At 34.9% G+C, this 144,179-nt stretch overlaps 2 long non-coding RNA genes across 9 annotated transcripts; one reads left to right on the forward strand and one right to left on the reverse strand.

Moving 5' to 3' along the window:
• Positions 1–5,444: 5,444 nt before the first annotated feature.
• LOC136291764 (uncharacterized) lies at positions 5,445–39,348 on the reverse strand. Of its 7 annotated transcripts, none has more exons than XR_010721704.1 (11): positions 39,291–39,348; positions 39,055–39,177; positions 38,844–38,882; positions 38,523–38,619; positions 34,498–34,594; positions 32,288–32,386; positions 30,615–31,708; positions 22,342–22,505; positions 22,190–22,228; positions 21,535–21,650; positions 5,445–5,511 (listed from the first exon to the last, which is right to left on the reverse strand). It is a non-coding gene; the product is annotated as an uncharacterized lncRNA (long non-coding RNA). The 7 variants fall into 7 exon arrangements; XR_010721705.1 differs by having other exon boundaries at positions 30,615–30,759; positions 31,633–32,386; XR_010721703.1 differs by having other exon boundaries at positions 30,615–30,775; positions 31,633–32,386.
• A 2,808-nt stretch (positions 39,349–42,156) lies between these two features.
• Positions 42,157–60,530, forward strand: LOC136291765 (uncharacterized). 2 transcript variants are annotated; one of them, XR_010721707.1, is made up of 5 exons: positions 42,157–42,223; positions 42,640–42,775; positions 49,027–49,084; positions 59,441–59,491; positions 60,177–60,530. It is a non-coding gene; the product is annotated as an uncharacterized lncRNA (long non-coding RNA). The 2 variants fall into 2 exon arrangements; XR_010721708.1 differs by having other exon boundaries at positions 42,167–42,287.
• Positions 60,531–144,179: the final 83,649 nt, after the last annotated feature.

The raw sequence follows: 144,179 nt of genomic DNA on the forward strand, positions 1-144,179 counted from the left end.
TGAGGAGTGGGCTGAACTCTCAAGTAACTCAAATATACTTGATTTAGATCACTGCTATGAGATAAGATAAATGGTTAGGTTGAGAAAACAAATAGGACAATACCATTGAAGAAATAATAGGACTGTAAAGTTACAAGGCATCATAAAACTAAAAGTTTTGAATACTTAATTCTGCTTTGATTTGATTATGTTATCTATTGAGACAATCAAGACCTGTTGAACTGGATCACAGCCAAGAAATGCTTATATTGATAGTGTGCTCAATAAATGCTATTCTTTCTCACCTAAGACTGAAACATCTTTTTGATTAAATGAACAGAATCTAGGATCTTATCTATTGGTGATTTAAGTAAATGTGTTCTGATGAGGAAAGCAGATAAGCAAAGTAAAGAGAATACTCCAAGTAATCTTCACTCCTTTAAGATAAGGTGTCATTGCTTCACTCCATTTTGTCATTTGCTTAGGTAAGTTTGTTTGATATTAAAGGTTAATACGGACAGCAGATGAATTATGTGGCAGCACTTCATGAACTCGAAAAGGGTTCTGAGTGATAATGCATAAGATGTAGCAATTAAGAATTCCAAATGAGAATACCAAAAGCCAGTTAACATTTATCTGTATAATCTGTATAGTTTACATGTTTTTAGAAGGTTTTTATTTTTTTCTTACCCCCTTTTTTTTTTTTTTAAATCCTATGTGGCATACAGATTATTTCTCATTCTTACATGTTCTGACTACTAGTTAATATACTGGGAAATAACAGGGAGCAGATTTTTCAGAACACCTCAGAACCTGTGAATACATTTAGGAGAGTGTGTCTCTCCTGAATGCAGAGATCTGGAGGAGAAAATCTGACTTGATCCAGAATGGCTGACCCAAAGTGTCAGGAAGAGCACAGCTGGGGTGAGGCTTTGGATGAGTTATTTTGCTCTTCAGAATGGTCAATTTTATGCTGTGGAGAATACAACTAAACTGCTGCAACGCTCAGGCTGCCACATTTTCAGTGTCAGTGCTACCTACCTCTATACTGCATTGCAGCAAAGAATGCAAACTTTAACTTGAAATGTGATTAAAAGGGCTGTGAGAAAGTTGAGAGTTCTCTAAAAAAAGAATATTTCCCTTCATTTCATGAGCTGCAATGATCGATGCCATCCCTATAATGCAAAATTGTTGGTGTAGGAACTACTCTGGCTGGGTTTAGGTCAATTATTTTATCTCTATTGGAAAAAATACAGAATGACTGCATTCATTGTCAAACTCATACAGTGAAGAAACCGGAAGTTTGGCACTTCATGTACTTGCCAAATTATGCCATAATTTATTATTGTACATTATCCAGGGTTTGCTTTCTGGGTGATTTAGTTTTCTTATCCTCAAGAGAATTTCTAAGGAAAAGATTGTGGGAGAAACTTTGAAGGGCTACTCTCAGTTCCTACCTTTCTTCTAATATAGTTCATTATCAACCTCAGAAAATGTTTGATGTTGTAAGTCAGTAATGTGCAGCAGAGGAGCTTAGGGAATAGTATATTCATTTGTACTGACCAAAATACTACTATAATTTTCTTCAGGCTGATGCTATAGGCAATTTGATTATAGTTGAATTAGCTGACCTTTCCTTTTGTACTCAAAATTCAGAGTACTTTTTCCACCAAGGGTAAAAAAATCCTGTCTATTTTTTAAATTCAAAATATTCCTTTTCCCCAAAGAGCTATGTATTGAAAAAGATAAAAAGTAGCTAAGTTTAAAAGATTAAGAATGAAAAACATATAATTAAAGAATCATCATCCCAACCTAGGGTAAAAAAATGCCTTGCCCCTCTCATTTGACTCTTTGCTTAATTTAGCGTTCCATTAAATTTGATATGAAAACCTCTGTATGAATAACAACAAAACTTTTACCTCTTACTTTGGAGAATTATCTAGCACTGTACATTACAGCTATAAAATTGTTAACTTGGAAGGCCAAAATTTAGAATGAGAGAGACAAAAAACTTACTAAATGATCTGAGTAATGTAATTCTATTGTTATTAATATTAGTCCATATCATCCTGTTTACCTGAAACTCAGGTAATGGCATTGCCTCTAGGATTTATTGTTAAACATTAAAACTCATGGCATGAGTTCTTTACAACCTTTCATAAGATATTCAGCCTCTCTATCTAGCTTTGAAATCCAAGTATTTGCAGCCCAAAAAATTTTGCCCTTTAGTGAGGCACCAGGAAATTTTCCTTTTCCCTGATGATGTATTTAAGAAATAGATTTCTCAACAGAAAGGGACTTTAATTAGCAGCCAAAGTAAAAAATTAATTCAAAGTATTCAAGCTTAAAACGATCTGCAGGTTGATGGATATGGCACTATATATGAAATGTCAGCAGATCCTAATTTAGGAAAAAGCTGAATATATGCCAGAAAAACAAATATTTTTAAATTAATCACACATAATTCTCTGATAATTAAAATTGAGTTATGGTCCAAGGATTACAGAAATACCAGGAATAAAAAAAAGGATACTTCTAAGACATCCAAACTGGGCTGTTGGCCTCTACCCAACTGGAATTTCACTGTGACATTGGATAAAGTTTGTTAGGAAAAAGGAAAAGGAAGAAAAAAAGGGGTTTTTGCTTCTCAGTGAGATAATGGGAGACATTGGAAGAATGATTAGGATAATATAAACCTGTAAAGTGAAGTGGGTTTAAGAACTGGAAAGAATGAGGATAACTGAATTTAAAGCTTCTGTTTGATTTTATTTGAAGTCTTTTATATTGAAGTCTTCTAAGGATACCAGATTCCTCGATCTGGTATGTTTCCTAATTCAGGAGAGATGATGATCTGCACAAATTCTTGTTTTCTTTTATTCTTGATAAAAAATGAGCCCAACTTAAGACAAGAGAATGAAAAATATAACATACAGTGAATGCAGATGCTTTGTATTTCTTGATTATTACAGGGCATAGAAAATGTCCTTTTAAAAAATATAAACTAATGTCACCAGTTTCTCCCTCCTCTCACTCCTGATAAAAACAGAAGAATAATTCATATGCCTACAGAAAACATTCCCCAAACCCTACATCTTTTCTTAAAAAAATAATTGAGAAATTTCATTAGGTTATTTTTTAAATTTACCTCAGTCATCCTGGAATTTTCAAATTCACTGCTCAAGGGCAAATAATTTATTTGTTTTTTTTTTTTACTATTCTCAATTTCTTAATTCTGCAGGGAACTGTGTAGATAATGGGTTTTAATGTAGGTATATTCAGAGGCAATAAATATTTTCTGTATAGCAGTGGATGTATCATTAGATTTTTGTCTTCCTCTGTTACATAACTTGATATCAAGATCTACCAACTCGTCACTGTATTTTGTTTTGAAATAATTTGTTAAACTTCTCTCATATATACATATCTGAGGAATTAAAAAATTGTTTATTTTTTCTATCTACAATAGACATGCCTGTTTAAAAGGGGAATGAAGCATCTTTTTTCAGGTTAACCTCAAATATATCAGCACTTGGAGTAGCATCAAATCGCACACATTAATTTTGCAAGTGACACAAAACTTGAGAGGGGTGGGGGTGGGAAGTGGACCAGAGCAGGTCTTCTGTCCAGAGGCACCTCACAAGGCTGGAGGAATGGACTTATAGGATAACTTTATGAAATTCAGCATAGGTAAATGCAAACTCCTGCACCTGGGAAGTGAGACCCTCTTGAGACAATGCAGGCAGGAGACTGACTAGCTGAGGCACAACTCTGTGGCAAAGACCACGGGGCCCTTAGGAAGAAAGTGACCTGAACATGAACCAACTTAGTATCCTGGCAGTAGAAAAGGTCATCAGTATCTGGGGCTGTATTCACTGCAGTAGAGCCAATATTTTGTGGAAAGTTATTATCCCCCTATACATGACACTTCTTAGCCCACACTTAGGCACTGTGTGCTGTTTGGGTCTCAGTTTACAAGAAAACTTGAATTTACAGGAAGAATACTGATAAACTCCAGAGAACCACCAAGATAATTGGGGGATGGAGCATATGGCCTGTGAGGTGCAGCAGAGGGAACTGGAGTTGCTTTGCAGGAGAGGAGGTGGCTTGAAAGGGAATGGTAGCAGCCTAACAATACAGCTGTGGAGGAGACAGAGCAGAAGGCTGGACATATGAAGATTTTTTTTCCAGTAGGGGACCCTTAATACGAAACCAATGAATTTGTACAGTGTGGGTTGTCTAATACAATACATAGAAAATTGATTATAAAATTATTGTACTGTAAAGCTGTGCTGAGTTTTAGGTAGATCTAGTGTCTGGGGAGTGTGTGGCTTTTTAATAATTTGGAACATCTAATTTTCCTTTCTAAGAAATCAATAGCCAAAAAAAAAAAAGACTGAAAGAAGCCTTAGTGAAACCTTTATACCGATATAAAATTGTTTCTTATCTTTTACTTTGGAAGCTTTGAGAAGCCAACTATTTTCCAGCATAGGTATTGACACTTCAAAATACCTGAAAAAATCCTCTTAAACTAGCATAAAAAAAGAGGTTTCCCATACTCACTATGTTTTCATTTAATGTTCTTGGTATTAATACATTATGTCAATAGAATGTAATAATAGTAGATTTCTGTAAGACAGGAGCAAATTTTCATTTAAAGTAAGACCATCCATTATAATCAGAGAGAGGGTACTTGAACTGAAGATCACTACTCAGTTAAAATAAAAAATAATGAATGTGTCATCTTTAATAGAAAATGTCATATGAATACATGACAAGTGGCGCATATTCAAAATGTTTTCTATAAGTCATTTATGCAATTTTAGATTTTAGAACTTAAAAACCTCTTTACTGCTTTTTAGTTGGCATGGGACGCTACACACTATATCTATATTTTTATTTTTATTTGAGGCATTAGAGTTTATAAAACTATGTAACTGTATGTTTTATTTGACAATAGACAACCACTGAAACAAATATGTGTTAAATACACAAAGACTAAAGGGAAGTGGACAGATAGTACATAAAGCTGTAATTGACTCTAAGGATTCCTGCAACATAGAAAATTTAGAAAGGATTTTGAGTTGTCTCTGAGTAGCAGTGTGACCCCTGGACTAAATATCAAAACCTTGGGCTTACTTGCAAAATAACAATAAAAGAGTAAAGATTTGTGACCCCATTATTTGGTAGAGATTTGTACATTAAAAATTGTTATCTCAAACAAGAAGGCTAGCATGGCATTTTATAACTATGTTCTCAGTATTATAGACAGAGTACATTTTAGATTATAAAAAGTTTATAGAGAAATGAAAAATAGGACAAATATCTACTCATCATAAAACTGTGGTGCAACAAAATAGGGTCAAGGGTTTTATTTTTGTGTGTTAATCATGCTTATTTATTTCTTGCTATAAAGAAGGATATGAATCACCAAGAATCATAACAATATTTTTAAATTTGGTTAATTTCCCACCTACATACATACATTTTTTTCACATGCCTTTCGCGTGCAATGAATATTCATCACTCAAGTGTCTGGAAGACAAAAATTTATAGTCACACATGTATTATTCTGTAACAGACTTAAAAATCAGTGTGTCAGCTGTAAAATGAACCATCAGTCTTTAGACCAATGGAAATTTAATGATACAATTCTGTACACTGACTGCCTTGGAAATCTGCAGTACACCCTCATGTTTTTTGCTAAACCAGGAAAGGAGGAAAGAGTGGGATTTGCTATGAATGAATCCACACTCATCAAGAGGAGATTTTTTTGGAGAATTTGTGGTGCAGAATAGGCCTGGGCTCACCGGGTTAGGCAGGTCCTAAAATGTTCCTAAAAGAATTTCTCCTCTCTCACAGGCTAAAGAGGAAAACTAGGGAATTTACTCCCACCAGCCTACAGTCCAGTTTGTGAACACTATATGGGTCTCTCTGAATCATGTGAGAAAATGCTATTTATGACTGTACATTTTAGTTTTGGAAAACGGTTTAAAAGATGTTAAGAAAATTTGTTTCTGAACTGTTAGGAATGAAACATTTGAAAACTTTATTTTCAAACTTTTTATATCTAACAGGTCATTATTGGATTGAACAAGGTTCTGTGTGGACAGAAGTTACAGTAGTTTATTCAAGATCAAGATTCTTTCTTTACTTGAGTACAGAATGAAGCTCCTTTATTTTTGCCTGTGCAATGAATACAGATAAAGGAGCTTCGATTTTTTGCTTTCTGCATCAGGAGCTTGATCCAAGGCCAGCTCAGTGGAAATGCTCCCATTGATTTCAGTGGCTTTGGATAAGACTTTAATTCTGTTGTGACTGGATTGCAAACCAATATATTTATCTCTTTGGAATTCTACTGACGTAGTGTCTTTTAAAGGGTTTTCTTTAATTCTTTTCCTGATGCAATTCACGTAATTATTCAAGTTATTCAAGTTACTTCCTATTTAACATATTGTTATCAGCTGTCAAAATAATTAAATACTCAATATAAATTTAAGCACTTAAACTGACAAAAATGTTGCTGATAAGAATAATGGAAGAAACAGAAAATCAGGAAAAAAATTTACAGGGACAATTCAAACCATTTCATCTGTAAATAATGAGAATTTAATGAGGTTGATATCCAAAAAGGCTCTCACTTCTTACAGTACAAAGCATTCATTTTTCACATTAATTGTCTTTTTAGTAATGTTTTTAGGACACTGCAAAGAAAATGTTTATGCGAATATAAGTTGTATTCATGGAACTTTTTCTCTGGTCCTAGAAAAAACAGTTCACCTGTGAACTTCTGAAAAGAAAATTTCATCAAGTGTCTAATCTGTCAAAAAAAAAAAAGAAAATTCAAAGCTCAGGAGAGTCATACCCCGTAATAAAAAGGCTGGTTCTTTTAATTGAAAATCTGAAACTCTGAATTTTCATGATATAGAACACACCCTTAGGATAAGCTTTGTATAGCACCAAGATCCAGAGTCAGAAAAGAAATAGCAAATAAGGAAGTGACAATATGGCATTGGTCCACATTATTTGGACATCAGATCAAAATAGCACAGCTCTTGGAAAAATTTCAAGCTGATTAGTGATTAAATCCAAGGTAGCACAATCAGTGAAAGAATTGTTCTACCTGCCTTAGACATCTACATTTATTGAGATGAATTATCCCCTGGAGGTACTGGACTCTCTCCATTTACTATAGAAAAGTCTCAACAGATAAATTAAATGGTATGGTCAGCTCTTAGAAAGAGACAATTAGGTAAATTGAGACCCACACTGGATACTGATTCATCTGTGTGAAGTATCTCCTAATAACTTATTTAATAAGAAAAAGAAAAGTTATGTATACTTTGATAAAGAAGCTGAAACTATACGTGGCTCTTAAAATATTTCTTTCAAATGTTTATTCAATGCTTTCAACTTTGAAAGTATTTCTTTAGTTTATGTTAAGCTATATAACAGTGAAAAAAAAGGGGGTGGGAAAGATGGAGGAAAACATCTGAGAGGAACAAAAATACCAGGAATTATAGTGAGGAAGAAGTTACATGATTTAATATTAAAAAGAAAAAAATGAGAAAGATACTCTGTAAAACTGAAAAATTGATGGTAGGCTACTGATACATAGCTCTGAGCAACTCTCTCAATTACCTGTTACCTCTCTGCAGAAAATGGTTTATTGCCAGCACATCACTGAAAGCTGCAGTTGAGAGTGCTCCGTATGGGCACTCCTAAATGGGAGTTTGGTGTTCAAGCTAGAACACAAGATTTATTGAAGGGATTAAAGTAAATTAGGCAAGTGGAACACAAAAACCCCCAGACTTCAGATAATGAAAGTTTTAAAGATCATGAAAGTATTTTGGGTCTAGAAACTCAAAAAACCAAACATAAGGTTGGAATGTTGTTTTTTTTGACATCTTAAGAAACATCAAAAAATAATCTGGATATTATCATGAAAGAAATAAGGGTCATTGTAATCAATATTTTTGTTTATGTCATCCAGAGATGTTCACAGTTAATAAAAAATACCAGCAAGGTTTCTGCTGACAGATATGGAACTAGGTACTTAAAGTCTGGAAAACTATGTTGGCATTTGTCAGCAAACAATGATTTCTATAAGAATTAAAGGGCTGAGTGGACCTGTCAGAAGTAAGAGGGTTTTACAAGTAGTGAAGAATAAAAATTTAGTCTTGTGTTGCTACAAGAAAGCTTTTACAGGTCAACAATCAAAATATTTTAGAGCAATATGGGCTTAAAACACGATTGTCATAAGATAATAGAAAGGTTTGGGGTGGAAGTGACCCTAAATTTCCAATACCCTGTCATAGCCATGATTCATCTCTCTAGATCATGCTGCTAAGGGCTCCATCCAACCCAGCCTTGAAAACTTCCAGAGACAGGAGATCCAGCTTTTCAGGGTAACCTGTTCCAGTGTATCACTACCCTCACAGTAAAGAATTTCTTCCTAATAACCAATTTAGATCTTTCAGTTTAAAGCCTTTCCCTCTTGTCGTATCATTACATATTGTTGAAGTCACCCCTTCTCTTTTTCATAAGCTCTAAGTACTGGAAGGCTTGTAATGAGGTCTCCCCAGAGCCTCCTCTATGCTTGAATACATCAGTTCTCAGCCTGTCTCCATAGAAGAGGTGTTCCAGTCACCAGATAATCTTATTGGCCCTTTGGACTTGCTTCAACAGCTCCACATTTCTTGTACTGAGGACTCCAGACCTGGACACAATATCCTTGGTGGTGTCTCACAAGGACAGGGGAGAGGAAGAGAATCACCTTCCTCAGCTTACTGGCCTTGCTTCTTTTGGTGCAGCCCAGGATACAGTTGGCCTGTTGGGCAGTGAGTGCACACTGTTGGCTCATGTCTGGTTTTTCATCCATGAGAACCTGCAACTCCTTCGCCACAGAGCTACTCTCAGGGGTTCTTGTCCCAGATTCTACACATCTGGGATTGCCCCAGCCCTGGTGCAAGACCTTGCATTTAGACTTGAGCTTCATGAGGTTCTTAAGGGCTCTCAGCTTGTTTTTGTCTGTTTCTCAGATATATTGTTGCCCAAGACAGTGTAACAGGGAAGGAAGGGGAAATTTTAGTATCTCAACACAACCTCAGTGCCCACGAAGACGTATTTTGACCACATATAATTTGCAAAATAGAAACATGTTAATATTTGAGTTTGTGTGGCAAGGTTTGGGTAACCAGAGCTGGTGGGGGTGAACAGGAGTGGTTTCTCTGAGAAACTACTAGAAACTTTCCCTGTGTCTGACAGAGCCAATGCTAGCTGGCTAGATGAATCTACCTCTGGCCAAAGCTGAGTCCATCAGCTGCAGCCCATGATGCAGCCCATGGTGAGTCAGGCTGTGCCCCTGCAGCCCATGGAGGTGCATGGGGAAGCAGAGATCCAACCTCAGCCTGTGGAGAATCCCATGTCAGAGCAGGTGGATGTGCCCAAAAGAGGCTGTGACTCCATGGGAGGTCTGCACTGGAGCAAGGTCCTGAGAGGACCTGTGGACTCATGGAGAGAGGACCCTATGCTGGAGCAGGTTTTCTGGCAGGACTTGTGATACCAAAAGGAACCCACACTGGAGCAGGCTTTTTTTGAAGGACTGCAGCCTGTGGAAGAGACCCACTCTGGAGAATAGGAGGGATTCACACTGGAGAAGTTCATGGAAGACTGTCTCCTGTTGGATCCTAGAGAAGTGGAAAGCGTCTCCCAGAGGAGGAAGCAGAGGCAGAAACAATATGGTGAACTGACTGTAACCCCTATTCCTTGCCCCTGCTTCACTTCCTGGGGAAGGAGTTAAATAGTCAAGAGTAAAGTTAAGCCCAGTAAAAACTAGCAGGGGGAGGTGTGGTTAAGATTTGGTTCTATTTCTCATTATCCTACTCGAAGATATGATTGGCAACAAATTCAATGAATTTCCCCAAGTGGAGTCTGGTTTGGCTGTGACGGTAATCAGTGAGTGATCTCTTCATGTCCTTATCTCAATCCATGAACATTTCATCATATAGTTTTCTGTCCCTGTTGTACAGAAAAGTGGGGAGCAATAGAGTGGCTTTCATTGGCACCTGGCATCCAGCCAAAGTCAAACCACCACAATATTATTTAAAAAATAATAGTTTTAAGCAAAGAAGGATTTAATCTCTCATTTTATAGAGGCCTTAATAAAAGACAGATGAAGAAATTATATTGCTGGACGGGAAAATTTAGTGAGATCATAATCTTTGCAGATCAAAAGAGTAGAGCGTTACGCAAAAGAGTTTCTGAAAAAAAAAACCAGTTACACCTCTCTTTTGGGGAGAATTCATTAATGACTCTTGAAAGGTGATTATAGGGTGATAGATTTGTATTTTGTTGAAAATAAGGACACAGACACCACACCCAAAATGAACCCTGTTCTCTGACCTAAACATAACAAAATAGTCTCCAGTATCAAATAGAATACATAATCTCTGAAGGTAATTACAGAAACACATTCACAGAGCAAAATGTGCGAAAACCAGGTTGACACAGACACATTTTCCCATCTGTCACAGCAAACACTTATAAATATTGAATAATTAACACAGAAAATTGAAGCAATTTTGTTTCAGGAAGTCCCAGCTTACCAGCTATATGTAGCTGCTTCTTACTTTTTGCTCATGTCTTATATTTAGAGGGCGAGGGGAATTCTCTACCTCATTATATAAATTAGCTACTAAAGCTACAGAGCCCAGACATAGAACTAAACACCAATGTGGTTGGCATCAGATGTGATTATGTTAGGAATTCATTCCACTGTATTTAAATAGTAGCTGAAGGAACTCATAGTAGCCTGGAGCTTTATGGAAAACAAACAACTCTGCTAAAGCATGAGAAAAACCAAAAATGCTGTAAGAAACTATCAGGAATAATACGTCTATGGAGAAAGGCAACAAAGATGACAGAATGAGTCAAAGCACACTTTTGACTCAAAATGGGTTTTAAATCTGATGTTTTTCTTCACAGCTTGTGATAGCACAAGCCATTTAAATCCTAAGTTTGGCTTCAGAAAGCAGTTTTATCAATATTTGGCTAATGTGTATTGAGTATGAATTCGTATCTGTTACACCCAAGGAAACGAAAAGTATTGACTACCTAGAATTCTGTGTGGGTGGACTTAGTGTCTCCAATACTAATATACTAATACCCAATACTGACTGGTTTAGTGTTTTTATAGTATAAATTGATTTTATTTAAAGCTGGGAAGACATATTACTTTTTTTCCATTGCTTTATTTTCAAACCTAGAAGAAAACGATATGATGAGTGGAAAAGAAATAATAAAGAAATAGCACGTCCGAAAACTGCAGAAGTTAATATGTGTTCACTTATGTTCTAAAACTGTTGAGTTTATATAAAATTTGTTTTCCTATTTACAGGTGTTTGAAGACCATTGACCTTAACCAGATGGTAAACGTCAATATTGTCAACATTGATTAAACAAGTAAAAAATATATTGAACATTTCTGCAATGTACACCTCTGCAGTTTGATCACATTTTCCTGCTTCTCCTTTAACTGTCCACACAATTGACCTAATTTCCAGAGTATATACACAGACGATTTCACCCTCCTTAACTCATTTCTATGAACCTGTTTTTCAGGTTTTGTAGCATCATATTTTTTCCTGAGTACCTATGAAGTTTAAGTCTTTCCTAATAAGTTAATTCTTTCCTCCAAACAAATGCAGCCCCCTTTACACGATTTTTCTACTTTTCATTTGGGATGTGTTCTTGTGGAAAGAGAGAAAGTGGGAGGAAGGAAGACTGAGTTAAAAAGATGGCAGATTTATAGTTGTTTTCAATTAATTTTCACTCATTTAAAACAAAATTTTATTCTCTGGTGGATTACTTACACTTTTAATGCAGTATCAGACCTCCTAACTTCAGGTTTATTGGTTCTGCATGGTCTAGAAGAGCAATTGCTACACGTTGTCATCATCTACACTAATTCCTTGAACTTTAGCTCTTTAAGTCAGAAGTGACCTTTATGATTAGACAGTTTAGCATTTTAGATGATAAGGCCCATATGATGACATACAAGAAGGCATATCTCTATCTCAATAGCTCTTAGTCTGAAGAAAATAACAATGAATGGTCTATTTTAACATGAACTGAGTACCTGAGTTATCTGGGACTCACTGTGTGGTTTATTATTGGTTTTCTTTGATTCATGGTTCTTACATGAAGTGTTCAGCATCACAGAATTTATGGCTGTAACCCGTAAATTAGTGATGCAGACAATTGCTGTCTTTATTGCAGAATTGCAGAATAAATTTGGGATAAAGGAACAACTAAACATGGAAAAATTAAGGGCATTTGTGAGCCTTAGCTTTTGGAAGATAAATTCTGACTCTCAGGCAGGAGAACTAACACCTCAAAAACGGCATTCTTAAAATCCTGTCAGCACTTTACTCAAGACTTGAGGAGTAGGTAGAGATCTGGAAGCCAAAATGTGTGAATGAAACAACGGTGTATATAGAAGGGATATAGGTATGTTAGGAACAGGGACATTTCTCTGAAGAAGGGAATTTCACAGGCAGCATAACCTGAAACATGATCATAATGGAGTCAGGTAATGAAAATGAAAAGTGTTATAAACTACCATTTAGAAGGGAGAAACTGGGAGAAAGTTAAGATGTACAAAAGTACACTTGGCTCAAAGTGACACTGCTTGTGTCCTACCTCTGGGGACAGGAACATGAAAGATATAAAAATGCTACTGCAGTTGTACTTACTGCAAGTACATCTAGCATGTGAATGTTCAAATTCATGGGAGGCAAATACATAAAAAGAGAGGAAGATATAAAAAGAGGAGTCCAAAAAGAATGAAATTTACCAAAAGATTTAAGACTCTAAAGTTTTTTTTGTGTGTGTGTGTGTGTTTGCTTTTTTTTTTTTAAATCAAAGCCCAAGAAAATTTGTCTTACATTTCAAGAAGAAAACAAAATGGTCCAAACACCCTACCCCTAACAATCACAGCACTCTGAGAAAGTTAAGGAAACCATCACATGAAAAAGGTTGACTTTTATGAAATGGGATGTTTGTTCGAATGAAAAGAGGAAAGGAAATTAGAGGGGCTGGAAAAGAATTTGAGGTATGAACAAAGAATTCTCAAACTGATTTTAAAACCATTCATATCAGCTATTACTCTTGGTAACTTCATCTCTGCTTATGATCAGTAAAAAAACTACAGAGATCCGAGTGGCCTATTAAAATTAAATAGGTGATTTTTGAAGAAAATCTCCAATTTTTCTTCTGAGGTTAGACAAAAAGGCAGTTTGTGCTTTTATCCAAATAAGGCACCCACAGTGAAGCGCTGTATTATTTTCAGTATCTAGTCTTATCACAGAAGCAGTACCAAATGCAGTCATCAATTCCATTGTGCACTGGTCCACTAGAAACCAGAAGTGGTTTGCACAGGGCAGCTGAGATAGTATTACATGTGACTTCTCTTTTCCCACCTAGATGTTCTTCCTTTGCAGAATTTAAGCAGATTAGTGAAAAGAAACATGAAATAAATCAATCATACATTAAAATTTTTGAGTCAATTGTGGATAGGCATAAGCATCTTTATGAACACTGGGGTTAGTGTTTAGTTCCAAACTAAGATTTTACTGAGAAAAAATCTGATTAGATGTTTTTTCCTTCATTTTAGGTAGGAAAGGAAGGGATCAGCAAAACATTTGGGGGCATAGGGAATTCTGTACTGCTAAAAGATGAGAGATCTTCCTCTGTACTCAGGCTTACGTACCTGTTTTCAATCATTCTGTACCATACCTGCTATGACTTTGTGATATCATCTATCTTGTACTCTTTTGCTAAGGTAAGGTTGCTTCACTAATCCACCTGATCAGTATCTTTCTTTTTCTACAGGAGATAGGACTAGAAACGATCTTGGGTTATCAAGTCCAGGACCCTGCTATCATAGGGAACCACATCACCTCATCCCTTCCTTTAACTTATCTAGTTCCATCTTAGCTAGTGTTTTGCTGCACTAATACTACTAGAAATACGTTCCAGAACCAGGTTCCTCTTCTTAAAACTTTTGGTTATTTGAAATGAAATGTATTTATTAATTATATGAATTCATAACTGCATTATTTTTGAAGGTGGACGAAATTAGCAAATTGAGTTAATCCTAATACCCTTATGGGTCTCCCCATGATAAAGAATGACATACATACAATGTGCAGTATGGTATCTTAAAACTCCACAAAACAATAATAACCTCAGTGATACAGTAAAATTAAGATCAGCTTTAAAATCTTGTTTTGAAAATCCATTTAATCTAGTCTTCTTGCAGGATATATTATTCAGGGATTTCTTTCGTTTATGTTTCCTATAAATGGGCAGCGATGTGTTAACTATTGGAGCTTCTTTTGAGGTATAGAAACAGATTCAGTAAGAAGGCTCTTTTCAAGGTTCATTAGGAATATATTTTTGTTATAGCAAATTACGTAACATTCTCTTATTTTTAAACATTAGGTGAGGCTTTGGTTAAACCAGTAAAATTTACCTTTTTAAGCTAGAGAGGCAACAGGAAATATTTAGTATAGACACTGATGCAGAGAAACGTTAGCCCTATTCCTTTCCCTTCTCCCCAGGCTTTAGAGCCACTTATTTTTAGCAATATCTAATGTTTAGTTCAGTGTGGAGACTGGATGAAAAAAAGGTGGATACTGAGTACATGGTAGGGTGAAAAAGCCTATTTTAGTCAAAGGATGATGGCACTAGACTGTGAAAGTCTGAGTTAGTCTGTGACTCACTCTGAAGAATGGACAAGGGCTGTGCAGAAGTGCTTCACCAGTCATTTTTCAGTGCTGCAGCATACAATCAGTTTTTGATTACCCAGGTTGAGATTTCCTGAAGAGGAAAAGCTATCACATTCAGAAATTATTTCCATAAATGCTAACCAAAGCAGGACTCAGTACTTCTCACTAAAACTGTAATTTCTACCTATTTTGAAAAAACACACTTTAAAATGGGCCCACAGGAGGAGGAGAAGGGCAGAAAATTTTCAGAAATACTTTACTTTTGTTTTATATTTCTCTAAAGCTAATGGAAGACTTTAAAATCACAAAAATTATTAATAAAATCATATCTTTCAGAACACAGGGATACAAAAAAATCCTGCTTGTGCAATGTCTAATATAATTTTCTATGGTCATTCACTGAAGGTGTTAACACTCCAAAGAGCTCAAATATTTAGAAAATTTCAAAAATTAAGACTTTTTTTGCATATGATATGGTGTCTAATATTTATAATTTTTATAATTTTCAGGAGGTTTTTGGAATTAAACTGGAGTACTTCCAGCAATATATATTTTGGGACAACTCTCCTATGCCCATTATTTCATAAATAACTTGACTTAGGTGTCTACTGGATGTATCATAATGTGCTTCCACATATTAAAAAATGGTAAATTTTTTAATGTCTGATATTATAAAAAAAGCCACAAACAACAAAACTTTAAAATTACATACCTGCCATTCTAAAAAAATTATAGACTGACGTGTGCGAAAAAAATTATTATTTAGTTAGAGTAATGTCATCAAGGGAGGACAGTTTTCCCTTTCTAAGGCATAGAACTGATCTAAGTAATGAAATGTTTAAAATGCTGTATTAATGACACCTTAGAAAACTTACTCTGTAGCTCTGCATTTGCTAAACCTGGTCCTTAATCATTAAACGATATGAACTAATATCTAAATAATTCACTGAAAAATTGTTAGTTTAGAGTAAGCATACTTAAAATTATGTCACTGTTTCAACATATTAAGACAAAAAAGTTCTGCTAGCAACTTAGTTAATGCATCAATCATTAACGGCCTTTACTTTTGTTTCTTACAAAAGCTACCCTCTCTATTATCAGTGCTGCCACAAACAGAATCACTTTATTGCCTGATGGACTTATGTTCAGAAATCCTACTTATTTATTTGCACTGGTGTGATCATTTTGGCATTTTTTCATCTTACTCATGAGCATTATCCACATCTCTTTTCATCTACTTTGTACTGTGTTCCTTTCTTATAGAGTTATGTGTTGCAGAAATTTTTGCCTCAGCCTGGTACAGTGCACTGGTGAAAATCAGAATATGTAACTATAATTAAGGTAGGACATGTACAATGTCTTATGATTTCATATCACATTAATATTTCAGGCAATTAAATACTGTAGGCTTTTGTTCATTTTTATAAACATCAATACGTTAATTTTCTATAAATTCTAATTTTCTATTATTATATTTATCCTCAGTTCTCACATATGCTTATCTTGAATCTTCTCATCTCAGGGATCTGATCTTTAAAAATTTTTTTTTTGCTAACTTCTAAGACTTCAGGGATTCCACTAACACTTGATGTTTATAGACAACACCAGTTCTACTGTCTTTAAATAACAGGTCATTTAATTAAAACTAAAAATCACATCTTTTTCTGAAATCCTTATCAGGATAAATCTCGTTCAGGCAAAAACCATTAATAATTTCATGTTAGGATAATGCTTGTCACAAGGATACAAGCTTGAATTAATATGCAGTGGTAAGATAAGTATTCAAAGAGAATCTGCTATCACCTGATAACCTACACAAGAAATTTGATGCATGGTAGAAACAAAAGAAATGCGATAGGGCAGACAGAAGTACAAGGAGACAGTAAGTAACATGCGAAAACTAACCCAGTCCTACTTTCTCTTCTGAAGTGTTAATAAATAATTCTAAAATTAATTTCTTGCATGAGTTTTACAAATTGCCCTTGTGGTAGTTTCATTCACGTGTGGTGCTTATTCTGCATTGCTTACATGGTAATCAAATAACCCACAATCAGTTGCTAGTCATCCTTACTGCTAATAGGCCACTGTACCACTGTGGCCTATAAGAGCTTTGTCACCAAACATTGGACAGTATTAGAATGTTATTTAGTCACTAAGAAAAAGTTCACGCTGCTTATTTAATTGACAGCTTAAAGCATAAATTTTGCATAGCTGGCTGCTACATACATATAAAAGGCCAAACTTATATTTCATTTCATACTATTGCCTTTGAATTTATTGGTTTCCTTTGTTGTCCTTGGGGAACCACTTTGAATGCAAGAAACTACAGTTATAATAGCTAGAAAGAAATCAGTGGTTACAGGGGAGGTGATCAAACAGTAAATAAAATAACCATTTATAGCTGTTTTAGCAGTTTGCCTTTATGTGTGCTTGGAATTGCATCTCAATAAAGCACAAACCAGGATTTAAAAACACACAGTTTCAAAGGTAACATGCAAAACAACTTGACTCTTTTGCCAGATTCCACCCTGAGGGTAATGGCATGCTTCAAAATATCGCTTGGCTAGGCTTTTATTTCTGGCAAAAAATATCTTCCACTAAATTGTTCTGTTCTGCAGCACAGCAGCACTAATTTATAATCTAGTAGCAAGGGACTTTCTGTCTTTCCCTCTCCCACTGAACATTTATATTTACTTTATCCCCTCCCCACTTTTATTCTAGTTTCTGTAGCAACTGCATTTTTTAAAAAAAAGATAAGAAAAAATGGAGTTTAAAGAAAGGACTGGAAAAGTAGCACCTGAAGAAAAGTTTGTGTGTCTGTTGATGACCTATGGGATATAATAATACAGTTCTGAGCTCATACACTATATTTTCTACCTGAAGATCTTGGCAGCTTACACAGAACAGAAAGTGACTGATTTGATTTCATAGATGGGAGGGAAGGGTGGAAGCAGAAGTGAAAAAAAAAAATGACATACAAGCTGTGTATGAGATTAGCACAAAAAGAAAGCAGGTCTCTTCATTTTCATGCGCTCTAGACCAAAGTGTCTTTGCATGTTATCTTCGCAGTTTTCCTTAAAACATATCAGTCATGTACAGAATCCCCAGCAGTTCAGCAGAACAGTGGTAATCCACTAGCAAGGGTGAAAGATATGGTAAGGAAAATCTGTTCTCAAGGAATTGGAAGTAGAGCCATAATTCAGTACATGTATACTACTAAACATCTTAACCTAGCAATTACTTTTGGTCTTGTCAGCCTCACGGGATTAAAAGAAGGAATGAAGCAGCTGGTGACTCCTGCACATACAGTTAATGTGTCATTCATTTCTTGAGTGTACCTTTGCTCCTTAACCACTACATTGTCACACTTGTTCACTCTTCATTGTCACATGCAATACCATAATCTATGATTTTTTTTTCAGAGAATTGTCATGAAAAATGCAGATCATCTTCAAGACCAAAGCAGTAATTGTGTGTAAAGTGCACATTACCTAACCTGTAGCAAAGAGGAATCTAGGGTCACATAGATGTTTGCCTCTTCAAGGAAACAGTAGAAGCAATTCATGCTCCTGAGCAGCATTTTCTTTCTTATCAGCATAGCTCTTGCTGTTCTCCTTTTTACCTTTTTATTTTTTCACCCTTGTTACAGTTTTACTGCTATTGGATTGTTTGAAAGAGAACTAGTGCACAATTTACACCAAAAAAAGTAAAAAGCAATAATAATTTGAGATGTTTCAGTAGATTAATTACTTTTTCATAACCCATTTTATCCAACGAATTACAGCTCATCACTTGTGGATTTGAAACTATTACAAATCCAATCATTCAGAATTATGACCACATTCAGGTTTTCTCACAGTGCTGTATCTGTGATTCCTGATCTGATTTCTGATAGAGAAAATCAAACTTTCATTCTTGACAAAACTGTGGTTTATTACCTGTTTTTATTTGCCACTATTTTCAAATCTAAGATATACCTTCTCTGTCATGTCCTTCTATTAGCATTCTGCAGAAAATACAGTCTTCATTACTGCAGATAGCAAAGAATTATCTTCCTATTACATGAGTTGTCACCTGGGAATTTTAGTATGATCTGGTTTGGAGATTCTGGGAAGCAGCTTGCTCAATTCTCATCTTCCCTTGTTTTTGTTATTGGCATTACATCTGCAAACTGAAAACTATTTCTGTCCTTTTGTCTTGGATGCTTCTGGGCACTAGAATGCTAAAGGCACTTGTTTACAAGGCAGAGAGAACAGGAGCACAAACCCATTTTGATAGATGATCTGGGTTGCTCTTCAGACTTCCCTGTTGTTTTATTGATTCACTAAACAGAAAGACTAATTCAAGTTTATGTTCTGTGTATTTGCTCTGGTCTCTCCAGAATTCTTCACCCTCCCCCAAGACTAAAAAAAATCATTTTGTCTTTCTATCTGTCAGCACAGTGACAGTGAAGTAACCATCAACTAATCAATGTTATTGCAAAACTAATTTTTGTTTTAAACAAACATCACCGCATTTTGTTGACACAATTAAATGATTTGAGTGTTATGCCATATATCTAGCATGCACCCTTGGGAGCAGGTGGAAGCTACAGCAGAAATCATGACATACGTGCTTCTGCATCAAATTAAATATTTTCCCCTTAATCCTAACACTAGCAGCTGTTAGACACTGTGGCTTACTGCATATAGCCTATATAATGAGACAGATGCAGGAAGTTCAAGTTCCTTTGCTGAATACTGAATAAAGCCCATCTCTTCAAGGCCACTAAGTCTTATTGCTGTTAAAATAGTCCTCCTCAAGCAAGCAAATACATTTGGCATTCAGATTTCATAAAGATGAAAAACAGCATTGTGTTTCTTATTACTAGAGAGACAAAAAATAAAGAGGTTTGGCAAATAAAATGCAGGAAACTTCCACAGAACTTGGTGCAAAAATAATTTCTTTCTGTTTTCCAAAAAGGAGTCAAATTAATCCTTTGCAATAACTACAGAAGTTCTTAGTAAGTCCAAAATTGGAGCTGGCTATTCCCAACTGTTGATACAGTATCCTGGAAAAAGTAATTTACTGATTATGCCAAAGAACAGAACTGTCTGCAGGTGGATGATATAGCTATTTGACCCTTCCTATTAAGAGCAGACATAATCTGTTTCAAGCTCCATTTTATTTATCTTCTGTTCCATTGCTTAGTAGGCTGCAAGGTTAAGGGCAATCCTTTCACGCTACCTGAGAACGTGAAGACAGCTTTTCCATATTTGAACAATAAAATCCTGTTCAAAGGACTACAGGACCACCAATTAAAATTCTCCAGTAAAAGTAATCTGAAAATATGATCTATAACTGAGAACAGAAAAAACCTGAAGCAGATCACTGCTTGAAGCAATGTGTTGATTACTTCCTACTGCAGCGAATGCTGTTGGAGTTCACTACAAGTGTGGGAAGGGGGTTTTGACTGTGGTTGGGTTTCATGTATTAAAACAGATTAGTCTAAATTGGAAGAATAATATAATTGTGCCTTTTTTTTTTTTTTTTTTTGGAGCTGGGTGAAAGTTAGTCGGGGCACTATCGCTGAAGCTTCTTGTGTTTGGAGGGCCAATCTCCCTGCTGTGTAGCTAAAGTAAACAAGTTGTTCAATAGAGTTTGAGGATGAGTTGAATATATTTCTGTAGGACACAGTTTATCTGTAAAACCAGAGTATAACTGCTGTGTTATATTTGTGCCATCTCCTGCGACTTTTGTACTTGTACCTCAGATATAAGAATTATCCTGACATGCTTATATACAAAACTATCATAACCATTTATCCTTCTTATCCCTTTTTTTATATACTAACAAGACATAAGGATAACAACTTTAAGTCTACGAAGTCAGCTCTAAAAGTGTCCTACACATAGAATTTTAATACTTGTTTCAAAGATTCAACTTCACAGAAATCAATGCCTATATATATATATATATACCTAGTGTTGGTTAAAGGGAATTTAAACATTTACTATTGCTATACCTGCGGCTAGGTTATATGTTTTGTACTAAAATGGCACTTTCTTAACTTAGATATAAAAAGTCCCATGCAAAGGAAGTCTCTCATCTTACAATAAATATTAAGTGTATTCAAAACCTTGTTATGCTGGTGAGATTTTGAATAAAATGGACATATTCAAGCTAAATATTACCAAAACAAATTTAGATCTGAAGTGTGGTTGTGTAAATGTGAATTTTCCAATGTGTCTCTGAGTTTCTAGAGCATATTGTGAGATCTATGTCTCCCAAAACGAATATTCACACTACTGTGTGAAGTGGGTCAGGATGAGCAGAGCTGGTTTTGAAAAAATGTTTTATATGTACAACATCACAAAAGTCACATTTTCACGCATTCAGTATGGCATGAAGAGTATGTATTTTTTAACTTCCCAGTTTTGGTCCCAAATCTTAGCTGGGGGGGGACAATTAATCTCCAAATTACCAGCACTGAGGCTCTAATAGGGAGATATTTTTTTGTCTTCCCATGTATTAAATAAGTAAAATCTGTTTTATGTCAGAACATTTAAACTAGAACTAGTAAGTGCTAGTCCTGGTCTCATAAGAAATCTGGTTAGATTGTACTGTGTTTGCTATGTGCATTTCAGCCCCTTTCAAGCATGTACAAACTTCAGTCCAAGAACAGTGAATGGGCATACATGACATTATATCCAAATTTAAAGATGCAATAAAAAACACTAAATACCTGCCCTGCTACAACCAGTTTTCTTGGACCCCCATGTCATACCTGGCTTTTCCTATGAATCAAGCAGACCCCAGAAGAGGACAAAGGCTGCTCTCCTGGTCTCCAGTGTTCTCTCCAGGGCTTTATTCCACTGTACTCTGTCAAGCAGGTCTGCTCTCCTGAAGTGTAAGGTAGAGAGCTCACTGTGCACCCACCTCACTGACCTAGGCCCCTAGAACTCCAGCATTTCATGGTCACTGCAGCCAAGGCTGCCAACATAATAGTACACATAATAACTCTTAGGTGTTAAACTTTAGCACGTCTAGTCAATATGCTTTTGCCTCTTGTAGAAGCATGGATTAATAAAGTATTTTTTCAGCATTTTTCTCTTCTATTGCTGCATGTACATTTGGTTCTAGTGAGATTGTGCTACAGTGAAGGACATATTTACCAAGGATATCACAATCCAGACAATTTCTGGACCATAAGTTACAGTCCTAATAGTAATTACTGTACTAAGTACTCTGAGCTAGGTTTCTGAGGAATCTCAACATACAAGGAACCTACAGCACCCCCTTGTTTCTGACTCTAGCAACAATTGCAATAAAACCAAGACAGAATGAAGGCTATACAGTTTGGACCAAGCTAATGCTTTAAACTATTAACAGTTTAAAAATAATTCTCAAATGTATTTTTTAAAGTCGATTGGATTTCCTACCTTTATTTTCTGTGGGGCTTCATGAATCTAGATGAGGTTCTGCAAGTAAAGCATATAGTATTTTTATTACCACAAAAAGTATTTTGCTAGTGACATCCTAGACTGCATCAAAAGCAGCGTGGCCTGCAGGCTGGGGGAGGTGATTCTCTCACTCTAGTCAGCTCTTGTGAAATTCCATCAAGAGTGTTGCACCCAGCTGTGGGCTCCTCAGCATAAGAAGGACATGGAGCTAATGGAGCAAGTCCAGAGAAGGGCCATGAAGGTACTTCATGTACTGGTGCATCTCCCCTTCAAAGACAGGCTGAGAAGGTTTAACCTGGAGAACATAAAGTTGCATGGAGGCCTCACGCCTGCAGTTGCAAAGTAGTGAATTAATTCCTTCTTTTCTTTTATTTCCACATACAGCTTTTGCTTCATCTATTAAACTGTCTTCATCTGTGCACAAGTTCTCACTTCTACCTTTCTGAGTCTCTCTCCCCCTACCCCCACTGTAGGGGAATGAGCTACTGTGGGAGACTGATTCACCACAACAAAAGTCAAATGATGGATGCATATTTCACATATGGAAATGGAATTGTTTTTTCTTTTAATAGGTTAAATTCTATTGCAGTTTTCAGTACAGAGTTCATATAAGAACATCACAGTTCTGCAGAATTAGGCTTCTTAGTTAAGCCTTAGCTGTTTGAAGAAGCACCAGATTTCCATCACCATTGTGCAAAACTTATTTTTCCTTTAAGAGTCTATTAGTAGACCCTACTGCAGTAAGTTCTTACCTTGTAAATGACTATATTACTGTAAGTAAACATATTAGGCTGTTTGGCTAGCTGTTGTGTATTAATTTAGCCACATAAAGCAGATAAAAGTATTTTTTACCTCTGGAAAGAGAAAGAAAAGTGGCAAATGGGATCTATTGTATTCTTTGTATAGTTTATGCTTTGCATTTTCTTGGTAATAATTCAATCCTGGCCAGTTTGAGACTCAGTAATTATTTCTTAGATGGCTACAATAAACACAAGGACGGCACCACCCACATACATTTGAAATTAATCATATGAGTTGCACCCTTGTGTTTTAAATATTCAACAAGTGTCAATGAACATATGATTTTATTGCAACCTTGTTTTGTCTTCCTTTTTATGCAAATTATGAAAGTAAAAAGTGAAGCAATAGCTAATTCAGGCAGATACTACTTAATCTAGCTCTAAGGCACAGTTTCTTGAGGAACAAGAATTGAAGAACACTACATTAATCTAGTATTGGGTAAATTATCTCATACAGGCAGCTGGTATTGCAATACACTGAAGAAAGACAAAACCAACCAAACAAATTTCACAGAAGCCAAATACCTGGGCTGAGTCATAAAGAGGGGTAAACACCCACCAAATGCTCTCCAATAATCTGAAAGAGTGGGAAGAATGCTTATAAGGGTCACATGGGGAATGACTATATTAGAAAATAATGGAACAACATTTTGAAATGAAAATTTAGGATTAAAATAGGAAGAATCACCTTCCAATGCAAAAAGTTTCACTTTCTGGTACTGAAGCAGGACGGAGCAGATCTGAAAGCAAAGGAATGAGAGAGGAAGAACCATAAAACTATATATTAGAAGCCTGGGAGTTCTAGGTTTTGTCCTGATTTGTGTTGGATTAAAAACTACAGGGACACAATGTTCATGGATTAGAGGAAATTGTTTTTATTCATCAATTTATAACTTGTTTCCCAAGCACAATAAGACAGTAGCTTTCTGAAGTTCTAGACTGATTCATTCTAGAGGTAAAGTTCAAGAGAATTTTACAAGTAAGCATGAAAAAACCAAAAAATGAAAAAACCAATTCATTTAAGAGATTCTTTCCATTTGCTAGAAACCTGATAGGCTTATTTGGAATTTTGACTCCAAAACAGAGAATTAGATTTCATTTAAATCATTGACTACCTGTTTCATACAGACTTAGCAACATTTTTTTCCCTGTTTGTTTTACAGGTGGTTTTATAGTCCATTCATGTCTTGTTTATCTCAAATTCTTAAGAATTTGAATAAAATTCTTTCAACTCAAACATTCCTAAATTCCTAATTCCTTGCATTCCTAAAAAATCCCCATAGAGTCAAATTTGAAGAGGCTTAAACTTCAAGACGCTGATTCTGTGATGCTTGAAAGAGGCAAAACTATTACTGTTTTTCCTGTATTTAAATTTGTATATAGAAAGAATAAATACCTTTTCAACCTATGTAATAAATTGATAAGTCATCTCCAAATATGACAGCTAGTATCAAGCCTATTTCAAGTCCTTGGATAATTTCTATATCTAGATCCACAGGTATTTGAGATACTACTCTTCCAGTCAATTAGACCACCCTATCAGTTCTTCAAAATGTCAGACATCATCCCTCTGATTTTGTTCACCATTCTTAAGCTGAAGAATGAAAATAAGAGAAAAACCCCTTAATATCTTTGCTGGGGATGGTTACTTACTGGCAGCAACACCATCCATGTTGGTTCAGCATTTGCCTTAACAGCGTATCTTATGCTGCTGTGCTTGGAATCTGCAGATATTTCTAAATGGTATACAACAACAGAAGAGCCCATTTGAACTTTTCCTAGGGACATATTTAGTATTTTCTAAAATCCAGTCTTCAGTATTACACTAGTTATTTTGAGCAGGATGTTGAACCTGTTGATATCCTGAGGCCCATCCTAAACTACAACTGTAAAATCAGGATCAAAAAGGCCTCATATTCTCTATTTGCAAATATTTAGAACTACTGAGCCATGCTACAAATAGTTCCAATACTGCTTACATTTCAATTATTTTTAATACATGCTGTGTTACTCCTTGAATAATTCATACCTCCAAAAAATTAGAGCAGCACACATTACTGTCAATCTGCCTGCATGTTTCACTGCTCTTCAAAACAAAACCATGTAATTCCTGGTTCTGTATTCTATTCTGATTTTTCCTTTGATTACAGGGGAAACGATTGCATTTATGTTGCTGAAGAAGACATCAGAATCAAACTCATTATTTGTAGAACATAGTGACATATGAAAAGAGGAATATTAATCCCTAGCCTTGACATGACAAACTCTTTTTTGGATTAAGTGAAATTTCACAGTAACCATTTTATGACCTGTATTTGTTACAAAATACCCATGAATTTTTAACAAGAATATGAACAGAGGTTACTTCTAAGGATATTACGGTCAAGTTGCCCATGTAAAGTAAAAATGTGAATAACAAGGAAGTGAAAGGTACTACTACCCTACAAAAGCACATTCTTTGCAAGAATGGGAGGAAGGAACAGTTCATACTCTTAAAGACTAATAAGTGAGCCTGTTCAGTGTTACCTTAAATCCCACTTTTGCCCCTTGCAAAAGAAACAAACTGGTGTCAGTATGAAGAGGTCAGCTTAGCGGAGGACTTGAGAGTGGTTTAATCCTGTCTGTTGGTATGGGAGACAGATGAACTGTTCACTGGCTCTCCCTAAATACTCATCTCAATTTTCTTGTTCTTGCTCACATATTCAATATCCTCCACAGGAAGGACATTGTTTCTTGTCCTTCCTTCAGAAGATCAGGTCTAAAAAGACAAAATAAATACCCTCTCTCATGAAGGTATGAGTTACCCTTTTCAGGATGTCCCAAGGACTGAGCATATGCAGGTTATCGAATAGGAGGATTAACAAAAAATTTGTTATAGTAGTCTTACAGAGAGCTTCAGGTCTCCAAAATTGTTACAGGGGATGATTATCATAGAGAATTTCCTCTCATTAGACACAACCTCTCAGCAAACTCCTCCTGTAGTGAAGACTGTTTTTCAAACCTCAGGGTAGGGACAATTTTTTTCATTCCCCCCCTCAGGGAATTTACTGCTCATGAAAGTGCTGGCTCAACATTTACTAGGTTGAAGTTGTTATCCACAACATTAATGAATAATTCAGCATAGCCTCTAAAACTGTTGCTGTGAAATGAATGGGGTTATTTGGGTCATACCAGAATTGCTAAGCAAATTATATTTTTTTATAGGAAGTGTTCTTTATATAGTGAATGCAACTAGGTAGTATATAGGCAAATAAATTGATTTGACTTTTTTTTTACACATATATGTCTCTAAGAACAACTTTGCATCGGTATGATTTGGAAAATACAGTGCAAGATGGTGAATTTGTGACTGTTTTTGAAACTCAGATTGTTATTAAAAGCACCAAAATAAGGAACAAAAGAGGGTTGCTTGTTCGTTGTTGGGTTTTGAGATGGATGCTGTCTAGATTGGAACAAGACAAGGGCTGTAATGCAAACATATTCTGCAGATACAAACTCAAAAAACTGACACAGTTGCTATACTGTAATATAGCAATGTACATGTATTTCTAGACTATAAGTAGAGATTCCTAAAAGGTTTTTTAACTAAGCAACTCAAGAGAATCCAGTTCAGCATTTTTCATGGTAAGAGTATACAAAGGCATATTTACAGGGCTAAAAAAAGGAAGAATGGTAATTTTGGTGATGTAGATACCATCACCAAAATGATGGTGGCAATTATGTTGAAAATTTACATTCCTTGCTTTCAAAAATTCTGAAACCAAAATTCAAATCTCACCTTAACTAAAACCTACATCTTAATTGTGCTCTTTGTGTCCAGTACAATGGAAAGCACGTGGCTCACATTTTACAGTTATGCTCCAACTCATTTTTGACAAAAATGAGAGTGTTCTAAAGAATGAGAAAATGAAATGTTATTTTTTTGGTAAAAAATGCATGCATGACATAAGAATATATTTCGTTTGAAGTCAGAGAAATTTAAATACCAGTAAGATACTTTTAGTTAAAAGGATGCTAAATTAAGTAATATTGGTTTATCTTAAAATTTCACAGACAACAAAACCCTGAAGGGGTTAAAGGGGGTAGGTGGGGAGAGAACAATACCCTGATTTCAAAGTAAGAAAAAGTATTTTTACTCTAAAGAGAGATATCAGAGAAAAAAAGTACTTAGCAATCAGTATTATGACAAAAATAAGGACTTAGACAATTTCATTTGCTTTATGCAATCTATGAGAGAATCTTTTCAGAAAGGCCATGACTCCTGCTCTTCTTTCAAGAAGAAAAGCAGGAAAAAAAATCTAGATATTACTCTTCTTGTTGACCTCTACATGATATTTTCTAACAAACAGTCTTCAAGCATCATGGATAACTTTAAGGATAAGAAGAAGGTACAGCTTCAGCTAATAAAAAGAATTATTATTATTATTATTATCAGGTAATAATTTCAAACACAGATTAGGGTGACTATCACCTCTTTTTATACTTGTATTCTTCATCCAGTAAGTGGCCTTTAAAACTCACTGATGATATTCATATCTAGTAGGAACATAACCTCTTAATGCTCCCAGTATTGATTAATATTTTAAGATGTAAAAGATGCTGCCCAGAAAATTAATCTCATCCAGCATTAGATATTACAGTTGATATAAACACACTTGGAATTTCCATCTTTGGACTATAGTTCTGTAAACTATTTCATGGTCTCTGACTTAACTGCTCAAAGAACACAAATAAGTGAGCTTCATTTTAGTTGTAATGCAGTTCTGCTCTGCTCAACCTTTTGACACTCAGAGGGCACTTCATAGCAAGCTGGTGCCTCAGCTTTAAAGGCAATTTACCTTTTCTCTTTGCATCACTGAGAAAACTGAAGGCTAATATCTCAAATCAGCCTAAGTATCTTTTTCCTCTGTTTTGCCACAAAACTTCACTTGGTCATAGCAGCCTGTATACCCACTTTTAACAACACCTTGGATGAACAGCTACTCTCCATCCATTCACCTTCCTCTAGAATATCAAAGATTACTTACAAAAGAGTACTGCAGTAGAAGCAAAGACTAGCCATACCAAAGTGCAGTGTAAATTAAGGCTTCTCTCTACCTGAAAGTATGGCTCATATCCAGATACTGTATTTATTCCAAATACTGTCTCCATCTGAAGCCCAGGAACAAATAAAATAATCTGTTCAGCTCTTTCCAGAGTAACAAGACGGTTACAATGTCAACTGAAAAATATAACACTGATATTTTCATGGACACAAAAAAACTTATGCTGGGACTTGAGGACTGCAAAAGCCAGGATCAGATTTCCATACACTTTCATATCTTGCAGCTTGAATAAAATAGCTTCTAGGATATGAGCATCCCTTACCAAATGAAGTGCATAGAATCCTTTTTGCTAAAGTCCCTTTCTAGTAACATCAGGGGGTCAGGGACAGAATCCTTCTGGTGAGGAAGTACTTCTTGCACTTGGAATTGCACAATGGAGTAGAAAGTTTTTGGGGTCCAGTGTACATTCAACCTCTGTGGTTGCCAGCTTGGGCTTAGGGGCACCATAGAATAGGAGTGACATTTTGAAAAGACATTTTTGAGAAAGCTCTGCTAATTGAGCCCAGTAGAGGCTTCTCACAGACAGGTTCAATAACGACTGAGTGTGAACCTCCCTCCCCTATACACATGCACACTCAAGCGTTTTAATCATCAAACACGCCTCTGCAAATAAAAGAAGTATTGACCTAAATGGTCAGTGAATTCAGGGAAGACTAGGACATACAGGCTTTCTTCATTTGGGTTAGCTGTTGAAGGATGCTGGTAAATTAACAAAGGGCAACAAAACCTGTTCTGCTGGCCAACCCTGTAGCAAACTACTTTGCAATCATGCCAGGAGATTGTCCTTTGTCATCTGTTTATGATGTCTATTGCCAAGAAAAATTCTGTAAGCTGCCTGTTTTAAGAGTGGCAACTGCCAGCCTTGACTGCAATTATGGGTTTTCCAGACAGCTGTGATAGTATTTAGATGTTGGCATGATGAAATGAGCTGAAATGGGATGTGGATAGAGAATAAGCTGGCATACCAGTGTCATGCACATGTGAGCATCTTAACTACATCAAAACTTATATGGCTGCTGAATCTGGTGCTTGATGGATTCTCCATTTGAATGAAGTTTTTTAGGATGAATCAGATATCAAAACTATGCCTAGCTTCCTCCTGAACATTCAAACACATCTCGTCAATTCTATTTTAACTAGAGGACATGCTTAATGGTGTGTAAAAACCTGAAACTGGAAACTCACAAAAGCTCTGAGCTAATGAGACCCATGCAGCTGCTGAAGGTCGCTAAATATTCCTACCTGGCAAAAGTGATGGTCATATCTAAAACTCTAACTTTAAAATCAAAATTTTAATAAGGCCTCATATATTAAAATTTCTATTTAACTGTGTATATCATACACAATATGAACTGAAACCAATCATCATCCTGTACTCATATACCCTTATCTCTTAGAAGACAAAGAAAAGTGTTGGCAAAAATGTTGACTGATGGCAGATGATCAGGATATGTCTGTCCTTAGAGAAGCATGGACATCCAGGGAAGCCTAGCTAAACACCTATAGTATACTTATAGTAAATTTATTCTTTTCTATATCAGTTGAAATGAAAACTCAAATGAAATAAAGATGAAACACTGATTTCTCTTGCTGTGAGCAGTTGACTAAATGAGTAGATCTAGATAGGACTGATGGGCAACAAAGAAAAGCAAGTGAAAATGCTGCACAAGAGTTAGTGAACTTGAAAACCAGAGTATGCAAAGACTTATCACATAGCTGATTCTTGTAACAACACATAATTTGACATAATTTCAATTTATTATCCATCTGACATATCTATTGTGTCCTTCCTTATTAAATTTTGCTCTGCTTGGAACAAAAGCTGCCTCTGACCTATAATGACATTTCAACGGCTGAAGAATAATTATTGAAATAAAAGCCTTATAATGACTATCTAATACCTTCCCACACAGAATCTTTTCTTGTGCAGAAAATGCTTCCACTCTTGGTGGTCTCCTTTTTAATTTTTTTTTTTTGCTGTTAGTTTTTTTCACACCCCCCCCCCCTTTAAATGCATGGGCATGAAAATGAAATGCACTGCCACAAGTTCTGTAACTGTAGTATATAAACACAGTAGATACAAGTGTCATGAAACTCAGTTACATTTTCATAGTCAAATATATAACTGAATATTCAAGTTAAAGTCTTCCAAAAATATGAAGAAATGGTTGAGGGGAAAAATGTATTCTTTAATTACACTTTAATTGTGTAAGGTGTTAAAACCACATCTCTTAAATCTCAATTGAATTACACTTACTATTCAGAGTTCTAGCCTGTAATAATTTGAAATCAAGAGAAGAATTTTACTTCATTTGGTTTCCACAAGAAATTATGTAAAAGTTTGGAGAAGCTAGTGGAGAACAACCACTGGATATGAACATCTCTCTTTAAAAAAATACACTAAATACTTTGTAATGTAAACCAACAATCTATTTTGACATTTATAGTCATCAGCCATTCGTAGTATTATGTTTCTTACTCACTGAAAAAATCCCTTACCCTCCTTTAAGTCTTGAGATCATAGTTCATATATTTGAGGGGCGGGTATCATACTCGCTTTTTCTCCAATTTTATCAGTAACTTTCTCCGGCAATGTTGTCCAAATTACAGTCTTCAGCTTCTAATTATATAAATCTCTTTTCACCTCAAAAAGAAGAAAACTAGATAGTGTATTTATATATAGCTGTCATGACAGAAAAAGTAAGATAATGTGACTTCATATACACCTCAAAAGTCCAATTATTCAAAAGAATATATGGGTTTAGAAAAATAATTTTTAACAATTAAATTTCATTGGATATTTGACTACTGCAATTGGAAAGACTGCAAAGTCCTGATGCACTTAAGCATATGCTCAAATATTCTTGTTGTTCCCCCAGGATTTGAACAAATTATGAGGGAGCTTAATAGGAATAAACTGTTAACTGTTAACCAAATATTAACTCAAAACTTCTTTCATATAACCAGCACAGGAACGTTAGTATTTTGATTTATTTCAGATATCCCAGATTCTGACATTGTCTGGGTAGAAATCTGACTTCTAAAGCTAAACAGGCAGGGAATAATTTCTACATGTCTAAGTTTCTGTGCACTAAAAGAGCAATAACAGTGTGACTGTGAGGAGATGACCAAAAGAAGGCAGAAGGAAGTAATCTACTCCTATGTGTATTATAAGTTCATAATGCATGCAGGAGTAGATTGTTTATCACCTTGTTTATAAATTATGAAGGAAGTTACATGTTCCCCAAATTCAAGTACTATATAGCGAATGAAGATGCAGTATTCTTTTCATCAAAATCTTCCCCCAAAATTTGTTCTGTTTATTCTGGTGCAGTCAAATTTAAGGATTAAACTAATCATAGCCCCCTACCATCTAAGGGGGCTGGCCACTGCAAATATAGTAACAGATCTTTTTCTTTTTCTCAGATGTTCATAGTGAAATAAGGAAAAACACAATTTTTACTGGATCTACATATAATTATTAATAAAATAGTGGTTAAAGACTGATAGATGGTACCTAGAGCTGCTCGGTTTTGAAGCTCCACATCCAACACCTTTCAAAACTGTTGAAAAAGGCACATCAAGATTCTGGTCTAAATAAATAAAACATTAGCCATTTTTGAGATAAACTACCAGACTAATTTAAAACTAGAGAAAATGTGTTTCTTGTTTGCCTTCAATTTCTAACAGTTTTTGTGGTAGCTAAATTACATTTTTATATGATGAACTCCATTAAAATATCTCCCTTTTGACAAGCAGAAGCAATTTATCATCCTCCAGCCATTTAATTCCATATGCAACTGGGCATTCTATGAGCTCCACAGAGCACAGCCTCTCTCACTTGCCCAGGAGCATCATAAAGTAATGCAACTGCCACCTACATATACACTAATAATAAATGGACTCAAATTCATGCATTATGGAGTCCAAAAACATACTTCAAAAAAATTTAAAGAATGCAGGACTTATCAGGAGCATCCTACACATCTTTATGTATGTTGAAAAATAAAGGAGTGCACATAGTCCTTTACTGACTGAAAAATATGAATTGCATAAATATTTGAGGAAATTGTTCTCAAGTGTTCCCTTCAGATTCAGAAATGACAATCATGGTTAAAGAGTAGTATTCTTCAGCTCAGTTGAAGGAGGAGAATCAAACTCAGTTTGCTCACATGTTGTGAAGCAGGTAGAGTCCCATCCAACAGCTCTGTTCCACTGACACCTCTTTAAAACACTTGTAAGTCCAGGTTTCCAGGTGAGGAGATATGATGCTACAAATGAATAGTTACATGCAGCAGTAAAAAAACCATTAACTCTGGAAAGAAGTAGCTTAAATAACCTGAGCATTGACTACCTCTATTATATAACTTTACTGACAATTTTGAATTCATCTCTGTCCCATTGATAGTGTAAGTTATGTTCTACTTTCCAAAAATCTCCAGAATAATCATGAAAGGTCAAACCATTTCCAACTCTCATGAAACCAGCAATAAATACCCATAAAATATAGTTTCTTTTCAACCAATATATTTACTTCATAACCAAAAGTATTAAGAATATTTGGGAAGTGGATTTGGAGAACAGAAAAATATGTATTTAAAGTGTTTTAAATATATCTACAAACCCAGAAAAATGACTTATGTCTGAACAGTAGCAAATGTACTACCTTTGTTGGGAGAAGGGAAGATGACTCAACAGACTACAGACCAATTACCTTATCTCACTATCATACAAAATTAATAATATATTTTAAGGAGTAATCACTACACACACCCAGTAAGTTAGAAAACCATAGAAAACACTGCATGGGTTTAAAAAACCCCCATGCATTTACCTGAAATCAATTTTTGAAATTCACTTTCAATACAAATGAAAAATGATATAGTCCATTTGTAGAAATAAAAACTTCAATTTTTAATCATGTTTAATGAGGAATTAAAATAGGAAGGATGTCAACTAAAAATGAAACCCTGAAATGTTTGGTAATGATAAAGAGTGGCAGGAACACTAGGGTAATAAATAACATTGTTTGAGATGGTTTTGGAAGTTATTTTTTTTCTTAAAAGTGCAATTGTAATATGCTAGGATGTCAAATTACTTGGCAAAAAATATGTCCTTTGCTCGGTCAATAAAAACAATGTGGTATATATGACACCTACAAATTAATGATGTGTTCTACCTAGACAGTGGAGAAAAGTAGAAGATTATTAGTGGACAGAGTAACTGGCAGAACAAGTAGGTATAAGTTGGTTAGAAATCAGAAGTTGTATATGCAGAAGTTTATAAATATGTGTTCCTCATATTGACACTTCTAACATCCATAGAAAGATCTCTTTGATGTTTATTACCACAGAATGGCATTTTAAACTCTTCAAGCTAATAAAAATCAACTAATCAAGGAAGCATTATTTGCAGTAGTCTATTACCAAATCAAAAATGACAGGAGAGCATCACACCATGGATAACTGAAATACCTGAGCCATTTTTTTTTTACAATCAAATCCAGTTTAAGCATCCAGTACTTTGTATTAAAGGGTCATATATCCTTTTGTTTCAACTGGGTTTAATTCCAATCTACATCCACCTACTTCACATTAGACTTGGAGATATTTATTAGTAAAAAGAATAAGCGAGAAAAGGAAATCTCTTTTAGATAGAATTATCAGTACAGAATAAAAAAAGTGAAATTCTCAAGACTTTCTGACCAGCAACTCATGTGCAAGATGGAATGAGTTTCTGGATTTAATGAAATTAAAAATTGAGATTAAGTTTACTTTGCAAGTCAAAATTGTTACTTTTTCTGAAGAGAATGTTAGAGGCCTGGATAATTTTGCACAACAGGCATCAATACTGACAGAAATGATTACTGATAGAATCATTTGCAAAAAAAAGCTGAGTGCAATACCAGTGCAAATAGGCTTCTCACAATTAATTTTTCCGTTGAAATAAGTTTCATAACTGATGAGTGCCATAGAGACAGCTAAAACCATAAAAACCTTTTTTTTATTACACTTGAATGGGGAAAACCACCATTACCGATATTTGATACACGAATGCACCAATGTTTTGTATTCTTTGGCTGTACTGACACACTTTTTCATTCTTCATCTCTGACATCAGTGCCCAATGTGGCAAGTTTTTGAAGGTTTTCCAGATAAGAAATTGCTCAGAGGGCAATGGAAAAGGCAGAATCATGCTCCATATCATGGTCTAATCCAGTGCCTGACCTTAGGAAAGTAAGCTCATACTTTGAAAACGCGTGTATTAGAAGCTGCAACACTGAAGCAACAACATCCCATTTATTTTCAAGTCTAGTTGGGTGAAGTGAAGAAAACAACACAAAGAATGAGTTTATTGCAAAAAGAAACAGCAAAATACATACCAGATAAAGCAGTTTTCCTGTTTTAAGTGAACATAGTTTTGAAGAGGGGCCAATTTTGCACATGAATTTACAAGCACATAAACCATTTCTCAGTACCCTGCAGTAAGGATAATACAAAGTAACCATTTATACACAGTATCACTTCAATATCATCAGGAAATTGAAAGCACACATATGCACAATCTTGATAGACATACAAATTGAATATCTGCTTTCAGAAGTTAAAGGATCACACATCACATACATCTAAGCACAGCCTTTTTCACTCAAAAATTGATGAAATATATCTGCCACCACAATGCTTTTGTTAACTCTGTGAAGATAGAAGTGTAAAGATGAAAAAAGAAATCCATGTAAAGTTGAAAGCAGTCAACAGTAAATTTACTATGTTAAAAGCATGAAACTTACACAAAAAGTTCATATCTAGATGGCCAAGATGCTGATCTATACAAGGTATTGAGATGCAAAAAATAAATCAACAACAAAAAAAATTTTCTATACTAAAGTTTGGAATATTCCAGTACCAATTTAATTTGGAAAGTTGAGTAATTCCTTTCCAAATTCTTTATACTGCAAGCATTATTGCACTTTATCATCACCTTTTTTACTCCTATCATTAGAAATGGTTATTGAAATGCCTTGAAACAGAATAGTTGCTTTCATCCCTTCTGTAAAACTACCTATTTTCCTTTATAATTGGTCAGTGGAAATTCACATTTCCAGGCAGGGTTACATTAGTGAAGAAACATTGTTACTGAGATGTATACTTTTTTCCTTCACATAAAAAAACTTGGTAACAAGTCCATATATAAGTGAAAAGAGTTGCAAGGGATCTATGATTACCAGCTCAGTCTCAGAGAGGTCTGTCACACATATGATGCTCAACAATTTGCAGAAAGATAAGAAGTGGATGAAATAGCTATTAAGCTGATATTTACTTCAAACCACCTATTTTCTTTTTCAGCAAACCTGGACTAAGATTCACCAGTTTCCACAGAGGTAAAGGCCAAAGGAGATATTTAAGCAGCTGCAAATGAAGATCACATTCTGCAGATCTTATGACTACACGAGATTACATGAAGATAAAAAGATAAACAAAAAGGTAAATAAATGCTGTATTTAGGTGTTCAACAGATTAGTTTATACTGCATTATCTGTTATTATACAGTAAAATATTTTAAACAGTAATGTACTAATTTTTTAATGTTCCTTTGTTTTATAAAAAACTGTTAAAAAGAACACTAGACATATTGAAGTAGATTAAAGTTTACTCTAAAGCCTGTAATTTTCATAAATACCAAAGGGTAATTTCACTCTTGAGCTAATTTAAATGCAATTTGAATATAATTTTGGCAGATAGGAATCTCTAACTAGTACTTATTTCTGGTAGTGCACAATCAGAGTAAACACAGAGGAAGTGTAACCAAGAACCCAGCCTCCAGAATATTTTTTACATTCAACTGGATCCCCATAATATCAAAAGATGAGAAAATATTCCTAAGCCTTGTTAATATACTTAAACAGGTATCACAGAATCACCTTCTTGACTAATACTTCTTCAAAACAACCTGCCAGGAAGGCTATTACACAAGGATTACACTGAGTGCAAGACAGCCTTGTATGTCTTTTCCAAATCCATTTTTCTTTATCATCCATTCATGTCTCTGAACTTTTGTGCTAAAGCTAAGAAAACAACCTAAGGAGGTATTATCTTTTCTATTACAATTTCTACAGCACTATTATGGTCCTTCCAATTTTCTTCTTTTTGCTGTGGAAAAACAACTTTTTGGCCCATCTTGAAAGTTTTTATTTTCTTCCCCGAAGAGTGCTATGTAAGACCAAGATATTATTATACATTTTTTTGTTTATTCTGTCTTTAGTTGGCAATGAATCTCAAAATCATAGAAGTGTTCATTTCAATGCAGTATACTACCCCAAACCCATAGGCTTTTATTAATTTTTATCTATGCAATACATCTGCAATTTGGTCAAAGTCATCACATTCCAATGTTACCCTCTTTCAGAACATGTTTGAGGAAAGATGGGGTGGGTGGTGAAGCTTGTTTTTCTCAAGTGTGGCAGTAGCAAACACTTCACAGTGGCTACTGAAAGACATTTTCCTTTCAATTTATTGATTTCATCTCTTTCCTTGGCTACTTTTGAATTGTAAAATGGTAGAATAAGCTAAAACTGAATTTTTGCTTACTTCAGACTTAGTTTCTCTGTCATAAAAGGCTAAAAACCTCCTGGTTTTCTCCAGAGTGAAAACATTGTTTTTCAGGAAAGTAGTTATTTGTCAGGATAACTACTATTTGGTTGGAGCAGTTTGTATCATGGTGGCTACCTCCAGAATCATAAAGTTCTACCATCAGGATCACTTTGTCTTTGGTGGACTCTCACTACCAGGCTGCCTCTTCTGAGAGGTACCTCTTAGACCAGAATCACCGTCAGTCCATTTATTGTTATTGATAAGCAGTATTGTCAATTAAAGTTATTTTCTTCTGTGCAGCATGTTAAACATCCAGTCTGCTATGCTGCACTGACAAGCACTGAAATCAGCTGAATATATTCAAGGAACTTTAGCAGGCTTTCACAGGCACAGACTTGAGATCAATCATGGCTTAAGCCACCATTTCCCAAAACCAATTAGCCCTACCAGGACCCATATGTACTTCCAGAACATGACATGCCAGGCTGACAAGACCTCTCAGCAAAATCAGTACATTCCCCATACTTTGATACAGCAATACTATACTGTAATTGATTTCTTCTTCCCTAAAGACTGCCAAAGCCTGCCTCATCTGTTAGAACGATGATATTTCCAAAAGGTCACTCTCCCTTAAGCAATATGATAAATTATTTTTATTTCATTTGCCTCTTACTCTCATCCCTCCTTGCAAAACTATCCAAACCTGTAATTCAGCTGTTCCCTCAAGCCATTGACTCAGCTAGGTATAGAAACTCAAACATGGGAAACTCAGAACATTTCTTAGAATTATTTCTCTTTACCCTCAAAAGTTTTCTATAGGAGAAGTGTGCCAAGTTCAATTAAGCCTTTACCACAGAGAACTGCCAAGAATGTAGTCAAGAATAATTAACACAAATGAGCTATAGCAAAAGTTGCCCTTCCAACCCCCTACAGTGAACAAGCTCTTGCAGCCAATTCCCCCACCCTGTAGAAAAGGACTGCAGAGCCTGTTACTCCGACGACTCACTTATCTAAATCCTTGTCATACACATATTTGATACTGAATGACAGAAAATATCAATGCTTAAGGATTTCCATTGGGAGTTAGGGACTGTAACACTGATTTATACATATATCTATGTAGATATTACATGTATATGTGTACCAAGAAAAGTTAGAGACAGATTATTAGGCTTCACGGGATTTTTCAACTCTTGACCCTCTTCTAAACAAGCACAGAGGAAACAATTTTCATCTTTTCTAGTATTAACATGCAAGACTGTTGAGAAATCAAGCATTTCTTACTACTTTAAAATAAGAAAAAAATAACACAGATTTCAGTGATTTTCTAAACTTTTCATTTGTGTGTTTTTCCATCTCCTCCCTAGCATTCAAAATTAATTTTTTTCTGAAAAAGTTGTGGAGGGAAGACATTACAAAGTAGAATTAGTAAGAAATATGTAATACATTTTTTTCTTTCCAACCATATACAAAACCAGAAAAACCTACAAGGAAGCAAGTATAATATCTAATTAAAGTTATTCCACATTAAACCAGAAGAAGGAAATGAACAAATGTCTCATGTGATAATTTGAGTTTAACACCAGCATACAAAACTCAGTAAAGATACAAACTCTTCTTTTTTTAATAATAAGAGATTATTACACTTTTTTCCATCACAGCCATCTTTATAAGGTGCTTGTAAGAAGAGAACAAAAAAGAAATATTACCAAGGCAGATTTGTTCAGTAAAAGCAGTTAAAAAATAGCAGCAAAATTCAAAGTAATTTCGAGCACTTTGAAAAAGACTACACATATTCATTGCCTTTTTTACATACCTGATTATAAAAAACAACTATGCTGAGAAGAAGGGGAAAAAGAAGTTAATCAAACTGACATTTCAGTGCTCAGTTAGTAATTTGCAATACATGATACCTAGAAGTAAAACATAATTCTGTCACAACAATACACATGAGCTACAGGATCATAACAGTAACCCAGAAGTAGCAGAGAAGTGAGTTAGAAAAACAGGTAAAGGTGACAGAGAAATATGGTTCCCAGTGCACATTTCTAACTTTTTGTAGCAGAGAAAAAATTGTGTATCCTCTCCCTAGCATGAAGGTTTGGAAAATAACTGGTACACAGCAGTTCCCACTTACCAACAGGATCTAGGCACCATGCTGCTCTCCAGGATCACGCTGTCAAGGGCAAAATGAAACTTAAATTGTAGCATGGGAAACACTCTAAAACTACTCATTGCTCACACGCTATTGTAAACAGCTGTCCCTTCTTTCTGCTTCATTGCACTTTCCAAAGAGAGCTTTAGAGGTTACCAAGACTTTAGTATAGGTACCACAGGTCTATACTTACATTTTGTAATGTGTTACCTTTAACAAAGCCCATTGCAGAACAACAAAGGCAGGCAAGAGACAGGTTCAGATTTCTCTTAATGCTTGTTTTCAGGAAAAGCATCCCTAATACTGACCAGCAAATCTACCAAAACAAAATCATGTGACATCACTAAGCAAAAAAAAACCCCAAAAAATCCCTACACAAATACCCCCAAAACTCCCACAGTATGATCTTGACAAAGCTATTCTTAGCACCTGTGAATGATACTTTAATTTTGTTCTTCCCAGAAACCAACCTTCTCACCATTTTCACTTTAGATGCTAAAGCAAACAGGCTTGAAAGTTAGGTTTTTATCCTGAACAGAATTAAGCATGGCCTCATGATCACCTGATATCTGACTCTTGATTAGCTGCACATTGGTTTTAATTATCCACCCGCTTTCAATTAAGTATTAGGAAATCCATCCTACTAGTAGTACAAACTAATCACCCTTGCACACAAACAAGAGTCCTTTTTCTTTGTACATCTGATAAATACAAATAGTTAAAATAAATTTTTAAGCTTGCAGCAATCTTGTTAAAAACAATAGTAAACAACCTCTTTTAAAATCTATAGATAAATTAGTATTATGCACTAAAAACTGTACCACCTTTTATTGTGACAGTATCTTAAAAGAAATTTAGGTTAGGAATTGAGAGTCTGTTTTGAAAACAATATCATCATATCCCACAAATCAAAATCCTGACCCTGCCCTTCCCCAAAGCATGGATGTCTTTGTTCCACAGGCTGCTTTGAAAACATGCCCTGTATGACCACCAGATCAGCTTTTATAGTCAGCTGTATGAATAGCTCTGATTTTTCTGCAAATGAGTGAAATGACACTGCACATCTGTATACAACATTTTAGAATCTAGCAATAAAATACCAGGAAATGATTTAAAAAATTATATAGAAGCATAAAATACACTTTTCCATGGTTCACGTTTTAGTATTGTCATGAAAATCTGTAGGCTGGATGGATTTAATTTCATTGTTATTTCATTTTAATATCTTGAATATTATGGAGAAGATAAAATAATAATAATTAAACTCAGACTGTTTAAAACACCAACAAAAACAAAATTTGAATTGGCATTATGTGTATGTGTGTATCTTTATTAAAAATAAACTATATGTAAAGAATAGCTGTGCATTAGGACCATATTAATATAAAATGAATTAAATTTTAATAAATTAATTAATTTTTTAAAAATGCATTATGCATTTGTATTTAAATAGGCAGTAGAGCTTTCTTTTTTTTTAATAAAAATAAGAGTAGAATAAAAAATCCGGCACCAGTAAATGAAACAACATACAATACAAGGACACTGAACTGTGGAAAAGATGTCAGGTATTTACTGTAATGCTGGTCAAAATGCAAATTGCTATCAGACCATGTGTAATATAGTCCCAGTCACTGAGACTCCTGTGAAACCATGTTCAGAATTTTATTTCTTCTGGAAAATAACTTCAGAAAAAAATACAGGTTATTAATTTTCTACATCCTAAGAATGTTTGCAGGACAGAGGAGAGGGTGACGTATAGTGGGAAGGTATTATACCTGATGGTTCTTATATACTGGATGTAAGAAAGCCTGCCATAAGATCTAATTATCAAGAATTGCTTTTTCTGCCCCAAAGCAATCATTTTGATGACAGCCTTCTATGCACTGTAAAACAAAATGGGAAGCCTGTGCTATATAAACTGGCTCAGCGCTTCCTTTTACTTCCTCTGATATCAGTCTCCTCACCTCATTTATTTTCCACACATTAATGGTAGCAGTCACCTTGAGCTGTTGATGCAGAGTAATTTTCACAGAAACCTTGATCAGAAACCATAAATCAGCCTGATGTGCTTTTATGGTCTAATAACATTCTGCCTGCTCCTACAGGCCCTTATGTAAAACTGCATTGCGGAGAATTCCTTGGACTGTTTTTTTCACATGCACTCCTGTATCTGAAAGACATAAAATACCTACAACATAATAAGACTAATATACTTTTCTTAAAGCTGCAGTCATGAAAGCATTCAGGTACTAGCCTGTAAACACAAAAATATACAAATAATAAAGCTGAATTTTTCTCTGTAGATTTTTCTGTGTTTAGCTGTTCCTTCCTACATTTGGTTAGAGAAACTAAGTAATCTTCCCTTTCTCTCCCAGATGCAGTGCATCAACAGGCAGAGCACACTGAAGCTGAATGCTTTGTCTAGATTAGAAAACGCTAACCTGTATAGCTGTATCAGCAAATCCACACAGCGTGGGAGACTTCTGAAGGTGAATCTTCTCTGTAAGATTCCACTCTTATTTGTAGATAAGTTAAAGATTTTAAGTGAAGAACCTAGAACAGAGGTATTGATTTCAATGTTAAAATCATCATTTTCTTCTCATGAAAAAGAGAATTATTACTTACCTTTAACAATGCTTTCCCATATGACATAAACATATTATATAAACCATAGGGGGTTTACCACATAACCCCACACGTATTTTTTTCTTTTAACACTTGGTTTGAGAAGGTGCAACCTGTTTTAAAGAAATCCTTAGCATTCCTGATATTTCAAACTGATTTTCAACATTTCTCCCTCTCTCTTTTTCTGATTAATCTCTATGTACATCTGTTCGTGCCACTAAGGGGGAATAATTCCTCTCCCTGACCTTGCAAAGATGATTTGTGAACACACACACACACACACACACACACACACACACACACACACACACGCGCACACACACACACACACACACACACACACACACATATCTATTGTAATACTAATTACATCTCAGTAACACAGGTTTGCATATATAATAAACACAAAATCTCTGACATGCACATCTTAGGCTACATATGCATAATTTTTTTACTAGTGGATTATTCCCAATTTTTGCTTTTGTATCACAAATGTTTTTAACAGAGTTGGGTTTTTTTCTATTACAGATAATAGTGTAGTTTTTTGCTTTTATGACTAACTTTCTACAGCTTTTATGATGCCACTCTGGCCAGAAGCACACACAGCTGATAGCAGCAATCAGTGCACCAACAAATAATCATGATTCACAGCATCTTTCATGTCAGGCCTCACAGATAAATCCCCAGCACTTAGTAGAAAATGCTTGTAAAAGGCAACTTCATCATTTCGGGACCAGGTATATTAGTATCTGAAGAGAAAACAGGGCACGATATGAGTATCTTTCTCTGATACCTCTCAAAGTATGAACATTAAGTGAAATTATTTTTTGTTTGCAGAAGGTTTTTGCAAACACCCTGATTTGTGAACAGAGTAGCAAGGACAGAGCAATGGAAGAAAATGGAGTAAAAAATATTCCTTTCAGATTTGCTGAATCATAGCTGTGGATAATGCAGTCATAACACCAAGAAAAAGTATCATTCAGCCTTAAAATGGCATCACTGTGAATGCTCTTTTCCTATCCAAAATAGCTGCATTTACTTGCCATACTGCTTCTACAAATTAAAATTAAGGAGAGAATTACCAAAATGAACAAAATGTCACTTAATGCTGGAGTAGGAATGGTTACAATATATAATTATTCTTTATTATAAGCTTCCATCGTTTAAAAAAAAATAGTACTTTGAAATGTCGTGGATGCTACCCATCTTATCTTGAAGAAACATCCTTCTTACCTCTGTACGTAGTGGGAAAAACAGGAGCTATCCAAGAAGAGGGACATTCCTACTGTGTATGTATGCCTTTTTTGTTTTACTGATGATTTTATAAAAATTATTATGGGGTAATTCTATGGTTATTTCTCTAATTACATAGGTTAAATCTAGCTTTTCATATAGGCACCCATTTTGCTGAACTCAAAGGGCATTGGGGTATGAAGAGACCTCCGTGACAGACAAAAAATGAAATGAGAGAGGAATAATTTGTCTTGCACATGGAAGGCATTTCTCTTTTGCTGGTTGAATACTAAGGCTATCAAAATCTAGGATCTACAAATTAATTGGATTGAAATGGGCTTAGACTTGTCACCAAGGATATTTTGATAGAATGTGACACTGGGCTCTTTTGGCACTTGGGAGTCTATTATTATAAGGTGTTTGTGACCCTTGTGTTGATACGGAGACACAAAAGGTGTAGGTACAATTTGATACCTAGATAAGGTACATCCAAATGTATTATGGGCTATAATTGGATCAGCAAAACATGTGATTTGAGGAAAAATATTTTTCAAAACTTTTATCTCAATGGTGCATATTATTATACATTATTACATACGTTGGGTATAACATTTTCTTTTGTAAGCCAGGAAAATTGTGATTGTGCATACCACAAGAATATTTCAGCTTAGATTTCTTAAATTTTAGTAATTGTTTAAATAACTCTTGAATTCAGCTGAAAGAAATGTATATCCGTTTTATACAACTACGACAGGACTGTCCAAACTGGAACCTGCCAAAACCAGAAGTATTAACAGGGTTTATATAATTTCAATTTTGTTTAATGTTTGGCAGTGAATTACTTTAGTTTCTCTTTTCAACATCATTATAACAGAAAGAATATTATGCCCTCAATTGTGTGTGCATGTGCATTTTATATGCATTTCACAAATATTTTTCTATTGCATGTATCATTGAAGAAACAATGGAAAATGCCAAATATTTTGTCTTATTTTGTGTTATAATCCATACTGAGTCTCTAGTAGTTTGCTTCCTCCACAAAACGTAATCTTTCTTGTGATTGTTCTATCAGTCATCCCAGATTTTGCTTTTGTTTTTACATTTAAGCTCCTATAATTTGCAATAATTAGTGTTCTGAAGCTGAGAAAATTCCTTCCTTGGTGATGGTCAATGCTTCACAGATAAGTTAACTTGTCAGGATTCCACACACAGAAAGAAGTGAGATCTGAACAACAATACTTGCCAGAGTTTTGTCTATTAAATTATTTGGACAAAACATTCTCTTTATTCCTTTGTTTACTACACACCACAGATTGCCTTTACACGTTAGTAGTTTAACATATTGATATTTCCTGTTGTCCATGCCTGAAAACAACTATGCAGACAGTTTTGTATGTATTCCAAGAAACTGAGTAGTTATTTCTAATACCACATTTAGTCTAATTACATATTTGGCAATCACTGCTGAGAGCTGTGTCATACTTCTCATTGCAGAGACATATATCAAAGCTGCCCCTGTACCTGACCTACTGGAAATATGTTTTTGCTAGCTTTACCAAAGTGTTCCTCTATTCTGATGTTAATTAAACATGCTGCTGTTTTCCTTGTCAAATTTCTTGTCTTGAGTTCAGTCCGTTTTTTCCTTAAAGCTCAAGGACTGTTTGGCAATTAGTTCTCAAGAATACCTTCACCATCTCTTCTACAGATGGATCCCATGTAAATAATTCCCTTTGTTGTTTTTCTATTACTAAAAGATGAATCACTTGTTTTACAAGTAATATGCAGTAAGACAGACTTTTACAAGTAAGATGCAGTAATATAGTAATACAGCACTGAGATCTAAAACATCTAAAACATGGCTGAGACAGATTTTTGAACTCCTGTGGATGGCACCAGAAGCACATGTGTTGAAAATGGGCTATTAAGACTGCAAACAAGTTATGTAATGCACACTTCAGAGATTTTTTTGAGAGTAATGTGAATAAAAGCCATTTTTAGGAAAAAAGTATCTGTCTATCTAGTAAGCAGAAGCTTGGTTGTCTTCCTGATGACTCAACATTTGAAATTTGTTTTCTGGTTTTAGTTAATATGTTCTTAAGTAATAGAAAGTTTAAGTGTATCTAAAATACATTTTTTTGGTCCTAATTTCTTCAGGATAAAAATCAGGCTGTTTATTAGGCTTCACATCTTGGAAGTAGCTTCCCAGGGAACTTATACTTGTTCTTCTTCCCAGTCTTCTTTCTGTCTCGGTTTCATTTTCTATCTAAATGTACCTTCCATATTTTATGTACATTTTGAGTATGTTTTATTCCAGTTGTTATCCCTGATCTGCCTATCATTTTGCCTACTTTCTTAACATAAGGAAATTAAAATACTCAAAGGAAATAGTCACTGATTCATTGTTGCTGACTTCAAATGTCCACAAAAATTTTTCTTTGTGGCTATTTTACCTCCAGTAATAAGTGAACTTCAGTTCAGTCACTGATCTGCACATAAGCCTGACAAGGAATGTAGGAAATTCTAGAAGCAGGCATAAAGAACTGATGTGCTTCCTTTTTAGGTGAAAAAAAACCCAACATAGTATTCAATCTAAACCTTCCCTGGCACTACTTGAAGCCACTTTTCATTCTGTCACTTGTTATGTGGGAGAAGAGACAGCCCAACCTCCTACCATCTCCTTTCAGGCACTTGTAGAGAGTGATAAGGTCCCCTCTGAACCTCCTTTCCTCCAGACTGGAAAACCCCAGCTACCTCAGCTGCTCCTCATCAGACCTGTGTTCCAGACCCTTTCCCAGCTTCATATCCCTTCTCTGGACTTGCTCCAGCCCCTCAATGTCCTTCTTGTCATGAAGGGCCAAGAAATGGACACAGGATTCAAAGTGTTGGCTCAGAAGTGCTGAGTACAGGGGGACAATACCTGCCCTGGTCCATACAGGCCAGGATGTCACTGACTGCCTTGGCCACCTTGGCCCTGTTGGATCATGTTCAGGCTGGTGCCAAGAAACAACCCCAGGTCCTTTTCTGCCAGGCAGCACTCCACGCATTCTACCCCAAGACTGTAGTGTTTCATAGAGGTTTTTGTAACCAAAATGCAGGGCCCTCACTTCTCCTTATTTTTTTAATGTACTTTTTAAAATTCAAAATTCCCATTGAAATAATCCACCTGTGCAGCCTGATTTTGCCTGGGCTTCAGAGATGGCTCCTGATGTATCTCTCTCTGTTTTGTTGGGTAGGTTCTTTTAAAGTATTTCTATTCTTTTGGGACTGGGAAGTCTTCAATGTGATGGAAGGGGTATTTGGATTCAATGTGATGGAAGCAGTATTTGGATTCATGTCATCCAGTTTTGCTCAGAATGTCATATTGCAAGGCATGGACTTCAGTGCATGCTAATTTCAAAAGCGCTGTTCAGTCTTGGGAAGAATTTCCAGACTAGTGGTACAGCTCATAAGAATTTTCCTCATTGTTTAATTTCCAAATATTCTAGACTTCAGAAGAAAGTTGTAATTTCAGACATCAGCCTCAAAACCATGAAGGACAAAAGAGGTGCAATAGCTATTCGATAATAATGAAAGAAAGTATTTTCCTACACCATTACATGAATAAAAAGGAAGGAAAAAAAGAAGGATTGGAATAGGTTTTGAGAGAATTTCTGAGAGAGCAAGAAGGAAACCAGAGGAAAATTAGACTGCAAGTTCAAAAGGCTGGAATACCACCTGCATGGATATTTCTTACTGAGGAACCAAAGTTAATCTGAACTCTGAACCTTTTGAAGTTCTGCATCACTTATGCAAATACATCTCCTTTATAGGTGCCTAGCAGTTTGGTTTCAGTTAATGCATTCAAAAGTGTTCAACAAGACTGAGACATATTCAAGTATTCTATGTATCTATAATGGCTTGAACTGAATTCAAATGCCTTGAGGCCCCCCCTGTGTATGGTGAAACTCATAGAATTCAATATCAAATAACCTCTTTTATTTCTTTGAAGTGTCATAATTTATTGGCAAAGTTTTATCTCTTCCTTATTGTGCAGGTCAGGCTGTAATTAATCCAAGCACTTTAAAGGTGGGAAACAGACACATTTCAGAAACCTTATTTAGTGGTTTTTCTGGGAAAAAGAATATTGTTTTCAATAATAAGAAAAGCAAATTAATTATAAGAATAGTACTGCTGCCTTAAATGTCTTTCTTCTTTCATTTAAAACAGAAATTTATTCATAAAAAGAATAAGTATGCTTCTTGCTTCTTATTTTCAACTGCAATAAAGCATGTCATCTGGTGGTTTTTTTTCTTTGTTTTGTTTAGTTTTGTTTTATTTATTTATTTTTATTTTAAAATCTGACCTCTCTTTATTATGTCTTTATGGAACTGTAGAAGGAAGGTTTAAAAAAGACTTTGAAATTTTCCATGTCTTTCACATCACACTGTTTGAATCAGGGGATTGATGCAAATAAAGTCCCAAAACCTTAAGTGATATGCTGATAGTATTTCACTCATGTTGCTAGCAAAAGGGCTTTCATTTTGGTTATTCAGACTTCCTTCTTCCTTGAAGTAAGATTTACAGCCTTTCTAAGTAGGATAAAATAAGAAAACATCTAGGAAGGGCTTTTGTTTAAGAGGCAACTGTTAGATGCTACATTTGAAGATCTTTCTATATTTAACAAACTGGTTTCAAAGAGATTTTTTGTGTTTTTCAGGTGCATTTAAGTGTCTAGATCATTTTACATCACATAAAATTCCTGCCTTAATGTTCATCTTATTTAATAACTGAAAAGATTGGTAAGAATACCTTTTCTGCTCATAGTAATGAGGAAAATTTGATCACTGGAGAGGAAAAGAAATCTTGTGCTCCTCAAATATATACACAGATAATAGTATCCATTATGATTCTTACGTCTCTGCAGAGATATACTGCAAGTGGAAATCCATGTATTTAGCATTCAAAATTTTGATATGTTACTCCTCTTCTGTAAAGTTATTTTAGCACCCTCTTCTTTCTGTGTCCAGGATGAAGTATTGCTATTTGAGGTGAGGACCAACGCAAGGTAGAGTAGAAGAGTGGACCAAAGGGAATAAGTCATATTCCTTATACATCTGGAATGACAGATGTGGCTTAAATAAATTTCCAGAGGCTGGAATTCCCTCAGACCTTATAACTGGCACATGCTGTAATGTTTCTTGAAGTATCCAGGCCAGAGCCATCTAAATGAGAAAAATCTTTGATAGATGTTTTTTGTATAGAGCAAATGACTAACAAGCCAGTAAAGGATACAGTACTTACGCTTGTCTATACAGTAATTTTGTTCTAATGTTCTCAAATTTCCTTACTGTACTCCTTAGGTGAACATGCAATCCCTAGTTATAGAATGTCACTAGTTAAATAATAACTTTTAGAATAACAGAATTAGATATAATGATTTAATATTACTACTTGTGAAAGGATTAATAGTACTACTTCTAAATATGACTTTCTCTATAATTTGATTCTGCCACTGCACAGGACTCTGTTAAAATACAGCTCAATTACTGTAATTTAAATTAAGAAAGCAACCTAAAGACTTGGAATTAAGTTCAGAGGTGTAACTAAAGTAATTTGACACACATTTGGATGTATCTTGAATCTTATTCACAGGCTATTCAAACCTGTATGCTACTAGACATTAGTGTATGTGGTCTTCAGACTTTATACAGTGCATTTTTTCCTTCTTTCCAGTATATAATATGATTAATTGCCTCTATATGTTACCACTTATTTAAGGTGTGAAATTAATTATTTTTTCATATTATTAATGAAATAAAAATGAATGCGTGAAGTCTAGTAATTAGATTTCTACATTTCCATTAATTGAGAATTGGATTGTAGTTACCATATAAATTTACATTCTGGTAGATAATTTCTACTTAGGAAAAAAGAATTTACTAGTTGCCTCCTTTACTTGTCACTTATTCACCGCTTAATTCATATAGACACCAAATAAAAGTTATTTTTTTAGCTTTTTAGCTGACTGTAGAATTGTTACACTATATAAAACACCAAGACTTGTATACGACTTGCACTCTTTGCCTAAGGGGCATCTGTTTGCTACTTCAGGGAAGAATACAGTATTAGTAATAAAATATCAGTAAATAAATCATTAGCATATTATATAGTTATATATTTGTTTGTATGATAAATAATCTTAATTCTGTTTCTGATCAGAAATCGTGCAGCTGATCAGGTCCTGATTCACATAGGCTCTTACACTGGGAGTAAGATACTGAGTATTTTGGATGTCTACTGATTGGTGTGCCTTTACTTGCTGTTAAAGGCAAATGAGAAGATGAGGAAATGCCAGTTTCTCCCTGAACTCTGCTTGGGTTTTTGAGGTAAATATTACATCAGTTGCTAATTTCACTCCTTTATAACTATTTAACTTTCACAATAAGTATAATAGGATCACAGAATCATACAATGGTTTGGGTTGGAAGTAACTTTAAGGATCATCTAACTTCAAATCCCTCCAACTATGGGCAGAGACACTTTCCACTAGAACAGGTTGCTCAAAGTCCCATCCAGCCTGGTCTTAAACCATTTCAGGGATGAAGCATCCAGAGTTTCCCTGAGTAACCTATTCCAGTGCCTCACCACTGTCACAAGAAAAAATTTCTTCTTAATATTGAATCTAAACCTACCCTTTTGTAGTTTAAGGCTATCCCCCTTGTCCTATCACTAAATGCCCTTGTAAAAAGTCCCTCTTCAGCTTTCTTTTATCCCCCTGTAGGTAATGAAAGCCTGCAGTAAGACCTTTCTGGAGCATTCTCTTCTCCAGGCTGAACAAACCTCAATGTTATTCAGACATAGGTTTTGATTTGCATACATGTCATTCCAACAGATTATTAAAAACTCCAGAGAATGTCTACAGTCAAGTATGGCTATGTCTGCCTTGATTTATTGTTTCTTGAAAGTCTGTAAACAGAGTTGACCTAGCAGGAAGTATCCATATACACATTATAATACATTGTGTTATCCCAGTTTAACTGTTATGAAATACTCTCTGAGTGTAATCCCTCATGCCTCCTCTGTCTTTTCTGAATACGTCATGACTTACGTAAGACCAATATAAGAAACCCTTGACTGTTGATTTCTGATGTTTGTTTCTGTGTATTTATCATTCTCACATTCAATGTTCAATATATTTTAGGCAGAAACTAAGTAGGAACTCGAGAATTTGATAGTATATAATCAGGATGAGAAAAATGACTGCTCATCAATAAATCAGAAAGGTGACATCAAAAATTAAAAAAAAAAAAAACCCAACCCAAATCTCAAGCATATTTTGGAAGACTCACCAAGCTAATAAAACACGTGTAATGAAGTTCACATCTGTCCTTCTCCCCCCAGTTTTGGGTGTACATGGCTAACACCCACACAAGGTCTGATCCCTTCCAGAATGGGAAAAACTTCTTCAACATTCCTGTTGTTCAAGTGTAGCAAACCACTCTTTTCTGACAGAAATACTTCTGATATAGATGAAAAGCCAGAAATTGTAGTAAGGAGAGCAAGTGCTTGCTTTCTTAGAGGTCTTCTTAGGATGAATGTCAGGGAATTTTGATCAGAGTGGTAAGGTTTCTACCTGTTGCTATGACAACACAAAAAAGAATCTTACCGATCGAAACAGGATTGTGTGAGAGAAAGAGTCTATAGGCCATAATTTCCACAGAAAAAACATGTTAGCCATATTTCAGCACAGGTCTTTGCTTTGCAGGCAAGTCCACTGAGAATGCAAAAGTGTTTCACACACATTGAGCTGTTTGAACAGTTTGTGTGGCTTTTCTGGCAGACTTCCCATATAACGCTGAAACAGGTATTTTGGGCACAGCTATTAGTTACCCTTTGTACTCATGCCAGGAAGCAGGGACTCATTTGATGTTCTGCATTTGCTACAGTCACTAGCAGTAAACAAAGACGCTTGTATTCCTGAAAGTACAGATAGATATTCTTATGCTGTATCTGTCTGTATCATGCGGTAAGTAAGGACAGGATCCACTGCTTTGTAAAAATCCGTGATAATTATGCTAAATATGCTGTTATGAGCTGTTCTGGCAAAGAATGAAAAACACTTGTGTGGCCAGCTCCTCTTTGCAAAGTCTTCACTGTGGTGGATGATCATATGCCCAAAGGTACAGGCAATCACATCTATCACCTCCCCTTGCCATTGCCTCCCCTGCCTTCCCCTGCAATCCCACACTCTGAAACTAGACTCAGATTCCTCTGCATCAGCTCCCGTGCTTTCTACAGAGCTGTTGATGAGATAACTAGGCTCTTGGGACTGGAATAATTGTGGCAGGCCTTTCTTATTGCCAGTAGTTGACTTCTCATCATCTGTCCACCAAGGGACCAGATGCACAAACTTCCTCTCTTGCTAAAGGGTCATTGCATTCAAAATTCCAAAGGATCAGATGAGTATTTTCAATTAGAGCAAGGACAGCACAGGTGAATCTGCAAAAAACAGTAGCAGTAATCTTCATAAATTTAAATAAATTGGTGGGATCTTGTGACTTCACCAATACAGCCCAATGTATGTAGGGAAGTCTGGTTAATGGGACACTGTGATTGCTTTTGAAATTAACAAGGGCAGGGAAGTTTAACTATTACTGTTCATATTTGTGGGTAGCAGTAGGCAGCATTTCGCAGTTATCTGTATTAGCATTTTTGCTTAGTTTATTGTGTTCACATTGTGACTTTTCCACACTTAAAAGAAAATATTTTAGCCAATGGCAGAAACATTTGTGACCTCTGACTATAGGCAGACTATATAGCACATGGGCATATTTGTGTGGTGATTAAGATATTGGGTAATTAAATGACAAAGACGTTTCTAGACTTCCATTTTTTAAATAAAGCGCACAATAACATTTTTCTTCTGCATAACAATAAGAAATAAATTGTGGCTAACAAGGTTGTCCTTGATGTAATTGACCAGACACAGCCCAAACCTTAGTACTTAACTCTTACAAAACTTGAAAAAACTACAAAGAATATCATAATGAAAACTATTTTAATTTCTTTGTACATTCTTTAGTGCCATTTTGAGTAAAAAAGGAAGAGTGTTAAAGTTAACTCTTCCCTTACCAGTTGTCTTTTAGTCTTTATGAGTCACTCCTTCGTTACTAATTTGTATACCAAAAATGATGTTGTATTTTGTTTTGACATGAGTGAGTATTGACTTAATTATGCATGGAAGAAGAAGTACTTTCTCAGGCAATTTACCTTCTTATGTAAGATTAACTATATGACTTTTTAAAACAAAAATTAATCAAAACTATGTTTGAGTCTTGATCTGAACTAATGAAGCAGCTCATGAGTTACTAGCAATAAGACTTCATGGTACTTTGACATTTCTGCTGCTCTGTTAGCTTATTTCACGTTAATTACAATTGTTTAAAACTATTTCAGATCAAACAGCAATGCATTATGCAGAAATGTTACCCTTCTCAATATTCTGCAGAGAGCCAGATACCAAGGCTATTCATATAGCTTATATATATTATGAAGGCTATTCATAATATAGCTTATTTGGAAGAGAAGGAAGGACAAAATATGTGCAATGTCACTTCCATGGATACATGTTTATAGTACCTAATGCCTTTCAAGTGCTCATTACTCGCCAGATCACCTCCTCTTTGTGTCTCCACTATTCATTTTATTTCAGTTCACACTCTCACAGGGCCATGTGGACCAGGGACAGTTCCCCCCATTACAGTGTTATTTTTTGGTTTGTTGGTTTGAATTTGTTAATATACCTCTATGGATAATAAACCCCAAAAAACCACAATGGGTTAAGCTTTTAGGATGAGAATTTTTTAACATGTTAGTAAGACTAAGGTCAGTGACCAGAGTTATTCTTTTTTATATTAAGACCTATATTTAATACCGTTTAGAAAGTTGTATATAGTTTACTTTGCTAAACAGAAATCAAGTGCTTCAGGTGAAATCAAGTGCTTAATCTGTGTGGAATGAATGTATTGTGCATACGGTAAAAGAGAGTTTTATCAAGCAGAAAATATTGTAGATGCCTCTGACATAACTCAGGGACTAGTTCTAATTAATTATTGATAATTTTGAGGTATGTCTGGGTTCAGAGATATCATTGTAACTAGAGTCACATAAATGTTCTTTGCACACCTGAGGGAATACCATGTCTAAAAAATAAACAAAACTAAAGTTTTTAATAGCAAGTTGTTTATTCCGTGTAAACAAAACTAAACAAATCCAGAAATAAGAGTTTAAATCCTCTCATGTGTTAGCATTAATATAATTACCTAATTCTTTCATGACTGTTTATGTATTCTACCTTCTATGCATTGATAGCTAAACCTTTTCATGTCATATGCAGTCTTTGTGTACTCAGAGTCTGATATAGCCTCATTTCCTACTTTTCTCTTCTTCATTAATTATCCCCTCTGGACTGTTACCACCTCTGTTTTTCCTTCTGCTGCTATTATTTTACCAACAGACTTTCTGTATTATGACATGGTCTTTGATCCTGTCCATGTCATGTGAATGGTATAGCTATATAATAATCCATGCATTTGTGCAATTTTTTAGCATTTTTTTGATTTTTTTTTTGTGTCTGAACCAGTGGAAATGTTAGCACTTACTTCAAAACCAAGATCTTTGAGGTTGCTCATTTAAACACACCAAAACAAACAAATATGCTGCTTTCACTGTAATTTTCATAACTCATTTGGAAGTACTATTAAGTAATATCCTTAAAAATTGAAAGGTCAAACCATCACTTCACAGTGAATGAACTGAATCTTAGCCCTAATGACTATTCTTACTGTACAGACTGGATATGCATTTGGAATATTGCATTGGTTTGAACAACCTTCTATTCAGTTTCTCTGTATTAAGAATTACTAAATAATTTTCTTAGCAGCTGGGAATAAAGAAACATATCTGCTGATGGCTATGAATTCTCCTCAAAATTATTTTGTTTGTATCCCATATTGTCTCAGTCTGCACTGGCTTCCCATTACTGATGACTTTGAAGTGAACTCAGGGAGTTCCTTCATTGCTCTGATAGACTGTTCCTTAGGATTACTTCATTACTGGATGCTAGTAGCCATCCTTACAAACAATCTTTCCAATCCTCTGTGCTTAAGGCGCAACTTTGCTGTAAAGTGCATTTTACTTGAAGGCTAAGGTACGTTTGGAAGGGGGATTGGAAAGCAAGTTTATCCTATAGTAGATGTAGAGTACAAATAGAACTGAGGAAAAGACATGCTGGGAGTGACTCTTTCTTCCAAGCATTTGTAAAGCCATTTTTTATATGAATGACCATGCTGAATTGTATTACTAACATGGCATCATAGACCGAGGTTGCTAGAATCTGGATGAGGAATTAATCATCTGTGTTAGTTATAGGAAATGTTATTCCACTTGTCTACTCAACAGTTAGCTTCCCTGCTGAGTTGAATGAAATAAAAAAAATTCTGGGTAAACTGGGACCCATGCAGAAACGTGGGAGGCATGTGTATTAGGGTATATTTTTTGTGTGAGTAAAGGTTAAAGAGTCAATCTCCTTTTTAAATTGTTTTTATTTCTGAGCCAGGGCTGGCTTTCCTATTGATTATGAGCAGCACAGTTACTTGTTCAAAAATGAATAGTTGGAATGAAGACACGGAAGGAAAGAACAAATCATAAGTGCATTAAATTCGGTTGAGCAGGTGTCAAGGGGCAAGGGTTGTGTGCACTTTTACTATGTTTTTATGCAGGCATGTAATGATTTGCCTGTTAACTGAAAGTTTTACATCTTCTTCTTGAAAGACAACTCAGATATCCTCTTGTCTACTGGAGCAGGAACTCCAAGAGTAGAGGCTCTTGTGAAAAATCAGACTAGCTGTTCTGTTTCTTGTGAACATTCTCTGCTTCGCCACTGTACTGGTGAATCAAGAAGGCAGCAGCAAACATCTGCAGAGTTCCTCTGTGTTGAGAGTCACAGGTACACTGACTCCACAGCCCAGCTTGAGGGCATACTGGAGTGTGTTCTTTGGAAAGTGTCTTGATGTACATCGGGGTCTAGACTTCCTGAAACTACATCAGAGGATGTTGACTAGACTTGACATTCTCTCCAGATGAGCACTCCCATGATGTCCAATTATAGTCTCAGACTAAGAGCCAGAGGGGTTGATAAGGGAATTTGGCCTTTGAGGGTGAATATAAATTACCTGAGTCAATGAGTGTTATGCATACCAATGCTAAAACCAGTTTCATCCTTTTTGGTTTTTCAATTTCTATCAAGGAAAACATGATGAGTGACATCAAATATTGTAGAACTCAGTTTACCTGGAAAAAATCAATCCTTCACCAAATTGCTTTTAAAATACCTGTTCACTCATTAATGGATGAGAGATGACTTCAGTTAAGTGCATTTTTAAATTTGATGTCTTATATCTGTGTGCAACTCCGAGGATTAAATGTTTATTTTGTACTCAACAGTTTTTTGTCCCCTAATTTTTCAAATTATGTTTATTTGATTGTGAAAAGTAATTTTCTTTTCCCTTTCAGTTTTACTGTTGAAGTTCCTGTCATTTAGTATTAGTCAAAACCATTCATTAGCTTTGAATATTATGTAGAAATAGCAGGATTAAAAAAATGAAAAAAATGAGCATTTTTTAAATTTAATACCCACAACCTTCAGTAAGAAAGTTTCTGAATTAATAAGCTTCACTTTGTATCCTTGTTGATCAATTACAATGTATTGAAGAGGAGGTCCGTATTTACAATCAGTTTTTAAACATCTTAAAGCACTCCAGTTTAGTTTTGCAGGAGGATATATAACTTAATATCAGGTTTGTACATACATCAGGGGAAATTATTCAAATCTATGTGTGGGTGATATCTATAAAAAATGCTTTTCTGCTTTAAGGAAATGAAACTGGAGCTTTAAAAGATTTAAAATTGTGTATTAAAATTTATTACACTTTAGAGAGTTATGACACCGAGACAAAGTGAAGATGGTCATCAGGCAGGGTTAAATTTAATCAAAAAAAGTAACAAAATAGAACTCAATGCTGCACAACTTACCAGAATCATACCCCAAGGTGAATTGTCATGACACTGTTGTATAGAGTTTCATTCTCTGAAAGACCTGAAATGTATTAAAAGACTGATGCTAAGAACAGAGTTTAAATCTGTTCTTTTCTGTTAGCATGGGTTAAGTCACTGACCCTATGGCAGATTAATTAATTAGAGTCTGATTCCTTTAGAGAAAGACCTTTATTTTAAATTCTTAATTTGTGAAGTAGGATTAGAGGGAAATGTGAGCTTTCTTCTGCCTCTATACTAACCTTCTTTAGAGAAAACTGTTTCTACATTTTAAACTTTTTTTCAAATATTTAGGTAGAGAAACAAAACAGTTTTGGGTTGGGAGAGAGAAAGCGTGGAAATATGGAACACTGAACATCTTATAAAACACAGCAAATACTTTACATTGGATGAGTATAAATGAGCATTACAAAGCAGTTGAATGCTATGAAAGTAAATAAAATTTGTGGAAGTATAATAAAGGTGTACGGGGTACAGACGAAATTACAAACTGTAAAAAATATGTCAGGCTATTTGATAAATTTTACAAACAATCTATAAATACAACATATATAAATAGATGCTAAAAGACTGGAACTCTGAATTTTGAAAATACAGAGGTATTACTTGAAATCTGAGTACTAGGATTTCTATAACTGCCTTTTTCTGGAATGAGTGGCCAATTTACCTTTATGCAGCCATTACACTGCTTTTCTCAATTATTTTAATGCAACAGAACTAAAAGATTTTGTATGAAAAGTAGCATGGCCCATAATTATTCATGGAGGAAGAAAGCACAGTATAGTATATGTTTTTTAAAAGATCCCTTACATTTAGTATGATCACTACTATTGAATCAAAAGCTCAGAATGTTCCAGATCCTTGTTCTGCAAGAATTTTTTCAGTTTATATATAGATTTGTCTTAATCCAGTACAAAATTTAGTATCACATCTAAATTAAAACTTTTATCATTATCACACTTTTTCTAAGTTAGTTATTGAACTAGGGTATTACAATACTACTCTACTACAATATTTTTATAGTACTAGTGTATTATATAAATTTGCCATATTACTCAACCCACCTTTTTCCTATTGTCTGAATGAACTGTGGTGTAAGCCTTGTCTTGTTTTGTTTCATGTTCTTGTCCCCAGAGCAAGGTAACTGGGGGTGATGTGTAAAATCAAAGTGATACATCCTATTGTTTCTCTCTCAAGTATTTGCCAGGTATATCGTTGTTTTTGTCACTTTGGACTGTGTTAAAGCTTTTTATAATTACTCAGCTATCGAAAATGCTTTGAATGCCTTCATTTTAATAATAATACAAAATGTGTGAAGATTGATTTTTACACAAATAGACACAAACACAAAGACATGTTTCTCCCTTTACTGAACAAGAAAATCAAGAAAACACACCAAAAAAAAAGCTATTAGAAAAAAAGGTTAAAAATAATAAGAAGGAATACATATGACATGTAGTCACTTTCTTTCTCTCTGGCTGTTTTACTAGGGAAGAATTGCAAAGAATAAGAGCCTGAATGTTAAAATACTCAGTTAGCTCCCCAACAAGCACAAAATTGTAAATCCATGCAAAAGCTATCTGATGACAAAGATATTGAACTTTAAATGTCCAAGACCACATCCAATACCTATGAAAATTGCCCATTTACAGGAAATGCATTTAAATTGGCTTTGTCCATGCCAAATACAGGGAAATGATAGCTGAAAGAGCATAATTATGTTAAAATGGTTCAAGAAGGGTGACAGTCTGTCGTGAAGCCTAATCAGTACCTTGGCTGTATCTACAGGCACAGAATGGTCAGGAACAATCTACTGAACTGCTAGTCCTCAATTATCATCATCTTTGACTTGTTGCCTAAGTACATGCAGTATTCCAGGGTCAGTGCTTAGGCAATCTGGATTCCTGTGCGACTAACCATCCTTCAGAACACTGAAATACAATTTTTATTGTCTTTTCACTTCCTCTTATACAATTTTAGTAGTTAAGCAATACAAAAAAATTTTGCCCCAGGATGATCTGATCCATCCTCCTTCACTACTATTGTAGATTGCTAGATTTTTCATTTTGCACTTTTATTTCATTTATGATTTGCAGCATTACATCAAAAGAAATACTTAGTTCTCTAGCTCTCTTGGAAGCATGTGATTATATACTCTTGGGAGAAGTCTAATTTATAAAAAAAACTTTTTTCTAATCAGTGTTGTAAAAATACAGACCTGAATTGTATTACTAGACTTTGTAGATGTGTACTATACATTATATGGTATTTACTTTAATGGCTCTAATAAATCTTTTTCCACCACTTCAATAGTTTTCTCCTTCCAACATATTTTTAAAATAATTTCTTGTCCACTTTCCCTGACAACTTGTTCATATTTCCATAGGATTCAATTTCAATATGGTCATATTATAACTTCAAAAGAAAAAAATTAGGCAGATAGTCTACCCATGTTGTCCTTTATTTTCTCTAGAGTCTAATGTATAGGTAAAATAATACTATCCTGCTACACTTTTTGTTTCTTTTTCCCCCCAATTTACAATTAAACAATTTAAAATGCCAATTTCTCTTATTTCCATATTTGCATTCAAAGTATTTGGTTTTACATCCTATAGTATAAATTCTCATTTCATCAGTCAAGATGATATTTTAGGGCACAAATATTTTTGATGTTTCTTTTAGAACATAATAAGTCTTTTAATGACAAAAGGCACAGGCAGAATCCCCTGATTACTCTTTTGGTCAATATGAGCACTATTTCTGTTCTTAGCATCCTTCCTTCCAGTGTATCGGAATGGGATTGACTTTTGTTGTAGTTTTATCTCCCTCTACATATTAAAATTGCATAGGATTCATATCAGTCACTTTCTCAGTCTCCTCAGTTCTTTTTCTCTACAGTTCTTCTTGTCAGCACCAGCCTCAAACCCCAAAGAGATACAATGCCAAATGCTCTCAGAGAGTACATCCATTAGTTCTGTGTCTCAACAGACATGTGTGTAATTTAAATAACACCTGTCTGGGATTTATCTGTTGATTTCATTATCACGTTCCCTTTACTGTCTTCCCTGAAGGATCAAGTGAATGCAACTGAAAACCATCTGAGCCATCATTTTGCTGAGGTGTTCACTTGTGCTTCATCTGTGGCATTGGGGAATCCTAAAGTGTCATTTGTTGCAGTTTGAAGAAAGATTAATGGATTTGGAGGGGCTTTTTTTCTCTCTCCTCAGAATCCTTTCCCACTTAATTTCCGTAGTTCATGTCTTTGCCTCTGGTTTGCAGCATAATCTTGTAGTCTCCGGATCCTCTGTATTAGCAGGTGGCATATTCTCCTGAGCAAAGAGCAGATAGTCTCCTCTTGGTGTTTTCAAAACTCAAAACTTCAAAATTTCAAAACTCTTGACAAATCTCTAAATAAGCTAATGAGACTGTAAAGAAAAATGTTTTTCAGAAACCTAATATTATCTAATAAGTTCCAATTAACCAACTGTGAGATCTAATTAAGTGTAAAAAAGATCAAAAATACTTAATACATTCCAGCAGGTGAATCATACAACTGTTTAAAATATTGCAAAAAAAGCAAACTATTTTTGCAGTGGAAAAAAATGAAAATTCCTGGGTTTTTTTTTCAGGATTCTTAATAATGAAAAAACCCAAAATTGTATTTCTGGAATGTTGCTTAGGTGAGTACAGCAGGACACGGTCTATCACAATAGCAAACCTAAATAAAGAACATCTTTATGTATTTCTCACATTTCTAATTCAGGTTCAGGTAAAAAGATTGTAAAGGAGGAAACACTGTGGCACTGCTGGCATGGAGAGTGTATGACAAATGGAGAGCTTTCCCCTAAATCTGTCAGAGTTAAGAATCATTTCAGAAACAACAATTCATTCTATACTTTTTACAAAGCAACTCTAATCATTGCTCATCCTTTGCACTCTGAAATGCTATTCATTGTGAAATACATTCCTAAGCAAATTTGGTTCTCCATAACAGATGCTGTTTCCCTGTGGAATATGTAGTTATGTATGAGAGAAATTTGTAACTGACCAGGTCCTGAATCTCTAACAGTAGAAGATTCTTTGGCATGTTAATCACCTGAAGGTTCTGTTATATGGCAAATATTTAACACTTGCTTTTATTTTTTCCTTACAAGAGGTTAGAGTTTGTTCTCTGTGTGCAGAAATCTAGTATTTATTAATGTACAGAGTATACTAAATCAATACTGACAGGGGAAGAAAACTTCCATGTAAATTAGACCTTAGTGTGACCTGATTGACCTATGAGCTGAAATTCTCACTCAGCATGTATTAAGTTTTCTTTTTCTCCCTTTCCTGCTCTAAGGTTGTAATTCTTTTGTGTTTCAGCTACACCTTGGAAATTCCACTCTGGCTAACCCCAGTTGTACAGTGGGACTCAAGAGCTGCTGCAGACTGAGGGGTTCATTTCAACACTGCATTTTTCATCTGAGTGATGGCATAGGAATTAGATTGATGGCTATAAATTATGTAAGCAATAAAATGATTTCTTTTGTTTTAATCTTATTCAGGTTTGTAAGTTTTTCTTAAAATATGCCATGAATTAAAGATTGATTTTTTAAAAAAGTATAACTTAGAAAAAGAGATTACTTCCTCATTATGTAAAATGACTCAAAAGTCAGAGAGAACTCTAGTAAGCCCTCTGGACAGCAGGGAAGGCAGACTGTGTGAGAGGTATAAGAGCTTCTGTAACTCTGTGTCTGCAGAAGAGTCACTGAAAAACTGTTTATGTACAACACCCACACAGTGCCTGTGAATGTGAGGATTTTGCCAACAGAGGAATTAAAGTCTGATATTTCTCACAGTGATGTGTGGGATGCCTAGAAAAATGAACTCCAATAAACTGAAATAACAATTTAATAGAATTTTCCATCCCCTTCCTTTATTTCCCCTCAATGTGAGAATAATAAGCTACAGTAAGGAAAGTACAAAAAAAGTTTTTGTTTCATAATTTGTTCTTATGCATGCGTTTATGAGTATAATTCATGCACAGAATTTTTTTTTAGGAAGCATACATTCCTGTAGCTCACCCCTACATTGTAACAATACAGTTTTATATTACATATACATTTTTCATTGGTAGTGTAGTAGCCTTTCAAGTTAGTATAATTAAATATGTAAAGAGAACACAATTTTTTAAATTTAAAGAGAACACATTAGTTCAAATAATATTTAAGGTAATATACTCTTTAAGAAAAACAAACCTGTAGTTAAAAAACATAGCTGCATTTTCTTGGATTTGAATGATTTATGTATATGGAACTAATTCTCTCACATACTGCAACTTGAGGGTCTATCTTTGTGCCAAAGAGGAATATGAAGGAAATAGACAAAGGAATGGATGATTAAAAAATACTGTGAAATTAAACTGTTGAGAGTTTCCAAGATTTGGGGCCACAGGAGACAAAAGAAACCAGGTAAAAGACACATGGCAAAGGTTCCCTTCTGACTCCATTTTGGTAGTTGTGCTTTATTGATTTTTTCGATCTCAAAACTTTCTGAATGTGATGGTTACGAGATATTGAATGCACTTGAGACAGGACAATAAGGGCCTGGCTTGAAACTATTCATCATTCTGATTTTTATTGTGGTACTGTTGCTTCTGTACTCAAAACCTTAGTGTACAAAATATGACAGAAATACTAAGACATGGGAAAATTAATAGGTTGTTCAAATCTATCAGGTTCCACAGGTCTTATGTAGCAGGTGTAGGAAGAGAAATATGGATAGTACTTTGTTCTACTTTTGCAAGGAACCTTGGGAATTTATCTTTAGGCTGACAGCAAACATCACTGTATAACAAGCCAGAGAAAAAGAATTCTTTTTAATAGTGTTTACCTGTTTATTTTCATAAATACGAAACAAAACCAGTAAAAGTATTTTTAATTTTCCCTACAGACATATTAATAAGGATAGAATATTTGTTCTATCATTATGAATGAGCTGATTCTTCACACAAGAGATGAGACTGTTATTTATGGAATATCTAGGGGATTACCCTAATGAAAATATAATTAAGTTTTAGAAACTTGTATAAAATCAGTTACTGATGGACTATGGTGTCTTTACATTACCTGCCCTATCATCTCTGCTCTTATGAGGGCACTTTAGGTGTGAAGAGAGATGGCTGCAAAATCTTTTCAATGTGTTCAATATTTTGTTACCCCTCCAATAATCAGTACTGGCCAATACAATAATCTCTTTGCAAAGTAACTCTACAACAGGACACTACTACTGAGAAATTCTACATGTGTATAAAATATTTTCTTTTTAAAATCTAAATGTTATTAATTTTGCTACCAACACAGGGATTTACTGTGATCTATGCCTGACCTTTCATTGGTATTATAAATGATGTATTAATCATCCTAGCAATATACATCTTCAGTTGATGCACATATGAAAAGCTGTGCCAAGTAACTCCTAATGGCTATTGAATTGTCAGACTTTATCCAGCCTAATGCACGTCTAAGGAAATTAGAGTGGAGGCAATATTTGTAAGCACTTCAGCATATTACTTAGAGCAGTAACATTATCTTAAAACATTATAGCTTTGAAATGTTTCATCTAATTTTTTTCCTATTGAAAATTTAACATATTTATTAGAAGTTTTTACGTCACATGATGAGATACATCCCAGAGTTCCAAGTGAATTGGCTTGGTGTAGTGGAAAAGAAACACTCCATGTGTGAGAGACTAGATAAAATTTTACTGTCTCAAAACAAGTGTGTGTGTTGGGGGAGGGGGGTGTGATGTGTGAGTAGGTGGCGGAGCATGTTCTGTGAAAAGTGGGATGTGCACTGCTCCACACCCCATCTGCCCTGGAACCACTCTTCCAGTCCAGTGTCTGTCAGTCACTGGCACACCTGAAGCCCCCCAGGAGCTGGAATCATGCTGGAACTCAAGAAGTGATTATTAAAAGGTCTGTGGTTTAACTTCCTGAGAACATCAGGTTTCTCCTGTGAGTCTGAGAGTATAGAAAAACCTAAACCCCTTTAGGAAGCTCATCAAGTGATTCTGGGGTTTACACCACGGCATCTTGAAGGGTCTTGGCAATAGGTGGAGTCTCAGGTGACTGGAAATAGGAAAAACTTTGTCTAATTGTTAAAAGGTTTAGAAATGAGGACCCATGGAACTACTGGCCTTCTAAGAAAGAGGGGGACAGACATACTAATAAGCCCTGTAGTGATAAGATAAGGGGTAATGGTTTTAAACTGAAATTCAGACTAGATATGAGGAAGAAGATTTTACAATGAGAGTGGTGAAATACTGGGAAAAGTTGCCCAGAGAAGTGGCAGATGTTCTATCCTTGGAAGGATATGAGTTTTTTATGTTATGATTCTATTACTTTCATAACAATTCATGTACCCCAGTTGTGGGTTGCAATTAGACCACAGTCACACAGGCTCTATGAGTATGTTTCTCATGGCATGTTGTAGACATATTCTGACCTACCAACTAACTTTTGGCCAGATCTTATCTTCATCATTTTTGAATTCCTTTTATTCTGCTGTTCAATTTCCTACAGATTTAATACATTTATTAGCATAATTAACAACCTTTTGTATTTTTTATATCAATCACAGGGTTAGAAACGAGGCGGTTGCCAGGGCAGACTTTCTCCTTCTAACAGAGTTTATTACAATCAGTTTTATGATAACTTCCTCCAAAAGGTCAATTTGGTCATGGGGTAGTGTTGTAGAATTTTTTAAGTAAAAAGAAGTTTTATTTCTCTTTTAAACTAGATGTATTATATTAAAAAGAATAATCCCACTCTTTAGATAAAGATAATGCATAACAGAAATACAAATTCTCTTGTCTTCAGAAAAAACTATTCATCGGAATCACAGAATCAATCACAGTATAGTGGAGGCTGGAAAGGACCTCTCCAAACCATCTAACTCCACCCACTGCTCAAGCAGGGACAGCTTGAGCAGGTTGCCCAGAATCACATGCAGTGAGATTTTTAGTTTCTTCAGAGATGTAGACTATGCAAACTCTCTGGGTAACCTATTTCTGTGTTTGCTGACACTCAAATAGACTAATAACACTAACACAACCGTATTTAGGTAGGGAGTTGGAAGGACCTTAAAAATCATCCGGTTCCAACTCTCTTGCTATGGGAAGTGTTTCTTAAAGAAAATCATCCCAACAGTAAAATCAAGCCAGTTGATTCAAAAATTCAAATATTTTGGTCATGGTAAGATACTAAATGAATAACTTCTTAAAAACACAGTACAAAAATAGTAATAAAACATTTTGTATTTGCTAAACATAAAGGAGAAATGACAAGTCTCTATATAGCACCTATTTTTAATTTAGAGGATTTATTGAGCTTGGGTTTTGTATCAACTTAGGATGAAAGGAGATAGTGTACTAAATAAATTTAACTTAGTGCTGGATATACACTTATATATCATGTTTCTTGCTAAGTGCTGGAAGCTATAAGCCCAAAGATAAATGTCTAATGACCCCATTCAATTTCAGACTGTATGAATTTGTTGGCCTTGACTCGATTTTTTCTAGCATAAATAGTTGTGTCTTACTCTCTAAAACTCTGATGTACAGGAAAAAACTCACATATGGTACATAAAAAAAATAATGGTGATTTTTTTGTTTGCATGAGAAATCAGAGATAAAATCAGGGTCTTTACTGAATTACCATCTTGATTTCTACAAAATGAAATAGCTAATTAGACAGCAATGGAAGACATCGGTGGTTAATACAGATCGGTGTATGTATTCTGATTTGCTATTGGAGTTAAAAGGTACAAGTTGATATATTTGGATTTGTCTTGCTCAAAAAATTCAGATAAGAACAAAACTGTGATAGATATCCTGGGATTTCTTAAGAGATAGGTATAGAGAAGACTTTTGATCATACAAATTGCTGATTAATAACATTATTGTTTGGATATTCATGATATTGTATTCCTGGATAAGTTTTATCAAAAAATCCCCTTTCTCCAATATTTTGATTTGGAATCATAGGATCATAGATGCATTTGGGTTGGAAGGAACTTTAAAAAGCTTGTCCAGTACACACAACTTGCAGTGAGCAGGGTCAACTTCATCTTAATCAGATAGCTCAGAGCATTGTACAATCTGTTTCCAGGGATGGGGAATCTGCCACCTCTCTGGGCCACCTGTGCCAGTGTTTCAGCACCCTCATCATAAAAAATTTCTTCCTCTTGTTAGTCTGAGTCAACACCCTTTTACTTTAAAACCACTGCCTTTTGTCCTATCATTATTAAAATTTCTGTCCCCATCTTTCTTATACAGCCCTCCTAAGTACTGAAGGGCTCCTATAGGATCTCTCCAGAGACTTCTCCAGACTGAAAAACCCCAACTCTTTCAGGGTTTCTCTATAGGAGTGATGCTTCAGCCCTCTTACCTGCTTTGGGTCCCTCCTCTGGACACACTCCAACAGGTCTATGTCTTTCTTTTATTGAGCTCATAAGCAATATAAGGACTTAGGTTTGGAGTTTATTTGGCTTAGAATATTTTCCCAGTAAAAGTTGCTGTATCATAATTCAAAGCTGAGACAAGATAGACACAGAAGTCTATTGATAAGATTACAAAGTTAGAGCTCTAAGTAAGGACAGTTAAAGAAAATTGCGTATGGACATTCAGGAACAGGAAAACAACACTGATCTTAGAGCAAAATAGTGTATTTTGCAGCAGTTGAAAAGTTTCAGTATTACTTAAGAAGCAAGCTTATTTAAGCAAGATGTTTTGTTCGTAAGTCAGATAAAGTAACACTTCATACTGTGATAGCTCATTAACTATTGCTGTCAAATGAAGCATAACACTCAGCAATATACTTGCTGACTACAGAGTTGGTGTGACAGTGCTTAACATGTTTCCATCCAGGAAGTTTGCTCTAAAAAGATCTTCTTGTTACTTGTTTGCATGACTATTTCCTCTTAAAATATTTATTCTGCAATAATGAAAACTTACTTGACAACCTAGCTGACTTATGATATTCTGATACCTTTTTCAAGTGACAAAAATTAATATTTTTTAGTCTAGGAACTGGCTGACTGAGCTGCTGGTTTGTATACCAGTGATTCTCAACAAGACAGTTGAGATGAGTCTCATGTTCAAGGGCTTGCATTTTTCTTCCAGACATCTTGCAGTAACATTTCCTGACAAAAAATACATTATGTAGTTCATCTTGTGAAAACTAAACATTTTATTTCATAAAAAGCACAAATACAAAAAAAATACAGCAGAAAATAAAATTCATTATGACTCTTCATAGTCAATTGTAATGAGTTCTACCCAAGGCCTCAGCCTCTCTTTTTGGGGATCTTATATTTTTCTTGAATATAGATTAACATAGCTAATATAATACTCAAAATTACTGTATATGTTGGTGTTGTATTTTTCAGGAAAAAGTAATTAATATACTGTGAAAAGATGTATAAATAATAACATAATAAAAGAGAGGACATCTGTTTGAAAGATACTGTAGCATATTGTCAAGTAATCTATGTATGACATTGAGCTGGTTAAAATGTTTTTACCTCATCTTGTAGTGTGCAATCAGCTTGTGTGCTACGTGTGCAGAAGGACAGAAAAATGTAGCTGGAGCTAAGGAGTACGGATTTTTTTTAAATCTTTTGGCATTTCAGACATGCTTGTGGCTTTTAGCTGTAAGAGAAAGCTGGGTTTATCTTGAATACTTGAGTAACTAATTTTACAGTAGGATTGACAGAGCTACTGCTATAGCTTGAAACACATAATACTACAGTAACTATGAATGCTGGGTTTCAATTTACTTCGAAATACTTAAAAATAGAAAAATGTACAATAATCAAAGAAAATATAACAGGTGTGTATCTAGAAGATAGTTTTATCTATTTGAAGAGACTAAAAATGCTTAGTGATTAAAAAGATGGGAAATATTTTATTTCATATAAAGATAAATTATAATTTATTAATTATTTACTATTAAGTAAGGTTAATCAATTTTACCTGCTGATTGTTTTATTCTTAGATTTTTCCCATGACTATAACATCCAAAAACCTGATTAGTTTCATGACATGGCTTGTTTCTTCAGTGATTTAGGCATCTATGTGATCACAATATTCATTACAGGAGTGGTCTGTTGGGATACATGAAAAAGACAGTACAATGTATAAGCTGAACATGCTCTCAGTACAAAAAAACTGCACATAAAATGTCAGCCTTTTTTTACTGAGCTCAGAGCCATCACATAAGTAAAGCAAAGATTCAAAGGCATTACAGTCACCTACTTGCTACCCTCACGTCTAATAAAATCACTGTCTTCCAAAAATCACATCAGACCTCTCTAACACCAGCTCCTTCCAACTCACACCATATTCATCCCCTAAAGGCTAAAGCATACTTTACTGTGCCTTTTTTTCTGATCAAGATGGCAAGTTTTCAGCTATCTTCAGGGCTGCTATAAACTCTGCATTACAATTTAGAAGAAAATACTGGAAAGGGGTAGCATATATATATTCTTTCTCAAAAGAGAGGAAATTAAACCTCCTTCCAAAAAAAAAAATTAATTTCTTAGTAATGGCTAAGTAAAAAGAGGAAATCTGCATTGGATACCTAAATCTGCATGTCTTAGGTGGTAGCCCAGCTTTCTTGCAGTTTTCAAGTGTAGCTAGCATCAATGTCAACATGAACACTTCTTACTACTTGCAAAAGTAGGAAATTACAAAAGAAATTTTGACAATATTGTGGGACTGCTCGAAGATTCCTTTTTTTAATACCTAAATGTTTGTTTCTATGACTTCTGTTACTTCTTTTGCAAGTATTAAGAACTTCTGCTGTCTCAATAGACTTTCCATTCCTCTCACCAATCACTAAAAGAAAAAGAAAACCACATGAGAATCCCATAGTCTAAATCCCATAGTCCTGTCATCTTTTCACTACGTCCACTGTAATCATCTCCATACATACTACTGCTTTGAAGTAGTGTTTCTTGCTAAACATGAGACAACATTCATCATACAAGTAAAGGAACTACATGATTATCTGGGGATTTTATAAATGAATTCTTTTTCTAATGCTAAAAAGAGCTTAAGACTTTAAAATACAATATCTGGCCCGCTGATTCTTTCAAAGTAAAGATCCTGTGGCAGTCTGAATGTCAGTGATATTTCTAGCATTAGAGCAAAAAACCAAAACTAAAAGCAACTTTTGGTAGAATCTAGATGACTTACATTCTCACCGATAACAGAATTTAGTATGAATACATGGTTGTGTCCTTTGAAAATGAAATACTCCAAACCCATCTGCTTTTCTGAAAATTATGAGTAAAATATTTTAGAAAATAAATAGTTCTATGTTTGCTTCACAAAATCACTGTGTTGCAAATGTAGTTTTAGAGAACTCTCACAAAATTTAATATTTTTCATCGTTTGAAAAAATGTGGGTTTTATCCTAATACATTCATTTTGTCAAAAGAACATTTCAAAAACTTGTCCAACTTCATTTTTGCTGGAAGATGGCTTTCAAACCTTTAAAAATCACCCAGCTAGCACATCCAACTGCTTGTTTGAATGGTCACACGGCTTCTTCTAACATAAGCATGTGTTTATCTTCACAACATAAAAGCCAGAGAAGAAATCCAAACATCTCGTTTAAGTAATGGAAGGCTGGCACACAGAGAAGGTATTTAAAGAGAACTGAACCTTTGTATCATAAGGCAGTGTCATAACCCAAGAAACATTCTTCACATTCTAATTAAAAGCTACCATACAACAGCTTGCTGTGCAATGACTAGATAATCGATACTGTGGTTTAGTAATCTCATTTTTGATCAGCAGTGATTTTACTCTAAACGGCACACATATAACTGCATACAACAGTCTTCATTGTTGAACTTCAGGGATGGTCTTTTTTCGTCATTCCCTGCTTGTGGGGGTGACAAGAAATAAGCAAGGAACTGTGTAGATGCTCAGCTGCTAGATGAAGTCAACCACCACATATGTAGAATCATAGACAAATCATAGACAAAGTCAAATACTGACCTTATTTTTTCTTTTTTTTTCTTTTTTTTTTTTTTAATGGCTAAAGAAGGCAGTCCTTGACTGATACTTATCCCTGAATCTAAGCATACTTTTCAGAAACAGAGAAAGCAGATTAATATTCTGCATTTTACCATATAGCTTGAGACATTGCAGTGACCTTAGTAAAATACTAAACTTAAAAATGTTTTTAAATATATAATATTTTTTTGCTAAAGGTAAGAATATTTTAAGGATTTTAAGGAAAAATCACCATGGATTATTCACCCCACTCACCATGGTTTTCAACATCTCCTTCTTCATGTCAGTTCACCATTCAGCACATCTTTTATTCTTTTCCATAAGCCTCCTACTTGTTGAGGATGGACAACAGAGTAAATATATAACAGGTGAGTGAAGATAATAAAATCATTCTTTCTTCCAATGGTCTGTACATCATCATTTTTGCTGATAACTTGCAATGTCTGACCTTTTAAACTGACAGCATGTTCACCACTGAAGCTTTATAAAGATGGCTATCTCATCTCAGAAAAATGGAAGGCAGGGATTCAAGACTGAGTTGTATTTGTCTCTGAATCAAACTGTCATTTTTGCTCTGTTAGTGGCTGTTATCAAGTCAGGACAAGCAGTTATTCTGTAGGTTAGTTCATGTAACCTTGAATTTTTCCAAAAGTCCTTGAGAGTTAATTCAGTGGGTTTATGCAACTACAGTTCATGTATATGAGTGAGTAATACAGAATCTTGGCAGCTAGAAGTTGTAATAAACACTTAATTTACAATCCATACAATGATTTTGGCTTTGCAAAGTGCTTCATGTATCCATCCATTTCCACTGATATATTATAATCCCTGTTTAGCTCAACTTACATTTATGGGGCATCCTTCATGGCTTAAAAACCAAGACAAAGATACAAACAGTTCATCATTCAGCAAGAATCCTGTGAGGATTTCAAACTGAATTTTAGTCCAGATATTTAATAAATGGAAAACCTTACTCCTTTCCTAATCAAATCAAAACAAACAAAATGGTGCATCAACATCCCTTTACAAGTGACACAAATATGTATGGCAGAGACCAAGAAACTCACTGCATTATTGCAAAAAGAAGAAATTACCTTATTGATACTGATACAAAGTGCCAAACTCCAAAATCTTTCTAAGTAGCAAAAGTATCACATACTGTTTTATATATTTGTGCAATTCACTACAAGGTGAACAACTAAATAAATAGTCAAAATCAATATAGAATTCAGAATTTGTAGGGAATTAACCGACATTAGAGATGAAGGTCTTTGAACAGTATTTTAATAGCAAAAATATTTTACTTTTTTAAAAAAATTCCTTCTTTCTTACAGATTTTTTCTTTTTTGTTTTTCTCCCCAATGTCTGCCTGTAATTTCAGCACTGATCTTCCATTTCTATTATGGTAGGCAAAGTTCCTAAAAATTCTTGCAGATGGTGGTAGGAATTTGAAGCCACCTTGTGAAAGTGTGAAAACTGAGAAACTGGGATTCCAAAATGTACACAGGGTACTTCAGTCTCAAAAGCACATACCTTCAAGGGTTTGAGTTTAAAAAAGTATTTCTTCCCAAGAAATTTGGATTCACAAATAAATAAAACCACAGCAAGAATCTAGAAAACTTCAATTTAATTGCCTTTGCTGAGCTCAGAAATTGCACAGAAATACAGAGATTACCCGGAGCATTAAGAAAAAGAATAAATTTGTGTGGCTATTGCCTCTCTAAAATTAAAAAATCGTCCCAGGTATGATAATCAATGGCAGAGTGAAAACACTAAAGTCCATTTTGCTGCTACTTTTGATATACCTTACACAACAATACACAAAAATCCTGCTGGCTTTGTGATACTAAAATTCACAATTACATTGATATTCACTTTGTGTCAGACTTCTCTCCTATAAGCTTTCAACTATTTCAGGACATGGATGAGCCAAAAGAAAAGCAAGGATATTGGGGCTGGAGGCTCAGAGATTTCATGAGAAGGACAGCAGGTTTCATTTCGTCCAGAAGAACTTTTCAGTAAGTGGTGGGCTATTTCTTCATGAAGAGAAAATCTGGTAAGGAAGGACTTTAAGTAGAGAAAGTTAATACCTTGCTGGGAATATTGATAATTTTGGAAATGTATTCATCTTCCCAATTTCTGAGTTTCCTGGATAAAACATATAAAAGATATAATTTACAAGACTTCAGTATCTTTTTTGAGAGAAGTTAGATACAGTCAGATATTTCTCCTTTACTTTTTGTGAAGTGTAAAGGGAAATTTCTGACACATTATACAGCATTTGCAATAGAGAAAGCTTTGAAGCACCTTGGTTCGTGAAACAAGTAGAACCGGGCAAAAACCTAATCAATAATAGTAATATTTCAAGAAATTTTCCCCATTCCTTTTTTTTTTTTTTGATAAAATATTGTCTAGCAATGGATTTAGTATCGTTAGAACTTATTACTATATAGAAGTATTCCTATGTTGCTTTGATGAACTATTCAGTTCTTGCCGGTAAAATGCAAATGGAAATACATGAATATATGCTATGATTGTCTTAAACATTCATGATGTTCACACCATGAAGTGATGAGTATTAAGTCAAGATTTTATTTAGTTCTTGGTTAATTAATTAAGACTGCTATTAACAAATGCCTAATTCCTACTGTTCTATTCATAACTGTTTAGGAAGATGAATTCAAATTCTGGTTTCCTTGTTGAATAAAATGCACCTGGAATAAATAGAACGTCTACACAACAAGAAGAATGGAGATCTAATTTAACTATAATGTAACTACATGTTTAGAAGTCGAAATTGCCTTCAGTACAGTAAGTTTTGCTGGTTGTCTCATAACACATAGTCTAGTTTAGGGAAAACAAAATGGAGAAAGTATGATTTTCCTGAAGCTGAAAATCTGGAATCTCCTGTCTATGGTATTCCCAGAATGAAAAATTTGGATATATATATATATATATATATATATATATATATATATATATATGTATATATATAACATTGCATTTTCCAAATATCTCAGCTCATTCTTTCTAAAACAATGGATAGTTACATTTCTTAGTCATGGCACATATTCAAATATCTTAGAAACTGAGATCCCTGCATCTCATTTCCAGGCATGATTAATAGTTCGAACTTAAAGAAGTATATTACTATTTTATCTAAAGATGCAGATATAAGGCTGAGATATCGAACTGATTGTTAAGGAATTAAAGTAGAACCATTAGCGAAGGACTACATGTTCCATTGACTACACCTGAGGGGCTTTTGGTAAGTGACTAAATCAGTAAATGAGTTCTCATTAAACATAACAAGCAGCAAGCGCTAGGAATGAATCAGGTAAAAATAGGTTGGCTATTCTATTTCAGCTAATTGCTCTCCTGAAAAACTGTTTATTTGGGCGAGGTCCTGAAAGCTGTTGCTGTAGTTCAAGCAAAAACGTATCAAAGGAATATGCAGTCCTTGAGTGCTATACATCAATCCCACTGTGAATTTTAGCATGTAAAATGTCTTCCTTTGTAGCATATATAGATTGTACTCCTCATTTCTTCTAAAAATACTTCTGAGAGTAGTGGGATGAAGAGTCACTCTTACCAGTATGCACTTGCTGCGGAAGTGGGGATGTACCCTATTGGGGTTTCCTGTGTTCTGGGACTTCTCCATCTAATCAAAACATTTTAATTATGTATCACAATCGTGTTTTGGTTTGTTTTGTTTTTTTTTTTTTTTTTTCCCCTAAGAATACTTACAATCTGCTAAAGTATTCTATTTCCTACATTTTTTTTTTCTCTGCAGTAGAAAGGTTAGGCACAGAAATAAATAACCTGCTTTAATGTGTTTCTCCACTATGTCTGGGAATGAAACAGACTACAATAATGCTGTTGTATTTGTTTATGCTTTATCAGTTTCTCAGTGGTAATTACTTATTGAAGTCTGAAGGACTGTAGGATTTTTTACTGTGTAGCATTTACAATTGTAGTTATTTACATGTTTACCAGTCAGTTAATAATAGACTATTTAAATATTTACATTTATTCCATGGTGGTGTAACGCATACAGAAGATTCATAATTCACTTTTAGCTTCTTCTGATTATAATTCTGAAAAAAAAAAAAAGATATCTTCATTCAATCTGATATATTCAAGTTCAAAATAATTTAGCTTGGTTGGAAAAAGGTAAATGTGGCAAATGAAAAGGAGTGTTGGAAAATATAGCTTTATCACCAGGTTATGATAAAAGAATAAATTCAGAAAAATCATTGTCCATCCCTCTGGTGAATTTTTTGCATCCATGCACATGCTTTCCTACTTTGAATTCAGATCCCAAATGCCTCTAAATGCTTTTCTAAGTGACTTTGGTCTGATTCTGTTTCTCAGAAGTAAATGGTATATACAAATAATAGCTTGTTAAAGAGAAATGCATTCTGCTTTCTTGACCCTTGTGCAATCAAAATTTAAACCAATTACCTTACCAGTCATACATCTTTAGCATATTTCTCAAACAGAATTTTCCTCTTTAAAATAAGCAAGGGAATGAAAAATTAATTGCTTCACTCTGGAAAATATTTTAACTTCTAATTTTACTTATTTTTACAACTGTCGTTCCTTTCTACTTCCATATGTCATTAGATGACCTCTACTATTGTTTTTGATGATTTAACATCCTCTAGCTATGCCAACTCAAAGTTATATTGCCAATGACTTTTTTGTAAAGTGTACAAGTGTAAAAAGATCCAAATTTCTTGATTTGAAATCTTTGGAGCTACATATTCCCTTATGCATCAATCAGCTGGTAAGAGTAGTCAAACCTTCTTTTTATTTAGTATTGTATTCTGCTTCTTCTCTTACCTTTTTTATTCTTTGTCTTTCATGTTTAATGGAGTCTTTTTTCCATTATAATTATTAGTTTTCATAAAGCTAAATTAACTAATATAATAGTTTTGGGGTATTTATGAAATCACAGATTATAAAGTCCGATGGGAAATTCCTGATCATTTTGTCTCATTTTTTTTTCTACCTTGGTCACAGACATCCCACAAGTTAATTCATGTTTGAAAGAAAGCATACATACAAACACAAACACACACACACACACACACGCTCATAATACAAATGTAATTTTTTTTTTTAATTAAAAGAACTACCTTATTCTTCTGAGACTTTTTATCACGTCCAAATTATTTATATGATTAATTTGTAATCTTAACTTATCTAGTCTCAACTTCCAATCTCTTAAAAATTTATAGGATTTTTAGACATCCTGATGAGCCCTCTATTATCTAGTAGGTATTAATTAGTGTTCTAAACTAAGGTAAACTGAAAAAAAAATCAGCTAAAATAAAAAAAGGAAGTAATTCATAGAAATATAAAATATATATAATGCATATTTTAATAATTCTCTAAATGAAGTTACTATGGATGGCAAACTTTACAGTAAAAAAGAAAATTATAAGTTGAGTATCTCAAGTCAACCAATTGCTTTTATTTAAAATTATAAAATAGGACCTTGGCATGAAAACATAGTGCTGTCATCATGTAAGTTTGTGATGACTGAGAGATGGGAATAATTTTATTTATAAAGTATTAGCAAAGTATCATAAACAAGAAAACAATGACAGATATATAGAAAAAAAAATAGGCCTTACAGGATGAAGTGTTGAGTCATGTAGTTAGAGATTAAAAATAATAGATGTCCTTTTTTTTAGAAAGAGAAAGTTCATAGTTGTCTGAAATCCTAGAGATTAAATTTCCATGTGGAATCTTTTTCTGTGCTGAGGATAACGTGGCCATTAAATAAAGAAATGAAATCTATCAATCAAGATAGTTCCAGTTGACGTAGGAAAATATTTTTGTTACTATACAAACTCTTATAAGACTTCATTAAGAATGCCATTTATAATTTAAACTTCAGAGTTCAAGAGAAGCGGACACAAATGAATAGAGTTTCAAAGAAAATCTGTAGAATGAATTGCATATTAAAGAACCTGTGAAATAAGATAATTAAATGGCTTTGAATTACGTTAGCAAAGAGAACACATTTTGTCCATAAACATGCAACTAATAGGATTAAAATCACTGAAGATCTAAAAGTAAGAATTAATAAGCCCATGAATGTATATAGACTGAAAACCAGAAGTGACTTTCTTGCCATTAAGACACAAGGTTTTTGAATGGCACCAAAAAATATGCCCTGCTAGTTCTGTGACAGAATCTGGTAAATTTATGGAAGTTAACAGGATATGATAACACAACCTTTTAATTGTAATCATAATATTTACTTTAAATATTGTGAAATATCTTCTTGATAAACTTCACTCAGGACTGAGTAGCTACTCTTGACAAAAACAGTATTGTATTTGTGTGGGAGCACACCGATGTGGGAGCACAATGTTTTTGTGATGCAATAGTAAAAAGTTACCACTTGTCATTCATATTTAATTTTTCTTCCAGTTGTTGTGACTCTTTAAAATGATGAAATACCTAGTAATGCTCTGTAGAGGCATCTAAGCCTGCTAGGGGACTTCCTGGGGCTGTGCCTTGGAAGAACGTCCCCTAGACTTCAACCTCTCCTATGGATCCCCTGTTTAACTGACAGGTTGTCAATCAACCCCAGTGCCACACCCCCCTGTTGGCCCTTAGGTTGCTACTCCTCCACTTGACCTTATATGGTCAGTTTTCTAACAGTTTCCCTGTTCCTTGTAACCCCACTGGCTTGTACCCCTGTCCTTTTATACTTGTGTCTCCCTACTGGTCAGTGTACTCCTTTTTCCCACCCTTACCCCTCAGTGGTTGGTTGCTACCATTGGCTCCACCCCCTTGTGCCCCTATATAAGCCTGGCCCCCGTAACTGTCATTGTCTTTGCCTCTGGATCTCTTCAGTATGTGCCTGCGGTAAACCCCAGTGGAATTCTGTGCAAAGGCCCTTCCCATCCTCTATCGTCAGCGAGATACCTGTGGTGGGCTCTGTGTGTGTGAGTGACTGCTGTGCCTCTGCCCAAACATCTTCCTCAGGGAGACACTTTTGGACGGTTGCAGCCAGTCACCACTGGCTGCATTACAAAAATGTCCTCTCTTCTGGTAATATATGGACACAAGAAGCCAATACTACATTTCTTTATACTTGATTCCATTGAATCTAGTGTCGAGAGACATTTGGAGTCAGTGGCTTAGAAAGGACTAACTAAAACTGCCTGGTGTAGACAGTCAGGGGTAATGCTTGAGTTAGTCTGTGTATCTCTTTAGGCCTACCGGCCATAGAAACTGCTTTTGAATAGTGAGACTTTCCCTCTGCACATAATCTCTTTCGCCCTCAAAATCTCTCCTAACTAGGTTATAATCAGCAGTTTGAACGTCAGCCAAATCAGCTCATCAGATTCCAGCAATACTGGACAGATGAAATGCGTACTCATGAATTAGTAATTTATAATTGCTATAATTTATACTCAGGCTCCTGGAAATGAGCTCTTATTTGAACATGGTTCTTCCAGCTGTCATCTTGTGCTTTTAGAAATACGGTGGTAATATTTAACTCTTCATACATGCATGGTGAAATTCAATGCTGATAAACTTTGAGCTCCTGAGTGATCAAGGGCCCAAGATGATCTTGCATATAGCTAAAAAGAAAGGTCATAGTGTGATTTTTATTAACTACTTTTAGGTTTCCCTCTCCTCTCAGCTCTTCTAGAGCTCAGCATTAGGAAGATTTCAGCACAGTCTGGGGGCTCAAGGAACCTGGTCACACCTTCCATAAGGGTATAGAACTGCTATTGTTGGAAGATACAAATCAGTTAGAAAGACCAGGAAGTACTCTTACACACATCCACTGAAGAGAAAAATGCTGTCAAAATAGTTTTTTATCAGGTCCCATAAAATTTCTTACATACTTTCATGAACTTTCCTTTTATTTAGGATGTCTTTAGAATTGGACAGTGAAGTACCACTAATGTTTGAACTTTTTGGTTCTTCTTTACTTTTTTAATGGTGATAGACATGAACACCTTTCTAAACTCAAAGCATATCACAGTGCTCACTGTGCTTTTTCACACTCACTGACTTTCCATACATTTAAAATTTTCAAGCTGCATTTAATTTTCATATCCAAATTTATAGGTAATCTGAATTTCTAGACCTTAGGGTTTACAATTAATTTATGTTAAAAAACCTTGTCAAAAATGCTTTCTGGAAATTGCTTTCCATTAGAAAAGCTGCAATTGTATTCAGCATGATGTCTTCATTCAATCTTCAAGGTTACAGTACCTTCAAAATTAATCAATAGGCACTTGATTCCTAGATGAAAGTTAAAATGATTTTCTGGCAGCTCTGACAGTCAATGTGTGGCATTTCAGTTACTTAAAATTGGTCAGGATTTTTATTCGTAATTAGTCAACAGATAGATCTCTAGGAGTAGATCATTGTTTAGGAAGGGGGCTGGGAAATTTTAATGTCTCTATTTGAACATAGATATTAGGGGATCTGCATTTTCTATGAACATTTCCTTTAAACCAAAAACTATTACCTACATCACTTTTGTGGAAATACAAAAGCATTGGCCCAATTTCTCATGACATTAGTAGTTGCCCTTCCTGAAGATCAGGCTCATTTCAGTAAGTGATAGTACACTAGTTGAGAATTGAAACCAACTAGATATGAATGAAAATGAAATCTTAAAATGTTTATTATTTAATATTGTATTATTTTAATAAAAATTAGTAGGAATAGAGGACTTGTTTCAGTATCTTCTTGCTACTTTTAAGGGCAAACGGGGTTGTATGTCTCAAGAAATATTAACATATATTTGGAATAATCAAACTGTGAGAACAAAAGATACCTTATGGTATAGAAACTGTACATATCCCCACTCACTCAAAATCTTAAAGGAAAATATGTGAAGCTGTTAAAGATCATAGTTTCTTTCCAACCATCAAAATTTTTGACACATAAGGATTGAGGCGGGGTTTTTAGTCTCAGCATTAAACCAAGTTACTAAGAGGAGTATGTAAGGAAGACATTTTATATTCTAAAAGTAAAACTTTAAAAAATTGCTAGAGCTTAAAAGTTAGTTGAAAATATTGCCATTCTCATCTCTTTGAACATGGGAAATGGAAATTTTAATGTAAATCACACACAATGAGAAAAGAAATTGAATATTTGTGATAGACAATCAACTGCATCTTAGCAGTCTAGTTTGTTTTACAGGTACTGCAAAAACCTTGACCTTTTAAAGACATGCAGAATGTAACTACAGGTGCTCCTTTAGGAAACAAGAAGTAGAGGATGAATATTATAAATCAAAATGTAGCAAAATCTTACTAAATAATGATTAGTAAGTAGCAAAGAAATTTGTTTAGCTAAGGGCAATGACTACATCGCAAATCCTCTGAGAAGCTCTGTGGTGATTTAGAAAAACCATCAGGTTCAGAAGTTATAGTTTGCAGGTGTTGGGGCAGAAACTCAATAATGAACTTGAAGATTTCAATCCCATCAGTTTAAGGAAGGCATTTCTGGTAATCCCTGAAAAACATTCCATTAGAGAAATTGTTCATTATGGAAACCTATTGGAAAATCCAGGAACTGTAGGAGCTTGCGTGCCAGATGACTCATAACTGTTATTTGATCAAGTTCATCAATAGATTTTGTAAAAAGACAAGAGGGACATGTTTCTTGCCTTGAGGTCAGGCTGCAGAGGTTGTATAATTTCCAAAGTCTGTGTATGCTATTTGTTGAAGGGTGATCTGTGTGAGCAGTGTGTTGAAAATCCATGTGCTTTGCTGCCTCTCTACACAACTGTCAATCACTGCCTGGAACATGAGACCTTTCTGGACAGCAGCACAAGTAAGAACTGTTTGCAATATTTCAGTGTCATGACTTCACTTTAAAAATGTAGGAACCAGAATCCTGCAGACTAAAACTCAGCATTCATGATCCTACCAATGTCTGAGCATGAATCTTTCCATTTGGATCAGTATCCAAAGATATGTATCTCCATCCACAAGTATTTTCACTTTTGTCTTGTTTTCTTTTCACCCCTAAAGAGAGTGGTGTGGCAAGCAGCTGGGTCAGTGTTTGACTGTCAGCCAAGGTCAATTCACCAATCCTAAACCCAAACCTGTCTTCCTTTCTTCCTTTCCTCCTTTCCTCCTTTCTTCCTTTCCATCATTCTAATAATTAAAGTTAAAATAAGCAAAAGAAATCAGTATTCTTCTTACACAGTATAAAAAATGCAACATTATCTTTAAAGTCACATTACTTGCAAGAGAAATAAGGCAAAGTATTTCATTAACTCCTCTGTTGGCATATGAAAGTGATTATATACTTAATATCCCTACTTTACGATTTAAGGAATTAACCAAAGGTATGTGATTTCTATATGCTGGCAGATTCTACCAGAAGTATAGAAGTCTCATGAGATATTTCAGGAAAGTTGCCTGCCTAAACTGGTATGAATAAAGAAGAAACATTATTAAAATTAATTTTCATGAACCTAATAAGGTTTTGGTTTTTTTTTTTTCTGTTTGGTTGGTCTTTTTTTTTTCCTTGGTGAATGTACTCTTGTCCCTACACAAAAAGTAGACTACAAAGAGAGTTGAATTGAGAGAGATAAACCATTATGAGTCTTATCAAAATAATTGTTTTTCATTCGCCCTGATGGGTTAGAGTAAAAAGTGTGTGGAACATTGCATGGTGGATGGTACATGCAGAAATAAAATGAAGAACATAGTGGTTTGTTTCAGCCCATTTTGCATGATGAGGCAGTACCACCAGGCAATAGGAAGAGAGCTGGCATAGGCTACTAGTGCAGATGATTAAGAAGTTTAAAGATGAATGTATTATACACTGAATAACATTCATTTAAGCACTACTGCAAAAATAAAGAACAGAATTTTGGTTTTTAATTTAAAACTTCTCAGAGTATTTGAACAGATTTTTTTATTATTCTTTTGGGAGATTCCATAAAGACTAAGGTAGAAATAAAGTCTGCCAGAAAAGAAGAGATGATGTATAATAGGACTATAAAAAGATAGAAAAAGAGTTTAACAGAAAAACATTTTAACAGATGGAAGAGTTCAATGAGTATAAATATAAAATAAATATGACTTTGATGGGTCTTTATCACACAAGGCCATGTACATCATGAATTTTAAGCTATAAAAAGGATTTCTACAGTCAAAAGACAAGCCTGTTTGTATCATTAATGAATGACAAACAACAGAGACACAAACCCCAAATCTCAGTATGAAGAATAATGACAACTTTGATAAGTCCATTACACAGGCTTTTCTCTACTTTGTAAAATATGTAGAATTAAAAATACAAAGATTTTTTTTTAAATCCCACAAGAAAAGCCTTTATGTGATTAAAATTTAGTGGTTTGCTGTAATAATTTTGAAATGAAAAAAGGAAACTACTTAAAACTGAGAAACAAGTAGATCACAGGCTTAATTAAAACAAATCAGAGTGGAAAAGAGTTCAACATTAATTTATTCTAGAGTGCACTTATCGACACTTCATGAATAATGTATTATTATTTCAGTGGATATTCTCATATATTACACATCATATACATAGTATACCCTCTCATTATATGTCAACTTAATACAGGAATCCTCCAAAATTTTCTGCCTCAGTATCTATTTCTACAGACATAAAGAACCATTAGGGGCAACTATAAAAAGACTGTTTTACATTTGCTAAAAAAATCCCTAATAGGACTTTTTTTTTTAAAAAAAGCAGATATTAGCAAGTAACGCAATTTACAAGGGACAGCATATACTGTGAGAGCAGTTCGTGTCACATTCAAGTGATTCACAGAAAAGAATATCTGTCATCAGCGTGTTGGAATGAAACAGAGAAATATCCTCTAAAGTTGAACCTGGTTTCTAAGCTGGACATGACAGAATAGTAGTAAGGGATAATGTCAAATTAAGAGGGATGATAGCTGTAATTTACAGATGATAATCTAATTTGCACAGTGTCTGCTTAAACTGCCAGAAGAAAGTGAGGCTGATATGCGTGGATTCTGCGGACTCTCCCTTCCAGTCTGCCCTTGCCTTATGCCATGTTTGCCTATATCCCACAGCAGCCCGGCTGCTAAAACAGATTTTCATAATCCTGACAGTTTTGGTGCCATGTCATTGGACTGCTTACTTTATAAGAGGTCCTTGTCAATCTGTAATGGGGTAAAATGACATGTTGTCTTATTCTGGTAAAAAAAAAAGAAGGGTCAATTACATGGCACCAAATGTAGAACCATTACTCTTCCATGAAACTGCAGAGTGAAGTGTTACATGCAGTAAAGATGGTGTTCACCATCACAGACCTTTATACCTGAATATATGCTAAGTCTAAGCTATTCAACCCAGGCTCGCTCCACAGTCAAAGGAGAGAAATAAGGGTGGTTTCTCTCACTTTGAAATGATTATTAATCTCCAGAGACCATAGCTGTGATGGTATGCTCATTGTACCACACATAACACTGGTTAAAACTTCTGTTTAATCCAAAACACCTACTTCATCTGGGAGAAATCAGAGTTTTCAGTGAGATAGCATTTTAATAACAATATAATATTAGTGTGTGAAAAAAAATCCAATTTTTTGATTAAAAAAAAGAAAAAAATTAAAATTTAAATATGCCAAGTGCTTTCCAGATGCATAAATTACGGCCTCATATAAGGCAGGCTCCTATGAGTTGCAGATCCCTGGGGAATTGTTCTAGTTTTACTTACAAACGTAGTTTTAGATTAACTTTGATTACAGCTTTTAGATTTTAAATATTAGTAAGCTAGTATACTGTGGATTTTAATTAAAGCACAAATTATATTTAATATAATATATATAATTATAATATATATAATTTTTATATATATAATTTATGTGTGTATATATATATACATATAATATAATAAAGCATTTGTCTAAAGAATTTTTTATTAATTCATACAGCCTGGCAAAATCCAAGATAATTGCAAGAAGTTACTCTGGGACTAAGATTGGATAAATTCTTTGAAGTAAAGGAGAGAATGAGTTGTCCTTCTATCCTGATAATTTTAAGAAGCTGCCGTCCATGGTTTGAGTGCTCTCTGGCCTGATGAGCTGGACAGCAGCCATATCTCTACAATCCTTGACTCCGAAGATGGATTCTGTTGTGCTGTGCTCCAAGGTATATGCTTATAAAAAGGAGCCACTGAAGCTGGCACACTGAAATTTTGAAGTTCTGGAAAGGGTAAATACTCAGGGACACTATGGTGCCCAATTAGCCTTTGGAGACCAAGAAATCCTTAGGTGTTTCCATTGTCTGCTCAGTCCCAAGGACTTCTGTTTCCTGTGATGTCCTGCCTGCCATGTTACTACCATGAGTCGTTGATTGAGTGAATTCACAAATTATTTGAACCCCAGTTTGGCTGAGAGAAGATATATCTCAAGTAATAAACCCCACAAATACTACCATTCTTTTTGTGTGTGTGATAAAATCAGACATGATATCAGATATTTTAAAAGTTTTAATTATAGAAACATAGCTTAAAATATAGATATATATTCAGGTTTTTAATTTTTTAATATATTTTATTCTTTGATATGGAATAAAAAATGCTTGATTGTTTAATTTTTATGAAACCAGAAAGACATAGTTGGTAAAGTATATGAATAAACTGAGTAAAATATAAAAGGTAACACAAAACAGAAAATGTGTTCACTGCTGCACATTATAGCCACAATATGTTTTAAAATTCTATGCAAACTTTTGGAATATACTTTCTAGCTACATGCATAATAAGAAATATAACATAATGCATCCCATTTGCTAATCTTTTCCCCAAGAGCTCATCTGTAACAGTTAAACAGAAAAGTGAGATTATAAAAAATAAAAAAGGTTTTCACAAATCTAATTGAAACCTTTCATTAGGCTGATGTTATTTTTAGACTGTCTCAAGGCTTCATAATTGAGCCTTTACAGTTGTACAAACAAATAGAAGACCAGTAAGAACCTGAAATTCATTATGTTTACTAATGAAGTCAGCCTGGAAACCTCTTCATTGAATATTGCAATTTGATTGCCATCATTTTCTGATTGGACCCTTGATTTACATTTTAATGAGGACATATTATTTCAAATGCAAACCAGGGTGTTATCAGGGGTATTTCACTAGAACTGACAAGATTAAATGAAAAACATCTTATGTTCTGTTTTATAAAAATATGAAAAGTACTTTCTGCAAGGCAGAAACATTTTAATGTATTAGAAGCTTATAATAACTGATAATTAATTATTAAATTTTACATTCCTGTGAAAGAATTTATTTTAAGCTCCTTATTGAGAAATTAATTTTTCAAGATTATTGTTTTTACAGTGGACACCCAAATAGCTATCTAGACTTCTGTGTTCTCATTGGTCTTGAGATATTTATTGCTTATGAAAAAGAAGAAATATAGAAAAAAAATTCAAAAATAATTTTGTCTCTAAATATATGCGGAATGTTTACTCCCCATTAATTTTATATTTATTACATTATTTATTTCTTATTTATTTAATTTTTTTAAAATTTTCTGTGTATTTCACTTAATGTCCTACTAATTTTATTAGTGTATTTTTAAAAGAATATTTGGATCTTTGCTAGAGTTTTACTTAGTGGTAGCAAATTTCAAAGTAAAAACTAATATGGCTTCTTCTAAATTCATTCATCAACAAATTGACACATGGAAGTAATTACTTTTTTCCCCTTGCCTATTCTGAATTCTGTCACTGGATAGATTAGCTGTGAGGAAAGATTGGTAGATAAGCATGCTGTTGGAGTAAATACAGAAAACTGTTGAATTGATTGGAGCTTTCGTATACTGAAATAAAATTTAAAACCCCCTAACAACCAACCAAACAATATCCCAAACACATGCAAAGAAACACGAAGTTAACAGAAGTCAGAGCTCTTTTCAGTACAACTGTAGGCAGCTGTCCTGGGCTAGGGCCATTAAACCAAACACTCCTGTAAATGATCAAGTTAGCTGCTCTTATTAAATAGCTGAAATTCCACTGCAGTTAGTGAAACTGCACTGCACTGGACTATTTCCAGTTTGTAACAATTATAAAAATTGGCTCTGAAGTCCTCAAGTGTTTTCCAGTGCTCCTGAAAATGAGAGAGGAGAGGTATATATGACAGGAGACGTTATTTGCATGCAAAAAAGTTATTACTCTTATTGTATTTTGCTATTTTTTTTTCTGTTTCAGGTTTTTATACAGTCTGTTTTCAACACAAAGTCAGGAAGTGAATGCATAACTTTCCAAGAGGTTGTGGAAACATCTGTTTGGATTTATCTGTTAGAGTTTTCTTTTTTGGTTTGCATAATGCAAATGGGTTTAACTTACTACTTACTGGACAATATCTGTTTTTCTGCACAAACTACTTCATGTAAATCTGCCCAGATTCTTGATCCAGCTAAAAAGATAACCACTATAAAAGAATGACTGTATTAATCATCATTTTATGGAATATGCTTCAGATTTCAGGTCCTTAAATTTGTTATTGTAGTCAATCATTCTTTACCAAAAGGCTTTACTGAAAGACTGAAAAGGAAAGGGTGGAGACATGTACAGAAAACAAGATGGAGACACCGAGGCCAGTGAAGAAACAATCAAATCTTAAATAAGAGGAGAATGAGGAAATGCCTTAATCTTGGGATAATATTCTCTTGCAAGGCTATAGTAAGGATATAATTGATACATCAGGCACTTTTCCCTGTAATTCATAGAATGTACTGAGGGAATGTAGTGTTCTAACCCCAGCCATGAGGAGAGGCACCTGTGTTGAAGCAAGCAGATGTTGAAATAGCTGCGATCCAATGAGAGGCTTGAACAGAAAGAAATGAGAGAGAGATGAAAAACCTTGCTGTAAAGATAGAAGAGGACCTCTGTTCCCAGAGATGAAGATGATCCCAAAGATAAATGAAAAGAACTTTTGCTTTTATGATAGAACAGTACATCCTTAAAATTGCACCCCAATAAGCTGAGATGACGCATGGCGGTAGTTGTGGGAAGATTACCAAACTGTGGGAAGGACTTCACAATTGCAGATTTCCCGGCAGCTACTATTCATGAAAATTAAAGTCATGAGAGGACTGTTTCTTATAGAAAAGTCTCCATGGCATGGCAGGAGAGGCTTCTCTCCCTATGTGAGCTGAAGGAAGATTATTTTAAAGATGGTAAACTGACTGAAAATACCAGGTTTTTTCTCTATGTTGTCAGTGGGAAAGGAAGGGAAGAGTTGAGGAAAAAATAAGTGTTTTGAAAGTTTATTCTGACTCTTATTATTCTTATTTTAGTTCTGGTAATGAAGCTTTCTTTATGCCCTTTAAAGTTTTGAGCCTGCTTTTGCCTTTCTCCTAATCCTTATCTCAAAGCAAAAAAAAGTAAATAATTTTAATGGGTGTACTGGCATTTAGCTAGCGCTCAACCCACTACAGTAATTGGTGCCACGACTCAGATTAGCAAACCAAAACCACTACATCCTTCTATTCCGTCTGCCTTCTCTCTCTGTCTCTCCTCACCACATCCCAATCTGCCCCATCCTATTTCTTTCTATCTCTATATTTACTGTTAAATAAAATCCTTATTATTGACTTCGGCCTGTGGTCAGTTGCACCTTAATTCAGACAGAGGCATCCCTTTATAAATGGCTCATAACAACATCCTCCTGCAAGGATTTTGGGAAACATGAACACAGTTGGATTTTGGTTTTGGGATTTTCGTTTTGGGAAGGTGAAGGATAGCCAGACTTTAGGTAGATGCACCAGCAACTAATAACCCCCGAAGTGTTTTAATGTAGAGCTCAATTTTGCTGAAAAATTAACATCAAAAAGCATCTTTTGCAATGGAACAAATTTGGCATGCTGTAAGTGTCTTGTTTGTCTGTGGTTTCCTTGCAAAAGGTCCTGGGACTTTTTATTCCTGTTCAGCACTATTCCAGCAATCTATCGCTTTCTTTGTTGCAATAGTCTGGCAGAGCCCTCTCAGATACCAGGCAAATAAAAAAAAATCTTTGACACCACTTTTACCACTTTTGAAAGAAATTTTTTTTTTTTGATTTCTCCTGAAATACTATTAGACTTATTTTAATTTTAAAAGTGCCTTATACATGATACATCAATTTTTTAAACATATTTTCAGAATGCTGTCTTTTTTATCCTTGGAAAAACACAGCTTTGGTGTATCTTCACTTGTTCAGGTAAGAGGTACATCTTGTCCTCAATTTATTTTGGTGTTTCTGAGAAATACTGCAATCCAGCAAATAGAAAAATGAAAATTTGTGAGAAGTTGTTCCATGAAATTGTGGATTTAGTTTGACTCAAAACGTGGATCAAAACTTAAACAGCTTTCATTGCTTCACTTTTCAGTACAAAAACCTTACAACTGAGCAAAAATATAACAAAAAATAGGGAGCTGCAAATATTTGGTTATTGAGGCTATGTGCAACCAGATCAGGAGTACTACTGAAATAAAGGCTGACATCTTAAAGATTTTCTATGCAGTAAATCTAAAATAATCCCTGTAGGTCACCCCTGATTATTCTGTGTCATTTGTCTATCATTTTCAAGTTAGATTTGACTTACCCATATCAGCTCTTTGCTGAAGGACAATGATTTTTTTGTTTTTGTTCCTGAAACTGTACTTTAGCTTTCATGTTCTTTGGAGTCGTTACCTCCTTTATTACACATTTGTTGATTAGACTTTTATAAAACATTACAATATGCCAGTCAGAAACCATGACATAAATCACAAGTAGTTTCATAGAACTATAACACAATTTTTCATATTTTTAAAGAAGAAATTTCATACATACAACTTTAAATATTTAAGGATGCTCATTTATTCATTAATTCATCACTGTCCAACGGACAACAGGTGTTGAGTATTGCCATTTCTTTGGTTTCAGACTTCTCCATGAAAATTACCATTTTTTTGCCATTTTTCTGTTATCTGCAAATAATTTTCAAGTATTTACAAAGTCTTCTGATTAAATCAAAGAACAATGATTCTATTCAGTATTCTCCTTTTAACACATATATATTCATGGTTAGTTAAGAGCTTAAGTTATGTGAAACTTTCTCTAATCCTTTACAGAGGATGTAAGTTCCTAACATCTATCTATTGTGGATAAGGAATTTCGGGAGAGAAATTTTTGGATGAATAACAACATATGTTTCAATTGTGATTTTATTTTATTGGTATTCATAAAAAGTTTCATAAGTAACCAGCTGTTGGTTCAGTTCTCAAAATTAACACAATCCTCAGTAACACAAGCCAAATATTTTCACCGAAAAAGGGAATTTGTCAATAGATGTGGTACAATCATTATATAATCTATTTTATAAGCATATGTATACTAAGCCCTGGCAAAAGGGAAAATCTTGCAAAAGAGGTAATTTTTACTGCTGTGTGTATTGCTTGGCTATCCCAACTGCAGCCTAACTTCTTTGCCCGCAGGAGACACCTTCACTTATGACTTGGCAGAGTGTGAACTCACCAGATGGACAGAAGTAGCCAAAAGCCAGTGCTCTATATACATTTAGGGTGTTTGCCAGTGACAGGATTATCAAACAGGAATTTTTAAACAGCTGTCAATCCTAAAGCTATAACCCTGTGTTTAAACTGATACAACATTACTAATTCAGCTTTGAGATATTTCTACTTCAAAAAATAGCAACTGCCAAAGGGTGCAAAGAAAGCTTTCATTTTGGTTTCATTTGGGTTTCATTTTTGTTTTTATTCTGTGGGGCATATGAACTGCAACGTGGAAACATACATAAGACTTGAGTCTTTGGGCACTGCATTTTGGTCATTATCTCCTGTTTGATCCTGTGAAAATATCCCTTACTAAAAGCAGCTGAAAGCTGAAGCTGCTGGGACATGTTTGGAAACCAGGCCAAGTGGTGTGGTGAATGGTGTAATTTCACCACAAATAGACATATTCATGCAGCAGACAAAGGCAGTTTAAATTTCACTGTCCGCTGAGGACATCAACCCTTCTGAACTGTCACATTCAACAGGATCAAGGGAGGTAAAATTCATGGATTATTCCAAATTTCCTGAACATACTACAAAAAAATCTTATCTGTTCTTCCCAAATTCTTTTTGTCTTTAGAGTTAAAGGGTTGTGTACTGAGCCTGTTTGGTTCTGTCAAGAAGAGCAAGAAGTTTGTAATCTCTTTCAACCTCTGTGATAAATATTTGATCTGCGACATTCTGGTTATGGAGAATATCACCTACAGGGATTCTAAAAAAAATATTTTGATTGTAAGCAGAATGCTGCTAAGCATTTTTGGAAGCAGTAGAGGATGCTTTTCAAAGAAGCACACTCTCCATAAAAGGTAACAAACTAATGTGATCAGAGAATGCTGTGGCTTTTGTGTCCTGTATTCTCATCTTGTTCTTTCTTCCAGTGTTAAGTGACACTTGTCCTGTCATCTATTCTCTTTCTACTCTGATATAACCACTTATGAAATATTGCAATAATTTAAGTTTCCATTCAAAGGAACTTGCTGAGAAGTAACTATCATTTATATATGTTTTGAGGTTCTAGCTGGAAAATGCTAATAGAGTAGTGTACAGCATTTAATAAGAGTGAATTCATATTTCTACTTTCATGGAATGTTTGTCATAACAGTGTTTATCCATGAGAAGTACCGAGAAGTATATATAGGCCACCATCTAAAAGTAAAATCATGACTGTGTGATACTAAGCTTTCAACACAGAATGTTTTAATAAAAATGAAGAACATTTGATAACTTGAAAGTTATTAATGTTGAATGTGTATTTTATTATGTATTTTTAGTTCTGAGCAACATTCCTCTTCTATAAATGCCTTTTTACATTGCTTTAAATTTCTTTGAAAATCTTTGTGAAATGTCAGGTCTCTATGAAATAGCTGAAAGTAAGAAAGTATTTAGAGACAAAAATTGAAATGCTATTTCTTTTGGGGTTTGGGGGGTGATGGTGGTGTTGTTTGTTTGTTTGTTGTTTTCTTGTTTGAGTTTTTTCCACAATACCTTCTTTTTACTTCATAATGTTTGCTATACAGTGGCCATCTGCAAATACAGTCAGTCACAGGATCTAGCTGATTCTGCAACAACTTGTATGAGAGAGCTCTTGTATGTTTTGGGATCCCTAAACACTTCCAAATTTGCTTTCATACAGTCTAGACAAATAGGAGACAAGCAGTGCTGAAAACGAGCAAACTCGTCCACCAATATGCTCTGCTGCTGCTTTGCATTCTGCTTTGCATTCTGCTTTGCTCTGTGCTACCAGCTGGGGTCTGCTATTCTAAATTCACTACAAATGCTTTGAGCATGAGCTATGGCTTGTCTATTAGACAAGAGTATGGTTGAGAGAAAGCTGATCATGAGACCTGGCAAGCATAAGCCTTCTCATAGACATGTCCTTATCTCTGTTTTATGGATCTACATTGAAGAAAAGGGTAAAACCAGAAAAATGTGCATCTGACCTTGTGCATAGGCTTTCCTTAGAAAGCTTAATAAGATGGAAATATCCCTAATTCCTACTATCTATAGAAAATAGAGTCTGATAAAAATAGGAGCAGCAATACCAGTAAATGTGGATGCATGTGATAAAGAATATCTTAACACAATTTTAGAAGTGAAATATAGTATTGTTAAAAATTTCATTAGGTTAAATAATGCCTTATCTCACTAGGGATCATTCTGAGCACATTATAATAAAAAGTACTTATTTTTCACTCACTTAAAGTTGTTACTTTTATACATAATGATGTAAAGCAGCTTCCTTTTCCAGGACTCTCCTGAGCAAAGAAAAAAATAGTACAAGATGTTCTATCTTACATTTTTGGCAAGCTATTTAACTGCTTTTGCTGAATCACATTTTAAAACCTTGACAGTGACTTAAATGGCCATAGATTTCAGCTTTGCTCCTAACATACCATAATGTCATAACTCTCTTCAGCAAGGCAGCAATGAGCAATTTTAAGCAGTGCAATGCACTCTCTGTGTGCATGTAGTCCCTCATCCCTCCTTAATAAGCATGCTGAGACATATATTTTACAAGACACAGCAAGCCAGGGGGAAAGAACCCCATTAATCTCCAGCAACTGGAGCAGTTTGTTTTGTAATGAAATTTTGTTCTGTTCTTCTACTACAAACTGGTGTCTGTTTACTGTTACTTTCTGGGTTCAAAAAAAGAGCTCTTTGACAGAAAATTTCTCTCTGCATGTCATGCATTCTCTACACTAACATAATGCTGAAACAGTTTTCCTGCAGAAATATTCTCAAGAAGGAAACAACATGCTCTAAATTCATACACTGTTGTCTACTTTACTTCTCCTGACCAATAAAGGGCAGAAAATTTATTTGTGCAATACCTGCATGAAACTGCTTGGTTTATTATTAACCCTTTTCCATATTCACATTGATAGAGGCAGAATACCTTAAGGAAGCTATTCTGATTTTTTTTTTTTTCAATTTCTTTCCAACCACAAGAGCAATTACTGATTGATAAGGCTGGTCCCCTTAACAATTTTAACTGAAATTTTGGATATGCTTTGATTTTCAGTGTTTAGACAAGTAAATTTTGTGCATACCTTGAGATCATGAAGTGGTGTTTTTTGTCATCTATGATTAAATCAAAATCATGCATTACTATCATAAAGAATTGTTAAATAAAAGTCTTAAAAACAGTACTGCTGGCCTGAATTTGATATGGTGTCCAATTGGTTCTGCAGGTATTTCTGCATAAAGAAAATATCATTTAATTCATAAAGAAAATCACCTTTAATTCATAAACTCATTACCTCACATCTCTGCTTAGGAAGCAGTCATCTGCAGAAGATTTTTGTAGTGGAAGACATTTCCATATGTACAATTCTACTAGACCAAGGCTCTGCATCTATTTATAAACATTTACTTTTCCTTTTCTATGGGCAACACAAAGTTTTTCTACAGGTCTTTACCAGCCAGGAATTTTCAAGAACTTTCTGATGGATATAGTGGGGTTTAATATTTAATAATTGTATAATAATTGCTTTATAATAACTGTTCAAGGAGCTGCTGTTGTACATATTGAAAGAACAGTTTCTGAGGGAAGGGGTGGAACAGAGAAGTTAAAGCTGCAGCTGATACAATGTTTTGGATGGCCTTGTGCTAGAGATATATAATACTTAAAGGAAAATCAGAAGCAAAAGTACCATAATACAACCTCTCTTGTTAAAGTGCTAAAAGCACAAGAATGCTCAAGGTTTTTAGGGAGGCATTAAAATGTTAGGCCTTTGCTATCAGACAGAAAAATTCACTAAATAATATAATTAATTCTGAAATACAGCAGAGTTTATATTGTTTATAATCCTGAAGCAGAATATTTATTGTTTGAGAGAACACTGACAGGACGGAGAATTCTTTCAGAGTATCAGAACTTCACAAACTTCGTAAAAAGTAGTATAAGTAGTTGCTTGAATATTTCCTGACTAAGGGCATGCCCTTTTGTTGTTTATTGTTCTCCACTCTGAAATGATTCGTATGCTCAAGGCATACAAACATTCTGGTATAATTCAGTTTGTGAACTGCACAACATGAATAATATATTCTGAGCAATTTTCAAATAATCCACATTCAAAAAAGTTTTCTTCTAAGCAACTCAGATGCTGAATTTCAAAAAATTCAAAGGAAATCAGGATCAGTTGCATGCCATTGGCTTGCCAAAACCACAAACATGACTGCAATTATTATTGTTCCTTTAGATAATTAAGCATGTAAAAAATTGACAAAGATTTCAAGATTAATATACCTCTTAATACAACAGAAGTAACCGAAATCAGCATATTAATCATTAATAAAATTCTGCATAATTTATAGTATTTTTTTCTGTGAAAGTAAAATATAGCTTTTTTCATACTTAGATTGATTTTAAAATTATCCCTAAATTTTTAAAGTCTTGCACATGAAGGCATTTGGCATGAAATGTAATAGAATTACATTTATTCCGTAGTGATAATTCTGGATTAATGTTTTCATTTTTGCAGTGCATAAATGCTTCTAAATTCAAGTTAACTGAAGCTTTGCAGATGATTTACAATGGAACATTAAGAAAGCAGACTCAACTGTCATTCTGGATTAATTAAACCCTAATATAAAGAGAATTTAGTGAATATCTACAATCCTCATTTTGCTTGGAACCAAAACTGAGGAAAAAAACCTCATGAATATGAGACTACTTTTTTTTTCTCAAATATTCTCTTCTAATCCTCTTTAGTTGCCTAAAATCCCATTAATTCCATCAGAGAAACAGAATTCTGCAGCTGTGTGGGCATCTGCAGAAAAAAAAGTGGTCAAGCTACATTTTGACGTGTTAAAAACAGAATCCATACATCTTCAGAGGTTTGAGCTAATAAGATTAAATCTTACTATTTGGAAAACATTTATGTCCCTTCCCAGCAGGTTTTTTAAAATTCTTTTTTTTTTTTTTTTTTTTTTTTTTTTTTATGAAGAGGGTAAGACAGTGCTCCTTAAAATATAAAAGTCAGTCTTTTACCCAAATATTTTTATCCAAATTCTATACAAGGTGCTGCCCTTTTATCTACGTTGCAATAATGTGTACAGGTTTTATGGAAATAATTGAGTGGAAATAAGTGGGATAGAAGATGTTTGTTTAGTTCTTGCAGTTATTTTACTGCACGGGAAGTGAAACCCCTCACTCCAGAGAGAAACTTTGTAAAAAATTGTTAGACTAACCAAAAGAAAAAGTATCAGCTTATTAAAAAATTCGGAAATGGATTTAAAAACAAAGTTACCATAATGAAAAGAAACTTTTGTATTTCCTGAACTCACTGCTGCCTATGTGCTCAGACCATCATGACAGCTGGGTGTTTGAATCATTGAATCGTTTGGGTTGGAAGGGACCTTAGAGATCATCCAGACCCAAGTCCCCTGTTTCCCTGCTGCCTGCCACTTTCCACCAGATCAGGCTGCTCAGAGCCCCATCCAAGCTGGCCTCAAACACTTCTAGGGATGGGACATCCACAGCTTCTCTGGACAACCTGTTCCAGTGCCTCACCACCCTCGCAGTAAAGAATTTTTTCCTAACACCTAATCTAAATCTATCCTCCTTCAGCTTAAAGCTTTTCCCCCTTGTCCTTCATTACCCTTGTAAAAAATCCCTCTCCATCCTTCTCGCAGCCTTCTTTAGGTACTGAAAGGCTGCTATAATGTCTTTCTGAAGCTTTCTGTTCTCCAGGCTTAACAGCCTCAACTCTCTAAGCCTATCTCCACAGGAGAGGTGCTCCAGCTCTCTGATCATCACTGTGGCCCTTCTCTTGGACTTGCTCCATCCGGTCCATGTCCTTTTGTTGGGGACTCCAGAGCTGGATGCAGTTGTCCAGTGGCGTGTCATGAGAGCAGAGCAGAGGGACAGAATCCCCCCCATCTCCCTGCTGGCCACACTGCTTTGGATGCAGCCCAGGTTATGGCTGACTTTCAGGGTTGCAAGTGCAGATTGCCAGCTCATGTGCAGCTTTTCGTCCCCCAATACCGCCAAGTCTTTCTCATCTGGGGTTCTCTACTCACAGTGGCAACTAATTTATGAAGCTCAAACTTATTTAGATATGAAAGACTGTCAAGAGTTAAGCTTAAAGATTTTTTTTATATATCCAGTTAACTGTATCAAAACTGTCTAAATTAATTTTGTGTTCAAAAGGTACAAAGCTACACCCTCCCCTAAGAAAGTAAAAACTCCTAATACCTGGATGTCCTTTCACACAGTCTGCACCAGCTTTTCTGATCCTAGCTGATGATGGAGCATTGCTCACACTGGGATAATTCTGGGTTTATGGATAAATTTTCCAGATTAAATACGAGGTGTTTACTGCTACTTGGGAGTACAGGAGGTCCTAAACAAGGGGATTTTTTGACAATATTATAGGTATATGTGCCTGAAGCTTGAGTTCAGGCCAGTTCACCTTTGTCTTGGCTCTGAGTAACTCAAACAATTACATACACCTAAAAGCCTGATTTTATCCAATGTCTTGCACTGGGTGCCAGTAAACCAGAAATGATACCTGGAGGCACTGCAGTTAGGACTCATGATTGCACTTGTGTAAAGACATTGGCACTACATGATTATTCAAGTTTTCATACAGTCATGTGAGAAATACTGCTTTAGTATTTGATTTTGTTATATAGACTGCACAGAAGAAATCCCAACTGCGTTACATTTAAAATATAAGTAGCAGGTAAATAAAAGAAGAAGAGGAATGCAAAATTTAATTTTGTTTTACTGCGAACTCCCTTTGGAAATGTTTAGTAAATCTTTTCAGCCTAGCTGACCAATCAGTACAGAATCCTTGAGTTTCGTTTACATCATCACCCTGGCAAGATGCTGGCTCTAGCCAAGAACCTACTGACCTGAATTAACAGCAGAGATCAAATCAGCCTAAACATATTACAGATTTGTTAAACAATAACTTTGCCAAACAATTAGAATGCTGTGATAGTATATGCATATTCTTTCATCCAACTAGATGATTAGAAGGAAAATATTTGTTCACACTTCATTTGCATTTATTAAAGTGCTAGTGTAGTTACACATTCAAAGAAAGAATATATTCAGGACATATAGGTTGAATTTCAGAAATTAATGAGTAAAAGTAATTATACTTATCCTTGAAATTCACAAATTCAAGCAAATCTGCACCAAAAGTCTATATTAATTGGTCTCTAAAAATACTTCTTTGAAGAATATTAGAAAATCATAACCTTGAGACAGTAGGTCAAATTCAAATGGTTTTGTTTTGAATTAAAAGACAGTGATATTTGAATGACATGTGCTTTTTTATTAGCTGCTAGTGTTCCAGAAAGGTGTTCAAGATAATGTTCAATGTAGTGAACCATCATCGGGATTGTCTTATAAAAACATGGTTTCTCACATTTAAGAAAAGAATTTATAAACAATAAAAATTGAATGATCAAGGGAAGTATCTTAGAACTGTTTTATACCAGAGGAGACTAAAATAATTTTTTGTTTGCCCCATAGTAATTATGGCTGCTTTTTATAAAAAGTACATTGGTTGTGTAATCACCATGGAGGGAGAAGAAATGCTTAAAAAAAAAAGAAAAAAAAGCAGAGACAAAACTAAAAGCATATGGATTATATATAAAGAAGAAAATGTATTGTGGTGATCTATTCTTGAGCATTATGTCTTATGTTTCCTGCAAAATGGGATTTAAGTTCACTGATTCCATGGACTTTCCCCTCTATGTCATTGGTAGCTGGTTTGACAGAGTAGAAAGCTCATGACCCCTTGTGGTAAACTAAACTCTTCCTATGCTCAATTTTTATAAATCCTGTTTCAGAGAATGTAGATACATGACTGAGGTCTCATCTGAGTTTTCTCTGGAGCTTATGAGAGTCACCACTTCTGTAAATAAACAATATTATGGCAGATATGACCCCAGGAATGACAACATTTATATCTCCAAGGAAGATGAAGAAGGACTGTCTTACAAGGAAGATTCTTAATGTACTGCTGTCAAAGAGTAAAAAAAATCTGTATTTTTTTCCAGAAATACAAATTATTCCCCTATGCACCAATTCACTGTAAGACAGGACTGATCTTAGTCATATTATAGACAGTGGAAACTCAGAACTGTTACTAACATCAGCAAATTCCTTTATATTTTCCCATATTATTCTTTGCTACTTATATAATTCTCAAAATGCAAGACTACATTGTTGTCAGATAGAACAGAATACCTAAAATAGCAAGTGTGTGTTGATAACAGCAGGGCTCTAAATCCTAAATTGTGCTGTGATTCTGTGGAGGTGGTGGAGCCACCATCCCTGGAGATGTTCAGCAAACGACTGGATGTGGCACTTAGTGCCATGGTGATAATCATCAAAGGTTGGACTCACTGATCTTAGAAGTCTTCTCAACCTAAGTGATTGTGTTATTCTATAATATTATTTACTATTAAATAAAGCCTCTAAATTGTCCTATACAAGAAGATAAAGCCTTGTGTATTAATATTTGTATATTTTGGTATCTCATACAGGTCAGGTCATCAGCCGTTTAGCTCACTGCTCTTCCACCATCTGCATCTCCTTGGCCTTTCACAAGGTAAGGTACATTTGCAGAAGAGTGTTCAGCTGCAGCGTGGCACACCTATACAAGGCAGCAGGTGGTGGTGCTGTGTTTTAGTAATCACAGTAGAAGCCTCAAGTTGAAGTTCTGAGGAAGTTTGTTTATTGCTTTACTTAGAATTGTAATAGTTTAGTGACTGATGCTACTTAAGATGAAAGAGGTTGAGGTGGTTTAGACCAAGGTCTTATCCCTGTATTACATCTCTGAGAGTGACCTCTCACTATTCTTATTGGGAGTCCACAGAGAGGGACAGCAGCTGCGGCTGCAGAAGCAGTTCATCTGCCCTGTAAACAGTTCCTGACACATCTCCATAAAAGTCAAGCCAGATGATTTGTCTCTCCAAATTGCCAATTTCAGCCAAAAGGCCAAATCAGGGCTGCAACATAAACATCATTAACATTATCAATGCCATCTGCAGGTGTTAGTAATATGCTTGAGCCCTTTCAATATTTGTAGCGGAATAAGAGGAAAGATTTGTAGTATAACTCCACCTTGCAGGCTGGGCCAACTGCCTGTTACTATTACAAATATAATAATGTAAAAAAATTCTTTGCAGCTATATAATTATATATGGCTGGTTAGTTTTGCAAAAACAGCATAATCTCTGAGACATGTTGAAGGGGCTCCTGCTGCATATCTTATCTGATAATTTCCATTCCAAGCCTACGTGAGCCTTTTTCATTAGGTTACATTTAGATTATAATTTGTGGGGTTTTTTTAAATTTTATAATTTTCTACATGATATTTCTGGTGTTTAATAAAAATAATCAACTTCCATAAAACCAAAGGCCTAGTTTCCAGTTAACACCCTTATGTGTATATGTACATATGTATGCATGCACTTATATGTTACATGCTATGTCATCTCAGGATTACGTTTTTCTAGAATTAGAACAGATGCACAAATTTCATTTTATGTTCTAGTTCACACATTTTATCTGTTTTAGAAATATTTCTCAAAACAGAGAATCCCTGCAGGCTCTTTAAAGCCAAATTTCTTGGAGTAAAAAGACGAAATGTAACTTTCTAACTAGCTTATTTTGGCTCAGGTTTTTTTTTGAGGCAGATGTTACAAATGGCAAGACGTGACTGTTCTGGGCCTCAGTGTAGAAATTATTCACCACAGCAGACATAGTCCTTTCAATTTTACTGCCAGTTATGAGCTTGGATCACACCACAGTGCCCTGATTAGTTTTTGTTTTCACTCCCTCATGATTATTGGTAGGACTGGAACAGAATGATAAGAATATTCTTTCTGATAAATCTGATTTTGAAAGACAGCTCACTTTCTATTTCTTTGTTCACTTGGTTTTGTTAAATTAATCTAGCTATTAGCCCTATCAGTCCTTATAAGAACTCCTCTGCTTCACCCCTTATTGTCTTCAGGATGCTTTATTTCTCACAGATCTTTTGTAATGCACTCTTGCCTGAGGTCTGAAATGCATGAGGAAAACTCAGTGTTATTGAGGGAGCAGTTAATCTGTATAAATAGATTTTTTCCCCTTTCTGTGTACCTTGTGTACCTTTTAAACCTGAGTTTGTGTAGGTTCCAAAGATTTTTTTCCTTCATTTTAGTTAGGAGCCAAAATCTAAGAACCATTTTTTGAATTTTCTTTTTTTGGTGACATATATTTTTAAATATAGTGAAGTCTGTGAAACCTGTAGAATATACTGCATGTAAACAAGCCAGTTTCATCGGAGAGCCTCCTAGTTCTTTGTAATCTCTAGCTGAGGTTGCCTATAAAATACCCAGTAAGCAAAATATTAATAACAGTATGACCTTGAAGATGTCCCTTTGACTCTGGGCAAAGATGTGGGGGACTGGAGTTATTATTTAATGAAAAGCAATTTTAGTTTGCCTAAAATCATGTGACAGAGCCAGTGGCTGAGCTTGTGGATACATTTCTGGTCTCATCTAAGGTGACAAAATTTGATTTATCTAATCTACTCCAGTGCAACCAAAGCTTCAGCCCTGACTGATGGCATAGTAGATTAATTACAAGGTACGCAGGGAACTAGTGTGTGATGGTGTTTCAATAATTTTCCTAAATCAGAAAATTTTATATCATGCCCTAACACTATTTGAAAAAAGATATAGCAACCACCATGGTGCTCATTATAATAAACGAGATTGCCAGGTTGGGGTTCCAACATTTTCACAAACGAGATGTTCTACAGAGTTTTGTATGAAACTTATGCCTTTATATACCTCAAAATAAAATGTCTTTAAAAATTGTTAGCCTGTCAATGATATTGACATGATTTAGACTATTAAATTCTTTAGACTATTGCAGAATACTCACTTTTTGCATTACAGTTATAAGATTAATATCTAATTAACATAAATTAAAATGCTGTATGGTTCAAGATTTTTTTTTTAGGTTCAGAATGAGTTTTCAGGACCAAACACACTTAAATTTGAGAAACAGGTTCCCTAAATAAATAATTACGTATCTAATTCCTAGGAAAATTAAAAATTGTTCTGTTTAATCATCTCTATGTCTCTGTTTTCCTTCTAAATGGCAAAGTGAATGAAATTATTTTAAAAACACTCCTGACTCCTGCTTTCTTGTGAAACACACATTTTATTGTGCTTTTGATGCAATGAAAGAAAACATGCCAGCAGTGAGTCCAGAATGTTCGATTTTGAAGAGCAAGTATCAGTATTAAATTCCTTCTATTATCATCTTTATATAATGTTTCATTTGTGGTCTCAGAAACTGTGGATAAAAAGACAAAGGTTGTGTGCAAAAGCACCAAATTAAAAAATATTCTGACAATTTTATTCTTCTCTCCTCCCTGTAGAAAAAAAGAAAATGCTTTATATGGGTGATATTGTTTTAGCTGTTTTCCAGACTGAGCCTATCTGTGGTACATTCTGGGAAAATGAGTGCTGTACTGCTTTCAAGCCTTCATCATGGTCCACTTTTGAGAAAGAATTGTGTAATGGTCTTCATTCCTTTAACTGGATCATTACATTCTGGTAAAAAGACTTTGTTATGGAAACCCTAATTTTCAAACATCAGAATTTCCTGAAGAACAGCAATAGAATGGACAGTTTTAGTGTCTGGTAAAACACCAGAAAAGGATTTTTCAGTTTGGAAAATATCCAGATTTTGTTTAGAAGCAACTCTAAGGCTTAGAAAGGTACATAGAAATTATTTTGTTGCTGTATCTTGCAGAAAAGACAGCATTTCTTCATTCTTCTTAAATTTTTCTTAAGGAAGCTGAGCATTTATTTGTAAGTATTAAAAGATGTCTTTCTCAATGTATCTTTCCTTGAATCTCTGTGCTGCAATTTGCTGTATTTTAGCCATGGAGAAAACTGCAATGTTTGTCAGCTCACTGTATGTTTGTTTCTATATTGTTTGCTAAACACTGATTAAGACCAAAAAATGATTCTGAAATTCCAAATGTTTATAAAACTGATGGGCAAAAAGCTGAACAAAATGGTGCCTTTTTTTCCCTAGCAACAGTCATGCATGATAATAAATGTCACAATGGTTTTTAAAAAGGATAGTTCATGTTTAGGTTTAGTTATCAAAATCTACAGCATATAGGCTGACAGCTTTTGAAATACATAAACTATTTCTGTCTTTTTTGTTTCCATAGCAACTGAGTGCTCAAAGCTTTAGTTTTGCACTTGTGGAAGAAAAAAACACCCTCTCAGAGTAGGATCTGGAATAGTCTGGAACAAAAGAAGAATGGGCTAAATGGAAAATTAAGCAACTACACTGACATCACCACCCTCTCCCTCAAAATAACCTAAAAACCAACCAATCCCAAACAAGCCTAGCACAAAGCATTTCTCCTTCACTTTGATGTTATTGATTTTTTTTTTTAGTTGATGGGTGCTTTGCCTTGGACATTTATGTAATCAAAGGCTGGCCCATTTCATTGTGCAGTGCTTCAGGAGAGTAAAATGTTCACAGTGACATTTATTTAGATGATCACTTTGTTCACCTTGAAATGGAATTTCATTATAAACACGAGCTTAATAGATACTCTATATTTTCTTCCATAGAGACATTTGTATTCAGAAATGTGTCATTGAGACTCTCACTGTTTCTAGTTTTTATTTGTTTCAAAATAATTTGGTAAGATTTGCCACATGAAGGGGACTCTTTTACCAAAGTCAAAGGGATATTTATGCATATGTATAAGTATATTTATCTAAGTTGCAGAACTTTCATTGGGAACAGAATTGAAAGACAAACAAGGTAATGGGAGTTATACTATGTGGATAATACATTGTTAGGAAGATGCTGCAGTTTAAAGGGATTCCAAACATACTCAATTTTGCTGTTTATTTCCTGAAAAAAAAAAAGTAAAGGTAAGAGAATATCCCTGAACTTTTCATCCCCAGCAAGAACTAGCAATACGCATTCACCAAATGAGGGAACTTGGTTGCTTTCAGGCATTCATGGGAATGGATTTAATGTTTTCCATTCCACTATACAAATATGCAGATTTCACTTTAGTCTTACTTGCTAATTTATCAAGTACATGTAGTATTCATGAGAGAAGGTATTACTGCTGCATAAAATATACAAACAGATTTTAAGTGCACTGAAATTTGTTTGATCACACTATTCTGTACCATTTCTCTTATAAAATTAACTTGCATGTAATAATCCTTCCTTCTGTGACAAGAGGTGCAACTGGAATAGATCTATTGTCAAAAGACATCATACTGATTTCAAACTAAACTGTTCTTGAATTATATTAGGCAAATTGAAGACAATAACAATATGTATAACATGTGATTTTAAATTCCAAAAATTTCGCTTGTCAAAAGCAGCCTCTAGAACTAGAATTAAATTTGAACTAGCTGCATACAACACTGTGTACAGTATATAAACAGCCAATTTAAAATAGGCCACAGTGGCAGTAATTCCCTTTAGAATATTAACACAGAGTTTTTTCAAGGAACCGTTATCTCTATTGCTTAATGTCCTGATTAACCAAAACGGCTCCTAAAGAGCCATTCCAGCCTACTGGTTAAAGGCCATATAAAATGGCATATGAATGAATGCAGTCTGGAATGGCTTCCTGGTGTCTGTTTTGCTTAGTTGAATAAATACATGAAATATTCCTTTTAATAGCTGAAATACATACTGGTTCAGTATACCATTTTGACATCCTGTAGCATACACAATATATGTCCTTAAAGGAGAGTAACCCCTCTGAAGTACTCACTACTCTGAATGAAGCATTCATGCTTTTAATGTATATAACAGTGGTTTGTAGATATATCTTTGCAATAAATTTCTAATTTTCATCCTATTTATTCTAGTCTTATGATCAATAAACTTAGCTTTGGTTTAGATCAATGTGAAAGCTGAAACTACTTCTATTGTATTATTTTTAGCTGCTCTACATTTGCAGCTGAGAAAGGAATGTCATCAATCAAAAATTTCCAGATTTGATAAGAAAGAAAATGAGAATTTAATGCACTCTATGAAAATTTTGGAAAAAAATTACAGGTAAACTGGTAAATACATCATTAAAAGCTACTTTGCAGCAAAAGTTGAATATTTTGTGAGCTTTCTAAACTTTTTAGTGTTATCCACACAGAAATACACCCTGAAAAATCCATATTTACTATATATTTGAAAAATAAAACTGTTGAGGCGTAGAATCATAAAATGGTTTGGGTTCAAAGGGGTCTTGAAAATCACCTAGTTCCAACTCCCCTGCTGTTTGCAGGGACACTTTCAACTAGACCAGGTTGCTCAAATCCCCAACCAACCTGATCTTGAACACCTCCATGGATGGGTCATCCACGAACTTACTGGGCAACCTGTGTGAATGCTTCACCAGGAGAGAATTTTCATCTAATATCCAATCTAAATACACTTTCTTTCAATTTGAACCTATTCTCCCCTCCCTCTCATTACATGCTCATGTAAACAGTGTCTCTCTGTCTTTCCTGCAAGTTTCTTTTAGGTTCTGGATGGCCACAATTAGGTCACCCTGAAGCCTTCTCTCTTCCAGGATGAACAACACAATTTCTCTCAGCCTTTTCTCACAGGAGAGGTGCTCCATTCCTCTGATCACCTTGGTAAACCTCCTCTTGACTCCCTCCAGGAGGTCCATGTCCATGTCCTTCCTGTGCTGGCACCTAGAGCAGGATGCAGCACTGCAGGTGGGGTCTCAGCAGAGCAGAGCAGAGGGGCAGAATCCCCTCCCTGGCCCTTCTGCCCACGGGGCTCTGGATGCAGCCCAGGATATGATTTGGCAATGCTATTGGATGCTACACCTTCTCTGTAATACTGCCAAATTTTCTCAGATAAATATTCTACTGTTTTACAGGCCAGTGTTTCAGGTACATATACTCATAATGAAATTTACAGAACCTTAAGTTCTAAGTTAAAAAAACTGCATCTGAGGTAGTTCCAAGGATAAAGATTCCACAGCAACTCTTGGCAACCTGTTCTAGTGATCGAAATTTGTGAGCCAATTAGCTTAGTGAATTGTGTTTGAAAGAGCTGGATGCACCCAAACATCTATGTCTTTATGAAAAAAACTCTCCTATACTATTCTAATGTAATGTTCTACTCTATTTTATTTGTCTTGAGAGCTCTCATGAATTCAGATCCACTCAGGGTTTGATCATTTAAACAGTGTTTTGCTTTGTGCTTCTGTTCTACTAATGAAGGTTTTGAAACAACATCCTGCTTCTATTATATGAGATCAGTGTATAGAAGGAAAGCTGGAAGACATATTGGAGAATTGCTTCCCTTGTCTCACAGAAAAATGTCACAGTGTGTAGACTGCACATGACTGTTAAACGCAGTATTCTCAAACTAGGTAATCCATCAGTACTCCTGAGAAAGAGTGCTGCTTCTAAGAATATGCAACAGCACTGGTCTTAGTCAGGTACAGATGACACAGTTTTGTGACATGAATGTGATTCACCTCTTGAATTGATTATTTTTGAACACCTCTAAGAAAATTCTGGATTTTCTACAATCTTTTTCTTTTATTAAACTGTTTAAACTTTTTTTTTTCATTGACTTAAGCATTTTCTTAGGAAAATCAAAGCAAAAGAACTTTTTGGGCCATAGGTTTCCAAAGCATTGACAATGAGTAAGATCAGATTTATTTTGAAAAAGAAAGAGACATACTGCAATCAGGACTGTTTGCTACCCCACCTCGGTTTAAACAAGTGGATTTTCAAGTGGCTTTTCATTTTCAGTAAACACAGGAGAACAGAGAAAATGTGAGAAGGGATGGATGGTTAGTTTATTCTTGTAAAAGATAGAGAAGTTATATTTATTGAGAGAGTACACTGTTCAGATTCACAGGGAGAGTATGCCCTCTATTTCACTGCACTATACCAGTGTTCATTCAACTGATGAAGTTCTCAACTAAAAGGGCAGTGTACACTTTGTTCTAAGTTCCTGCTGGAATGGAAAAGCTGACAGGGGGAAACTTGCACAAAGGATATTGTTCTGTTAAAGTTTGTTCAAAGCGACAGTTGTCAGATCTCTTTGAAATGAAATTGAAAAGGAAAAACCAATTTTCTTTGAGGACAAAGTTCAGCTCATTTGTTGTTCCTTACCCGTCTAATTTCCTTCCCTGTAAAAGAAATTTTGAATAGGTCTATTTGAAAGTGTAGTTTACCCTAGCAAAGGCATAGCTCAGAAATTTTAATTCCAGTTAACATAATATTTGTAGACAGTAAGTAAAAATTAATTTCTTTCTGTTTAAGATAATATAAACGCTGAATTTTGCTGAAAGGATTGGATTTTTTAAGAAAGGCAGTATGATTTTTAGTGTGTTTTTCATTCACTTCTTCACTAGTGAATAAATAGTGGGATTTAAGATATTTCAAGAATAAGTTGAGCTCTTAGAAAACATAAGCTATTTTGGAAAAATTTAACTACCAAACCCTGATAACTAGTAAATTCAAATCCAATAAATATTATTAAAGATTTTCAATATATATTCTCAATATATGTATAAATTTGAATTCAGGTGAGGTTGCAATAAAATATAAACACATAATAAAATAAATGTTTATTAATTAAAAAATTCTACAGTGTATATGATTAGATTTATGCAAAATAAAAGCTTATAAAAACATCAGCTGCTTTATGAAAGGATTGAATATTTGGATACAGCAGATATTTTTATATATTGAAAATTAATTCAAAATGGACAGTGTTTATGTTTCAGAGTGTGTTGGAGGAGTTGGCTAACTGGCAGCCTGCAAAATATTTCTGTTTGTTCCTGCTCTTCATGGGAAGGGGTCTGTGTGCTGTGGTACTTGTAAATACATAACATACAAATATAAAAATGTTATATTTAATTTAAGGGCCAAATTTTTGAAATTTATTTATTACCTACTTCAAGAGCAACGTGTCTTTGTGACTGTGTATATATCACAGCCCCTTATCCCACTTCTATATTAATTTGATGCCTATACTCAAGAAAGACTAGCTCAATGCATATATCCATTGACAAAACTTTTTGAAAGGGCTGTGACTAAATAGGTTTTGAAAAATCCCTCTTTAGGTGATGGTTATGCAATAATAAAAATTCCTTCTCCATTATGGCCAGGTTAACCACATATTTCATCACAGGTATATATTAACCCATGTCAGACTTCCAGTTTTAATATTATTCTTCAACCTTGTGCTGAGCCAATCTGCTCTGAACTGTTTCAGTCAATACCTGGTCAGTATGATCAGCTAGTGGATCTAGGGAGTTGTCTACACAACAGCCCAAAATATAATTAATAATTCTATAATAAATGAAATCTAATTAGCTGACTGAAGTTAAATTTGTTGTTGCAGGACTAATTTAGCAAGGTTTGAGCTGTGGAGAGATGATATTCAAAAGGATCATGGAATGATGCCTGTAAGTGGATAAGCTTGCTTTCTTTTCTCAACATATTTGTTGACAGGCAGACAATTGTTTTACAGTACCTGTATCTAAAGGTAGGGCCTTGATTCAGATGTATTTTTGCCCAGCCTTCAGGATTAATGACTTTATCTTGGTATGTTTTCTATAGAGACTAATCCCTGAATTGCGTAATGCAGCCCATCTCCCACAGCTGAAGTGTGATGCTATTGCCAGTTTAGAGATAGACATCTGAAGCACAGAAGTAAATGTTGCTTTGCCAAAAATCAAACACAAGTGTTACTCAGTGTAACACTAGGAGGCACACTTGAAATTGGACTTCTCCCTTTCCTTGTTTTCTTTCCTTTTTTTTTCTAATACCTATTGGATAATGAGAGCAAACTATCTTTGAAGATGTATTCTTTACAGCCTAAGAAGATAAGCTGACTGATCAGATAAAAGAAACTGAAACATATATGTTGGAATGTTCACAGTATGTGTAACACACATATTGATAACCTGTCCACAGGGATGAGAAAACAATATTATCATCTGCATGAAGTTGTTGAACTTGCTTGAGTCAAGAGCTGCATTTAGAAACTGTGATTATTCAGGAGTGAGAATATGCAACATTGTCTTGCAGTTTTCAAAACAAGTGCATTTTCCTTCAGCCCTGGAAAACTATCTCCAGAATCATTGCCTAGAGGAATTCTTTTGTTCAGTTTTCTGATAATGATAATGGTCTGGCATCATTAGAAGAGAAAACTCCATCCTTTAAAGGGTGATACGTCCTGGAGGGATAACAGAAAGAATATATTCATCCCAAAAATTTAGGATGTTGGTTCCACCTGGGAGAGCAATGTGTTGAGCCACATGCATTGATGGACAGACACATTTTAAATTTTATTTAAGAGACACTTTATTTTGGTAACATGCTGCTGAGACCTGAGAATTTTTTTTTTTTTCATTTTTCTCTCGCCTACTCTGAAGCTAAGCGTATTAAAAGCCTGCTTTGCTGCCAGAAGCAGAAAGTGGCATTTGGCTCAACCTCTTTCCAGTGGGTGAATCACAGCCAGTTCATATCATGGTTTGCATTGCTGGAAAAACATCAACAGACTGGCATAACAGAAGTAGGTTAAGCTTCTGTTTAGTTTGCAGATTGACAAACAGATGAGGATCACTGGTATTTCAATTATTGGTGAGCCAATGGCCTCTTCTGGGTACAAAAGAAACTGAAATATGTTCAGTCCTGGAAAACCTCAATGGTAGTGTAACATTTGCTCTCAATTACTCCTTGTATGACAGGATTTCTGATGGAAATGGAGTTCAGAAAATATCAACATACTATGATTATGCTACTGTAATCTGTCAGGTAGTCATAAGGCTGGAAAAAGTTATGTGGTTTCAATCACAGAACAATTTTCTGCTTGTTAGAAACAATGTGTACTTTTAGAGAGGAGAGATGTGTACAGTTATGGGGGGTACTTTGAAGAAAGGCATTTTTGTGGCTAATTTTGTGCAATTAAATTTCAGTCAAAGACATGATTTGAACCTGAGTTTGCCAGAATGAGCCCTGACAGAAGAGGTAAACAAAAGTAAGCCAGCAAATTCCTTGCTTGATCTACATATCTTACTTAGGGTACATGACTGTGGGAGAAAAAATGTCAACCAATGGTTACAGGAAAAACATTACTTGATATGATAGGCCTATGTGGTTATGCCCACCTGGTTTCAACTGACAGAAACAGCTAGTGCATTGCTCCACTCATGTCTAATATTTTAAACATTTATTTGTTTCAGACATAAGTCAGCTCATAGGTATCCTTCTTGTCAAGAAATGGATGACATGAAGCTGTGATGTGATGAGGCTGAAGATGGCTTGCCTCAGAAGAAAGGGGTGTAGCCTAGGGAGGTAAAAACTAAGTATGAGCATACCTCTGGCATTGCAGGATGATGCTGATCTGACGATAAGCTGAAAAGGTGAAGCTATGTTTGCATTTACAGGTCAGTATGTCAATCAGGTTCAAAAGAAGATGGGGGGATAAAATGGAATTGGTTGTTGGCATGTACACCCTGGATAAAACAAAAAAAGTAACTTATATTTCCACTAGATCTTGAATTTCAATGAAGTATCAATGAAACAGGTTTACTTGGGCTTTTTTTTTGCAAGGGGGGGTATATTTTTCAGTATTCATAAAATAATAATTTATAAAAAGTGTTTTAGCACTCTTATCACACGTTCATCACTGAATGATATCACCTAATAACATAATTTAAGATTTCTCTATGTTAAGCACATTAATATTTTAAATTCAAGCTTAAACACTTCTTTTTCATTTTCATTTTTCATTCAAGATTAATAACCTTCCAGGATTTCTTTTATTTCATGCATTTCATTTTTGTCTAAAATACTTTTCTATGTTTAAATCTAAGATATTTCATGCAATATTTTCTTAACTAGCAGAATTTCCATTGGAAAATTTCTCTTTACACATGACAGCAGCTATTCAGCCTGACATGTTTCAAATAATTACAAGTATTAGGTAATAGTTTTGCTGAACTATATAAATGATATTTAGTCCTGAAGACTTCAGAATGAGTAAGAAGGTATTAAAAGGGCCAGGGGAAGCAAATGCAAGGAGAATCCAAAAAAGCAAGTAAAGCATGAAAAGATCTTGTCAGTCACCTATCATTTTAAATTAAAGAGCTAGTATATGACAGAAAACAGTTCCAGATGTGAAGATCTAGACATACATCTGGATTTCAGATATAAATTTTCTCTGATTTTTTACTGTGAAAATACTACTGAGAATACCATAAGGGCTAAAAAGTTGAAGAAGCCCCAGTATTAAATTGCAAAGAGGTATTTACTGGGACACAGAAGATAGTTAAATTAGAACATTCTTTAATGGACTACTGTTGTGGAAGGAAAAATACATTAATTAATTACATGATACCTTGATAAATTGAGGGGAGAGAAAGATAGCAAAATGGGAGTCAGAGACAGTCTAAAATGTAAAGAAAAAGCTGTGCTTACAAGCTAAGAAGCCCCCAAGGAATTCATTCACTAACTCAGGCTCCATCATGCATCATGATTACCTAGGAATATAAACACCACATCTCTGAGCATGCCCCCTTTCTTATTATTTCCCTCAGCTTTTTTTGCTGAGCAGAATGTCATATGGTGTGGGAGTCCCTCACAACAGTTGGGGTCTGCTTTCCTGTCTTTGCCCCCTTTCATCTCCTTGTGCACTCCCAGCCTACTCACTGGTGGGGTTGTATGAGAAGCAGAAAAACCTTGACCTTGTGCAAGTAATTTTCAGCAACCAATAACACACCACTGTCTTGTCAACACCATTTTCATCAGAAATCCAAACCACGGCATCCTACCAACAACTGTGAAGAAATGTATCTGTATGCCAGCCCAAACCAGCACATCAAGCTAGCATTTTGAGAACATCTCTAGGATTGAAAACAAATGAAAACAAAAAACCAAAGCAGCTACTATTATTATGAATAATAATAATAATAATAATATAGATATAGATAATAATGATAATAAACCCCCTAATGATTGGGTTTTATAAGGATTTTTTTTTAATTGGTGGTGTACATATCTCATGATGTACTTCAGCTTCCTCTTATAAAAAGAACTGGAGTTAAAAAAAGGTGGGTAAAAGAGGTAATGCCTTCAGCAGAAACCTTTAAAAAGCTAAACATCACTGTGCTGGTCTTATCTGGAGGAGAGTTAATTTCCTTCACAGTGATTAGTAAAGGTCCATGTTTTGAATTTGTGCTGAACACAGCGATAATAATATAAAGATGTTTGAATTATTGCTGGGCAGGACTTACGCAGAGCCAAGGCTTTGCCTGTTTTCCATACTACCATACTTGCACAAAAGTCACGGATCCATGTCAGATTGGGAGGAGACACAGCCGGGACAGCTGACCCCAACTGACCAAAGGGATATTCCGAACCTGATGAAATCATGCACAGTGTATAAAGTGGGGGAACAAAAAGGGGGGAAGATTGGAGTTATAACATCTGCCTTCCCAAGTTACCATTACGTGTGATAGGGTTCTGCTCTCCTGGAGGTGGGTGAACACCTTCCTGCCCATAGGAAGGACTGAGTGCATTCCTTGGTTTACTTTGCTTACATAGGCAGCGCCTTTTAAAAATTCTGTTGAACTGTCTTTATCTCAACCCATAAATTTTCTAGATTTCACATTTCCTTTCTCTCTAATCCCACTGGCGAGGGAGTGAGTGAGCAGCTGCAGAGTGCTTGGTTGCTGGCTGGGGTTAAACCACATCAAAACCCACATCAAATAACACAATATATTTTCATAGCAGCAAAGTAGACAATTAATTACTGAAAAACAGAAGAAATCTCTTTGAGGAAATCAAACCTGAAACGTTTTTTTCCCCACATATGTAAGGCAGACTATTCCTGTCATTTACTCAGCACCAAAAATATATATTTAGAAAAACCCTCATATGTTAAAGCAAACTTATATTGTGTTTTAATGAGTGATGGAGAAGGAAATGTTACCTTTACACCTCTGTCAAGTCTATACTTAAAAACTTTTCCCATTGCTTTGACTTTTTACATTTGCATTGAGGAAGTTGGCAAGAGCTATCAAAACCCAAGTAGTGTAACTTGAAAGCCAACTGCACAAAACAATCAGGGTCTAGCGGGATGTATAATAAAATATGCCAGATTGTGTCATTATAATGCAATTTTGGAAGAATTATACATATTCATTCTTCTCATTTAGCAGCTGAATGACAACAAGCAGGTGAGAACATCTATATGATACATCAAGCAAGACAGTTGCCATTATGAACAAAACATAAAAGAGTGTGACAGAGCTGAAAAATGGAAGGAATGTTCTGCTCATACCTTGCAGGCATTGTTATTCTTTGATAGTGAAATGGAGCTTGCTGTGGAGAGGGGTATGTCTTGCTGTCATTGTAGGTAATATTTCTGTGACAAATTGCAAGAAGTATGTATTTCTTAATAAAATTCTCAATAAGTTATTTAAAGGTATTCTTAGTTTCAGGAAACTGACAGGTTCTTCTTATTTCTATTGTTATGTACACGATTTTTTTTTCTTTCTGTCAAATGAAGGCTAGATTCACTAATGAACTCCAAAAACATGACTTTCTATTGTAATAATGAAAAATAAAATTACACCATGACATTACTGAATGACAAAATAATGAACTCCCTTCCCTATTTCTAAAATGTGTTTTGGATTGCAAAATGCCTCTTTGTATCTGTGAAACAAATAAATAAAAAAATCCTCTCTGATCTCTGATTTTTCCCTTTCTCTCCAAAGTTTTTCAATGCAACACTGACAAGCTGCTGTTTCTTGTCCTTCAAGCCACAGTCATTCTCTGACAAATTTTATCGAAACAGATCTGCCTCCAAAGAATTAAGAGTTGTTGCTTTGTAACAAGATTATATTAAAAAATACATGAACTTACAAAGGCATGTCATATATTGTAGAAAAAGGAAGGATATGATTGATGTTTTGGTCTGGACTATATTTTCAATAACAGATATTCTATAATAAAGAAATGCTTACACAGTTGAAATGACTAGACAACATCTAGACCACTGTTTGCTATTCTTTTCTGCAGTAAGACATTAAATTGTAAAATTCTGTTTGGGATTATTCACATTTCTTCAGGAAAAGAATAAGTTAATGGCTGGGTGTTCATGACACCTGAAACATTGCAAGACATGACCTTTCATAGCAGAAAGATTCATTCTGATATATGGTAGATTTCAAATAATACTGATAAATCTTGAACCATCTATAAAATATCATTTGACATGAAAGTATGTATCATCATTTGGATGCTGAATTATAATCAGTGATCACTGAAACTCAGGTAAATCTTTTTTCCTTCCAATATTAAAAATAATTTGGCATGATTTTATGCATAAACTTATTTATCAGATTTCAACACCATTACCAAACTAGCCATTTTTATGACTGTGAAAGACTGTGAGAGAAAGATTTCCATGGACGTTTAGTGGAAGAGGTATAAAAAGTAAAATGCCTTTTTATTTAGAATCAAACACCATTAACTGCACTTTTCAAAACAGAAGTGTGTGGTGGGATCTGTTCTTCAGTAGCCTTTAAAACCTATTGAAGTAGGACTAGAAGAATTTTTGGAAAATTGAAATTATGTCTGAAAATAAATAATACTTTAAGATCCTACTCTCTGCTCTTGACATTGTCACCTAAGATTTCTCCCTTCTGTAAAAGTCAGAAATTTTTGTCTCTTGATCTACAATTAATTTTCTTTGGATGGAAACATTTGCATTTCTTCTCATCTCATTTCTAATCTTCCTGAATCATAAGTGCAGATAAGTACAATTTCCCCTTCATTGGCATGCTTTACATTAATGGCAGACAATCTTAAGCATCAAATCTGATTGCATACTGACTGTATTTGGTCTTTAGGCTTAAGTGGCAATTATAAGATCTACAAACAGCAGATGAGTAGAAGAATTTGAATTGTTTTGCCATACCAGAAATGTGCTGAGAGTTTTGGCAGGCATATGAACTTTTTGAACAGGTAATGAAAACACTGGGCATGGGACATATGAAGGAAATTACTGTGAGATAAAACAAGCTACTCACTCTACTCAGTATGTGTCTGTGGTGAAGGAAAGCAAAGGCAGTACTGAGTGCAATTGCATAGAATACAGGGCACTGAAAGGACTCAGCCTGTATTTCAGGACAGTGTTTGTGGTGGAATTTCCAGACATTGAGGCAAACGATTATAAAACTTATCATAGATTTATACAGTCATTTAGGTTGAAAAAAATCCTTAAGATTAAGACAGCAATAAACCTAACACTGCCATGTCTACCACTTATACCTACATGGAAAATTATATATCATCCCATGTAACTGTTCATAAGTAATGGTGCATATCAACGCAATGCAAGTCTGTGGGTAGCAAAAATCAGTTTCAAAACTTGCTAGCTCAACTTCAGAAACTGGCTTTGAAAGAATAGTATTGTGTTTCTGTATTATACATGAAGGGCCCAAAATAAAATCACCTTGATTTTCTGAAACATACAAGAGTGTACAGGTTACTGCTGCATCCATTTCTATATTTCATTTATATGCTTGCAAAATTTAGTAAATAGAAATATTTCTAAGTTAATATATTTTATTCCTTTTTACTTCCACTGATGTTTCATTGTGGTCCCAGTTGCTCTCCAGTGTCTATAAAATATTTTGCCTTTACATAAGAGGTATATAATTTTTTAGATCAGTGTTAGTTTGTCTCAAATTTTATACTCTTTTAAAATCAAATTTTCTATATTTCAGGAGTTTTCAACTAAAAATACATATGGTTACTGAAAACAATAATACTTACTATTTAGGATTGTAGCATAAGGATAAACAAATGTTAATTAGGACACAGTCACTTAGAAGATCCCTTTATCACTCCAGCAAGAGGAGTAATGAATTATTACAAACATTAAAATTATAAAATAGGAGCTGATCTGTTAATGGAATTTTTCAATTCTTTGTTTTACATGCATGAGTTACACATTTATTTTAAATGTGTTTGTTTCCTATGGGTCTTTGATTTGGTTGATTGATTTAGCTTGTAAATAAAACCTTAAATTTTTGCCTTATTTTGGAATTATGGCAGTTCTGTCCACTGGGTACTTCATCAGTCTCAGATTAAGAATTCGCAGAACATATTCTAATCTCTACCTACCCCTTTGACATTTTGGATGGATTAAAATAAAGTCAATATATCCCATCATAGAAATTGTCTGATATTTTACTCAAATCTGTAATCTATCCCATACATTCTACCTATTCAGATTAATTAATTATTATAAATACTTTTAGTATACATTGGCAATTGTTGGAATATTTCTGTAAACACATTGCTGGGAACACTGTACACATATCAGCCGAGGGCTACACTCCAGAAATCAGCCTCTGGAGGGCATGGAGATAAGAGAAATAATGACTCTACAAGTTAAAGCTTATTAATTCTGCGCTTCAAGAATGACCATTGTTATGTATCTTCTGCTGGTGAGTATCAGGTGTGCAGACTTGAAAAGGTAGCTTCATACTGTAACATTTGGATCTACAACCTGCTACCATATTTTCTATGACAGTAAGATTTTCTGGATTAATTTGAAGAACAGGAATGATTTAGGGCAAAATGTCTTTTTAGTCCATGGCATAAAAGCGGGCAAAAATAACTGACTCCAAAAGTTGCCATTTGGCATGAAGCAAGCAAGCAAACATTCTGGATGCATTTTTCCAGCAGTTCAATGATTTATTATAATAATTTGTTTCCCACACAATTTCTAGATACCACATCTGCTTGGACTTATTTTACAGCTGCAGAAGACAGGTAAGCCAAGGGCTCACTTGTTAGAAAACCTGAATAAAATTGAAACATGGTCTGTGGTCTCCTTTTCCCCTGCTAGAATATACAGGTACCACAGCTGAACTGGCCATCTTGGAAGCTTCCAAATTAGTTAGAGACTTATGAGCTAAATGTCTTTGTTTCTAAACCCTTTAAGGACTTTTATCACTATATATGTTTGGAGCATGTTGTTGTGGGTAAGGAATAGGCTAGCATCCACAATCATTTTCATGCAAAGACTTGCAGACCTCCCTTAAAAATTCTGGCTGCTGGCAAATAAATTCCAAAGGCAATTTCTGGCTATAAACTTAATGCAACAAAGAGTAATAAAGAAACAGAGTAATAAAATAAAAAACCCCTGAAATTAGTTTCAGACCATGACTGAAGATGAGGACACGAACAAGGTAAATTCAATCGTTGTTATGGACCTATGCAAGTCATATACTGAGTTTATAAGTATTGAATGGCTCTTGTGACTCTAAACTCTTTTTCTGGATGGGTTATCCAGCACTAATACAAAAATAATAGATTTGTTTCTCATTTCTTGGACAGATCTATGTTTTCTAGGCTTTCTAGAATTTTGCATGTTGAACACTAATGGAGAAGTTGGATTATCTTCTGGAGCCAAAGATCACATTTTAAAAAATAGGAAAATATAGTAGAAAAGAACCAAATTTCTTCAAGAAAGTTTGAAGAAAAGAATATATCAGTCATTGTCCTGAATAATTGGAAAAAAAATTATCACTTTTTCAGAATAGTGCTTAGTCAGAAACCTATGGTAAATATCTATGACAATTTATTTCAGTTCATCATACAAGTCATAATCTCATTAGTGCAGAAAACAGTGATTTATTGTTTTGAATTGAGAGCAACAGTGTAGTATCTATCTGTAAGTTCCTGTCAGGGCATTAAAGAAATCAGGAACATGAATAAAACTTTTATTTTTAACTTATGTGAAGTCTATTTTTTGTTAGTTTGCTGAGAAGCAGCTCACGTCTTCCCAGCCTATAATATAAAATTTTGCTGACCAGTATTTGTGGTTTTTTCATTACTGAAGTTGTATTTGTTTTAAGGGAACGAAGTATCTTACACCAGTCCTGACTAATCAACAAGATACACCCTATTCTAAAATGGAAGATAAAATAATGTCAAGATGTGAATCACCTTGGAGATGAATTAAATTGCTGTAAGACAAATAATTTACATTTAAATAACTTATTTCCTTTTCACCTAATTTAAAAGTAATTTTTACTCTTTCTCAACTAATACCTAAATTTATGAGGTAGTTTGATCATATTTGCACAATAAAATTGAAAATTTTAGGTATGGTAGGTAATCAGTTTTAGTCTCCTCATCTGTGTTTCCAATCTCATTACAGATTGCAATTTTCAGTGCAGATTACATGATGACCCATCAGTGGCTTTGTTGTTTCTGAATTACTGATTCCTCAACTATTGCCAGATAAGAACAAAGACTATGCATCAGTCTGACAGCTTGCAAACAGAAAATGGGCTTGTAGGATTGGATTTAAATCCCAGGTGTAGGGGATAATTACCACATCAGTCATGCAGTAACTGAAAAATGGTATTTCAACAAGAAAAATTGCATTCCTTTTATAGTGCCAACAGAAATCATTTTTTGAGGCTTCATACTGATTCAGTGCATCATTACTTGTGCACTGTACTCATTAAATGTAATGTTTGTTACAACCTTAAAAACTTATTGTTTCAGATACTTTTGTGGCTGAGTTAGCTCAAATCAAGGTTTGTGAAACCTTTATAATGGTGAGGTCATTCAAAGGTATAATATACATTATACAAGGGAAACAGCAGAACCCAAACATCGAAAACCTTTTCTGCTTCAGGGAAAAAAAAAAAGGACACTAAAGTAGAAAAGCATAAATCCTACTTTAGAAAATCCTCTGGGGTTAGACCCTTTGATGCAGGCCTTTCATTAAACTAAATAGAATGGTAAAAATCATCATTTGTGTGGGCTTATTTATACTTTTCAGTAAACAAGATACTGTTATCAATTAATTATTTTCTAGGCCAACAAATCAAAAGCATGATAAAAATAAACCATAAGGAAACTAAATCTTTAATGTTACACTATTGAAGCAGAACTTTACTGTATCATTTATTTTATAGATTGACTATGGTCAATTTTACTTTATTATTAAACAGACAATAAAGCAATAAGAAGGTTTAACAGACTACTCTGTGGGTCCAGAAAATTAGCAACTGGCAATCTGAAGGAAGGAGAGGGAAGATGAACTTGTTCCTTATTTCAAATGGAAATACTTTCACTTGTGTCAACACTCAATGTCTGAATTTTGCCAGCTGGGCCATCCGTGCTCTGAATTTCCCATGGATAATTTTGGCAATACCCAACTGAGGCTTGTAATGGCAAATGTCCTCTGCAGTGTATTTCTCTAAGCTTAGAAAGTGAAGAGTTAAGGAGTTTCACACGAACCACTTCTGGCTTTAGGAAGCAAGCAGGCGTACTTGGATTATTTAAGGAAGCATAGAGGAAGATTCAGTCAGTTCCAGGCTAGGTGAAAAGGTAATCTCAGTGAGACAAAACATGAACATGCCATCCTCAGAGCTTTTCATCTAGCTTTCCATGTCTATAGTTTCATGTAGTTTGCCTGGTTTGTCTTTGGCACTCTTGCAATTAATTGTATGTCAGATACGCCTTAACTTCTGGAGAAGCTGTGAGGCAAGGCAACAGTTTACAAACCACTACCAGTGTTTTAGACACCATTACTATTCAGCCTACAAAAAGAAACCTCTTACTTTCATCCAACTTAAATTTGTTTTCCTCATTCATTTGGACTTTTCAGGCACATGTGGAATGAACCCTTGGCCTACAGAAAGTTTCAGGGCTGAATACTTCTACCTCAAATGAATTTCATGCAAAAGGTTTAAGGTGCCCCCGAGGTATTTTTTTTAATTCAGCACTGATATTCTCACAGAGTGCCTCTGCTTAATTGTCTCCAAAACCAGCTTCCACATATATTCAGGAATAATACAGAATACAGCAAAAAGCAATTGGGAATTTTACATAACACTGGCAAGACTTTGAGGCTCAGAGAAAATTTGGATGCTTTTTTTTTCCAGTGTATTACATTCTTTAAGAGATAAGTCCATAACATTTTGCTCAAGGGTCTGGTCTTGTAGAATTTGAGCAAATTAAAACTTTCTTTTATTGTTTGGTACTGGTAAATGAACATTGTTCATGATGCCACTTAATTCAGTTTCGTGGGGAGGGGGAAGAACTGTGTCAAAAATTTTGTGTCTGAACCTTTAGAGAGAATATAAAAGACCCCTTGACATAAATCTGTTGGTATTTTCAGTGGGAGTACTTCAAGAGACTGTAAGAGAAGTGAAAAAGAGACTGTCTCAATTTTAATTGATTCAGTGTCCTGAATGTATAGAATGAAGATTCACAGGTAATAATACTGCCATGTACTTCAATAGAAAGAACATAATATGAGTGTATTGATTTCCAACTTATTATTTGTTTTTGTAGCTTGCATTAATTTGCACTGTCTTCTGAGGACTACTCTAACAGTTGCACATAAAAGAAATTAGTTACACAGTAGTGGTTTTAAAGGATTTTATGAAAACTTGGAATGGTAAGTGCTGTGATCCTAAGAATAATAATGTGCACTTGCAGATCAGGTGGTAGTATTGCTGCATTGCTATCTCACCAAGAATGAAACTAGAAGTTAGTATTTTGTTCTGGTCTGGAAGTGCCAGCTCCTGTAATGCTGCGGCGAATTGAATTTAACTGCATGATTGTTATAAGTGACTTACATGTCATAGATAAATTGTGGGGTCAATACAAAGCAGATTTAGGGATTATAAAATATTTTGCAATTGTGCAGCATTTTGAAGACAAATGGGTTTTATATCTGACTTTCTTTTTTAGTTTTCATGAAGTTTTTTAATCTCAAGCATCTTGACTATTTTGGGTTCTCTTTATTCTAAATGAAATATATTTAAGAAAAATTAACATTAAAATGTTCTTATTACGATAAGTCATGCCCTTATTGCAATTTTTAGTTATTTTCCGTGTGCAATGAACTGCATCAATCTTCATGCATATGCTCTGAAGCAATGGCTGTTCTGGAGGATAGCACTAACACTATATGATTATAATATATCTTACAAATATGTCTTGAAGATATTCAGTGACATGAATATTACATCTCTAATATAGGAATGAAAAATATTTTCATTTTTATTTCTTCTCAAGATTAATATTGGTTTTTTTTCCTTTCATTCTTTTGTTTGTACCCTAAGACACAAAATTATCAGGCAGTCAGTTAACTTGAACGCAACAAATATAAGGACAGCAAACAGGTAAATGGGCATGCAAAACACTAATTTACACTTGCAAAACAGGTAATTTCACGCACTGGTGGTAGCCTGCACATGCAATTATTCATCTTGTTCATGCATATGCATTGCTTCAGCACAATTACCTTTTTACATATGTGCATATATTTCATTGGCATAGTTTAGTCAACGATATTTAGTCATTATGATTTTTGTGCATGTTTAAACCCTGCTGTGTTCATTCAGAATAGAATATATGCTCATGATCCTTTTGCATCAGGTAGCTATATAATATCAGTTTATACTGGTCTGTCAAGAAAAACAGCTTTGATAAACCTTAAGGTTCAGTGCATTCCATACTATACAATCTCTTTTTTTTTTTTTTTCCAGTAGCAAACTTCACTTTCACAAAACATGCACCTCCATCTTCTTTACACATTAGACTTTCAATATTTTCAAGGAAAATATATGAAGCAAAAGCACAAGATGTGGTGGGGTAACAAATATTTAAAATATGTTATACTACCATTTTCACTGTATAACATTATTAAAAAGAGCTCTAGTCTAGTTATAATAATTGCAGATTCTTAAAATTTCAAGTGTTGCCATTTTATATTGCAAAATGAGAAATGCCAAAGAAGTCATATCAGACCCATTTCAACAAAAATGGTCATATAGAACTTCTCTTACAGTGGAAATTGTCATACTTTTATTCTGACTCCTTCCACATAATAGATGTGGAAAAGTCAGAGGTCTCCCTCTGAAATGCACCTGAAATACAATTTAAACTATGTCATTGTCATGCACCCTGTTGATCTGGACCCTGAATGTGACCCAGATAATGAACTCCCCAGCTTGAACTTGGATGTGCCTATAGACCTGCCCAGAAATTGTGGTGCTGTGTCTGAACCTCATGATGGTCTCCAGGACTTGCTTCTAACCTGGACCCATTGACTTAATTTCCCAGCTTCTCCTCAGACACATATCACCACTGTGGATTTTTCTTAACAATCTGCCTGTCCTAATCTGTCTCCCCCTACCCTACCCGTGGCTGGGACAATGGGACAGGCCCTGGCTACAAGGCACACATCGGGAGTCCATATGGTTTGTAACATCCCGACTGTAGGGCAACACCAGCTTGTGCAACCAGAGTCTGCATAATTCAGCATCCATGGGCTAGCAGCATTCTCTGTGCCTGTCTCAAACACCAGGTTACTGGCAAAACAAAGGTCTATGGAATGTAATATATGTTAAACTCAACAAGCATGGAAGCACTCTCCTCAGCAAGAGGCACTGTTACTAGATTAGAAAGGGACCTACCACATACACAAAGAATCCTTTCTATGTTTTACTAGGCCTAAATTCAGACACAAGAAGAATACACTGGAGAGGACTTAATGACTGCAGAAATCAGTCCATCCACAGACTGTGAACCTATAAAATTTGAATGACACACTGTTCCTTTAAATATGGCTGTATTTATGAAAAGAGCAGTACATTTCCCATTTTGAAATGGGAAACTGGGATTAAGACCTGTCCCTATTCCTCTCTGTTCTCACCAAATTATATTATTTAACAGCTAGCCATATATTTCAGTTCCCAAATCTCAAACAATTACTTCTGGGCCATTACAAGAATGGAAACTTTTGGCTTGAGAAATAACTGCTTTGGAAAAACAACAACAAAAAAACCCTAAAAAATCTGATTGGATGGTTCAACTAATTTTTTCATCAGTTTTCAGAGGAAGAAAAAGGCAAATCTATTGCCAAATTTTGGTAAACAGCTTCAGATATGCAAAAATGGGTGAAATATAAAGTTACTCTATAGTTATGATATTGGGTAGGATTTTCAAAGTCATCAAATATTTCCACCATCCAAGAATCATTGTATGTCAATAGAACTTGGTCCCTTCCCTCTTTTCCATGGATGAAAACTGACAAATTTCATTTGAGCTAAAGGAATGTAAATTTAGTGACCTTGCAGTATTTTAAAAGGGCCTGGAAGAGCGCTGTAGACCGATTATTTAACAGGGAGTGTAGTGATAGGACAAGGGGTAATAGTTTTAAACTGATGGGAAGGTAGATTCTGGTTAGACATTAGGAAGATATTTTTTACTCTTAGGGTGTGGGGAGAGTGGAACAGATTTCCCAGATAAGTTATGGATGCCTCGTCTCTTCAGACACTCAAGGCCAGTGTGGATGGGGCTTTGAGGAGTCAGATCTAGCAGATGTCCTTGACCATGACAGGGCATTTTAACAAGGTTTTTTTTCATGTAATTTCTAAGCCAAACCATTCTATGATGAAAACTATATTCTACTTAAAACTCACATTCAAAATAATCACTGTATTTTTTTAAATAAGGCCAAATCTGTTTATACCCAAATAAGTTTTATAGAAAAGAACCCAGGTAAAGGACCTCCAGTTCTTTCTTATTTTATGAGTCCATGAAAAATTGATTTTAAAAATTTGTGTTCCTGAGACATCTTTTTTTTTTTTTCCCCAGACTGAACTACACCCAGAAGATCAATTGAAAGAAAAGGAAGAAGAAAAGAAATCCTTGGCTTTAAGCAGTATGCACACTCTTGTCTGCTTGCCCTTGTCTTAACTTGAGCTATAACTAGAAGAAATATTACACTATTAAAAATAGTAACAGAAATTCTTGGTGCCAATCAACACCCGATCTCTTCCTGTATTTGGGGGTGTATAGCATAAAACAATGAACTAGGCAGATATATATACATTCCAAATCCTAACCTTGTTTTATGGTTAGAAAACTCATCAGTAGAACAATCCAGAATATAAGTCCTTGGCTTGAGCTGACAATAACATTCTTTCTCTTATAAGACTATTTATTTATTTATTTATTTATTTATTTATTTATTTATTTATTTTTAAGTGTTTTGTGTGTAGATGGGGCTTTTATTTTTATCTATGTGTTAGGATTAGGTTTGGTGTTACAGTTATGGATTGGAAATCCAGCACTTCAAATGACCAGCTTATTCTGGATACTGCCATGACTTCAAAGGTATGGCAAACAAAGTATCTTTGGAATGGAAATGGAAAGTGTTGTGAGAGGAGCTTATTCTAGAGCCTGCAGCCCTGAGAAAAAGCTGATGGCAATGAAGACAACCTAATTCTTAATTTTTCTAATTGGAGTAGTTTTCTTCTGTTAAATTGATGTTAGGGCTTGTTTGGAGGTTAAATTTCAGTTTTAGAAACTAGAGCATTAATATCAATATTTCCTTTCAGTGTCCCCAAGATCTGTAAAATTTTAAAGCGGTCTGGAAACCTAAGTATCAATGACCTAAGCCCTTTCCTACTAACTTAATAATATGAAGGCTTTGCTACAGCCTGTCAGTTTGGTGTTGTTCCAGCATGACCTCAAGAATATATGTCACATGGTTTTGGGATGTAGTATGAAAATATAGGGGAGTTTCAATGGATACAAGCCAACACATGCAAGAGAATCAAAATTAATATAAATAGTCTTGGAAAAAAAAGGCTAGCCGTTGAATACAAATAAACTAGATAGCCTGAGCATTAAAGGTGGCCTTGAAATTCACATTTTATGACTCTATAAAACAAACTGGGAATACAGTGGGAGTTAGGGTTTATATCTGCTGCATCTAAACATGATGTCTCCTTCTCCTTCAGATTAAATGACAAGCATAAGACACTAAGTTATGGAGGAGTGACATCTGGCTTCTCCACAGACACCTCAGGCAACTGTAGTAATAGCTTTGGAGATGGCTGTGTATCTGTAATAGAGTTAAGTTTGTTGTTTGGATTGTATTACCCTCTTACTCCCCTAGACATTTTGTCCTATAGCTCATATCGGAATTACTGAACCACTCATAACACTGACTTATAAGCCTTTTCTTGTATTTCTATCTGCTACTGTTGTGTTGGGTTTTTGGGGAGTTTTTTGGGTTTTTTTTTTCCTCTCAGGAGTCTGTGAGCATACTTTGAAAAAAACTTCCAAAGGAAGGTTTTGTCAATTGGAACAAAAGGAATAGTTCTAATAATAATGGTTAAAAAGAAGAAAAAAAAATCTTACAAGATGAGTGTGTATAGAAATATAAGGGAAATCATAGCAGGCAGTATTTCTAACTCAGAGCTGAAATATTCATGAATGCAATCAGGTCCAAATAGTTGCCAATTTGATGAGGAAAATATACTTCCTTCACTCTTTTTTTTTTTTTTTTTTTTTTTTTTGGCATATAATAAAATAGCCAGTTATAAAACCTGTATTTTGAAACAAAACCACTTTTTAGCTCTCTATTTTATATTGTAGCTGATTGATCTATGTGATGTGTAAAACCTGGAAACATTGATTGGATCCATTTATTTCCTGGAAAAAATCTGTATGTAGCTCAGGCAGATCTCCTCAGTTTATGAGAATCATCTATATGGCATATAAGACTAGTATTTTCATATTTGCAGGCATCAGATCTGAAGCACTTTAACTATTCCTTGCTGATATACTTACAAAACTAGGCTTCGAATATCAGCTGGCAAAAAATAATTTAACCCGTAGGCAACAATACCATCTTCTGTCCTGGCTATGAGGTAATTTGCCTTCAGAGGGAACCTGAATTCAGTGGAAAGAGATACAGCACAGCTCCTATACAGTCAGACAACAACCAATCCAGCTGTGATTTCTGGTTTCCTGTGGGACACAGGACCACGAGGGGATATCTGCATGTCTCTCTTTTGATCTTAAAAGCACTACAAAGTTAGAAACCTATCTGCCCTGCAATTCTATCTTCTATAAATTATATGACAGGGCTATGCTTCATCTACTTTTGTGTCTGAACATGAACGTGAACTGTATTTTGTGGTGGCAGAAATGACATATTATTCCACTGGTACTGTGGCTTTCATGTCATCTTAGGACTTAAAACATCCAGAATATCACCTTCATCTCTTGATCCTTCAAGAAAATAGGTATCAATGATAGTGAATCCAGTAATTCAGATGCACTAATGAGACAAATAAAAACAATTTTAAGTTGTGACCCTTAGACAGAAAGATTAAACATCTTGTCTGAAATAAAGTAAAAAGATCTTACCATTTGTAGTCTGTGCTTCAGCTGTGCTCCATACGCACCATTTTGCCTCCTCTGGAACTATTAAAATAATAAAAAAATAATAAAATAATTTGTTTGTTTTTCTAACCACTGGGAACTTACAAGTAAATTTCTAAGCTAGAAGAAACTTGTTACAAAATTGAAGATACTTAATGTTCAAGATACACATTATCATTATCAGAGTCTCAACAATTTGTACACAGATCACAAAACATAATAGAAATGTCTTTAATTAAATTTGTGAAATTTTTATAAGGCTGGAAAATTGTTTTTCTATTTTTTCAAATCAAAAGAAGCACCATTTATACATTATTGCCAACATGAAATGCCTTTCAGTTATGAGTTATTCTTAGAAACAGTGAAACCTTTTCAAAAGTTGTCAGTCTCTTCTGTCTTCCTCAACACAAACTTCAACCTTATTAAAAAATCAGGACTGCTGGTAAAGGTGTGAACAGATGTTTTATCTCCACATTTTGTGCATAAATGCAAGTACTTGGATGTAAATTGATCAAACTGTTGAAACAAATCATTTAAGATTTGTGCAGTGATTAATAATAGATGCCAGTAATCAAATCTTCCTGCCACCAGCACATCTGTTACTGAGAATTTCTGGTTTGCCCTATTATGCAAATGTGCAATAAAACAAATAAATTACTTGATTTAACAGCTGGCTGAAAAACATTATTTTTAGGCGATTTTTTTATTGTATTGTTTTTTGCCACTGATAGCCACTTGATGTAGACTAATCCAATTATGCATTGTAGTGTTACAGAATGGGGGAGGGAACCTACCAACTCTGCTCAGAAACTGCTGCAGAATTTTAAAGATATTCAGAATTTCTCAGACACTCATGGGTTCTGAAAGTACAAAGTACACAGGAGATGAGAGTTTTCCTTGAATTTAATACTTCAGAAATACCTTCATATTATTTGCCTCTTCAATACTAGAAGCGTCACTTAAATAAGTAAACGTTTGTGGGATCTTGAAAAGACCAGCATTTGATTCATCACAGCACACCAAAATAATTATGATCTCAAAAATCTGCTTCTGGACATTTGGGCTGATAAGCTCATGAATTGAAGAGAGGGAAATATCATCACAGAATTACACTTGATTTAAGATAAATTTAGACTACATTGCTTGGTTATGGATGCTGCAGATTTCAGCAACCTTTGGCACCAGGCTCACAGAATCATAGAATCATAGAAGTTGAAAAAGACCTTTAAAATCATCAAGTCCAACCATTAACCAAACACTGCCAAATCCACCACTAAATTCTGTCCCTAGGTGCCCCATCTGCATGTCTTTTAAATGCTTACAGGGATGCATGAACCACATCCCTGGGCATCCTGTGCCAACGCTTGACAGCCCTTTCATTGAAGACATTTTTTTCTAATATACACTCCAACTCTGTCCTGGTGCATCTTGAGGACATTTCCTATTGTTTTGTCACTTGTTACTGAGGGAACTTTCAATTTTTAAAGCACCATAATTTTCTCCCTTTTTTGTCTCAGGGGTGTATGACAGGTTGTGTGAAATTTGTCTTATTTTTTTCTGCTGTTTCCCAAGTGTATATTGGAAGAACTAAGATTACGTTTACTTCTGTAGGATGGAAGAAAAACTAAAGAAGGAAAAAAAAGAAATAGTAAAATGTCAATTTAAGAGAACTTTACTCTGGAAATATTTGTTCTCTTTATTTTTTTGTAACCAAACATATTTCTCCCAAAATTTTATATGCTGAATTACACATTTCATGCAGTAGTGCTATAAAACCAGACGAACATTAATTTCAAACAAACATCATCTTTCAGCTCCCTGAGTTACCAGATAACCAGCTGTGTCAGCAACATATATTGCTCTAGAGGGACACATTTTAATATAGTCATCTCAGAACAGAATATGTTGCTTTATAAACCAAGTTCAAAAATAGCCAAACAGATAGACAGAGGTAGAACTCACCCATTAAAGGCAGATGGTGTATAAATATTTTTGCTATTCTCAATGACTATCCAAATAATGGTGAAAAATTTTCATGTCCTTTTGTTCTGTATGAAAAAGATATAGGTATATGGGAAGCATAAAAGGGTATGTTACATAGTCATTATTCCATTTTGCTGAAACTAGAAATTCAATTTGTGTAGTATAATGTATCTTTCTCTCTTTAAAAGGTGATTATCAGAACATGTTAACAAACATTTTGATCCAAATATCAAAGTCTGTCAGGGTTTTTTTCTTCTCTACTTTTTTTTTTTTTTTCCTGTCTTTTTATGTGTTGCAGGAAATACAACTTATTTAGGAGAGATCATTGAGAGAAGGCATTACAATTAGCATAAAGGAAAAAAAATAGAATATTGTCAATTATCCACTAAGAAAAAAAATCTGAAAAATATCTGGACTTATTTGAATTCTGACAGATCTCCTCGGCTGAGAAACCAAGTTTCAGAAACAAGAGGAATGGAATTCCTCTAACTCCTTGTCTTTACTGTCCTGATATTGGGAAGTCAAAAATCTCAAGTAAAACTTCCCAGCAATATTCTTTGTAGAGTTCTAAATGAAAGTCAAGTGTATAAAAAGGGTTAAACATTTTAAAACTATCGCTAAGTATGTGCGTGTGTGTGTTTCCCTTTAGTATTTTTGGCATGATGTGTAAAGCAATGATACTTCTTTTTATCAAAAGACGTTGGCAAAGCAAAGAAATAAATTTTTTTCTTGAAAAACACAGAATTGATCATGGTCTCTGTAGAGCTATTTAGTATCAAAAAGTAGGTATCTAGCAGTATTTCAGAAGCCTTAATGTATTCAATCACATTGGATTGTGAAAATATGGCACTGTCACTAATCAGTCTTGCTCCGTTCTGGAAAGTCAGCTGAAAAGCAAACATCAGAACTACTAAAGTAATATTAGATGCTTGTGTTACCTGATTTGTTCCCTAGTAATCTCATGCTTGATACATCATAGAAAACTTCAAATGATTATGTAGTTTCTTTTCTGCATTCTTTGTCCTAGGGACTCATTTTCCAGATTACTGAACTGATTCATCTTTCAGACAGTCTTTGCAGTGAAAAGAATGCTGAGAAAATACCAAACAAGCAAATAAGAGTTTTGCACTGTTTATGTAAAATTCAATGGATTATCTAGGGGAAAAGTACATTGTCCAGACCTCCTCAACCAACTCCATGTATTGCTCCTGCCAGTAAATAAAATGACAGAATTTAAGATTAAAAGATTAGTATTTAAAGTTGCAAATGTAACCAATTATGTTACCTTGTAATTATACAGTGAAATTTAAGACAGTCATGTGACTTTGAGAGTTTAACATTGCTTTCCATCTCTCAGTTTGTAGCTGTGTGGACAAAAATTTACTTATAATAGCAAACCTTTGGCGTAAAAGCAGTTCTGAGGATTCAGGGTACAAATGTGTTTGATCTGCTTTAACAAGGACATTGTTATCATTGTATTCTAGGACAGAACAATGGAGAAGAAGATATGTCACCAGATATACGTCCTTACAGTTTTGCATCTCTGCAGTGGTGTAGAGATTTGATTTACAACAGTTTTGAAAGCCTGGACAGTCTTCAAGGGAATCTTATGTGAACCAGAGAGTGACCCAACTTAATACAAAGAGCAGAGTTGCAATTCCCACATTCCTGTATAGATGGGGTTTGAGAAACTCACCATTTTCTCTGATAAGTAGTTAATAAATATTTAACAAGCAAGATAAGTAATCAGCAGGTTGACAATGATCATTCTTGCCAACACATGAGATTTGTTCAAAACGAAACAAACATTTGTAATTTGGTCAGTTAGCGGGAGTTGAATAACAGGAAATATAAAATAAAATCAATGCCTTTGTGGAGTTGCACCAAAACAGAATGAAAAAGAATGTGCACTTGCTGTGACAATACAGCAGAAACAATGATATAGGAAGGGGAATGAAAATCAATCACTTGATCAGAGAACAGAATTACTTTGATAGGATCAGTGGAATCACAGGAAATGAATGAATGAACTAAAGTTACAAATAAAACAAAAATTGTGTATGTATCTAAAATACACCTACTGTGTAACTGGGGAGGGCACTGGTATCATGAAAATGGCCACAGAATCCTGTGATAATAGAAATTGTAAAGAAAATAAAAATGAAATCTTTTGTTAAAACTTACAATGAAATCTGTAAGTCAGAGACAGTCAAAAACTGTACAACTGTCCTCACCAAATCATCCCCCTCCCTGGCCTCAGCTGTTCACAGATGTCAGTCAGCTGCTCTATATGCCCTCCATAAAGCACATTGAAAAACCCATATGGATTTGATTGTTTTTCTCTGCTAGCAAAGCAGAAATACAGAGGTATTGCTGAGCTAAAACTCTCATGACCTGATTGTATCTTGTTCACCTTAAATACCTCTTGATTTGAGCACTGTGTCTTGTCTTGCTTGCGTTTCAGACTACTCTCCTTCACAGATATCTGCGAGTTTGCAAGGCAAAAAGCAGTTACCATGTCCTCAGAGGCTTTCATTGAAAAGTGCAAGGTCAGTCTTACTCTACTACCTAAGTGCAGATCAGTATATGAAATGTAATCAGATGGTTGATGGTCTTTTCTCATGGAAGAAATGATCAGGCTCTTGATTTTTCTGTTTTCTATATAATTGTTAGCAACAATCTAAACCACCTATCACTGTAAAACCTATTGCAAACCAGGCTGCATTTGGATAGAAAAGCTGTATATTGATCTGATGCTAACCATTACACAGTTTTCTGATGGTGGAGAGGACATCATGTTTGCAGATCCTCCCCAGCATTTGGCATAATAAAGCAGAAGTGACTGCTAGCCATAACACATAGCAAGACCAAATACCACTCTGTGATAAGACCGACAGAGCCTCTGTGAGAATAATCAGTATTTTTTCAGTGAACTGTATGACAATCCAGCTAGTGGCAGAGACAGTGAAATAGACTGCCATAAAGAAAGCACATGTGTGGGTATTTTGTAACATCATTACAAGAAGCCAAATAATCCTCTACAGCACAAGTAATATTATCTATGCAGCTGACATGCACCACTGCTCAAAACAAAACTTATACTTAAGCTGAATCAGAATATCACTGTTTTCCCTGTGCTCTGAGATGTTTATAATTGAAATAAAAATAGCTGTTATTCAGTTCCATATTGTAGGAGATTTTCTTTGACCAAAAAATAATGAGGCTAGTAAGCTGCTTAGAACAAGTTCAAAATTTTCAACACAGTGCACCTCTTAGAAAATTCAGCTTCTGATAGCTTTCTTTAAAGTAAAGTATCAAAAATGACACATATAAGTTTAGAATATACTGCAGAATGTAAGCATTGTTCTTCAGAATGCCATTGATTCCAAAATGAGCCACTGGAAATAGTACTTAAAAATGCTCATTTTCTACTGAGCTCTGGCATCTTTGCACTTGTTTGGGAATGGGCAGTTCACACAGAGAAGTTGCAACCTCTATTGAATGAAAGTTACGAGTAAATTACAGAATGCCATTGACCGTGTAATGGAAACAATCACTGTTCTATTAGGGACAATCCTAGAAGACATCAAGAAGGCAGTCACTGCTAAGGCAGAAAACACACAGTAGACTGAAGAAGCAAGATGGTGTTTTAAGGACATGTGACAGACTTGGCCAACTGAGACAATGAAAAAAAAATCTTGTTACAATTGAATAATTTAGAAAACATCAACCATACAATTGCAGAAGTTAAACTTGTTGCTTAGGTAATGATTGATGGGATGAGCACTTCTGATATTGCTGAAAACTTTCTGTAGTAGATTACAGTAACAATGGAAGTGTTTAACCATCTGTCAATAAAAAAATGACAGGTCACAATATAATATGTGGAAATAGACTGCTCCAAGGATAGATTTAGGACAGCATTGAGAATAGTAGAAGTATGACATACTAATAAAAAAGAAAGATGATGCCACTGATCTAATTAAGGGTATATAACAGCCTAAAACATTAACTCATTCTTAGAAAATATTAAACACTATTATCTCCTGGAGGGACAATACAGCAGGACATAAAAAATACAGGAGGTTCCTGGACTGTGTTTATGATAACTTCCTTCTCCAAATGTTAGGGGAGAAGACAAGGAGAAGTCTAATGCCAGACCTTGTTCTCACAAACAAGGAGGGACTGGGTGGGGAATGTGAAACAAAAGGCTTTGGCTGCAGTGACCATGAAATGTTGACGTTCAAAACCTTAAGGGCAGTAAGGCGGATGCACAGCAAATGAATCTTGGAGTTCAGGAGAGCAGGTTTTGTCCTCTTCTGGGACCTGCTTGATTCACTGGAAAATCCTGTGAAATCCTTTGCAAGGATCACCTCATCCGAGCTCAGAAGTGATGCCTCTCAGCAAAGGGGAATTTAGCAAAAGTGCTGTGAGGCCTGCATGGATGAGCTAGGAGCTCCTGGAAAAACTCAAGCAGAAGGAAGCCTAGAGAGGGTGGAAGCAGGGACAGGTAGCCTGGGAGGAACATGAAGAAATTGCCTGAGCAGCCAGGGATCAGGTTGGTAAAGCTAAAGCCCTGATAGAATTAAACCTGGCCAGGGATGTCAAGGACAATAAGAAAAGCTTCTATCGGTACATTAGTTATAAAACCAAGACTAAGAAGAATGTGGACCAGATCTGGAAGGAAATGGGAAATCTGGGTAATTGGGATATGGAGAAGGTTGAGGTACTTAATGATTATTTTGCCTCGGATTTCAAAGACAAGTGCTCCAGACACACTAGTCAAACCACAGAAGACAATGGCGGGGACTGAGTGCAGCCTCAGCAAGTTTGCCATTGACACCAAGCTGTGTGCTGAGGTTTACATGCTGGAGGGAAGGGATTCTGTCCAGAGAGATTTTGACAAGTTTGAGAGATGGGCCCATGAAACCCTTATAAATTTCAATGAAGTCAGGTGCAAGGTCCTGCAGCCAGGTCAGGGCAATCCCAAAAATGGGTACAGGCTGTGCACAGAAAATAGATTGAAAGAAGCCCTGGGGAGAAAGACTTTGGGAGTGTTGGTTGATGTGGAGCTCAACACAATGCAACAATGTGCACTTGCAGCCCAGACAGCCAACCCTATCCTAGGCTGTATCAAAAGCAGAGTGGCCAGCAGGTCACGAGAGGTTATTCTTCCCCTCCACTCCACTCCTGTGGCATCCCACCTTGAGTACTGCATCCAGCTCTGTGGGCCCCAGTACAAGAGGATCTGGAACACCTTTCCTATGAAGACAGGCTGAGAGTTGGATCTGTTCAGCCTGGAGAAGAGTTGGCTCCAGGAAGACTTTAAAATGTCTTTCTATTAACTAAAGTGGGCCTGCAAGAAAGATGGAGATGTATTTTTTACATGGCCATCTAGTACAAGGGGGACTGGTTTTAAATCAGTTTTAGCACAGTTTTAGATTAGCACAGTTTTAGATAGGTTACTAGGAAGAATTTCTTTACTGTGAGAGTGGTGAAGCACTGCAACAGGTTGCCCAAAGGACCCATCTCTGGAATTGTTCATGACCTCATTGGATGGGATTCTGTTTTAATGGAAGAATTATTTTACATATATATTTTAATTTTTTGAAAAGTGACTTTTTTGATGGCTTATGTTAATATCACAGGTAATTCTACTATGCAACAATGTCATGACTAATCTAAAAAATTTAGGCACATAAATATAAACCAAATAACATTACAATCTACTTTAAACTAATATTTTAATTAAAAATTAAAATTAATGAAGATAGAGGAGATTTAGGCCATGATTTTAATGAAAAGATGATGAGAGGAGAACCTGTGATTATTTTAACACTTTGAATGACTGTTTTTCTGCTCTCTCAGACAAAACTATAGTATAAGAGTTTCTCCTCATCTTTACAGGATGAATTTATGTATTTAAATACTAAAGCAGCTTCACTGGCTCATTTATGAAGAAGTATGTCTGAAGAATTAAAAGCCTTATCCTTTTCACTGGACCTACCCCCTGTTTGAACATTAGCCATTTTATTTCACAAATTTAAATTAAGAGCCATAATAAGAAGTCAGAAATCAAAATGAGAATAAATTGCAAAAGCTTATCCTATTCTATCCTCTTTTCTTAAGTGACTTCTCATGGAACTAATTCATAAACACAGTGTTTTTGGCTTGAAAAATGCAAGACATTTCCTACTTTGTGTAAAGGGCAGGAAGAAACAGACACTTATAGGTAGAGCATAAAGCACCACATATTTTATACAGCACAATACAATTCTACCTATTGTCATTTAATTCTATATATATGGATCAATTTGTTAACTACAGATTCAGGTTTAGTATACCAGTACATTGTCTCTGGTGAACTTTAACCCACCGAGTTCTGTTTTTAGAAGCATGTTTGCATCTTTCCAAAGAAAACTACAAAGCATTTTCTAAAGGAGGTGTTTTCTTATTGTATGAGGACTTACAGATTAATTTCTCTAAGGCATTTTGCACTATCTTTGGGTGCTGAATACATTATGTCATAGTGATCTCATTTCACAAATTTGGCCTCTAAAGAACATACAATGTCTCTCACTTGTAAAAGGTCCCTGACTCATTCTGGTTCAGAAATGAAAGAGTATTGATCATTCATTAAGAAAATTTAGTGCATGCAATACCATCCTCAAAGTGGAGATAAGGTGATATGCAATGTGGGAACAATAAGACTACTTAATATTCTAATATTAATCACTTATCTACTGCCTGTATTTGGAACATTGCTCTCAATGGACATGTTCTTTTGTCCTGAACTATCACTCAGGGGTGTTTTATTGTAATTTACTGGAGACTATTTGGTTGTTTTAGACTCCTACTTGAATTTGGCGCAGATTAATAAAGTTTTACAACTGAGGTTACAGAAAGCATTGTTACTGTTTCATACAAGTCTGAAATTGAAGTTAGATTGACAAAGTGACCTTTGTCTCACACACAGTGATTTGGCAAAAAGATAAATTCAACTGTATTTCATTTCAACAACTCTTTTGATGTTTTATTATTCCATTGGCACATCTGTGGTTTTGTTTTTATCTGTTCCTTCTGAATAAGATCCTGTGAATGGAATTAAGGGTCCCACATCTGTCATTAGAAGTCAGGGATAAAGGAATTAATTTCTTATTTTTCCTTCCCTGGGGGAAAAAATTGGTTTGTAGGTTACTATTCACTGGAACACCCCACAACCTTGAAAATAAACAAAGCAGTTGTAGTCACACTCCACTAAGCAGCAGAAAATCAGATTCACAGAAAAAACACTTGTCTGTAAAAAGCACATTTATGAGCAGAACAAATATTTACTGAAATTTTCAGTGATTGAGCGTTGCCTAAATTAGTGCTCAGTTAAACTGAGATCTCTAATATATATGCTATGTCTTCTGGTATTTAAATTTTACCTCCACCATAACAGTAATTTTCAATCAACTTTTACATTAAAAGCACTAAAATTTACAGTACTTTTGATATTATTTCCTTATTTCTGGATCATTCTTTTCCAAAGTTTACTTTCAAATTTTCTAGTGTATGTAAATGTCATCAGATCTGACTCACAGTGATTTAAGGCTGATAAAACCTATATGTGAATAAAACATGAATTAACAGTCATTATGGAATTCAGTGAGAACACGAAGAGATGGGGCACTTAATTCAAGAATCCATTTGGTAGTAGAATATGGTAGACTGTTTTAGACATCACTAGAGGGAGTCATGACCTTACAAACCAGATGGGTGTGTTTCGTAAACACTGCTGAGCAGAAATCTGGGCCCAGAGTAGGAAATCTGTGCCATATTACACAACAGTCACCTGTGGAAACGGCTTTTTTTTTTTTCTTTTTTTTTTTGAATGGGACAAAGACAACTTTTTGAAATAAATATTAAAGGATTTAGCAGAATTTACAGATTTCATAAGTAACTCAAAGAGATTTCTGAGGAAGACTCAGTGTCTTTCATGGATGGAGACTACATAACCTTTGTGGACAACCTGTGCCAGTGCTCAGTCAACCTTTCAGTGAAATATTCTCATTATGTTTAGACAGAATCTCCTCTCTTTTAGTTCTCAGCTTTTTGCCTCTTGTCCTGTCACTGGACATCATCAAAAAGAGCCTATCTCAGTCTTGTTTATATACTTCCTCCAGGTATGTACAGCAACAAGGCCCCCTGAGCCCTCTTGTCTCCAGGCTAAATAGTCCCATCTGTCTCAGCCTTTCCTCATAACAGAGACGCTCCAGTCCCTAAATCACCTTCTTGGTCTTCCACTGGAGTCTCTCCAGTATATTAATGTATCTAATGTGCGGGGGAGGCCAGAATTGACACAGCATTAGGTATGGCCTCACCAGTGTCACTCATAAAGTTTCAGAGACAGTATAATAAGGATGCATATTCTTAAACCAAAACCAGAAATCTGATATGTGGCAACAGATGCAAAGACCTCGATGAAATGGGAAAACATTGTCACCAAAATCCAATTTTTTTTTGTAGTTTGAAGGAGTAGACAGGATTTTTTCCTAAATTCTGGAAACAACTCCAAGTAAAATCACAGCTTTCTGTCACCAGCATATACTATTAATTTTATAAGAAAATTTCTGGTTTGAGACTCTCATTGTAACCAAGATGTGTTCTTATCAGAGCTAGGCTCTTTCCCATTATCTGGCTTCAGTATCATTTGTACTGGTTAGGGCTCACAGCTGCAAGATATCCTCTTGTCTTTGCCTTGAGATGGCTGCTGACTGTACTCCTTCTGTCCTTGTCTGGTCCCATGTAGGTGCCTGTGGGGATGCCTAAGGAAATTCAGGCAATTCCTTGCCTTTAAAATAGTTTTAGGGTAAACTAGGAGGGAAGGACCTCAAACCAAGTGGACCCATCGTATAAATGCAACTAATAAATTTGACCTGTATATTGGTAATAGGTATTCACTCAAAGTGAATATGCTGTTTCCCCTAAACCTGCTTCAATAACACGGATTTTCTAGTAGTAAAATGTCAGTCAAACAGTCCTGAAAGACAGGTAAATAAGTGAAGCAGTTAAAACAAAAATTGTTTTAGAATGCCCTTACAATTCCTAATGAAATAGGCATGTGCCACTCTCCCTAAATTAAGGAAAAGTACAGTGCCTTTATGTAACACCTTACCAGTTATCAGTATTCATACAGTAAACAAACAACATTATTTGAGGTCTCTGGCAATTTATTCAAATAATACTGGAAACTAAACGCAGGCAGAGGTACAAAACAAAAGATTGCAAGCAATTCACAAGCAAAAGTTTATTCCAAAATATCTAAATTTCTCAAAAGGTAATCTCCAAAACAGACTATGAAGAGAGAGATAGAAATGTGCAGATTAAATTAATAACAAAATTCACCTGTTTGGCTGCATAATATTTCTTCATCCAATTGCCCTTTTCAAACTGATTTTATTGGACTCCATTGGAGACTACAAAGAAAGTTGTTCTATGTCCCTGTAAAGATTTTTTTAATCAAGGACTTTAAAAGATTTTTGTTTGTTTGTTTGTTTTAACATACTTTTCAACATACCTTTCCCTTTCCTGCATGTATCTTCCCTTGCATTCCTAAACACTCTTCAGACAGCAATAAATTCACTGTCTCTCTCCTCTATCTACTGCATTTCTTTCCCTCGTTACTATTTCAAAGTTTAGCAGGATAGTTTTAATGTGTCCTTACAGAGGACCCTCAACCAACATCTCTGCAGAACTGTGTTTGAATAATTCATCAGACTCAATTTTACAGAGTAACTAATGTGCTAATTATGAAGTAGAGTAATTTATAAGGTTGGGTTGGGTGTTCAATGCTAAACATCACTATAAAATATTTATATGGTATTTGGGGATTTCCTGAAAAATGAAAATTATCCATCTTCATGGTAGACATCCATGAAGATGGATAATTTCCTCAGTATTATGGTCCCGCTTCACAGAAATGATTCATCAGGAATCCAGCATTAAGTCCTGCTTCTTGAAGAGGTAAAATCTCTTATGACTGTGTTAGAAATATGCTACCTATGCATACCGCAAAGGTATTTAAAAATAGCTTATCAATTTAGACAACTCCTGTAGTCAAAATGCATCTTTTAATTTATAGTAAAATCTGAATCTTGCATGTGGACTGTCTTTCAGTCCTGTTAAAACTGCTAATGAAATTTCTGGGCGAACCATGAAATTTGGCTATATGTTCTGGCCACAATAGTTTACCAGTAACTGTACCTTTGAGTTATGTTTTAAATAGAAGAAAGAGGAAAAATTTTAATTATTAGAGAAAATGGAGCTCAGTGAAAAATAAAGAATGGTATTTCGTACTGTAATAGGTAAATTTCTTCTTTCAGCAACATATAAGGCAACACGGAAAGCAATAATGACCAAAAGCCTACACCAGCAGTACAAAACCAGGACAGCTACAGATCCAGAGGTTAGATCTGCAACATTTCTGTAGCTAAATGAATTATGGTTCCTTTTAAAGTATATACTCCATCTTATTAGGAACATTTTTGCTGTCAAGGTAGTATGCCAGACTCCTTTTCATAAGCAATAGAAAAAACTATTTTCTGGTTTCATTTTAAAATCTATAGTTAGGAAAACTCATTAGCTGTAACTTTGTTGATTAAGGCATAGTGCCTCCAGTGGTGAAATAGTATAATTCCACACACATCAGGCAAAGAAACCGGCTCAGAATGGCCATTGTTATGGTAAGTTCAAACCAACAAAAATATTTTAGAATCTGTCCTGGTTTAGATAGACAGGTATCTGCCAGAGAAGATTGGAGTCTCTCTTGGAATGTAAGCGTCCCCCCTCCCCCTTTCCAAATTATTATAAATTTGCAATTTAAAGGCTGTCAGGCAAAGATTTTGGGTATAGGTATAGCAGTATATAAAAAATACAAATGTTGTAGTACAGAAGAATAAGCAAGCAAACAAACAAACAAACAAGAAATCCTAGAAAACCTTGAAAGACTCAGAAATACAACTTGACACCCTGTTGGTCAGGGTGTTGGAAACAGTCCAAAAGTAAGCCCTCCTGGAATGGCAGATGTGGTCCTGTTGGAAACAGAGATGGTGCTGTGGAGCCAAGGGTCCAGAGATGGGTTCAGTCTTCTTTTGGGAGTCCCATGGGAACACTGGATGAGTAGTGACACTTGTAGTTCCTTTTATCCAGATGGAAATGTTTTGGCTCTTCCACCCTGGGTAGAGCATCTCACAATGGGATTATGTAATGTGTCATGTCATTGGTGAGCTTTAATGGCCCATTAACCAAAGATATCCCCATGGAGAGAATGGGAGGGTGAGCAGAGATAAGAAACAATGCCCCACTTGGTTTTAACAGCTGGCTTGTTATCGAAAAGGAGGTCGCACCTTCCCTCCTGGACTTACAACAGATAAAGAAAAAAACACCTTCCCACGTGGGTTTCAACAGATGGAATAGAATATTTTTTTTTCCTTTTTGGTTACAAAACCCAAGACAGAATGACTGACTTATAAGGACCTCTAGGTTCCACGTCAGCCATGGCCAGCACATTCATGAGGTGAAAGCAGATCACTGGACTCAAAAAAATACTTCTTTTAAATGTTTCTTGCAGTTCCTATGTAAAAGGGAACTAGATGAACACATTATCTTTTCCTTACAAAAGCTCTAAATTTTTGTCTCTCCATGTTACTTTCCACTTAGGACAAATATTTTTGCTTACTTAGTGTCATGGTTCTTTGTTTTGCTCATAGTCTTCTTCCACAGGTCAGTTCTTCGAGTACATGAAAATATCAGTGGCTGGTTTGCAGTTTGCACAAAGACCTTGACTTCTGATGCCTTTAGGCTACAACTCCACACTCAGCAGGATCTCTTCTGTCAGTCTGGGTGCTTCAAAGCCTTCATGAGACTTTGCGCATCTTGCCGCCCACAAAGCCACCCATGAGCTCTGCTGTTTTCATAAGCAACTTTCTTAGTCATGGCTTAAAATTGCAAATAACCAAAGTGCCTTGTTTCAATATACCTCTCTATCATACTATGTCTCATTTTTTTTACTCCTGTCTGGTTTAGAGATTCAAAGGATTATGTGAATTGCAAACAGGATTAGTTAGAAAATATGTGCCAGTAGTAGAAAGAGAATAAGTTTCTCATGAATGTATATAGACAGCAAAAAATTGGATATTCACATGGAACAGTTTTAGGAGATGAGGGAGTGAGCTGGTGATGATGAGTGGTGTGAGAATTTTATGTTTGGAAGCATAAGGTTAACTGACAAAACTCTGTGAAGATAGTCCTAAATCTAATTGGAAAACATAGAAAAGCAGGTGTAAAATCCACGGCAAGGATGATTTTTCAGTGATGAGTTTCATCTACAATTTCTAGAGATTCTTTTTCTAGTAGCCAAGGAAAAACCAGCTATTATAAAGAAATGTTTATGAAAAAATTTAAGCTGCTTTCACTGACTTTGAGAAGGGAAAAAGATATCAGGCAGTAAACAATAAATCATTTAAAATACCAGAGAAGTAAAAACACACTTAGTTTAATACTTTTACTGAAAAAAGAAAGCTGAAAGACACCTAGTTTAATAGTATAGTTTAAGATTGTGTATGAGGAGGAAATAATAATGGTCAATTAGGAGATTCTGACTTTATAAGAAAAGAGTATGTATATATTGATTTCAGAGATAGAGAAAGAAGTGTCTTCACCTCAGTAAGAATGGATCTTTAGCTTTGTTTACTTGTGTAGAAGAGAAACAGAACTGTGTGGTTCCTATGGAAGAGAGACTTCCATGTGCTGGGGAACGTATTACATAAGTATCCATCCTGAAGAGCTCACAAGTGAAGCTGAACTTCCTCTTTGGAAGAGGCTGTAGTGCCCTTACAATTAGAGCTCATGTATTTCAACTTGAATGTGTCTGTTTAGATTGCCTAGAATACTGACAGCAACTTACAGACCGAACATCTTTGGCTAGCATAGCTTAGTTTGCTGGGTTTGTTTACACAATATGTCTATTAAATACATGTTTTACATGAATACTTCCTCGCCAGTGAATTGCAAATCTTCATTCTGTTAATGCACTACAGCCATCCCTTGAAAGTGGGTACATGAATGAACGATCATGCAATGTTTGTTAGAAAATCAGACATTATGGAATGTATTTAAAAACTCAATTTTTTTCTTTGTCTGGTTTAACTAAATCTTTGATTATGCAGATGACTGTATGTGAATATACCATTGACTTCAGCTCAAACCCTTTTCATATATGACTATGTCAATGAGATAAATTTAGATTCCAGTATAATTAACAGTCTGTTTCTGGAATTATTCTCTATATTCTATCTTCATGAGCTATAAAGATTTTTCACTATAATGAGCATTTATATAAACATAGAGTCACGGAGTGTGATACACCAGATGGTTACACTGCTATTCAGAGAGACCTTGACAGACTAGAGAACGAGGCAGACAGAAACTTCTTGAAGCCCAACAAAGGGAAAGGCAAACTCCTGCGTCTCAGAAAGAATAACCTCAGGAACCACAAACAATGGGGGACAATGAGCTGGGAAGCAGCTTTTCAGAGAAAGGTCTTGGGGTAGTGGTAGACAACTATCTTATCACGAGACAGCAATACACCTTCACAGCAAAAAGGGCCAACAACTTCCTAGTTGTGTGAGCAAGAGTTCTGCCAGCAGACCAAGACAGGTGATCCTTCCCCATTCCTCAGCATTAATGAGGCCTTATCTGGATTCCCAAGACTGTCTTAACAATCAGACCTCTGCACTGAAAGCACTGTATCACAGATACACAGGATAGCTGAGGTTCCAAGGCCCCTCTAGAGATTACCTATTCCAACCCCACTGCTCCAAACAGGGCCACCTAAAGCAGCTTTCTCAGACCATAAATTCAATTACTACTTCAAATTTGCTTTTACATTCCTTAATAGAAAGACTTTATGAGGAAGGGGTAAACGACGTGATTTCCCTTTAACTGGCCTGGCATATACATGTTTATACTGCATTTAAGCAGCTGAAGCTGGCTGGTATAATTTTTTTTTCCATCTAGAAGAGCTAAACAAATTTGAATTGTTATTGGGCAAGGATAGACAGAAAACCATTTACAATTTCGTATTGACTGAGGTTCTATACGAAATGATGTACATGAACATGCACACACATGCAAAGGTGCTCAGAACCTTCATATATCAAAAGAGGAATTGCAGTCCTTTAAAGTATTAAAAGACATAAAAGAGGTGGGTTTTTCTTTTGATTAATTATTATTGGAAAAGATGGAAAATTCATTTGCTTGCTTGTGTACTTCCACATAGTGTTGATAAAAAGAACCTATAATGTCTAACATGGTGTTGGTTGGATGGTGTTACAGTATAGGTAGATTCCTGTTTTCCACTCTTGATTAATTGATTAAAAAATTCAGAAAAAAAAATCAGTGCATTTAACAAAAGAAACAAAACAAAAACAAAAATCCAAATCAAATCCCCAAAAGATTAATTCCCAAATATTCAGAGATTTGAAAAATTCAAGATAATTTGATAGTTCAGGAAATTTTTGCAACTGCAAAATTAGTGAAATTTATTATTTATATTTTACTTAATTCACATGTATGCAACTAACATAGCTAGTCAGTAACACTTGAATAATTGGAAGAATAATTTTTCTTCTTGTGACTGGCTGCACAGCACAAGTAGCTGATTAACCTAGAAGACTTGATTTTTTTGTTTAATGGAGTAATGAGAGATAGTAAAACTTGCAATTCTACCATTTTTTTTCCTCTTCCAGTGATGTTTATTTGTTGCAACAGCCTACTTTGCAGCAGGTGTCTGTGACAGAGTAGCCACTATCTGTGAATGCACGTGGGGAATGGCCTCGCAAATGTGGCAGCTTTGTGCCCTCAAGTGAACAGCCAGCCCCAATTTTGTATGTATTTTGCACTAGGGAGAATTTTGAGAAGAATCTAAAATTTTGGTAAATGACTTATTCATTTATGAGAATTCAGAGGGATTTGCAAGGAGAGGGTTAATCTTCACAGTGGTATTGTTCTGCATTTTGCTGCTTTCAGGGTCCTTGTATGGGAAATTCTTATGCAGTGCAAGGATCTCATCACATTGCAATGGCCAATGCATCTTGGAAAACAATTTATTCACCTATTTGAACAGCAAAAATGAGTGAGAAGAAATTTTATGTCAGCGAAGAATCTGAAGATGAGTGGTAAATCCTGAGGAACACTTGAAAACAAAAGGTGATTATGTACTTAGCACATATACCCCTGCCTTTTGCTAGCTCCGCTCAATGCTGCCATCCAATTTCCTCTGAGAGAATCAAAGCACTATATATATATATATATATATATATATATGTAGTGTGTAGCTTTGTGCTCTAAACCCTGCATTTGGGAGATTCTGCAATCCTGCAGACTGGTGTCGCTTGTAACTGTGGAAAGGTCATCAGAGTTCTCTGAACACTTTTTCTCATATGTGTAGTGTGTAATAAATCTGGTTGTATTCATAAACATGTCTGGAGATATAATATTAATTGGCTATAAATAAAGCCAAATGGAGCCTGAAATGCTGAAGTTTTTTAACTTCTGGGTTTAGTGCTTGTTTCTTGTTTATTGTCTTTTCCCACCTTTCTAGCTGCTGCTCCACTTGCAACACCTATGGAGGCTTCTTTAAGAGCTTATTATACAATTGTGTCTGCCAGGGCTGGGAGTTCCTTTGGACCCAAGACATTGTCTAATGTGTTTTAAATCACAAAAGCTTCTTTACAAGGAAAGAAGTGACAAAAAAAAAAAAAAGCGTGAATTAGTTGAAGAATTGAAAATGTGAATCCAAATGGAATATAATTACTAATTCCATGAAAATTTTCCTTATTTAAATTATTCCCATGCTAGTAAAAAAAAATAATTCATACTGTAAATAATGTCTGGAGAAGACTTTTCAGATGTTATTCAATGATTTGTTCTGTCTCTGGAGCAAATGAGATAAAATTCTCTAATTTAGCTAAGAAGGTGAATACAAAGGATAAAAAGAAATTGGTCAGGTGTGGCTGAAGAGTACTGAAATTTTAAAATGTTGTTTTTAATGTTAGTGACCCCTATCACTATCACTTGGTTTCCTGTCATCTGGCTTTTGTGAAGTAAGTATGTATCCTCTTAATTCCACAAGTCACCACACATTTCAGACAAATTCAGTGTTCTCTACATTTATAGTTGAAAATTTTTGCTTTGGAAAAAGAATTTTGAATTTGAGGTTATAAACAGAAGGTACATATGCAAAAACAAACAAACAAAAAAACCCCCAAAAACAAACCCCAAAAAACCACCCAACCAAAAAAAACCCCAAAACTCCCCAAAAAAACCCTTTCAAAATTTTTAATTTCTAATGATTCTAGTTCAAAATTGTCCTTCTCCTTCATTTTGTGTTACTTTAACATATGAGTGATTCTTCTGAATTGTTGCAGTTAACTACTAACTCTCAATGCCTGTGTGCAGCAAAAGAACAAAAAATGCTCTCTAACCAGAAAGCATTATTAATTTCTTTGATTCTTTCTAGACTCATTCTTCCTCACGTACTTTAATTTTTCTTACAATAAAAGACTTACATTTTTCTGGAGAAAACTAATAAAAAAAAGAAATTCTCACTACAAAATTTTGCATTTTCCTTTTTTTTTTTTTCTTAATATCATATCACACATGGAAGAAAAAATATTTCTTGGCATCCCACTTGTAACTAAAGACTCTTCCTAGTTATGACCAAAGGTCCAACAAAAACTGTTGGATTAAAACCACTGTTTTCCATTGATTGCCACTTTATGCTTTATAGCAGATGTATTACCTTATTTGTGTGATGACAAAAACACGCTTTTCCTGTTACAAACTCATATTATATTTATTTCTTACTCTTGTATTTGGTTTCAACTATTCAGCAACATACAAAGCTGGCATATGTCTCTCTGTATTATAAATTCTACAAAGCTGTTACCATTTTGTGAAGTAACATAATGTACTCTTGACTGATCTTTTATTACCAACGGCCTCAGTCAGCCATTGAAGACTGAAACTGGCAGGCAATTCAGCGTGCCCTAAGTGTAACTTTGAGACAGCAGGAGGTAGAGCTCTCTGTAATTATACTCCCTGATTGTGGAGTCTGCTTCCTATTGAGACTGGAAGAAGAGCATCTGTTGAGATATTTGGGTTAAATTTAAAGAGGTACACAAGTTTGTTGATACATTTAACTGTGGGGAATCCTCTTAAATATTATTTTTAAACTATTTTGGTTAAATAACCAAAAAAACCCCATAAAAACGAAAGTGTGGAAAGGACTTCATCTTGTTATGTTAAAAGACTGTTTCAAATTGCTATCTATTATTTGTCCGCAAATGAAAGGAAAAGAAGAGGTAATCAACACCACAAGCACAGAAAAAGCATCCAATAAGGATTCTGAGAAAATAGTTATTGCTGCTTTATTAGTTCATTTATGCATTCCCTCAACTCCATCCTACTTGTCAGTACTTCATATGTGTAGATTTGCCCTAAGAAACATAAAATATGAAACAATACTTCTAATTGGTTCTGTCTTTAATACTAGCATAAAATCACAGAAAAAAAATCTCACTTCATTTTATTTAGAAGGTAATTGTTTTTTGGTTTGCCTAGGTCATTTAGTTAGTGTGCCATCAATTCATAATATTATCCAGATATTTTTAATATTCTTGTTTTTAAATATTCTGTTATGTTAGGCATAACCTCAGTGAGTAATTTTCTGCTAAAATATTTCTTTTATATTAGATCATACCATTCTTCTAGAAGATTTCATCAGTAGCGTTGGCTGTATTTAACATCGGAATTCTTATGTCTGTATAGAAATGTCCACACCAAATGGAATAAATCTCAATTGTCCTTTTCAGAATTTCAATAATCTTTCCTCACAACATTAACTTGTTATCATAAATAATTTCTAATATGTTATATTTTTAACATATATCATAATAATTAAAGATCATAAACATTTGGTAACTCTAATGCAAATATAGTTCAATGATTTGTCTTAGTCTGCTCTATTAAAAATAAATTGTGCAAGATTTTGTCTGTTTTTCTAATATAAAAAACTGAAGAATTGTTTCTACTGAAGCATCGTTCCAAAAAGATAATTTTAATATATCATATGAAATGAATAAACATGGAAAAGGTGTAAAAGTGAGGAAATTTTTCTCTGTTGTGGAAAGAGTCCAGAACTCTTTTTTCAGTTCTGAGGACTATGGAAAGAATGAGCATAGGCACATATATTTTACTGAAGATTTGCTGATGAACAACTTTGGAAGGGCATTACAACCCTCACCATCTATGATGAGCAACACTGCCAGTCTAAAAAACCACTTGCCTATTCACTTAATAATTAACAACTTCTTTTGTGCAGTTAAATGATCAGTGTAACAGAAAAGACTTAGGTTTAAGTACATTGTAATTTAAAACTTTCTATGGATAATTTTGAGATGGATCCCAAGTATTTTCCATTCAACTCCTATCCATATATTTTTTAAAGAAAGTAGCTTGCAGAATTCCACCTGTATGTGTAGTATTCCAGACAAGTTTCTGTGACAAGTTTCCATGACAAGTTTCAAGTTTCTAGAAAGCTGAAGCTCTCAAAAATCTTTCATTTAAGAGAAAGAAACAAGGAATATTGAAAACATCCACTTTTTTGTCAGCAGTATCAATCATCATCGCTGATGAGGCTGTCAGTCTGAAGTACCTGCTGGGCAAATAGTCACAAGTATGCAGAGTAGTTTATTCTTCAATAATATCCATAAAGCCATATTTCCTGCTTGTATACATAGAAAATATATCAAAATGCACTTATTTATTCATTTTAAATAGGAAAAAAATCTCCTTTATGTGCTTACATTAAAAAAAATTCCTTTCATTAGACCAGCATATATCAGAGAATATGCAGTGCCTACTTTAGTGGCTTATTCTTTTGACCACCAGACAAAAAAAATTATGAGGTGTAGTGGAAAGTCTTAGTTTGAAAACACAGAGAAATTGTCATTCCTATCATTCATCCAAGATAGGAGAGCAAGCCTGTGGAAAGAAATCAAAAGGTATGAGAGACAGCTTCTCATAAACCGGCAGCGAATGAAAGACTGAGAAATTTCCAGAGAGGTTGATGGATTGCTCTCAATGGCTGGTGACTCTGTAGAGGAAAACCCCTGAAAGCAGGATAATCACATAATTTTTTAGTCCTAAGAAAACTTAGTGCTAGGAAACTGTTAAAGAGCTGACTAGAGTAACAGTAGTTAAATGAGATAAAACATTTTCAGTATGCTGAAGAAATTCAAAATGCAGAGGTCCAACGTGAAGTTGATATCTAGAGGTTCTTAGATTTTCCAGTTTATCAGGATTACATTGTATTTAAATGCTGTATTAGTTACGTACTGATGCAACTGAGGAGTAGGATTCTACAT

Source organism: Chamaea fasciata, unplaced genomic scaffold, assembly GCF_029207755.1.
Source record: "Chamaea fasciata isolate MVZ Bird 193981 ecotype frontalis unplaced genomic scaffold, bChaFas1.0.hap1 SCAF_7, whole genome shotgun sequence".
In the NCBI taxonomy this organism is placed as follows: domain Eukaryota; kingdom Metazoa; phylum Chordata; class Aves; order Passeriformes; family Sylviidae; genus Chamaea; species Chamaea fasciata.